General features: G+C 50.5%; 3 protein-coding genes across 5 annotated transcripts in view; all 3 read right to left on the bottom strand.

The window, feature by feature from the left end:
• Positions 1 to 8,756: 8,756 nt before the first annotated feature.
• PMP22 (peripheral myelin protein 22) lies at positions 8,757 to 27,589 on the bottom strand. The gene is made up of 5 exons (XM_074921781.1): positions 27,463 to 27,589; positions 26,371 to 26,471; positions 25,175 to 25,265; positions 14,353 to 14,493; positions 8,757 to 10,386 (listed from the first exon to the last, which is right to left on the bottom strand). The coding sequence occupies exons 2-5, from the start codon at positions 26,446 to 26,448 to the stop codon at positions 10,220 to 10,222; spliced, it is 477 nt and encodes a 158-aa protein (XP_074777882.1). The 5' UTR covers positions 26,449 to 26,471; positions 27,463 to 27,589; the 3' UTR covers positions 8,757 to 10,219.
• A 7,833-nt stretch (positions 27,590 to 35,422) lies between these two features.
• TEKT3 (tektin 3) lies at positions 35,423 to 99,865 on the bottom strand. 2 transcript variants are annotated; one of them, XM_074921774.1, is made up of 8 exons: positions 99,793 to 99,865; positions 42,032 to 42,639; positions 41,427 to 41,510; positions 39,797 to 39,867; positions 39,404 to 39,547; positions 38,080 to 38,302; positions 36,700 to 36,854; positions 35,423 to 35,639 (listed from the first exon to the last, which is right to left on the bottom strand). In XM_074921774.1, the coding sequence occupies exons 2-8, from the start codon at positions 42,608 to 42,610 to the stop codon at positions 35,423 to 35,425; spliced, it is 1,473 nt and encodes a 490-aa protein (XP_074777875.1). In that variant the 5' UTR covers positions 42,611 to 42,639; positions 99,793 to 99,865. The 2 variants fall into 2 exon arrangements, with proteins under 2 accessions (XP_074777875.1, XP_074777876.1); XM_074921775.1 differs by lacking the exon at positions 99,793 to 99,865 and adding an exon at positions 58,318 to 58,391.
• Positions 99,866 to 142,218: 42,353 nt separating this feature from the next.
• Positions 142,219 to 142,642, bottom strand: part of TVP23C (trans-golgi network vesicle protein 23 homolog C) — a 7,330-nt gene continuing 6,906 nt past the window's right edge. The window contains exon 7 of one of the 2 annotated variants that reach the window (XM_074921780.1): positions 142,219 to 142,642. This exon is cut by the window's right edge and continues 1,662 nt beyond it. The gene's annotated coding sequence lies outside the window, so the exon portion shown is untranslated. The other variant, XM_074921779.1, reaches the window with a different exon arrangement.

Below are 142,642 nucleotides of genomic sequence, written 5' to 3'. Positions count from 1 at the left end.
TCCTAGGTACCAACGCAGGTTTTCCATTCAGGGGAGGTCTCACGCCATGCCTGATGTTACAAGGCTGGTGGGAAAGGGCAGGGGATATTAACTTGCTCAGACTGCTCCCCAGCCCCGGAGGGCATCAGATAACCCAGTCTGACCTTACAGCGTGAAGCCGCCTGCCCTCCCCGTAATAGCTTCACCCACTACACAGCCTCGTTTAAAGATGACATCGTTTACATTCATAGAGATTTATTGGCTCTTCCTTTTGCCCTGAATTAAGACCCATTGTGGGACTATTTGATTTTTCCAGGCATTAGTCAGAGAAGTCCAAGGCTGGAGGAAATCATCTGTGCAAGTCCCCCACAGAGTCCCAGCAAGGGCTGACAGCACCAGGCTTCGGGAGGGCATGAATCCACTCTGAAAACGGGCAAATTCATCCCAAAAAACGATCCCACACACTGTGCTGACCACTGCTAAACACCAGTCTGAGCCGGTCTGTGTTGAAGTGTATCTGCAGCCTAAACCCAGAAAGTTGATGCTTTAAAGTAAAATTGGTCCTGCCTGTGAATCCTTACACACAATAAGCAAAACCAAATGCTTGGGTCTGGCTTTATTCAGCCAGCCCAGAGGAGGAGGATGCTGTGGGTGACTGTTTAGTGCAGTGATGGTTCAGCGCAATGGGTGGCTCACACCTTGGTGCCTCTGCATTGTGCTGGAGCCCGGGTCAGGCCCATGGCACCCTCTGCCTCCCCCACACAGGGGTCCCCGGCGACCAGCCCAGCCTCCCACGGTGCTGGCAGGTACACACTGCTCCTACCTCTGCTTTGCAAGTGAGGGAACAGAGGCAGACCTCACAGAGATTCAGCGCACAGCGCTGTTTTTAGGTTGACTTTGTCAAACCAATCCACAAGACCGTGTGGATGCTCGGTGCCACTCCAAGATGAGCTCTTTTGGCACAGGAGCTCCCTAAGACCCTGAACACAACAGCCTGCTGCAAGTGCTGTAGGATCCTACTGCCCTCTCCTGCACATTTCCAGGGATCAGGGATTTTTTTTTTTTGTTTGCCTGTCAGCTTCATGGGGTTTTATTTTTGCTTCGTGATTTAATTTGGCTGTGATTTATTTATAGCCACGCTTATAAAATATGCAGACCCTTCTGAAACCTCTGTCCACATGAATGCTCGCAGGGACCGAAATAATTACCACGTATGGTGCTGGGCAAGAGCAGCCCCAGAGGTGATGCTTCCAGGCTGCTGCAGGACTGCAGAGCATCCTCTCCTAGATCAGGACATTCAATCATGCAGCCCTTTGGTATTAACAGAAAATTTCATGCTTGTGTTCCCATCCCTTCACTGGCCATGTCCAGACACTTCTGGTCACTCCCTGCCAGAAGAAACAGCTGGTGCCACCATCTGAGCTCAAAGCTCTTTGGAGACTACTGCCACTGCATGAAGACATTTCAGCACAGTGACAGTTGTCCCAAGGAGGTCCCCAAGGTTTGCTCTGAGACCTCTCAGGAAAAGGGGTGAGTGATCCTGCTGCAGTTTTTTCTAGTGAACCCCAAAATATTGTCAGTGCCTCAGGGGCATCCAACCAGGCCTTAGGGGCAGGTGTGGGAAGCATCCAATGCAAACTCCTCTCTGGCACAGATCCTGCCCAAAGGACCATGAACTAAACCTGCCAGCAGCACCCAGGCAGAGCTCAGCCCTGGCTCTTGCTCCCTGCTCTCCCCTGGGAGGGACCAGTCCTGCACCATCCTTCACAGGGCACGGAATGTCCCCAGAAAAGCAGCTGACAGACCATGCCCAGCAGACGCCCAGGCCTCAGATCAGCCTTAGAGACCCATCCCAGTGCCCAAGGCATCGAGCCAGGGCTGGGGGATGGGACTGGGGACCTCCAGGAGGATGGTGCCTTTGGGGACCCGCACGTGGAGGCTGGGTAGGGCTCCCCATGGTGACTGGAGCCAGCCCACAGCACAACTCTCCCAGGTCAAGCACCAAAGCACCGGCCTCTTCAGCTGCTGAAGGATAAATCAAATATATGGTTACCTCCTGACACGGGTGTGTTATTTGCATATGTGATGTTTTCCTTGCATGTGCATGCATGTAATTTGCATATGCAATTGTCCCTTGACATAGGTATCTCTCAATTGCCTTGCTGTGAGCCTGCCCAGCTCTCAGCCTGCAAGGCCACATGCAGCTTTCCTAACACAACACAGGGACCAAAGGATGCTCAAATCCCCCCAACACTCATTTCCCCCTTACTCACACGAAAAACCCCACCACCTTTCTTGGCTGAGTTAAGCACCAGCACACCCAGCATACCTCATCCCAGTTCATGGCCAAATTCAGTTGGTCCCTCCAGTCCGGGGTCAGGCAGACCAAGGACCGTATGGGGCTTGGGGCAAGCACACTCTGCAGAGCTTTAACCGTGGGGCTGGGGAACCTCCTGCCCCTCAGCTGCAAAGGGGTCAGGTGCAGCTCCACCTCCACCGGCACAGCCGGGGGGCACCAGGGCAATGCTGGGGTGCCCCTGGGCTCAGGGGGGTCTCTCATTAAGGGAGAAGAAAAAAAAAATTAGATACAGAACACAAGGAAAGGGATGTGGAAAATAATTCATTATCCTAGCTTACTCCCAGGCCTATTAAATACTCCCCATCCCCTTGGTGTGGGCGGTAGGAAATCCTGCCCTGCACCAGGGCAGATGGGATCGCCTCCAAATCACCCCCGGGTGCTTCACGGTCAATTAGAGGCGAGTGTGGAGCAAGGGAGAGGGGTTAAAGATTACGCAAAGGGCCAGGCCAGTGACACAGCAGGGAGCTCCTCTGCTCATCTATATCATAGACACTAATTTGGTTTAATTTACTTCAAAGACTTTCCTGTAGGCTGTGGAGTACGCAGGGTTGGGATCTATTTTTCTCAAAAGAGGTTTGAAAGGGGGAAGGGGCCTTTCTCTTGAAAGCATCCCAGAGAGAGTGCTTTGGGTTTTGATTTTTTTGGGTTTTTTACAAGGTCTGTCTCCAAAGGCAGAGATAAGAGGGAGCCCTGGGAAATGAAAACCAAAAAAGTACATATGAAAGGAAACACAGCTGACAAAGACTGAACTGAAGCAGTTAAAGCACTTTAAAATAAAGCCTCTCCCCACCCAGTGCCTGCCGAGGGGCAATAAAACCACCCTGCAAAGTGCTAGACAAAGATTCCCCCAGGAAAGCACACCCTTTGGGGAAAGTTAAAAGATGTTGAATTATCCCCCAGGAAGGGAATAAACCAGGGACAACTCGATGCTTTTATCCTTTCATCAGTCTGGGGAGAAGTGATTTGTTAATGCTGGGAGGCTTAGGGAGAATGTAAACCCAAGTGAACAGCCAGGAGCTGGGGGGCACAGAGCAGGGTGGCCCCTCAGCAGGCAAGGAGGAAAGTGAGAGGACCAGGTCCTGGGCTGCAACCACTGACCCGCTCCCTCCTACCTTGTGGATGAGGCAGAGCCAGAGCTCTTCCAGCTTCCAGCCCAGCTCTGAGCATCTTCCTGCATCTTTGGGCAGCTGCAGCTGCCCTTTCATCATCCCGCTGCAGGGACAGGGCAGAACCTCCTTGGCACAGTAAGGGCTAAGGGGTGTGAAACCACACCAGGGACAGACCCTGCAGGAGCATCCCCAGAGCTGTACACCTTCAGCCCCAGCACAGATCATCCTTGGCTGAAATCAGGGTTAGACCCACTAAACACTCCTGGGTGTCTCTGCAGCATCTCAGGCACCTCCTGACTCCAAGGCACTTCAGTGCCTGCACACACTGACCCAGTGCTCAGCACCTGGGCTAAAGGGGCATCTCCTGACCGCAGCCCTGATCAGCCCGTCCCCACGAGGGCAGAGGGGAGCTGCGGCAGAGGAAGCACTCCATAAATCACCACACAAAGAGTCTGTGTTCAGGGAAGCATCAATAATCATGTTAAATAATTACAGGGGAAAAAGTTGACCAAGTGAGAATAGGAGGGCTGCAGGGTCAGAGCCAGGGGGCAGAGATGGGAGGGAGAGGTTTGAGGGCATGCTGGAGAATGAGGACACTGGAGGGACAGGAGGGCTCAGGGGATGGGTAATGGGATGCAAAAATATAGTGTTGCTAGACTCTGAAAGCAGGCTGAGACTGCTCCAGTCAAGTCCTGAAAGGGTATAAATATACATTCACTAACCATATTCCAGCTCTAAACCATCTGGGGAAAATCCAGCCCTCAGCACCTTGGGAGAGTTTGTCATGGGGGGTCTGGAGTAGATGGTTTTATTCAAAGCCCAGGTGGTGTTGTTACAAGATTTGTTTTAATTAACCTGATTAGAAAGTAGTGATAAAACCTGCTCAAATCATGTGTGATGATTTCTGCTAAACAGGGCTGAAGTGGGTGACTTTGGAGCCCTCCCAACAGGACAGATAATCTGACATTATTTGTGTCACCTAAAAACATAAAAACAATAGAAAAAAAATTGTCACCCTGCTAAGTTCTTGCTGAATGGCAGCAATAAAGGGAACATGGATGTGGTTCATCTTATTTAGTTAATAAAAGCAGACTAAGCAGGCAGGACAGAAAATAAAATGAAGATGATGATTGGTATAAGGGCTGTTTGATTTACAGTGCCAGGGTCACTTGCCCACACTGCTTCCTCCACACAGATTGTGTGGGATAATTAATTGCGTGTTGCTAACAAACTTTGCTGCTTTGCTAATTGACCTGAGTTTGTCATGAGGATGTCTGATGCTCTCAGCAAGGTATTGGCCCTTGACATGGACTTACAGTCACAAATGCTGGATTTCCTTTGGATGTCTTCCTTGTTCATTAACAGATTCCAGCCAAGAGGCTGAGAAGGGACTGGAGCATCTTTAGCTGACTTTGAGATGCTCCCTGAGAGCCTGAGTCTCTGCAAGAACCACACTCACTTCCACTCGGTTCATCTTCACGTGTCTGCAGCTGAGCTCTCCCTGGCTGAGTCGCTCTGGGATGACCTGACACGTTCATTTTGACAGACTAAAGCTCTTGCTCCTTGTCAGCCACTCCAGTCTGAAGGAAATCTTCCCCGCATGAATTAATACAACATTGACCAAAGAAGTCAAGCCAGCATTAACTAATTAGCTGGCATGTAGTGACGGTTGGATGTCCCAGGTGCAGTCAGCCTGTTGGCACCTGCCTTATCTATATGCGCAAAGACCGCATTGGTGCCAGAAGAAAGAGACCTTCCTGATGGTGACCAGTGCGCCCTGGAAGGGAGCCCTGCTCCTGCCTGCCACAGTTTTAGAGCTCTGTCCCGCACAGGGACCATATCCCCCTGAGCCCCTGAGGGCACATGTCCTGGGAGATGGGCCAGTGGCACTAGGTGGGCTCGGGGACCCCCATTGTCCCCCCTCCAGCGCTCGGGAGGGCTCCAGGACCCGGCTGCAGCTGGGAGCCACCACAGGCTGAGCGGGGACGGGGGGCTGCAAACCAAACAGCTGCTCCCAGGCACTGAGGAATTTTATTTCTGCCATAATTTTTCAATTTACAAGGCAGTAAATGAAAGAGGAAGATGAGATTTGCTCAGCACATTTTTCAGAAGTATTTACTGCTGAGAGCACTAGAAAAGCCATTTAAACAATTGCTTTTATGACACAACACACATTAAAGAAACTTCCCTAATATTTTTTTCACCCCTCTGCCACTTCATACCACAGTGATGCTGTTTTGTTCAGCTAGCTGTTTTATGGGCTGCCTTGATTTTAATTGGGCTCTAGCCCCAGGGTGCACTGAAATTTTTGAGTCTCATTTAGCTCCAAGTGTGCTTAGAGCTGATCAGGCAGAAATGTCCTGTCCTGCCTTAATGTCTTCTGTCGTCTTGTGAGCTGGAAGGGCCGTGTGTGGGGAAAGGAGCCCCCGATGTGGGTGATGATGTACCTCCAGCCCAAGCGCTAGTGGTCCCCACATCCCTCGTGGAGCTGGGCTCCTTGGCTGGGGCTTAGACACGGTCGCTGTGGCCATTTGATTAATGAGGGGCAGATTGAGGCCTGGGACGTTTGGGCTAGTGTTTAGGAAAGGCTTTTTCACTAGGAGAGGGTTGTTGGGGACTACCCTCACCTGGAGGTTTTCAAGGCTCGGCTAAACAAAGCCCAGCCCAGTCTAGCGTTGGTGAGGGGGCACACCCCAAGGAGGAGACAGAACTGGAGAGCTCCGGAGCTACCTGCAGTTTTATTAGTCATTTTTTGTGTTTTAACCCACGCAAAGGCTGGGAGCTGCATCCCATCGCCCACCAACCGCCCGCGGGGACAGGACATCACTTCAGCCCCGTCCCTACTGTCACCCAGTGGGACACCCCGCCCATGGGCCTTAAAAGCCTCAGTCCCCCCAGGGGAGAGCGGGTGGACGCCGGGCTGTCGGGGTGCTCCGGAGCGGGGGGGGGCCTGCAGGGCTTCGGTCCGTGTCCCGCCCTCCCGCCTGCAGCCACCGGGCGGCGGCCGCGGGCCGCGATCGGGGCCGGGGCCCCCCCGCTTCCCCCCGGCTCCCCTGCCGCACCGGAGAGGCCCGGGTTGGCTGAATTAAGGCCAAAAAAAGGGTCAGAAGAGCCCGTTCGAGGCCAGAGCGGTGCTGCGAAAGGGACCCTGGTGGAGGGACTAACCGCAGCTGCCAGGTCCTGCCCAGCAGCTCCCGTCCCCACGGGCCGAGGTGTGGGGCACGTTTGTAACCACGGCTGAGAGCCGGCGTGAGAGGGTCCAGCGTCTTCTTCATCAGGGTCACAGGATCACAGAATCATCCCGGTTGGACAAGCCCTTGAAGCTCCTCCAGTCCAACCACGAACCTCACCCTGACCGTTCCCAACTCCACCAGATCCCTCAGCGCTGGGTCAACCCGACTCTCCAACCCCTCCAGGGATGGGGACTCCCCCCCCTGCCCTGGGCAGCCCATTCCAACGCCCAACAGCCCCTTCTGCACAGAAATGCTGCCTAATATCTAATCTGAACCTTCCCTGAACCCAAACCAGACAGTTCGGTGGCAAGGAGACATCAGCTCAGGTGTGCATCTGTGGCAGTTCCCCTTTGGACCCTTTCCAGAAGGGATTCACACTTTGGCATTGTTTCTACTCCAAAAGCCATCTTGCTCTGACGCTTTCAAAAATGTGTCCCTGAGACGAAGTAACTGTGCAACACTGAGCTGTTGATACGAACTGATGCCCTCACTTGCTCACACCCTGAATGGATGAAGAGCACCACGATGAGAGACAAGAATGAAGCAGTAAGCTTTTTTGTGCCTTCTGAACACTGATCCAAAGTTTTTAAAAGCATCTTTAATCTTCCTGTAGGAGGAGAAGAAAACCACTTGTGTTCCTTACCTGCTCCTCAGAAGGGAAATCCATGTCCCCTTTGCCAGGTACAAGGTGCCAACCCCAGCAGGACCCAGGGTGACCATGTGTACCAGTGCTGAAGCTCATGGGAGGTCCTCTTTGTGCAGAGGAGGGCAATGAAGCTGGTGGAGGGCCTGGAGAACAAATCCTGTGAGGAGCAATTGAAGGAGCTGGGACTGTTTAGCTTGAGGAGGAGAAGGCTGAGGGGAGACCTCATCACTCTACAGCTCCCTGAAAGGACATTGTAGAGAGGATGGTGCTGGTCTCTTCTTGCAGGGAATTAGTGACAGAACAAGAGGGAACGGCTTTAAACTGCAACAGGGGAGGTTTTAGACTGGACATTAGGAGCAAATTTTTCACAGAAAGAGTGGTCAGACATTGGAACAGGCTGCCCAGGGAGGGGGGGAGTTCCCATCCCTGGGTGTGTTTAAGGGTTGTTTGTATGAGCTGTGGGGGGATGTGGGGTAGGGGAGAACTTTGCAGAGTCGGGCTGATGGTTGGACTTGATGATCCCGAGGGTCTTTTCCAACCTGAATGATTCTGTGATTCTGTAATGCTGCTCAGCTTAGTTGGGCTTAGTCGGGGCTCAGCACACAAGCTGGAAAACCACAATGTGGAGCCCCCACGACCAAGCAAAGCCCCCCAGGGTGGTCACACTGTGCTGCCCAGGCTCTGTGCTGAGCGGCTGAGGTGCAAGGCAGCTCCTGCTCCTTTCCTTTGGGATGTGGCTGGGCTTTGGGCTTCAGGATCTGGCCTGAGGTTAATAACTGGCCTCAACACGTGGCGTTACAAGAGCCATTGTGTTTCTGCCAGCACCAGTTGCTACATCAGCTCAGATATTTAATAGCCAAATGAATGAGCAAACGGAAGTGCAAACGCTTCCGTGCCAGCCATTAAGGCTGCACACACTGCACACAATGTGCTAATCCCCCTGGCCGTAATTGCACCCCAAGGCCCTGGGTGTTTTGGCGCACAGGACTGAAAGGCTTCTGCTGTTTGTGCCGGGTGGCAGAGCCAGCCGGATCCCCCCGGGGCAGCTGATGCTGACCTGAACCGTCCCTGCTCAGGAGACTGGGAGGGGGTAAGTGTGGTCCTGCCAGCTGCTGCCTGGCTGCTGTCCTTGGGGAGATGGTGGCCACATCACAGGAGCATCTTGGGACAGAGGCAGCGAGATGAGTATGCATCAGCACCATGGCACAAGGCTGTGAGCTCTGTTCCTGGCCCTGGCACTAATTCGGGTTCAGAGTCACCCCTTCAGCACAGGTACATCTGCCACGCAGACAGCCCAGCAAGCACAGAGCCTCTCTCAGTGGCATGAATGAGCCCACAAATCTGCTACACGGCACCACAGAGACCTTCCATGGGATGGACTGATGGAGCACAGCCTGGCTCTAACCCACAAAAACACCAAAAAGCAGAAGCAACTGAGTTATTCTGACTTTTATTTCATTGCTTCTTAGTCCACACAGTTGGTATAAAATCAGAAAAGCAAAGCAAAAAAAAAAAAAAAGAACCAAAAAAACCCCAAAATGAAACAAAAACAACAACAACACAGTGTCTGGAGTCCTCAGGAGGCAGCCTGGGGTCTGCGCAGGTGCCCGTTCAATTCATGGCCAGACACATCGCTGACGCACAGACAGAGGACAGACATCTCGCTCCGGCAGCAGAGACCGACAGGGCTCCACCCAGAGCTGCTTCTGTTCCTCTTGACCACAGGGGGGAAAAAAGGAACCTCAGTTATAAATGCTTTATTAAAAATAATGGTAAGAGCAAGTCTAAGTACAAAAGCAGTTATAGCTCATTTATATTACACAGAATTATTTCTCATTTCTAGCTTTTTGTTTACCTCAAGATCGTTAACTGAATTTCCAGTGAATAAGGTTAAATGGCTAGCAATATAAGGAATGGTAAATAGATAGCACCATTTCATATATCTGGTATTTGATTTCATAGATATACTGGGTTTGCTTCTTTCTCATCGGTACTTTAGCTCCACGGCAAAGGATAAAGCACAATTCACGGGTGGGAGCATCAGTGCCCCGGCAGCTCGACTCGGCACGGCACGGCACAGCTCGGCACACACCCCAGCCCCACTGGCACGGGCACCGGGGCACCCCCAGAGCCCAGGCGGGCGAAGGAGGACGGCCCACGCTGGACTGCAATTCAACCTAAGTGATTTAAAAGCCCAAATTCCCAGCGGGTGTGGTGGCAAGGCAATGGGACTTAGGCACATAAGTCATTTAGGCACTTGGGGCAATCGAAGCCTTTGCTCCAAAATCCTTCAAACCTTTCGGAAGCGTCTCCCGTCAGATCTGGACGTGCACTTCAGTAACCAGGATCACAGCATGTGGCAGGAATGGGGACCAACCCTCCAGCTGGCGTAAACAGGTGTAATTCCGATTTACGCCAGCCTAAAACCAGTCAGAGCTGGGGATTTCTGATGGTTCCATATGGGCTGGGATGGGGAAGGAGAGTTCAGGTCAAAGAGGATTTTGCATGAGAGAAAAACCACTGCGCTCTTGTTACACTGTTAGGAGTAATAGTTCCTTAGGCACTTGCTTTAGGCTTTAAAACATAGCGTATGGTCAACAAAAGCAAACAATACTATGTACATATATGTAAAAAGTGTTATAAATAGGTTTTTTAAACCATAGATACTATATACATCTTCAATTAACAAGTAACCCTTTGAATGTTTCCTTTTGGGGTTGGTTGGGTGTGGTTTTGGGTTTGGTGGGAGGGTTTATTCCATTTTTTTTTTCACTTTTTTCTCCTTTTCTTTTGGTTAATTTTCTTTTCCGTTTTCTCGTCTATTTTCCCCCGCCTCCGTCTCCTCCGTGGACGTCATGAGTGCCCTTGTCACGCCACGTCACCTCCCGCAGCATCACTCCCGCTTCCGTAGGATGACGTAGACGATGCCACTGGCGAGGGCCAGGGGGAAGGCCATCCAGGCCAGGATATAGGCGAAGCCGTAGGAGGTGTTTTCCGAGGCTTGGTGCCAGTCCGTGTGCCTCACTGTGAAGATGGCCGCGCCACTCATCACGCAGAGCCCTGCCAGGGAAGAGCACATAGGAAGGGGTTAGTGATGCCACGCACGGAGCACTTCCCTGATGGAAACCCAGAGCCAGAAAGGATAGTGTCCAGTGCCAGCATGGGAACCTGGTTTTATTATTGCCCCCTTGTATCCTGTCTCCCGGAAAACTATGGTAACGATTTGGGGGGTGTGATGCTGTGGGCTCTGTCCTGGCTGCAGGTGAGTGGAGATATCTCCGCCAGGCTCAGCAAGCAAAGCAGGATCCCCTGGAGCAGGAGAAGCCGGAGCATCTCCTGGGCTAACCCATGCCTCGGGCAGGAATCAAGCAATCCCCAGCTCCAGGCTGCTGCCAGGCTCCAGCCCCACTCCCTTGGGTAGTTTCATTAAAACCAAGACTGTAGCCTGAAACATCCTGCCAGAGCTGCTGCAAGGTGTCAAACACAAACCTAATTTCTTTTAAAGCATGAAAGTTTCTTTATCACCTGCCCAGGCAAGCACTGCTGAGGGCCACGGCTGCTCTGGCCAGGTAGGTCTGCGCCCTGCGATCCCTTGCCCTCCTCCAGGGCTGAGTGAGGAGCTCAACTGCAAACCCCGCTCTCTGCAAGCCCCACTGCGCCCGCGGCTCGTCCCTCTTCCCCGGCTCCTGGCATCCACCCTCACCGGCCACGGGTCAGTGCTGGTCCCCGAGGGCTGTCTGGCCAGGCCCAGCTCCGGTAGGCAGCGTTTAAGCTTTGTTGCAAAAACAACCCATCTGCATTGGGGACTGCCCAGAGCTAACACAAAGCCACCTCTATTTCTGCCCAAAAACAAGCTCTTTCAGTCAATCCCAGCAGTTCTATTATACAGTCGTGGGGCTGTTGTCAGAGCCGAGTTCCAAATCCCCTGCATGGACCTCGGGACCACCTACATTTAACCACCGTGATATTTGAGCTGTAATTCCACTTGACACTGCTCCTTTGTTCTGGGAAAGTGCAGAAGTGGGAATACGTTTCATTAACGCGCCACTGGTGCAATTTCCATTCTGTAAGCACGAGAGCCAACTCCCACTGCCCCAGCCCATGCACACAGAGCACAACAATTGTCTGCCGATGCTGGTGGGACAGGGAACAGGCGTGCAGCCACGCCGGTCACCTACAGACAGCAGAAAATACAGCAGCAATTGTCTGCATGAGGAATTTTGCAAAATGGAGGCAATGGTTTCTGCGGCATCTACACTGATTTTATCCAGAGAACATGCTCAGGAAGCGAAGGGCAGCTGCATTCAGCTGCTTGCACTGATGCAAGCAATAATGCATCACCACTTTAGATCCTGATTTTAAGAACACACTCTAGTCTTGCTTTGACAGGCCAGGAGGGCCTAATGCTACCTAAAATCTGTTCCTGCAGGTTTGTGCTTGCTGTCCCAGCTCTCTGGACAAACCAGGCTGGGTGCTGGTGCATGCTCGAGGTCAGCTCTCCAACGCAGGTTTTGGCAAAAAGCTGTGGGATATGTGGAAGACACAGCCCTCAAGGCTGAGCCTACCAGCCGGAGCCTACCTTGAGGCTGGAGAGAGTGATGGAAAAGTTGGGTCAAACCCTGAGAGGTCCAAACCAATGTCTCTCCCATGCTGGGCTTACACAGCTATGAGAAGTTACCCGTGGATGTGATGGGCCAACCAAGGACGGAGGGGAGCTGTCGAGGGCCTTTTGATGCCTTTGTGACAACTGAAATCCCATCAGGGCAAATCCAGCTAGACTTTGGGGCATGTTTCCAAGCAGTGTGGAGAAGGTGCTGGGGATTCATCCTGTTCTGCTGCTGCACCACAGACACAACTGACCTCATGCATCACTTCTTGCCCTTTCCTCCACCCCCCAGTTTCCCTGAGCCACAGCCAAAGTCATAGTGGAGACCAGCCCCTACCCTCCTCCCTGGCTCTCAGGGCACCTCTGCCCAGCTCTGCCACCCAACAGCAGCCAGCAGCCCTGCCCCTGGCATCCACTGGTTCAGGTCCAGCATTGCTGTTGGTCAGGCTCCAAAACTGGAGGCCCTCAGCTTTGCTAAGCTGCATCACGCCAGGAGGATGTGCAGGGTGATGGAGGGCTTCTGGAAGAGCTTTCCCATCCCCTCCCAGAAGGAAGGAGGTCCTCTCCAGCTCTGCTAGAGCTGAGAACAAAGCGCACTCAAGTGGGTAAGACCCAGTTCCTAGCAGACCTGCAGCAGGGCTTTGTAGTTCCAGGGCTTTGCAAAGCATGGATGAACACCTACAAAGTTTGAAGGCCACAGGAATTTCCTCTGTTGGTTTTAGACATGGTGACCTTCCACAGCAAGCTGAAAGAAGACCACATCAGGTTTAGCTCCTTTGACCAGAGCCATCCATACCTCCAGGTGTGATCTCCTGGCAGGGCTGTCACAGCCGTGTCCCATTTCCTACCAACAACCCTGAAATTTAGGGTCACAAAGACCACAGTTGCCCTGAGCTCCCTCCTCCAGCCCCACCCAGGTAGAACAACAAGAATGACCACCACTGCCCACCTCTGCATGGTCCAGCTGGACTAAGACCTCTGCTTACGGGTCCCCCAGGACATAGGGAAGCTTCGGGGGGATCAGGTCATGCTTTTCTTGTCCTTCATACTGGCTGGGGATGGGTTTGACCCATGCCTCAGGCTCAACAAGGAAAGAGACAGTAGGTCTATAGCCTGACCCTGCATCCGCTTAGGACACCCAGCACAGCATGGACAGGAGAATTGCAATCCCATTTTCTCTTTCTCTGAGAATGAGGATACACCAGCAAGAGAGAGAAGCCTTCTGCTCCCAGATCTATTAGACAAGCTCTCAGGCAGATAATTGCATTACTAATGTCCATCTCCCCTCCTTGTCTCCATATCTGTAATGGGTTTCTACACATCTATCTTTCCAGAGACAGTGAACTGATCTGAACTCATCACCTGCATTATGGCCAAGCAGATACACTTACAATAGATTTCAGGCCACACTTGCTAATAAACTTGCTGTAAACTTTTCCAGGGTTTGTGAAGGCCAGTTGCTTAGATGATGCTCAGAAACTGTCTAAATTCAGTGAATGAGTTTTTCCACTGATTTAGTGGCAGGACCTATGGTGGCTTTTAGTTTCACATCTAAAGCTCCAGCAAATGATTAGTCTCCTTCCCAGACAGTCTGTCATAATTTAGCCAGAATCTCATTGCACAATTTAATTTTTCTAGTCTGAATGCTTGTAAATCCTCACCCCTTGGTTTCATACATGGAAACGTAAACGGAGCCAGTAGCTTTGCAGCATCTATATTTGGAGAACTGCAACGTAGGACGTGAACTGTGGCTCATTTCCAGTGCTGAGTTCTTTAAGAGTTAAAAATAGTAGCTGACAGTTCAAAGTCAGCTGGCTCACCCTGCACGCTCCAGCGGCTCTTTGCTGATGTGGAAAGCACCAGGCCCCCTTATGGCACGTTTATAAATAATCATGGGATCCTCTTTTGCCAAAAGAGGAGCGTCACTATTTCCCCCACCCACCAGCGGTTGCGGAAGCCTCGCCCAGCCTGGTGAAGGAGGGTCCCAGGGCCAGCGTGGCCTCTGGGGACCCTCAGCTCTGCAGCCCCAGCCGAGCTGCAGGAGGAGGAGGCAGCGCCCTCAGTCCTGCCCCACTGCCCCACACCACCGACACAGCTCTGCCTCTGGCTCGGTGGGACTGGCACCCTGCCCCTCCGAAACCTCCAGCCGGGGCACCAACCCTCTTGCATCTTCCATGACACAAGGGCAGATGAGCTTGGATGCATAATGCCCTGACAGACAGATCCCACCCCAGGGTGTGCAAGACCTCAACAGACCCAAATTAGTCATCCCCTCTTCCCTTCACTGAGCCACACAGGAGCCAGCCCCGTGGCCCTCCTGCTTCTGTACCCAAGAGTGTGCTCGTTTCCACCATTACCCTTTTGTCTGCTTGAAAGCCCTTTCCCCGCCAGTGACAGCCCATCGATCAGCCCCCACTTACCTGCAAGGATTTGGAAGATTCCAGTAATGTAAAACCGCCCGCCCTTGGTGAGCGTGAACAGCTGGCAGAAGAACAGAAACAGGGACAAGACGCTGAAGATGATGGAGAGGATCATCATCGCTTGGACAGACTGCAGCCATTCTGGGGAAAGACAAACGGAAAGTTCAGTGTGGGCACCACAGATAGCGAGCCCCCACCACAGCCCGGGGCCTCGGCATCATCCGCTGTGCCACCATCCCTCCCCTGGTTAACGCTGAGTTTCTTAACATCTGGGGGATGTGGCCACACCCAGCGCTGCACCAGCAGCTGAGGTCCTCAGCACGGCCAGGATGCTGCCCTGGATTTAAGATGACATGTGCATGGACCAGCATGCCGGGGTGAAATGAATTGCAGGGCCACACACTTCCTCAGGGGAGCATTTATAATAAAATATGAGCAGATATATTAGCCCCAAGCTGAAGCCCACAGAAATCAAGACAAAGCCTCTCCCTCAGCTTCACATCAGGCCCTGGGACTTCAGCTGTGCTAGAAACACAAAAGCCATGTGCAACAAGCCCTGTGACACCAAGGTGGCCAAGCTCAGAGGTAAAATAAATACACACGGAGTAAAAACACCCTCTGCCCTTGTGGAGTCAAAGGCTCTTTTGGAAAGAGCCTTCCCCAGCAGCCAAATGTAGCTGCCTCCCAGAGCAGACCAGTTAAACCAGACCCTGCATGAGTCACTGCCCAGCTATTTCCAGGCTTCGTGGGTGTGTAACTCCCCGTGTAAAAAAAATATAAATAAACAAGCAAAATGCTGCTCCATCCCATGAGCTGCTGCAGCTTGACAGAAAGAGGCAGGGCCTCCCAGCACTGGGCCGGGGTGTGCTCACAAATACCTCTATCCTTCCCTTTCCTTATGGAGTTTGAGAACAAAATGAGCATTTGCAGTCTTCCTCGAGAGGTCTTTAAGGATGTAACATCGATTAATTCACCACCAAAGCTAGGCACGATTCAGTACAGGTAAACTGAGGCACAAACTAGCCAGTGAAAGGCAGAAAAATCACATATTGGGGTGGATCCTCAGACAGGGGAGAATTAGGCAGCACTGAAGTCTCAGTCCCAGTCCCATGCTCCTGCCACAGTTTTACTCCCACCAGCTCCGCTGCAAGCAACAGCTTTCTGCAGCAAATAGCTGAAACGTAGCAAAACTTCCAAATAAAGCTACATTCCAGTTTAGCAACCTTCAATACTTGGTGCAGCAAATGAGGCCGTTTGGGACTGCCCAGAGCAGTGTCAGGTCCCCGAGAAGCGATCACACTTCCCCACCCAGTCCTCACAAGCAGCACTCCTGGAGGTGAGAGGGGAATTTGAGCCGGTACAGCCTTCACCTGGGACAGCAAGGATGAGCCACAACAGTGCCCTTCCAGCAGATCCATGCCTGCGGGGAAAATACTGTGCAATTTAGAAACGTCTGGCACGTTCCACTTTGGACCATCAATCCTTGGCTTTGCATCTTGCTCCAGACGTTCATGCACTGGAGCAAATTCAGGCCCTGCTCAAAGCAGACTGAAACCACCCAGACCACCTCTGCTCTTTGCAGACAGCTTTTCCCTTCCTCACCTTCTCACAATTCCCATTAACAGGCCCTGCTAAAGAGCTGCTGTTCTTCACTCGTTTCAGTGCCACCAGGTTTTACATCCATGTGAACCAGCAGCTGCCGTGCCTTAGGAAGGAGCATCTAGCACTGCTGTCACTTCCAGCAAATCCCCGTGTGGTTTTCACACTGATGTGCACACAAAATGTCCCATATATTTCATCTATCTCAGCTAGCCAGACATGAAAATCGCCCTGCCTCAACCACACCTGACCCTCCAGCTCCAGTCACGCTCACCAGTGGGCAACAGGGGTGATGAGGCAGCTCAAGCACTGCTAAAAATCAAGTCATAAATCATTGCTCAGATGGGATTGGAGAAGTATGGTCAGAGGATGTCATCAGCTGCTGCATTGCAACCTCCTTCCATGCTTCAGCACAGAAAGGGCTCCCATCCCAGGTCTGGGAAGTTGAGCTTCCATCTCAGCCCTTCCCAAGCCCTAAAGCTGTGTCCAGCTCCGTGCACTGGCTGAGCCAAAGCTGCCCGGCCCCAAGCCCTGAAGTTTGGTCCAGAACCCAGGAAGCCAAGTCTTTTGTCATTTCAAAGGCCACAGGATCCGGGCCAGAGAGGAGCCCTTTCTGCTCGGAGGTGGATGCTCCACTGCCGGTTATTTTAGGAGAAGGCTGTCTAGACGGAAAGCTGAGCTGAGCTGCCCTTTTAATTGCATCCGCCTCCCCATGCCTCTTTTTTGGTTCTGAATGCAAATGATTTATATGGGCCTTGCAGAATCCCATTGTAATAAAGAGCCGTGTCAGAGGAATATAAAGGCAGGCACTGAGAAAGAGGGGAAAGCCCACCGTGACCGGAGGGGTTTCGGCAGCCAGGCACACTGCCCTGCCGCAGCCAGAGAGCAGCAGTGGCACGAGCTTGTGAGCAGGGAAATCAAGAGACAAACCCACAGAGCAGAGCTCTGGGCCTGCTCACATCCAGCCCTTTGATTTTATCGGCCTCCTTTGTAAAAACAAGGGGCAGCATCCCCAGCTCACAACTCACGAGACCTACAAGGACAAGCTGCTATGCTCCCTTAAGCCCAAACCCAGAGATTTCAGCTGTATTAGGATAGCTAATTGCCTTTTATTCCTTTGAAACACCACTATAAGTGCAGATAGGATAGCCACCTCATCAACCCCATATGCTTGTAACACCTTTGCTATTAGTGCTGTGTCCTACCTATAGGCTTTTAAAAATAAAGTAAGTTTCCCACAGGGAGGTCTGGATCCTGTGAGTTGTACCATGGGGCTGTCAGCACTGTTTACTCCCGGACTGTTATTTGTGGTTTCCCTTGGGCAGCGAGTTAGTTATTCCATTTTTCTCCTGCATCTCTTCAGCTCTGTGTTTATATCTTTGTTCTTCAGGAGGAGGAAGAAAAGGAAACAGAGTGGAAATGACAGATAACACCCTGCATGCCACTTAGGGAGAAGACCCACTGGGAGCATTTTTAGAGCCCTTTCAGGGCAGTCAGAAACAAAGTAGTAAGTTTTTACAAAACAAATGTGAAAATTTCCCCAAGCTCTGCAAGCCCTGATGTGCTCACGCCACCATGTATAACCACAGGGAAAAGACCTCACCCCTGGCATGCTGAAGACCACATTTCACTGTCCTAAAGCCTAACAGGAAAGAACAAAACCCAGAGCACAAACTGAAACTTAGATATTGAAACCTAGGGCAGAAATTGCAGCTGAACCTCCCCAGGAAGACATAGTTAACCCAACCCCTTCCAGCAAAGCCCCAGCCCTGCTTGCAGGGAGGTTTTATACCCGGACAAGGGGTGCAGCTGAGCAGGATTGACAGGGCAGGCAGAAACTTGCCCTTGACCAGGAGCAGAGGGCCTTAGGGGACAGGCATTGGCTCCCCAGGGTTTAATTCACTGCTCTGCTGTAGTCACCCTATCCTCTTTTTACCCAGCCAAGGAGAAAGAACAAAGTGCAAACAGAAAAGAAACTTTTCTGAGCAATGAGCTTATACACTTGCTGTGAGACATCACCAAATCAGTGTTACACATTAAAAACATCTGTGTGTAGTGACCTGCAGCTGATGGTAACGTTTTGCATGTATAGTCTTCCCTTTGCAAACTGCACATGCACTATACACTTGAAAAGCACCACTTCTGGGGAAGAAAACATTCACGAAGGAGGTGATTGTAGCATATAACATACACAAAACTAGAGGGAGGGGAAATTCATGACCACATCTGCATGGTAAAACCTGCTCCATCAGTGCTGAAAACTAAACATCAGCAGGATCAGGAACAGCATATGCATCTACTGGCACAAAGGCACCAGCCCAGGTCTGCCAGGTAAAGATGAGTTTTCTGAGCAGAGCTTTTCCAAAGCCTTGGGCTTCATGCTCTGATCAAGAAGCTGAACCTAACTTGCATCCTTGCCTATGAAGCAGACAGGTCACGTCACAAGCACTGGGGCTTGCAATGGTTTTAAACCTTGATATTCAAACACCCCTTAGGAGGGCTGAAAAAGGGTGAACTGGAGATGCAGAAATACTATCTCAATTGCATCATTCTTCTGGGGCTGAACTTCAGATGGCTGCCCCTTGGCAACTTGCTGTAGCAACCAGAAAGGCAAAAAAAAGCTCCGCTACCGGCAGGGCTATTCCTGAGCAGCACAGACCCCACCACCACCACCCACAGCCCCAATTGCTCAAAGTGAACGTCTCTCCCATTGAGGGGAGCAGCATCACGGTTCGTCAGGCACATCCAGCAGAGCCACTAAGCTCTCCTATGGAAAAAAGTGCTCTGTGACATTGCAACTGTCTTCTGCTTTGGTCCCAGACCTCCCACCAGCACGAGGTCAAACCTTCTCCAGCTGGGCTGCTCGATGCTGAAGCTGGAAAAAGCAGGTTTTTCACTCAGCAGTTGCTCCTTTTCTATTTTCCTATATCCACTCCCTGGGTGCTGGATTGAGGTATTCCTGGAAATCCCAACAGAAAAGCGGGATTTTAAAGTGCTCCTAAGGTATTTGTAAGGGCCAGGGAATGAACAAGTGGGAAACACAGGGGCTGTGGAGAGGCAATGAATGAACACGGTGCTGCAATTCTTGTCCAAGACTTCCTGGTCCTCTTCTGCAGCTCGCTTCAGAAGGAAATTAAACCCTCAAAGCCCTCTTTTCTCCTCTTGTCCTCTTTTCCTCTCAGCTATCCTCCTTTTTGCCTTGTCCTTGAAGCTCCATCCAAGGAATCCTTGAGGCCAGGAGGTCCGTAGCTCTCAGAGCTGCCACATTCAGATGTCACATCAGACCGTCAAAGCTCATGTCCCGCAGAGGCAACTGCTGGTGATGCCGAGGCAGCAGAAGGCTGCTGGCACCATGAAAAACATCTTCCAACAGCTCCACAGTGCCTAAGCCAGTTCCTCTCCAAGACCCTCGGCGTGGTGGCTCTGACCTCCTTTTGGCTTGTGTGTGAGGGCGAGCTGAGGCAGCAGATCCATCATTTCAGGCTCAGGTTCCCCGCAGGGTTAGGTACCGACTGCCACTGATTTCAAGTCCAGGCCCCAGGAGCAGGATTGGGGAGCAGTGGTGCCCTGACCCCCAGCTGCAGGGCTGCACTCAGCTTGTGGCCACCCGGACAAAGCCAAACAAATGTTGGATTAAGAGTCATCCAGCACTGCACTCGATGGTGAACTCCCTCACCCATTCTTCTGGTTCTGCAGTCAGTTTGCCCACGGGTTTGCCTTCTTTTGCTCCTCTCCTATGGGCCAACGCCCCCACCCAGCACAGAAGGTTGACTGACCCCCCCCTTATGCAAAATAGGGGAGCCAAAGAGCTCTGGAGCAGCCAAGAGCAGGGAAAACAAGCACTGCTTCCCATCTTTTCTTATCAGATGCTCTTTGTAAGAATAACAAGCAAAACCAAAAACCTGATTTTAAGCAGAGAAAATCCCTTTCATATCACAGACAACATCACTATGGCAGAAACTGATCTGAAATACAAACTATTCTCCTGGAATGCCACACAGTTTATTTTAGACAACTAAGGGGCAAGCTACAGTCACTCACAAGCTGGCAGAGAGGGGTTCAACCCTGCCCAAATGAAGCCAACGTTATCCATCATTAATGATGAAGCGGGTGTCCCAGATCCACAAACTGCTGAGGTTAAAAAATGGCTCTTTGCTGCTCTGCTGCAAACTGCAAAGACCCTAAAGGACCAGAAATGTCCCCGAATCAGGATATCTGTACGTGTGGTCTGTAAGCTGAATGGGGCCAGCTGATGGCTAGCTGTAGTACAAAACACTACAAGTACAAAGGCGATGCGCTGTCACACAAACAAGCTATACATTATTTACTGCATGGCTTCATTATATCAGATTCAGCATCCTGAAGTACAGGTAATTTCTTGCTAGTTTGAAGTGGCCCAGCAGAAATAAAGCAAAAGGCTGCAACAGCGCTGTGCCCGCAGACTCAGCAAGATGCACAGCGTAAGGGCAGAAGGTAACTTTAACATTCAATAAAAATCCTTGAACTTCTATTTTGCAGGGGTGACTGGACTACCACCTCCATCTCACTCTCCTGCACTAGAAAGTGTCCCCTCACCAGTGACAAATTCTCCCAGTCTTGATCCAGTTGGTGCAGTCTCAGTTCTTCCAGTGGGCTGCACGGGAATTTGCCCCCATCTCTTTGTGTTCAATTATTTTATACTAAATAATCAATAATGGAATTAGATATTGAGAAATAATCTTCCTCAGTGCAAGGGTTCAATGCAGCCTCACAACATCATTTTCAGCCACAAAAAGGATTACAGCAAGTGAAATGGCACCTCCATCTCTCCATAACTTTTCTATGTCACACGAGTCTAGCATTGCTGGAAGAAAGAGTTTGAAAAAATAAGGGCAGCAAAGCCCCTCTGGGGGTGCTGACAGAGCAAAAGCAACAGGTTCAGATGCTTCAGTTATGCATTTTAAAGTGGAGAAGGAGCAGTGCAATTCCTCCTGGGAACACCTGATGGGTCAGGGCACAGATGCCCCTGCCTCGTGCCAGGGACGAAGATTTTTCCTGCCTACTTCGGTGAAAAAAAAAAGTGCATTTCAAGCACCAGCAGTGCTGCTTCGGGCCCTGTCTGCCAGAGCAAACGGGGTCTGGAAGAGTGGAGGTCACTGCAGGGCAATCCCCCGGTGCGTGGCAGTGCAGGCCCCATCAATGGGAGATCCATGCCTGCCCACCCAGGCTGTCCAGGGCAGATCTCTGAGCTGGGCAACCCATCTGGGCTTTGCTTGTGGCCATCACATCAGCAAATCATCAGCATCATGCAGCTCACAGCACTTAGTAATCACGAGGATTGGCAACCTGCATGTTTCTCAAGGTTTGGGTTTTCTCTTCCCTTTAAAAAAGCCAAAAACCACCAGTCTGATTGTGAACAAGACAGTCATGCAAAAGCCACAAAGCAGCAACAAGAGAAATGGTAAGAAGACAACAGGAAAAATGTCTTCTGAAGCTACAGAAGGATGTCGGGATCTCCACAGAGGCCCCTGCTGCTTCCCTGCATTTGGCATTCCCACCAAAATAGAGGAAGAGCAGTAGAAAGTAGCAGAAAAGAATCTTGCTTGCATGAAAAATTCAGCTGTGAAAAGAAAAGGCCATTTTTTGAGGAAAAAAATATCACTGTCTGGAAATTTGGGGTAGAATCTACTGAAGAGAACTTGAGCGGCTCAGGTCCGGCCGCGTGCCCCGTGTCTGCAGTGGGATCGCACAGCTGGGGGCTGGCGCGCAGCCGTGCCGACGCACAATTCTGGGATTCAGAGCCGAATTCTTGAGATAAGTCTTTTCCAGGAATGTCTGACAACGCAAACGAAGCAAAGATTGCAACATTTTTTCCATAGTTCTCGGCCTCTTGAAAAAAAAAGTCATTATCTAACAAGCAAATGGAGAAACCGAAGCAACAAGCAGGCAGTTGTAAAAGGCGAAGAAGTGGGCATCTGCCCCGACCCAGCGTTTCCTCCCTCCCTGTGCTTGCTTCCATCAGGACGGCCCAGCCCGCACATGCCCAGGGGGTTCAAGCTGTGCCAAGGGGAATTTGGAAGGTGTGAGCTCAGCCTCTACTGAGGCCAGCGCCAGCCTGTGACCAAGGTCTGCTAACGTCCCGGGGAGCCATGGTCCAACAGTCCTCCTGCGGTCAACCCCTACGTTGTTTTGCTGCTTATTCCATCCCCATGGGATGATCTGTAAGGTTAGGAGCACAGTCCCAAACCTGCCCCAGTGTTAGACACAAGCAAATCTTGCTGGCACCTGGTTTTAGGAAGTTCAGCTTCTCGCTGGGCATCCACGTAACGGTCAACTAAACAAAAGGGTCCCTGTGCGGCAGCGCAGCAGGGAGAGGAGGCTCATCCATCCTCACCGTGCTGAGATCAAGGGCAACATCTCAGTGCAACAAACCCACCACTCCGGTGCTGCCGCAGAACCCCCCAAAGCCCCCATCCGTGCTGAAAACGCGAGACCCAGCCCTACCTAATGCCACAGATTCCGAGTACTGAGTACCACTTCTTTGCAAAAAGAGAGGAAGACATAACTGCACTACGGCGGCCACTGCGATGGCCAGAAGAAAAACTGCCTCTAAAGACCAAGTTCTGCCAAAATTCCCAAATGAGTATTTCTTGCTCTTAGCCCAGAGCAGACCTTGGCACTCTGCAATTAACCGTTAAGCACCATCCTTGGCACATGCACAGAGAAACAAATTCCTAAGGCTTTCCACAACCCAGCGAAGCATGCACAGCCCGTGTTTTGAAAGATATTTAAATAAGAACGGGTTGTGGGATTTGGTATAGGATATTTCGTATTTTTGAAAGTAAGCATATTCCGACTAAAGAGAATTCAAGAAACGTTAACAACGACCAGGCAGGGGATGAGCATGAGCCTCAGAGCTGGCCCTGCCACAGCATCCTTTGCCCATGTCCCCGCTATCGCTCCAAAGAGTGGCCGAGTGCAGCTGCCCTGGCAGCGCCGGGGCAGTGGGAGCGAGGGGCTCGGAGACAGGCAGTGGGGAGGGAGGGCGCAGGGAACCACGGGAAAGGACACTGCATGGTATTTTTAGTCTGGTTTTACAAACAGATTTTAAAAGCCTCACGTTAGCCTAGGAAATATCTTTTTGTTTTGCATTCCTATGGCACCGCTGAGCTCTGGATCCTCCATCCAGGGTCTCACCAGATGAGGAGCAGCACTGCTCCCACACCCCTGCTGCGGGGTGGATGGGGCAGAAGCTTTTGACTAAGCAAAATCCCCTTCTCCTGATGCCAGAGCAGAACCTTCATATGAGTAAGAGCTTGCAGAGAGCTCTTTAAGACTTGAGCACAATGCACCCCTACTCAAAGAGCAGCCCACTGAGGTACCTTATCAACCAAACTCAGCTGCCTGACCACATTTTTATCAGGCCCATCTTGACTAGAGTCCCTTTAACAATAAAAAAAATCATTGCTGGCAAGGATCCAGAGGGAAGGCCCTCTCTGAGCAGCTTCTGGGAACAGGGCAATATAGAGATGCAAGGCCCAGCAGGACACTCAGCCGTGGAGGAAACCATCCCAACTGCATTTTGGACAAGCCCCTCTCAACACTGACAACTCCCCGACACACAGCATCCTGCAAACACCCAGAAAAAGTGGCATAGGTTTTGAAAAGCAAAAGATTTGGGGAGGTTTTCCAGCTCTCAGCTCTGGGATTCGGGGAGGGGGTGGGGGCTGCTTTTTATTTCAATGCGCCAGGTCAGCAGTTTTGCAGCACGCGTGAATGGTGGTGAAGCAGCCTGCCTACGCTGCAGATAGCCAGCCCCCGCCAACTGCTGATGAAGGACATGGCTCCAGAAGGCTCCTGGGCTGGGACAGGGTCCAGCTGCTTCCCGGCCGGCCCGGACACCACCAGGCGTCAGCAGAGGCCCACGGCGGTGGCCACGCTCCCACCCAAACCAGAGCCTGGGCCCCCACCGCTGCTTCCAGCCAGAGCAAGCGGGGAGTTCTGCTGCCCGCAGGCTGGGGATTAGGGTGATGCGAGCCTCCGAAACCCTCTGACACTCTCCCATCACCTCAAGCCCCTCTGAAAGCATTTCATGCTGCAGCCCTTCCTGCCTTGCCAAGCCCACGTGGCATCGGTTTGCTCCTGTGCCAGGACCGTGTTTCCGGCGTAGCGTGACCGTGTTCCCAGTGACATCGGCATGATTCACGACTGGTTTCACTGGAGGTTACGCTGGGAGAATCCCTTTCCAGGGGAAAGCAAAAACCCAAGCTAACTGAAAACAAATGCTGGACACAGCACCACTGGCATTTTGCCCTGTCTTTGGGGAAACTGAGGCACGGACTTGCTTGCCTGCCCCCCCAAGCACATATTTAGTGTTCCTGGTAGCGCTAAGTGCCCTGGAAACTCTGCGTCATGGTGTCTTAGCAAGTACTCCTCCCCTGCTGACCTCACTGAGCAGGGATGTCACCCAGCATGACGTCAGCTTTCACCCAGCGTAGTCCAGAGGTGGCTGCTCAGCCACCCCAGATGTGCAGGTGCCACAGGGGCCATTTCAGCAGCTGGATGAAGAAGGGCCCAAGCACTCAGCACAGCCCACATGCGGTGCTGGGCGGCAAACCACAGGGTGAGAGGAGTGTGCCCAAAAAGCACAAAGCAGGGCGGCTCTCTGGATAGGGGACAGGGTGTCCTCGGGGCATCATGTGCATCTTTAAAACACTCTCACAACCAGAGCAAGAGGCAGCCACGCTGAAAACAGCCTCTCCACTCCCAGCACTCCAACAGCCACCCAGCAAACCCCCTCCAAGGGCTGCCCCATGTTTGTACATCCAAGTGTAATCAAAATGGGGTAATAACAGGAGACCACCAAAAAGCACCCAAGCCAGTCACCTCTGCTGAACACCCTGCCACGGGGCCACCGGGGGCTGCCCCACAGCTCAGGGGCAGAGCAGTGGGCATGGGGTCTGGTACTGAGGCTAAACCGCATCACAACTGCAGGGACTGCCAAGGTGGGGGGAAACAATCGCCCTGCTGCTGGGAACACCGCGGGGCCCTGTCCCTCCCTCTGGAGACAGAGCAGAGGAGTCAAGGGGAAGGAGTGGGGGGGAACAACTTCAGCGGGGTGCAGGGAAAAGCAAGAGGGAATCACAAATAACCCCCAAAGGCAAATCCCCCCTGATTTCCTAAGTCCAGGGAGGAGAATAAAAGCGAGGGGCAGCGGCAGCCCTGATTGCCGGGGAGCACTCACCGTTCGTGGACGACGTCAGGCAGTGGAAGACGCTACCGGAGGTGCAGTTCTGCCAGAGGTCCGCCGTGTGCCCGCCGTTCACCAGCCATTGCTGCAAAGAGACGCAGCCCCGTCAGCAGGGCGCTGGCAGGCAGCTGTGTGCCCCCCCCGCCAGCTTCGGCACCAAGTAGCCCCGGTGGGTACCGGCACGCGCGTGCTTTTCTTTAGAAAGGGCTTTGGAAAGTAAATACTGATATTTGCTTTTAGCTGCTTTCACCTCAACGGCAGAAAAACAGAAGCTCTTTATTCGCCTCAAACATGGGCCAAGTCCCAGGGGGGATGCACACTCCCCTCCCCTCCGCCATCCTCGCCTGGTGCTTGGCCGAGCTATTTGAATGCTTCCATGTGATTTTTAACGACTCGGAAGATTTTTGTAACGTCTTCTACTACTATCACCACCCAAAAAAAAAAAAAGAAAGAAAAAAAATACATGAAAGAAGAACCTGGTGAAGCAAGCCTGGAACTCACCAGTTCCACAAAACCAAGTCAAACCTCTTCCTAAGTAGATGACATGTTAACTGGGCTCTACACCAAAACTGTGCTGGGAACCCTCTGCGCAGCATCCAGCCCTCAATCTTCCCACTGCTTTCAAAGCTTAAGCCTTGAAAATCGCCTGTCTGGGTTAGGAGACAGAGGCTGTCCCTAATTCACAGCCCCAGAGGAGCAGAGCTGAAGAGCAGAGCTGCTGGTGCTGTGGAGCCGGTGCCTAAACCAGCCCCGTTCCACTGGGTTTTGCTCGGACTGGCTGTACTGGTCCCACAGGCTGAAGCCCATTAGCAGGTGGAGCTCCTTTATGAAAGAGGCGTGCAGTGTCCCCCCTGGGAGGGCATTTTGGGTGCTCTGAGGCTGCTCCCTGATGTCAACCAGCCTGAGGACGACGAGGAGATGGGCTTCAGCAGTGCTCTCCTCTGTCGGCTGCGGCACCTGACCAAGCGACCCACCAGCTACACCTGACCGCACAAACACGGGAAGAGCTTTCTGTGCAAAATGCTCCAAACCCCACCGTCAGTAAGACCAGCAAATGGTTAAGTAAAGGTTTCGTACTAACAGCTAGGCTGGAAAATAAAACACAAATAAAAACACCACTTTCTGGTCTTGCCATGCCATGCCATGCCACGCCACCCCCCCCCCGGTGCCGGAGGACGCCCCATACTTACGCTAACGATGGTGGAGACGAAGAGGAGCACCAGCACGGTGACGTGGAGCACGATGATCCCCAGCAGCAAAAGCAGCATCTTGGCGGTGGTGGGGGGCAGAACTGGAGGGGGAGAGGGGGAGAGGGATGCTGCTGAGCTCATGTGAGTGTGTGTGTGTGAGTGTGTGTGTGTGAGTGTGTGTGTGCGCAGGGCCCGGCCCCGAGGGCAGCGGGAGCCGTCCCACCGACGGCAGGAGCCCGCCCGGCCCCGGGGGATGCCTGGGCAGCGCCCTGCTCCCGGGCTCCGTCCTGCCGGCCCCACCGACGGAGGGGGGTTCCAAGCCCCGCGCCCGGACCCACTCCCGGCACCCCCGGGGAGCCTCCGAGCCCTTTCCCTGAGCCTGCACCCCCAAGCCCTCTCACCGAGGGGGCTTCCCTGGACCCCCTCCTGTGGAGACTCCCCGGGGGGGCTCCCCCTGCCTCTCTGCTCTGAGGGGTTGCTCCGATCTCTCTAGTCGAGGGCAGCGTGCTCCTCGGCACCGCCGGGGGAGGGGTCTATCTCGGTGCATCATATCCAAGGGTCGACCTGGGCCCCTTTCCACCGGGACTGGGGGGGACTGGGGGGCGGGGGGGGTGTCCCCTACCGGGGTCCCATGGGACCACCGGGGACGATTTGCCGCCCCTTTTTCCCGTGGGGAGGCTTTCCCCGGCCCATTTCCCCTGGCGACCCCCGGGGAGGGGGCGTCTAACTCGGCCCATCTCACCCGACGGGGCTACCTCGGCCCCTCTTCTCTGGGTGTCCCTCCGGCCCATCTCCCCTCAGCACCCTCAGCAGGGGCTCTCTTGGACCCTGTCCCCCCCCGGGGGGCGGCTTTCCCCAGCCCGTCTTCCGTCGGGATTCTCGGAGAGGAGTGAGGGGTTGCCGTGACCCCCTCTCCCTCGAGGACCCCCGCAGCGGGGGGGGTCCCCAGTCCCTCTCCCCTGCAACCCCCCCCCGAGGCTCTCTCCGGCCCCTCTCCCCCTCGGGGTGGCTGTTCCCCTCCCCGGGGAAGCGCGCAGGGACGGCGGCCCCCAGCCGCCGCCCCCCTCCCCAGCCGGGCCGGGCCGTACTCACGTCGCGGCGGGGCCGAGGGCGCTGGGCGGCGGGCGCGGAGCGGCGCGGAGCGGAGCGGGCGGCGGGAGCGGGCGGCGGCGCTGTCAAGTTTCCCCTTTAACCGGGGCCACCGCCCCGCTTGCGTCTGCGGGACGGGGAGGGCTCTGCGGCGGCGCCCGCCGCTCCTCCTATAAATGCGACAGCGCCCGGGGCCCGGCCCGCCTCCCCCCGAGCCCCCGGCCCGGGGGCGCCCCCGGCCCCATCCCCATCCCCCGCGCACACGCACGGCCGCTCCCGACGGGCAGCGGGGGAGATTTTGGGGACACACCCCCCCCCACCTCCACGGCCTGGGCTGCCCCCCCCCCTCCCTTAGTCCCCCACGAGGGACCCCAGCGAGGATTCCCCGGCGTGGGGAGCCCCCGCGGGCGATGCTGGGGGGCCGGGAGGAACACAGACAAATCCGGGAGGCGGCTCTGCCCCGTTCCGCTCTCCCGGGTGGGTGGGTGCGTGTCTGGCAGCGGGTGACACCCGCGGTGCGCGGCCGCGGAAGGCGGGCGGTGCCCTGGGCAGGGTCCGGCCCGTGTCCCGCGGGCGCGGCGCCGGCAGCCGCGCGGTTTCCGAGCGGAGCAGTAACTCCTGGGGGGAGAGGGGGGCTGGCGGGGAACGCTCCTCTTCCAGGGCGGCACGGGGAGGGACACACGGCCAGCAGGCCGGTTACACGGGGAGGACAGAGCCCCGGCGGGGCAGCTTGTGGAGCCGCGGACTGCCCCGCCCGTGGGGCAGGATGTGGGGAAGAAGCGGCTGTGCCGAAGCCGAAGGGGATGTCGCCTCGTCCAGGGAAGTGACACCTTCGCAGTTTGCTCCTGCGATGGCAATGTGATGCTGGCGCTTGGGCGGGAGTTTTTTAGCCCTTGAAAGCCAAATTCTGTGGAACTGAGCAACTTTTCGCTGAATAGAGAGTGAGATTTTCCAAAAGCACTTAGGTGCTCGGAGAAAGAGGTGGCGGTGCTCGGGTATAGCAGCCTTCACTCATTCCTCAACCACAGCTGATCTCTTGAAATAAACCTCACACCACACCCCCTCAATAGTCCCCAGTCCTCCTGAGCACGCCTGGGAGTCCTGAGCATTAGCACCAACCTTTCCATCACCTCTGCCCTCTTCACGCACCAGCTCCAAACTAGTCTTGCTTTGTTGCAGAGACAAGGGAATTGGGCATCCAGCCACTGAAACTGTAAATCTTGGGAGAAAAGAGGGAGAGAAGCGTGCTTGGCTCCTTCCTCCTGGCAAGCACAGGCGTGTTCCCTGCAGCACGGGCTCTGGCTCCTCCGCTCTCGCGTAAGTGGTCCCGTCACACGCATTAGCCAGCAAGTGGATGCTGAGGGCACTTTAGGGGGGTGGGGGGGAGACGGGCCAGCAGCTGAAAGGAGGCCCCCAGCCTCCCACCGTGCTCCAGCTCTGTCTCAGCAGATGCCCGCACGCCCCACCGTGATGCTGCTGAGCCAAACTGCTCCAGCAACCCGGGCTCTGCCTCATGCAGGTTTGGCCAGGCTGGTTTCAAAGGATGCAGTTTACCCTCCCCTCCAAAAAAAACCCCTCCATTCCTCTGCTGCTGCCACCCCCCCTGCGGCCCGTGACGCTGCTGCCTGCCCTCGCAGGAGCCGGTGCCATCCGTGACTGCAAGCCCCAGAGGACTAAAACATCTGGACCGCCATCAGTACATTCCTCGCTAATGAGGCTATTTCGGGCTGTCTTGCCTCTGTGGGTTGAGCGCCTGCGCTGCTTTTCAGAGCAGAAGGAGCCACCACGCTCGGGACTGTGCAAACACAGAGTGTTTGGGTCTCATCCCCAAGGACTGCAATCCAACCTGCCGTCAGAGACGGTCTTCTCGTTCGGGTTTGTAGGTGTGAGATCTCGGCTGCTGTGTCTCTGGATAAATTTTATCTGACCCATTCCCCAAAAGCAGAGCAGGGAGATGCAGAGCAGTGAAAGGCAGCCAGGAGGTGTGGGGGTCACACACTGTACCTGAGCTCCTCTGTGAATGTGGGAGAGCGAAAAACAGCTTGACTCCATTTCTGAAAGTGGTGCCAAAAGCAGCTTTTTAAGCCTGGGAGAAATATCTGAAACTCAAATCAGGGAAAAGAGTAGCCTGCGGGTAATGAAGCCTATTTTGGCTGAGAGTTGCAGACAGTGGAGGAAGCCCAGAGAGAAAAGCACATCGCTCCTGTGCTCCTCTGACACCTCTTCTTGGAAAGGTGCATCATCCAAACAGAGCAGGGCTTTGGAAAAGCACCTGCTGAGCACGTGCTATCACGGCAACACTGGTGATGGGGGACTGTGCTGCCCCAGGGAGCACGGTGAGCTCATGTGAAAGCGCTGGAGCCAAAGCTGGAGGTACCACATGGCGACTGTCCGGGCCAGAAGCAGAGGAGGTGAGAAAGTGCAGATGTTCACAGCAGAGCCCATGAGGTTTTGCTGGAGAGACGGCATCGCCACCCGAGCCGGCACAGGCTAGGGAACTGCTCAGTGCTCCCCACCACGGGGCTCAGAAGCTGCCCAGCTGCCCCAGCTCAGTCTCCATACCAGTGTAGCTAGTGGTGGTCGTCACCGCCTAAATAAAAGCAGGCGCCACAATAAATTTGAAAAATGTTTTGTGTACAAACAAGATTCACCACAGTCTGTGCTGGGAATACTGTAAGATTGACGGGTTGTATAAACACTGGGTAAAAAAATGTGGATTTCTCACTCTGAATCTATTTCATAGATCGCTTAAAACTCTTATGAGGCTTCAGCTTGAATTTCTACAATAAAGTAATGAGAATTCAGGAGGGAAAATGGTTTTTATATCACTTTAAGGGGCTCAGATGCTAGTCTGACAAGGCAGTGACGGACTTTGCTGAAAAGAGTCTAAGCCTCGTTTAACTGTGTCTGCGGCACCACCTGATCCAGCACATCATGGGCACTGCCGCCATCGGTCCAGCATACACGTACAGCACCCCCTTCCCCAGGCCAGGTGAGTGAAACCACTCTTAAAACAAGCATTTTCAAACTACACAAAACCACAAGATTTTCTCTGTATATCTTCTTGTGGATGAATTTGTTTAACCCCAAGATTTTGCTCTGCCATCACAATTTTAGGCACTCGCCTCCTGTTCCCTACCCTCCTGGCCATGGAAGAAGTGAAGTGCAAAGGGAAAGGGACAGAAATCTGCACAGCCAGCAGAGAGCCCACAGCTCGTGTGGGGCTGGAAACAGAGCAACGGGGGAAAAAATTCTGGTTTCAAACGATCGTACAACTTAGGGAAAGAAGAAGAGCGATAGATGGTTTGACTTGCATTTTATGAAGAACCTAAAGTGCTCCCCCTGACAATGTACATGCATATATATATATATATATATATAAAAATACCCATACACAGAGAGAACTATCTAAATAATTATTTGCAGCTGAAGGGCTGGGGGAAGGCTCTCCACCTTGAGAGCACCTCCCCAGCTGGCAGCAGGGCTCAGAGGGCTGCCAGGGCCTTGCCCTGTCCCAGCACACAGAGGGATGTGCACTGAGTGCGGCTGGGCCTCAGCCGGGCGCTGGGCAGGAGGTGGGTGCTGTGCCCCAGGAAGGGGTGTGCTGCGAGTTACTGAGCCACACGGCTACTCCACGGCAGGGCTGCAAGAGGAACGGGCCTTTTCTCCAGCGTAAAATGCTGTTTGGCTCAAAACGCACTGAGAAAGAATGGTTTTTACCTTTCCTGATAAAACTGGTGGAATGGCTATTGAAAAGCCATTTCAGGCAGAAAAAAAAAGCAGATACTTAAATTCAGCAACCTTCTAAAACAAGATGTCTAACACATCTTGGAGACATTTACTTACTTTTCCTGACATTTGTTTTCTACCAAACCATGAAGAATTTATAAAATATTTTAGTCCTGTCTGCATTCATGCCCAAAACCCAACTTCATCCAACTTTTTATTTTCAGCTCCAAGCCACTTGTCATCACTGATAGAGTCAGGCTGAAATCACTGGAAAAAATCCCACTGGCTTCAATAAAACCAAAATTTACCCACTGACTCCAAAAAACAAAAAAAAACAACTGAGCTTCCTAGCTGGGACACAACTCGGTGTCAGAATATATTCAGATACTTTGAGAAATTGTGATTCATTCTTGTCGCCTGCGTGCTGATAGTATATAAAAGGAGCCAACATGCTGTGAGCTCCTGTGTTCAACCTACAGAGGATACAGACCTAAAACAGCTTTGAGCCACTCTCATGCCCAAGGTATCGAGTTTTACACTTTTGGCTTCCAGCAGTTTCAGGTCTGTCCCCTTTTTCATTCTCCTCCAGAGTCCCAAGAGTGGCCACTGGTGCTCCGTGGGTGATGATGCTCCGTCCCCTGCAGCTCCCTGCTGAGGGACACAGTGGATGCTGCAAGCCTGCACGGGCTTGAAGAAGGACTGGAACAAGACCATGTGAAACAAATCCATTGGGGGATATTAAATTCAAGGACAGCCCTGTCAGCTCAGGAAGTCCTTGAGATACTAATTGCTGGAAGCTGGGAAAGTAGACTGGGAAAGTATCACAGGGTGCTTGCCTTGTTCTGGTGCTTTTATCTAAGCGTCTCCCGCTGGCTCTGTCAGAGGCTGAATCTGGGGCTTGCTGGACTTTGGTCTGAGCCAGCACAGCCATTTCTATGATCCTACACTGCCCAAATTTTCCTTAGCATTTTGCCAAAGTTTTCTCCCTTTCTTTTTGTTTTTCATAATAGCAATGAGTTTGGGTGTTTTTTCTAACTGCTGATGCTGTTTGGGGAATTCTCTCTCCCTCAAGCATCATAATCTGCATTAGTTATGCAATATACTGTTAGCATGTTTTCTGACAAGCTTTCATTTCACCCAAATTCATGTCAGTCTCCTCCAAGACATTCAATGATTTTTCTTTTCTTAGACAACAAAAACACCCAAACCTCCTTTATGGATAGCTTCTTGATAGACTGGCCTTGACTGTTCCACTGGATCCTGGATTGACATGAAGCTTAGTTTGCATGAAGCAATCCTGTCCTGTTTTTTTAAAATTTATGATCTTTCCTCCAGTCAGTAAACAATTAGTTTACAAACCCATCTCTGCAGGGTTTATTGGAATGATGCAGGAGGGTGGGAATATGGTTGTGGGATGCAAAGGAATTTCCACAGACTAACTTTCTCAGCAACTTGGCTGATAAAGCCAGCAATAAACCAGCAATAAACAGCAGTAAAAGTAGGCACGTCGTTCTTCAGACTGAAGGCATTTAAAGAAAGGAAACATCACATCAATGCAGGAAGGCAGCCGAGGCAGATGGGGTCTATGAAACCAAATCATTTAATGGTCTGAAAGCAAAGGCATCTCGCACATCAGAAGCAGGAAGGCAAGGACAGTTGTTTAATGCACCTGGTATACAACAAAGATAGAGGCTGCTCGGCTGCAACCCCACAAACAACCCTGCAGTGACTGACCTGAGCAGCTTTATTCACCAGCAGCTCAGTCACCGGAGGCAAATCCATCCCTGCGCAGGAGACCCTGCCACAAGCCACGTGTCTGTTGGGATTTCACCCCAACCCCTTTCCCTAGAGACTTCATTCTATAGGAGTTTTGTGGCCAGGCTGGCTCCCGTCATGGGATGTGCACAGACACACTGTGAGAGGGAAAAAAAAACCCCTATGTGAAGCACCCATAGGATCAGAGGATCGAAGTGCCTGGGGGGATTTCAGAGTGTCAGCTACCAAAAGAAGCAACATCAATATTGTCGACTTATGGAAAGCTGGCGTGGAGAGAATGAAACCCCACAGGGACCTGGGAATTCTCTAATGTCTGGGAAATCTGCTGCAGGAAAGCGGAAAGTGTTTGTGAAAGAAATCAGAGAAGCTGCAACTGAAATTCCTCTGGTCATGGCTCAAAAGGAGGAAAGCAATGCATTGCCAATACTGTGTAAAGCAGCATCAAGAGGGTGGGACAGCAGGATAAAATTTAGAGTTGGATAACTGTGACACCACATAAACACTATCAATTAGGAGAAAGCCTTGAAGGAGTTGAGCAAGTGGGAAAAATGGGTGTTTGGGGTGCTCCGGAAGCAAAATTGGAGAAAATAGGAGACTTTGGGTGCTGACTCTTATTGGTGTGCCCTCCTAGTAAAATGGAGCTGAGATTTTTTTTTTATGTGACTCAAAAATGAAGGTGGAAGTGAAATTAATATGAAACTGTTGCTGATGCCAGGACTTCACTCAAGTTACTTAAAAGCATGAGCCGTTCAGAAGGGAACTGTGGGTGCCTCCACTTCCCAGCGCTCAGCCAGGGACAAATTCACAGGGCCCATTTCTCAAAAAAGAAAACAGGCAGCTCTGCCTGAAAACCCGCCATCTGGAGCAGGGCTTCCAAACAGCACAGCAGCCAAAATCACCAGGGTTTGTGAAAGTCTTCAGTAAAGGAACACGGGGAGAGGAGCAGCACGAAGGCTAGCAAGGGTGCTGACAAAAACTGGGAGTCCCTGTAAGTTCAGCATGCCATCGGCTTGTTTGGGGGAGATGAGCAAAGAAAGGGAAGGTGCAATGAGTTGGACAGTTTTTCTTTTCCTGCTTATGGTTGTATCTTCTCTTTAGAAAGGGTGGCTGCTATCTTCAACAGACTCTGGCTCCAAGATACACATAAAGTAGAGGAAACCTATTTTTAGTCTCCATGAGACAAAAGTGCTAGTGAAAAAAAAAAAAAAAATGTTAAAAAGACAATTGCTTCCTGTTTAGGGCTGCTACTACAAAGAGAGATCCTGCCAAGATGCTGAGGCCAGGGCAGGACCTCGGGGCAGGTTACAGGTCTCGGGGGCTGCCCCTGGGAGAGCAGGGAGGGCAGGCAGGTCTGTCTGGACCTGTGCTGTGAGATGGAGTCATCTGGGGATGTGAGACAAGAAAAGATGCTCTCGGCTCCCCAGAGCCCCCACACTTGGCCAGGAGGTCCAGGCCCTGGATTCCTGAGGGAGGAGAAGAGACTTGAGTTTCTGCTCCTTTGGGATTCTTGGTGCCTACAGGCTTTAGGCTGAGCTCAACTCTGCTTAGGTTAGAGGATTCAAGAGTGTCTAAGTGACACGTGAGTCTAAGGAGACAATTTGCAAAGTGACTTTCACACTGAACCTCAGATTGATTAAAGACTTATCCCTCTGAAAATTCAAATACTTGGTAAAATAGGTCTGATTTACAGCAAGAGAGCAGGTACCACCCAGGCAGGGTGGCTCACTTAAGGACTGATTTGTTTGTTTATCTTCAAAGTGCTTTGGTGTTTCCACCAACAAACTACACGCAAGAGGTTAAATTAGGAACCAACCCATACTCACCAAAATTAAAACCACAGCATTTTCTTCAATTAGCTAGTCGGATGTACTTCCTCATTTTAAGACCCCAGCACTGACATTTTAGATGACATTTAAAATTTTTCAACAGCAAGAAAATTATCATTAGTAATCAGATTAAAATGCATGTTTTTTGATTTAGGAACAGAACGTGCTGCAACGCTTTACAGGATAGTTTGTGTTTCTTCTACTGCACCATTAAAAATACATTAGGGATGTCAACAGCTAATTACTCTGACAACTAGCTTTACTTCCCCTTGTGCTTTTTCCACATCAGACAGACTCCAAAGGAGGAAGACACGACAGTTTTTCTCCTAAAATTACAGACTGAAAGGGTAGGTATGAACCCCCGTGGGTGGATTTACTCTTAGGCGCACAGGGGATATTTTCACCTACTTTCTAGCACACTGAGAAAGAGCAGTGGAAAGAGAAAAAACAAAGGGAAAAAAAAAATCCTGGTAGACCATGTAACACACAAAGTGATCATTTAATTTCCACTCAGGGCTTTCATCAGGAAGTTAAGATCTAATCCTGTATTTTCAAAGCAAAACTGGGAATGCATCCTAGCAAAACTGGGAATACCACCCACAACAGATACCACGAGTTCAGCTGAGCCCAGCTTAAACGTAGCCCAGCAGCCGCACAGTGCTGGGAAAGGTCTTGCGCATCCCCATGCACTTCTCCTGGTCGATGAAGAGTGAGTTGGCTTTGATGGTCAGGTCATGCTCCAAGACCGACTTGGCACGAAACAGCACTTGCAGCGTGTCCTCAGCGTCTCTCAGCCGCTGCTGAAGGCTCTGGATCGTCTCATCAATTTCATAGACCTCATTGACAAGGCTGGAAAACAGCAAGAAAGCCCTCATGAACAGTCCCACCATGGGGGTGGTTTCTAGGACAGTGTTGCTGATGGGCCCCTTTCAGAGTGTTCAGACTGACTCGGACCCCCACATTTCTGGCAGATGCTGGGGAAAGCTGAGGGAAGAGCTCCTCCGGACCTCAGCAGGAGGCATGGTTAAGTTTGCTCTGAGACTTTGGCAAAGCACCGCCACGTCTGCCAGAGCAGCTTGTACCACCGAGAAGAAGGATGAGAAGCCGTGGCTTCCTGTTCCTGTTTGGTTTTGTGGGTTTGTTGGTTCACCCTCCTGGATTTCCCTGTGCAGGGGCCCTCTCCACACCCACAGATGCACACACAGCAAAACAGGACAGCTGGGAGAAGCTAAAAGTGAATGTGAAACAAGTGGAGGATGGAAAAAAAAAAAAAAAAAAAGGCATGTGAGATGCTGAACAGGCTCTGGGGCTGGGTTTAAACTGCTTTTAAAAGGTTTCACATGGAGTCATGTCCAGAGGGCTCCCAGGAGGAGCTGTGAGATTTGGGGTCCCTTGCAGGGGTTGCTGCCCCTCCACAACTCCCTGGGATGCAATCCCAAAGAGCTCACTGTGTCCTTGAAAGGATTCCCAGTGTCCCCAGAGGAGGGGAGGACAGGACAGCCCTTACTGCTGTGCCATATGGTGCACCCTTTCTTGCAGTTACCCAAAAGGAATGAACTAAGAGCTCTCAGCACGAGCCTGGCAGAGAGTAAAGGGTTTATCCTTCAAAACTGAGCCCATCCAACTGCCAGGAAGCAGACAAGAGAGAAGATGAGGTTTACCCAAGTGGGAAAAATCCAGCCCCTCACAGGGTGGCATCAGGCTGCACCCAGCCATGGTGTACAACCTCCTTCATGGGTGCAGAGCTCTCCCAGCACTCAGAGGCTGGGATACCTGCTCTTTGATTTTGATTATATCCGTGCACTTATGGAAGGAGCATTTAGAAAAAAAAAACAAGATCAATTTTGCCATCCAGTGATGCTCCTGAGTGCTACCACTGGTGAATCCTCATCCCTTGCTCCTGCCTTACCGGAGCTGGGCAGCGTCCCGGCACAGCTCCATGTTTGGTCTCCGTGTGCGCTCATCCAGCCGGGTCTGAGCCACTTTTAACAGAGGCCCTTTGTCCCTAATGGCTTTTCGGATGGCTTCTATGTTCATCTCCATCTGGAAGATTTCCTGCAGTGTCTGGTGTGAAAAAGAAACACATGCATAAATTAAAAAACATGTTCTCAAGTGACCACATCATTTCCCTTTTCTCCTATTCAAGTGCAGAAAAAACAAGTTCACTAAGCAGACCCTGGGCTCAGACCACTGTCACTCTGCCACATATCGAGGCACAGATCCAGCAGAGACTTCTCTTCAGGGAAAAGCCTCTCTTTGCTGTTGCTGTCACATCGGAGGAGGTTTTAGAGCAGTGATGGATCTATTGAATTACCAGCTTTCCAAAATTACTGCTTGCAGGAACTGATCATACATCAATAGCAACTAATAGAGGGAATGTTTTTAATGGATCTTCATTTAAGGATGTGGCATCAGCCCACCGTGCTGCAAGCTCAGTCTCTGCTCAGTTAATCAATACTCTGTTGAGCACTTTTCAGGAAGCTTTCCATGAGACCCACTGGTTGAAGCCAAGTGCCCATGACTGGTCTCCACTTCCTCTGCTTGGCAGAGCAATGCAGGAAATACATGGATAACCACACCGCAAGCAGAGTGCTCAGACTGAAAGCACATCCTTGGAGGAGAAGCGAGCCTGAAAATCCCCCAGCAGGACCCCAGCAGAGGCCCAGCAAAGATTTTCTGCAGGGCAGCCAGAGCTTCTGAAGTAACTACCAGGAGATGCAACCAGCGTTGGCATTTTCTGCTGGAAATCCCTGTGTTGCCAGGCTGTCAGCTAGGATGCACGAGCAAAATAGAGCATCCCATGAGATGGAAGTTACTGTGCCAATTCATCCTGCTCCAAGAAGAAAGCCCCCAATACCTAGAGTTCCAAACAGCAAATGATACTATACTATAACCAGGTTCTTGTGGTAATGAGTCTCTTTAACCAATTAAAAAGTGATAGAACAAGAGGGAATGTCCTCAAGTTGCACCAGGGAAGGTTTAGACTAGATATTAGGAAGCATTTCTTTCCAGAAGGGGTTTTTGGGTGTTGGAATGGGCTGCCCAGGGCAGGAGGGGAGTCCCCATCCCTGGGGGGGTTGAAGAGTTGGGTCAACTTAATGCTGAGGGATCTGGTGGAGTTGGGAACTGTTAATGTTGGGTTGATGGTTGGACTGGATGATCTTCAAGGTCTTTTCCAACCTAGACAATTCTGTGATTCTGTGACCATTCCTCTTCTTGGGCCAGGCCTATGTGGAGGGTGGTGTCACTAGGTGATGGTGTCACACCAAAAGGGAGGGGTTCAGGCTACCTTGGCCAGGTGGGTCCGAATCTCGCTCTTGGCGTCAGCTGTCTCAGTGATGCGGTTAGTGAAGGCGACATTCACCGTGTTGAACTGGTGCCACATCTCGTTGGCCGTCACCACCAGCAGGTTTTTGATGTTGTCCCGCAGTTTGGTGGAGGCTGCCCGTTCTCTCTGGGAGCGGAGGATGTTGTTGTCTGTGAACTTGGCCCATGACTCCGGCACTGAGATCCTGGGGTGGGGGGTAAGAAGAGTCCCCTGGTAAACCCATGCTGCTTAAGCTGGCCGTGGGCAGGCATAGACCCTGCCAGGGAGCAGCATGGATTAAATGTAGATTAAATCTATGCTCTTAATTTGACCACATGAAAGTGAAACATATGGATACCATTTGTTCAACAATACTTATCAAATGATGACATGTCCATGAAGACAACTATGATACTTACGAAAGCTCAGACAAACAAAAGATTCCCCCAGAAAAATAGAGATTTTAATCAGACCTCATATTTACACGTTCAAGGCATTTAAGTGCCAAGTGATTTCCAGCTTCACAACAACATCCAGATTGCAGTCAATTCATTTTGCTCATAACTTATCTCAGTTTCATACTAAAGTGAACAAACATTAGATAATATTCAATTCCCTGTCTGTGCATTCAGGATGAAGTTCACGCTTGTGCAGTAGTCCAGAACAAGGTCAACAAAAGACTTAAATACCACATAAGCCCCATTTAAAACATGCTGATCCTCGGCACATTTTACCCCACTCTGAATTTTAGCGTCAATCCTTTGCAATTCATTTGCCGGTCTAAATATGTCTGAGCTCTACTGTGAATAATTATTCAAACATTAGAAAAATTGAATCAATCTATGCCCCTCCATCAACTGCATGCATTTGTGTGAGCAGCAGACTTATTCCCTCAGCCCTTTGCCACCTAGGGCATATCTCTGCGGGTGCTGGTTTAGGTCACCATTCATTTACTTCATTTACATGGCCAAAGCCAAATTCCTGGCACCCAAAAGCAGCTGAACTCTATTCCAGGACCACGCTCTCTATTTCTTTATCTTATGTGTCATTTCGGCTCCCTGACAGGCCCTCTCCATGCAGGGGTGAACCCCCTAGACTTTACGTCAATGAAGAGCACTCAGGCAAGCACTGACACATCTTTGAAAATATGCATAAACTTAATGAGCTGTGCAGAGGTGCTGGACTGAATTCATTTTCAGGCTGATCTCAGAACGCTGATATAATGTTTAATTAGGTGGGATTCGCTTTCACTCCCTGGATGTTGGGCATCCAGCTGGGAGACAGCTCGGCACTCGTGTGCACTCACGTGGCATCAACCCGCTCCACCCCTCGGTAGTAGCTGATGTCATTGGAGGTGTTCCTCAGGTGGTGGCACTTGTCATCGATGCGGTGAGCTGCCTGCTTGTTGGCCAGGTCCTTCTCCATCTCGTGCTGGGCCGCCCTGTTGGACCTTCAACACCCAAATGACAGCCATCAGCGGGGGCGCATGGGTGGGACGGTTTCCTCCCCATCCCGCTTCCCCAGAGCTCCCGTCTGGGCAGCTCCATACTCCCACGAGCATCAGTGCCCACTTCCCATGGAGCCTGCCCAGGTTTTACACCTGCGGGGTGTGGGGAGAGGTGGAGGTCTGCCGAGGGGTCACATTTCAACTGGGAATGTGCATCGGCCCTGCAGCAGGAGATAAGGAGCTCCTCCTTACACGAGCTGGTCTTTCGCCTTATCCAGGTACTGCTGCATCCTCTTCTGGCAGGACCTGATGGTGTCGACTTCCTGGGCAAAGGCAAAGCACGACCCTATCAGCATCCATGCTCAATTGTCTTGGTCACGCTCATCCTGTCTGGCCTCTCCAACCCTGCACACAGCAAGAACTTTCCTACTTGTCTTTCTGCCCAGAGCAAACAGGCAGGGCACGGAGAGAGAGCCCCCCAGCCCCAGTGCACTCACTTGTGCAGCTGAGCCCCCGCTCAGTGACCACGCGGGGACAGGAGGGTGCTGTGGCCACAGCCACGGCCTCTGACTTTGCTTTCAGGGTGAGTTGCCAAGGGTTTTTTCCATCCTGACATCAACGCCAAGTGCTGGTTAGCTCCACTATGGGAAACAGGGACAGATCCTGACCTGATAGGAACAGGCATAGTGGTTCCCTGGGCCAGCAGCACGACACATCCCCATCCCCAATCGGCACCTGCCCTTTCTCCTCCCAAATGTTTCCCTCCCCAGGAGAAATCCCATCCATATGGGACAAGAGGAGATGGACTTTACTTTGGAGTAAATCTCCAGACATTTCTAAGAAACATTCAGCTCCACTGGAGGAAGGCATGTGTTGCTCTCAGCTCACTTGACTTCAGCACTAATCTGTTGCATTTGTGAAACCCCAGCTACTAGAGGCAGGTGATTAGTGCTCCAAAATCAGTCATTTTTAAGTGCTCTTGTTCTGCAGGAGCCAGCTGAAAAGCATGGCCTAAATGTGTCCCAAACACATAAAATCCAAAATGCCATTATGGAGATGCCAGCTCTGATTATTTTCCTAAAATCTCATGACCTTTAAACTAATATTTTAATTTTTTACAGCCTGACTCATAAGAAAAAATCTTCTAACAGAGCAGTGGCTTCACAGTCCCAAGGGCTGCAATCTCCTTCCCAGTTTTGCGATGCCTTTGCAGTGATTGGATTTTGCTGTACCCTGCCTTAGGATCCCATCTCCTGAGCCAACTCACATCGTGTTTGCTTTTTATTCATAATTTAAAGCAGACTATATAAAGGCAGGCAGGAGTGCACGTTTTTATGATTTCTACAAAATACATTGCCCAAGTACACATAGCAGCAGTCCTACTGTGGCCACGCTGCTCTGCGTAAAGCAAAGCTGCGGGTAGATGTAATATCTTTTATTAGATCAACTAATACAATTGGAAAAAAACAGACAAGCTGTTGGGCACACACTGCCTTCTCCATATCTGTGTGTGCATATGTGTGTACTATATAGATAGATATATGTATGTGATATAGAGATACATCTATCGTATGTATGTGGCATAGATGCATGTAGACCCTGTTCTGGCAGGGCTCTGAAAGGCAGGACAGTCTCACAAACACCTTGAAGAGAGACAGAGGACCCTGATATGCTACACACACACACAGCTGGTTTTCAGCTAGTCCTCTCTCTGTAAGGGCAAGTCTTACCCACACCACATGGGCATGCTGCTCTGTGAGGTTTGGAAAGTTTAGCACCTCACCAGCACTAAGGAGCCCATGAGGGAACAGGGCTGAAAAACATATTTAGGATAGTTTAGGTACAAATAACTTTTATATGTGACCGGCTTTGTCAGACGTACTGTGAAGAGCTGGTTCTCCACATCATCACGGACGAGGTCGATGCCCATCCTCTTCTCCCGGTGAAGCAAGCACTCCTGAGAGACCTGTTGGGGACATGCCATGCAACAGGGATGGTCCCCACATCAAGTAAGATGAGAAAAGAAATTGTAAGTGGGCGCAGAGGTGACAGCAGGGGAAAATAGTGCCCAGGGCAGCTGGTTTAGCTGACAACAAGCAACCAAGCTGCAACATCAGCATTAAATCAACATGAGGGAACACACATGTTCCCGGTACAACCGCAGCAGGGACCTGTGTCAGGCTTGATGCTGACCTCACCAGAGCCTCATCGTAAGACATGGGCTTTTGTCTCCCAACCCAGCGTTCTGGATATACTGCTTATAAAAATATTTGGTTAAGCAAATACTGTTCTGATGTGCTCAGTATACGCTGATAGGGGATGCAGCAGATAGCACGGGATTTGTTTACTACTAACCCAGCTAATGGTCTCTTAATAAAAACTTTCTAGACGTTACAAAGCTGTAATGAAACTTAATTAGACATCTGAAGGGCAGCAGATGTTTCAGCAGCAGGCTACAGCTTGCAGCCCTCTGGACAGGGTGCTTACCTGGAGAGGGGCCTCTGTCTCAGCCAAGGCTCTCTCCAGTCGTTTCTTCATGTCTGTGAGTGCGTTGGTCTCCCCAATCATCTCATCTAGCTCACGGCAGAGCTCTGACTTCCAAAATTCTATATCATTGACACGTTCTCCCAGGTTTTTGGTGCTTTCTAGTTGGGTCTTCTTTGTCTGCTGATATTTATCCTGCATCATGCAGGAGGTATCAATTCTCAGACGCTCTGCATTGCGCCGGGAAGTCTCCGACTCTTTGTAGTTGGTCATGTTGGACCTGTACCAGTCATCAGGGGTGTATCGGGTGAAGACTCTTGTTCTGTTGGAAACAAAATCAAGCATCTTGCTAGGGGTTAACCCCTGGGAGAGTCTGGAAAAGGGAGCCAAATTTGGGTTGATGGCAGCTGTTTTATAGTAGGTGCTGGGCAGCCAGGGGAGGCTGAAGCTCTGAGGCAAGGGGTTGTAAGGAAAATGGTTCTTATAGCTTGAAGCCATGGTGCTGATAGGAGGCAGAAACTTGGTAGGTGTTGATCTTGGATGGGCATATGTTGCAGTTAGGGGAGAGCCAAACAGCTCCATTCTTGAACTCTTCTATTCAGGTATGTGTCCTGCACAAAGGAGACAGAAGAAAACGACCTCACTCATTAAGCTCCTGCACTTGCGATACTTCTTACAGCAACACACACAACTTATAACACAAACAGCGATGCACACAGCACCCACACATTGCCTGTACGGGCCTAAAACTCTTGAGAGCAAATCCCTTCTGGCAACATACCCCAAGCATTTGTATATATAAGGATTTGACTTTGTTGTTAGTATCTAGTGTCAGGTCTTGAAATGAGGAGAGAAACAAATCATGGCTGCTAAGGAGAATGACAGATATTATGCCTTCGTTTTCCTTAAATCTGTCAATCCAGTGAAACTGTAATTGCTGATTCTCTGCTGTTCATTTGTTTCTTTTGGCCGGTGTATCTGCTGATCTTACAGCACTCCAGATGTAATTTTCTCTTTAAAAGTTCCATTACAGGACTGATAGCTCTGGACACACAGCTGCTACCAACCCAGTGTTATTTTCAGGCAAGGGACTCCATCCTCATCATCTCTATCTTCACTTACATTACATGCTCAAGTGAGGAGTCTGCAGGTGAGCTGAACTTTGCAGGACTATATCCAAATTTGATGCACCACACACACACACCTATTTCAACCTAAAATGAACAGCCATCTCTAGACTTGTGAAGGAAGAAAATGTCTATGGCTCACCCAATGTAATATAAACTGCTTGTAAAGGAAATATCCCACAAAGTTTTTTCAGAAGAGCCTGTAAACACCAGCCTTCCAGTAACCCTAGGAGGAATGGTCACACAGGAAGATTTGCTACCAATAACTGCTTGTGGCATTCTGGGTGCTATTGTTCTTTTCAGACAGAGGTTATCAGTCAATTATTATCAGAAATACAATGCAGGGGGCCACCAACTGTACCTAATACCCCTAATCCAAGGACAAACACTCGGGAGGGCATGCTGTGCTCGGTATGAAGTTCTTATGTGGTTACAGGTGTCACCCACTGGCAGAATAAGTCCCTAGAGCTGCTGTAGCCACCTGCCGTGTTGCAGGGATGTGCCCTTCCCCTAACACCATCCCGTCCCCACTGCTCCCAGCTGGGCTCAGAGCCCCAGTGAAAGATGGGGACACTACAACAAGATCCCTGGATGGACATGAAGCATGTGCTAAATCCGATTTGTTACAGCATGAAATCAACTCCATTCCTTTAAAAATGGGATGTTTACATGAAATAAACTTGCTTTTATTCTAGAACAAAGCATCCACAGAAGCAATCTCATGGGTATAGGTTTAATTGCTCCTCCTGGGCTACTCGGTTCGCTTTGCATGTGAGGGCAAGCTGAGAGGACTGGCTTATTTTTAAAATCATTAAAACCTTGGGAAAGAGGGTTTCTTTCATTTTAGACACCTCTGCAACAAAAAATGCCGCTTTCTGCACAAGAACAGGACCAAGGACTCATGCTTTCCTACTGGAAAGCTTAAAAGGTGGTAGATGGGAGAGGCAGAGAGACAGGCAGGCTCTGCCTGTGTGCTGCTGTTACTGTACACCCATGGTAACCCTCGGTAGTGCCCTTGACTCTCTTGGAGCCATGCCCGTTCACACCAGGTGACGAGCAGACAACACAACTCATTAAACAGCACGTCTGCCAACATCCACTATGGGGACAGGTGACCCGAGAGACTTTTCGCAACACTGATGCCTGTAACGGTTTGTTCCATTCAGATGTGTCTCAAAATACAGCTATTAAATAAACGAATGGCAAATGCAGGAGAGGAACAGGTCCTTTAGCTAGGGCAAATTGAAGAAAAATAGGGATGAGTCAGAGGGGAAAAGCGCACAGCCTGCAGCTGGGAAATCATTGAACTTTGAGGACTGTATTTTCAAGCCTTGCCCAATTTTGGCCATGCTGGCATGGGCTGCCCCGGTACCTGACTTGAGAGCAGCATTGCTGCGGGCACCGAGTCTCGCCCCAGGATCCAGCCTGGCTGAAGAGGCTGTGGGATCAGCAGCGGGGAACTCACACCCTCAAATTTAGCAAAAGCACTTTCACAAACACGACCCTCTGAGCCAGTTTGGCAGAACCGAGGACGAAATGTCTGTGCTCAGGTCCAACAAAAACCACTGTGTGTGTTGGTTCCCACAAACCAGTCACTTCAGGCCTTTTGTCCCTGCTAGGGAGAAACGACTGCACTTTCCCTAGCTCTGTGCCACTTATTTATACCTGAGAAACAGCATTCAGAGGGTGGGAGACAGCTTCCCTGGCTCCCACCCCTGCAAATAAATTATTCCCTTTCAGATACTGACAGACACACGTTTAAGAAAGGGAGGAAAAAACCTTGGGAATGGACCCAGGTTACTTTTCCCTGCATTTCCAGCTGAAACAAATGCCTCTGTATTTAAAAGGGACAAACCATCCCAGTGTGACACTTTGTACCACCCCCGAACATGGATACATGCTGGGAGCTGCCAACCACCTAGTTTGGGTACATTTGGACAATAGAAGAGATATTGGGAGGGATTAGGAGAAAGGCTTGCTTTTTTAGTCCTCCCCTCTCAGTTAAAGCACATGCTCACCCCGCGTGCGGGGTGTACTCCAGGGTTTGGGGGTGCCCGGGGGGGCTGCACTCACCGCTGGGCTGTTGGGCTCAGTGGCAGCACTGCCAGGTGCTGCAGCATCTGTGGTGCCATCAGTGACGCAGCACCAGGAGAACGTTGCCACAGGCGCAGGGTGCTCAGTGACAGGGTTCTGCCCCAGCAACTCCCAGCAGCTGCTATGGCAACCTGATGCAGCCACTGGGCAACCCAGGGCCACAGTGCTGACTCTGTGCAACATAGTGCCTTTGCTGGGCAGCTCGATCCCATCTCTGAACAACCTCCGGTGCCATCAATAGGCAACCCAGTAGTCCCTTGGGCATCCTAGTGCCACCCCTGGGCAAACCAGTACAACTGATGGACAAACCAGTGCCCTCACTGGGCAACCCGGTGCCAGCACTGGTGCTCTTGGGCCAGCCCGTGGCCAAGCAGAGGCTTTTCTGGGGTGGGCAGGTGCCCCAGGGTGGGGGTGCTGGCACCCCAGGTGAGGAGAAGCACAGTGTCCCCAGGAGCCCCACCATGGCACAGCCTCACACAGCACCATCGGGACATCAGGAAAGTTTTCTGGGGTCCTTCCCCATTTATTTCAGGCTTTACCCTGAGAAAAGGCACTGAAACAGGAGGAGCCCAGTAGTGCTGGTGACGATTAGCACAGCCACGCCGCCTAACCCAAGGAGGTTTCTTTCCAGCTTTTGAGAACACCCATCAGATCTGCTGTGAGGACCTCTCTGTCCCACTTTATCCATAGGAAACATTTTCATTTGCTTCTTTTTACTGCTTTAGACTAACTGTGAGCTACGTGGATGGCTCATCAAACACTCAAGCTGATCCTTCTGCCTTCTCAATAAGCCTTTTTCAGTTTCCTCTCATTCTCCCAGCTATTGGGTGTCACGTCCTGCCTGAGGGGACTGAGACTCTAACAGAACGTTTCACAGCTTCTCCTGAGCACAGTGACACCCTGCCCCAGCACTCCTGCTCTCGTGTGCACACACGCACAGAGCTGGCCTCCACGAGAAAGCCGTGCTTCTCTTGCCAAAGACCTGACATAAAAAATAACTCAAACTGTTTTGTGAATACAAAGTTTAGCACACTTTGATTTCACTTTAAACACACGTCTTGCTTTAGCCGGGTGAAGAATCAACTTAATCAAACCTAAATAAAAAGTTCAGCATACAAGTTGCTTTTCTATAGCTAAACCAGATCAAATAATTTCAACTAAAGCAATCCAAGTTCCGCCCCTCAACAGGACATGCACACACCCTCGGACCAGCCCTGCTCTCTGGTCCTTGCATGCTCCCACCCTCCATCTACCCTCTCTCACTCATTAGCCCAGAGCTAATTTTGTTCAGATGAATCACTGCACTGTGAGGGCCACCACTAATTGTTGTAGGCAACCACATGATTTTTGAAGTATTTACTAAATTAAGCAATAATAATTAGGTAATATTGTAAATGGCTCACGGGTGCTCTGCAAAGCACACAGAGCAGCACCTTCTGGGGAAGGACCCGCAACACCGCGATGCAGAGGGACAGCTGGGGACATCAAAATGAATGAAGCTTTGGTCCCACTGTAGCGTCTGGAGTGGCTTTTCAAATGAAGGGCTAATAATAAGAGGAGGACTGACATGGGTAAAACCATCAAATTCACAAGCTAAGTGACTCTCAAGAAAGAAGTTATCAGCTGCACACAGTAAGTGGTCCCCAAATCCCTCGTGCTCTGGGTACCACACCAAATTAAGTAGAGTGTTCACATCACCTCCATTTATTCAAGTAATTAAACTGTGTTCCTTAATTGTGACTACAACTGCAACAGCAGCAAATTCACTAAAATTACAAAACTACCAGTCCTGGTTCTGGTGGGGCATATCCAGTTTTGACAGACACGTGAGAACACAGTTTGTCCTGAAGCCTTGATCATTTTAGCCTCATAATCAAAAAACAAGGGTGAAAATGTGAGGCTGATGAAGCAGGGGTGCCAATTTTCAGCACGTCAGCCCAGGTGTGCCTAGTTGACTAAACTGGAATTTCAAGGGATACATTTAGATACCTGAGTACAAAATCTACTGCCAAAACCTGTCAATCTTTCTGTCGCAGCTCTACATTTTTTCTGTCTATTAATACAGCATTACACTGGATCATAAGCACCCTTCTGAAAATACCAGATCCAGGTCTTTTATAATACCCATCATGAGTTTACATGTACCCATAACATTGCCCAGTCACAGTTTTACACCACTTTTGAATGTTCCTCACTCTCCTAGAAACACTGTACCTGTCTAAAAGAGATCAATTGTCTATTCAATAGTAGAGTAATTTTCAAAATTCCCACTAATTCATTCACAATTAAAAAAAAAAAAATTAAACTGTGTGTGGTGCATCCTGTGCTGTCATACTAAATACAAGGATGCTCACAGGCAGTGCATGCTCCCCTCTGCCTCAGGGCTAACTTTAGGGATTCAGACAGGCTTCAAGATTATTATTTTTTTTTATTTCATGCCCAAGCCATGGGCATGGTCCTGCAGGACATTCCATCTGGTTGGGACACACATGAGACTTTCCAGGGTTTTACTGGGTTTCCCATGTTCTGGTGAAAATGATGAGTTGAATGTAGAGCACAGAGGGGCAAAAACTCTCGAGGTGAGGCCTCTGCTGCTTTTATCTCTGCACATGGGCAGAGAAAAAGATGGTTGTAGCCATCTCTGAGCTCCCCACTGCCACACCAGAGTCTGGGACTGGCAGGAGGAGGGCTGAGGGGTCAGACAGCAAACCTGGAGGAGAAGCAGAGGAGAGGTGGAGGAGGCTGAGAAGGTTGGCCAGATTTGGATATGGGCAGCCACTGGAGATCATCTGGGCCTCTCCTTTCATCTGCCGACAGCCCCTTGAAGAACTTGTGTCCTTCTCCCATTTTGGAGAAGCTCGAGTGTTTGTGCCGGCTCCTCCACAGCCCTGTGCAGCACCTGGAAGTGCCACCATCCTGCTGGTTGGACTTCTTAGAAAACCCAGCTCCCCAGTCTGCTGGCAGGCACTCTCCTGCACTCTGCAGATAGACAGCTGAGCCTCAACAGGGCAAATATCCACATATAAACAAGGGGCAATCAAATTCAAATTTGTGGTTAATTGGAGTCACGTCCTCGGTGTCCTTAAGTGGCTACAAAAACACAGTCCCACCAACAGGTTGCCCCAGCAGGACCTGATTCCTCCCCCTTGCTCTGGTTTAAGGTGGGATGACCTCTGTGACGTCCATGAGCCTGTACTTGAATAAATATAGCATAAGGTAGAGAAGAATCAGTCCAGAGTCAACGAATGCTGCAATGCAGCCGGGACAGCCTTCACGTGTTGGCGAAGGCTTGAGAAACCACCTCGTGTTGTCAGCACATCAGTATGTGCAGTCCCATCCCGCGCTCAGTTCTGACACAGAAGCTATCTATAGAAAAAACTGTTTAAAATGTGTGTTGTGAAACCTTTCCTTTCTCTGAGGTGGAAGTGTTGTGTATGTATCCTGTTGCCCTGAAAGAGGCACGAGCAACAGCCCAAATATTTTGCATCCATCAGTGAGTTACCTAAGTGAATTATTCCTTATGTATGTGTTTCATGTGCAGGTTGTTTTTTTTTTTTTTAACATTCTTGAGGGGGTTAGTGATTGTTTTCCCAGAAGCTGCATTTTCTGCCGAAGTTCACATCTCCTTTTCCACCCTGACTTTACTACCAATAAACTCAGGGGATATGTTTGAGCCAACTGCAAGTGGACATGGGCAGGCTGCAGCGAGGGAAGGCAAAGCAAAACCTCTGCCCTGTCCTGCCCACCACCCCCTCATTTCCCTGGTGCAAGGGCAGGGGTGGCCATTCCTGCCCCTCTCGTACCCTCATCCTGACAGAGCGAGCACATCCCACCTCCAGCCCTGCCTCAGAGCTGAGGGATCAGCTATAGGAAGACATTTTACCAAATTTCTCAAAGGCACTGGGAAAATGATGGAGTTAAACCAGCGAGACCCTCTGTGTGGAGATGCAAATGCCATTTTACACTGACATACGTCTGTCCTCACACAAAACTGCCCTGGAGCTCACATGTGACATGTAATAGGAGCCCACTTGCCCCAGTTTGGCCCATGGGGGACACACTGAACGGGAGTCACCTAAGTCTAGTCATTGCAACCTAAATAATTCTCCTTTTTAGGATTTTAGGATTAGGCAAACGGTGCAAAGGAAGTTGCATTTCTCCAGTGTTCCAGGAGAGATGCACAGAGCAATATGCAGACTTGGACGTCTAACTGACTAGGGGCAGATGAACCCGGTCTCTCTCAAAAACACACTTAGTCCTTCAGCAAGGCCAGACCTACTGAAAATCTACCCTTGAAGTTTTGGTTTCCAAAGATACCAAGCATGCAAAATTGCCTCTAAACTAAGGTGATCTTCACCTCCGAAAACGAGGCTCTTAACGAAGAGAGAAACCAATGAAAAGATGAAAAAGTAGACTGGCAGATGAATTATTCAGTCTAACCATAGTAGCGTTTGATTGAGCTTTCCAAACAATAAATGTGTCATGAATAAATCATTACAAATCCCTCCTTGAGCTCTCGTGATGAGTCACAACCACCAAACCACAGATGCTCAGGGCAGGCTGCTCTGCACATCCACAAGGTTAAGACACAGATAACTCATGTAATCACAGCAGTCGTGATCTCAGAAAATTTAATAATTTAGTGGTGATGTTCTCAGCGGTGCCCAAGGAACTATTGGAAATAAAACCCAGTGATTTCAGGGAAAGCCTCCCTGTAGCCACTTCAATACACCACCAGCTTGTGGAGGGGTCTGGATTTTGCTCTCTAGATTGGCCTTACCACAAAGTCCACGGCTGTGAGGAAGGCGTCCTTTAAATTGCATCCAGCAAGCAAAGGAGTGTTCACACCATAAAATTCAATCAGCTACACAAACAAATAGGAAGTAAGCAATTGTACAGGCAAGTAGGAGACAGCCCTATGCACACCCATGGATTCACAGTCACCTAAAAGGTCTAGACATTGCCATGAAACAAGGTGAACGTGACCAGAGCAGAGGATGCAGAGCATCCCACCGCATCTCTGGCTCCCTGGGACCTGCCAGGAGCTGACGGGAGTTTTGTTCGTCCAAACATGTTCACGCAAGGTCACATTTTGGGGTCACCTCCTTGGCATACAGAAAAAGTCTTATGACACCGTCCCCAGATAGTTTTCCTTTTTATGCCCCATCTTGCCATAGCCCTTGATTTCTCGAAGGTGCAACCTTCCAGCTACCCTGGGGGCTGACTTCTTTCCAAGGAGGAGGCCAGGCAAAAACTTCACAGCTGATGGCACTGTGGTCCGATAACTGATGGAGGGGGAAAAAGGGAAATGAAACCAGTTTCTCTATATTCGCCTTGAAATATCCCACCCGTGAAAGCGTTTACCCATGTGCTGTTTATTAACATCACGACTGGCCCCGTTACTTCAGTGCAATTTAAACACAAGCTTAAAACTGAGCCCCAGCATCTGAGAACTGCTGAGTACAAATAGATGGCTCACATGATTGATGCTACGCACATGCTTTTGCGCTTAGCTGAAGTGAGTTATTGGTGGCCTCTCCATACTCGTATACACTTCTCATTTCTGAGCCAGATGTGAAAGCAATTAGCACAACGGGAAGACTATCTTGAAGTCTGTGGAGCTTTTTATAGGTTAGTGTTTATTTTTGGACCTACTTTCTTGAGGTGAATTTTGGCAGGCTGCTCAAGGACTGGTTTATGTCATGACTGGCTATTGTTTAAAGTTTTTTATTGCTTTGGCAAGGGCTTGGGTTGGAAAGGGGAGGGGACAGTTATTGTATTTTTTTTTTTCTCTGTCATCATATCCAGGCTACTACACAAGCAGCAAAAGGATCACAAAGTCTGCAGAGCCGATAGGAACGACCTCAGCTTCTGCCTCCTCAGGAAATAACGAGGGCTGAATGCAGTCCCGTTGTGGAAATGCCCAGAAAGCTTGTCTGGAAAAAAATCCAGCCTTCATGGAAATTAATTTTAAAAAGAAAGAAAAAAAACCCATCTCTCTCCTCACTTTTCAGCTCCCCTTGCAGCACTGCCAGGGTGCTCTTTCCATGGTCATAAAAACCCTCTTCCCTGTGGCAGTAAACTTTCACGAAGGAGGGATGTGTCTCTGCACCGTCCCGTGGCACAAACCCCTGCTTGTCTTTTGCTGCTGCTCAGGACATGACTGGAGAGGAGTCTTTGCTGCAGAAAAGCCCCTGATTCCTGGGCTGTTGGGCTTGCCTACATGGGGAAACAATATCAAATAATCCCAACAGATCAGATACTCCTGCAGTTGCTGGAGCTCCAGAAGAGAAAGGTCCATGCAGCACCTCCATCAGCACGGCGTGGTGCTAGCAGGGCACTGGAGGGGTCTGCAATACCCTTCCCCACTGAGATCGCACTTGTCCACCTCAGGGGGAAGAAAAACACCTCCCAGTGCACAGTTTCCTCAATAAACATGCAGCAAATGCAGCAAATGCTCCCTGCAGGAAGGGCTGCAGTGTGGCATTGAAGCTCCCGAGCATGTCTGTTCTGCTTCTGCAGCAGCAGTACCCTGCAGCTGAGCTGTGGGCAAGGCTCCACTGTGATACACGTGGTACAGCCAGACTGGGAAAAATACAGACAGCTCAGGGAAAAAATACTGTTCATAAACAAAATGAGACATGGGTGTGCGGTGACCTGACTTCCCCCAGACCAGGGGGACAAGTTGGCCAGTGCTTGCCCCATCCTTTCTCCTGTGCCCTCTCCCTCACTGAATTTAGGATACAACCAGGCTTGAGTATGCAGATGAGACAAAGCAGAGGGAACACCTCCTCTGCTCTATCCCCATACATCTGCACAGGGCGTCTCAGAGGGCCGCAGCCAGAACACACCAATTTAGGTACCAGCTGCTCTTGTTTGACTTCTCCAAGATACAGGCAGCCTGGGCTGGTCTGTCCCTAACATACACACAAAACACACTAAGTGCTTGTGACTACAAGTTACTTTAAAACGCCACCCAAACTGTGCTTGACTGATTTTAACATTTCCGCAAAGAGATCACCTACTGAGCTACTTCTGCTAAAAATGAAGTAATAATTCCATATTTCAGTATCACTTATTATTCAGGGTCACTCAAGAGATTAACTCCAGATGAAATTTCCTTTTATCAGATTTGGCCACTGAAAGCTCTGATGAGCATAAAGTGCATGTATTAAAGAGATGTTTTGATATGTAATATGAAAAACTCCAGCTACATTTAGTTGCTGGATAAGGACAACCAAGCAGCCTGCCTTGCCTGGCCAAATATTGGGCTGGAATTGGAGCCTGAATCTGAATTGTCTTTTCCTCTCAGAAAATTTGGCTTTCTTGCCACATTTGTGACTGGCCCTTAGAGCTGTCCCAGCCCCAGCCAGGATGCCAGAGATGGATCCGCCAGTGAAGTATGGGATGAATTTGGATCCACTCCCAGCTGCAGCCTGTGACGCTCGGAGCCCTCGGTGGTTTAGGTCAGCATCGCTCTCTGGTTTCCATACATTAGCAGCCGCTGAGGTTTGAGGATTACGGAGGATGTTTACTACTTCAAAACAAAGGGAAACCATTTCCATGCAGAGCTGACAAATAATTAAGACAGCTGTGATCAGATTAGATCCTGTAAATCACATGGTACCATTTGGTAGATTTTTTTTGCTAGAAAGGGCAGATCAATTCTCCTAATAAAGCCCCATTTTTCCTACTCCTGTGAATGTGTCTGTGCATCTGTCCCCCCTGTGACAAGCCAGCAAAAGGAGTGTTTCTTTTCTGCCATGCCCTCCCGCAGACCTTTAGAACTATCATTAAGATTTCATTATATAAATATTTTGCCTGATTCTTTATCTCATATTACATGTAATTTTTATCCTTGGAACACTGTGGTCCACTTACACAGATGGAGTACACAGTGCCTGCTAAAGAAAACAGAAAAGCAGGGTTGAATCAATGGGTTTCTTCCACTGCAAGTGGCAAATATTTTCAAGCAGTTCAAGCTAAAAGGTGTTTTCTGATTGTATCCTGAGCAGCCTTCAGAAAAAAAGTTAATTCTGGAATGTTTTGGAGAGGTGAATGGTGCTCAGATTAATAGGCAAGAGGATGAAAGTCATTGGGGTCTCTGCACGCTGAACCCTTAATAAAGGATCACTCCAAAAGGCACCTACAGGCCTTTTTGGTTTGGGGTTTTGAGTCGCCAGCTGGGACTTTGACTGCATTCCCAAAAGTGATGTGCCAGCCTCTCAGTTCTCCTCTAAACCCCATGGCTTCTCCCTGAATCTTGCCTTACACAACTGTAATACAAAGCACAAATGCTCACATCAGTCCTGGGACACGGAGAGTGGTGAAAAGCAGTCAGGGAATAAGCAGCCTCCCCAGAGATGGAGCCCAAACAGGCATCACCAACTCGAGGACAGGACTCCTTATCTCCACAAATCCCCCGGAGCCACGTCTCTGCTGGGCTGTAGGATTTGTTCTGCTGCAGGGAGTTCTGCAAAACCCAGTACCAGGGGTCTGACCCAGGGTGAATTCCTTCAAACAGCTGGCTGGTGCATGAAAAGATCCACAATGGCCTCAAAGGCCCTTCCTCCAGGTACCTCCCCAAGGCAGACGGACCTGTACCAGGTATCTGCACACCACGGGGCAGTCATGAGGGGATCCTCATGGAGACAGGCTCCAATTCTGGTGCTGGAGCCTCAGCACAGGTCCTTCAGTCCTTGCTGCTCAGCTAAACAGAGATTTGCAAGCTGGGACTTGTGGCAGACATCACCCATTCTGTACTTAAACAGTTGTTTTTCCTAACCTGTATTAAAAAACTGCACATGAATACTTTCTGCCTGACACCACGCAGCAGTAACAGAGACACAAGTCTCTCCAAGTAGCAAGACACCAATAACTGATGTTAACAAGAGCATCCTGTGACCTCTGGCTTGTTGTTTTGCACCCACTCCACGGCAGCTTTTCCTGTGAGCTGAGAGACAAGCTGGGCTTTCCCAGCGTTACCAACAGTGCTCAGAAAGAAAGTTAGACAGAGATATCCTGCGCTCAGAAACTTATCACACAAATAAACCTGAGGGTGGGCAGGAGGGACCCTGGTGCTGGTGAGCCCGAGGCAGACACAATCTACCCTCACCCATCAGTCATACGAAGCAAAACAAAACACCCTGATTTCACCTTAGAACAAAGAAAATAGATAAAACCAGATAAACGTAACAATGCAAATAATAACCAGAAGAGGTTTGCAATAAATCATGGCAGCCAGAAAACTATGCCAGGAAATCTCCATTCTCACACCCTTTGCTGAGAAATGATTTTGCGATGTGCTTGCCCTGTCTATCTGCAATCACCACCTAGAGGAGCCGGAGCACCTACAGGGATCAGCAACACCTGAGAAAGCCGTAACCAAACTCAGGGCTTTCAGTGGGGCCACTGCTCATCTGAGGCCAGCAAGAGCTGCGGGAGGTTTCCAGGGATATTAGCTTAGCAGCAGGATCTGCTGGGGATGGAGCTATGGGCAGCGACTCCTTAAAAAAAGACTTCCAGGCTAGAGCAAAAAAAATGTTTATTCTAAACCAAATAGCTATAAAAACCCACTGCAGGAGTGCGGGGTCATGTGCTTTGTTTAGAGAAGCCCTTCACACCCACTTTCAGGGACAAAATATAAGGAAAAGAGGCACAAATATAGGGAAATAAACAATTTATCTATTGCTTTGTAGGCTACAGCTCTACGTGCAGATGGGCTTGTGTGAGGCTGGAGACCACGAGCATCACATCACCCCACCTTGAGGGGGTGAGGAGGGATGTTTTCAGGAGCTCAGGAGGGCAGAGTGATTCCTGAGTACAACAGAGGCATGAGTGAACAAAACCTGGGCTCAGAGCAGGGGAAAAATAAATTGTGGGTGACTTGATGACAGCAAGAGCTGGGTGTTGTGCCATGGCCACTCTGCCCTATGGCTCTGCTCCCTCTGACTGCATGTGCTGGCCCTGGTTTTTTTTTTTATCTCCTGGGGGATCTGCAAGGGAGAAATGTAGAGATAAAACTGTCTGATCTGAAGATGATTCTACAAAAAAACAGAAAAGAAGGGGGAAAAAAATCAAAGGATCAAACCTGGCACTTTCATGTCCTTGTTTTCCCAAACAAGCAGCTGGGTCTGAAAACAAGACCAGGAGCATCACGTGGATCAAAAACCTTTAGCTGCCACAATCATAGACTCATAGAATGGTTTGGGTTGGAAGGGACCTTAAAGATCATCTAGTTCCAACCCCCTGCCATGGGCAGGGACACCTTCCACTAGCCCAGGTTGCCCAAAGCCCCGTCCAACCTGGCCTTGAACCCTGCCAGGGAGGGGGCAGATACAGCTTCTCTGGGCAAGGGCCTCACCACCCCCATTGTAAAATATTTCTTCCTTATGTCCAGTCTAAACCTATCCTCTTTCATCTTAAAACAGTTGCCTCTTGTCCTGTTGCTACAGATCCTGGTAAAACCTCTCTCTCCACCTTTCTTAGAAGCTCCCTTTCTCTAGTGAAAGGCCACTCTAAGATCTCTCCAGAGCCTTCCCTTCTCCAGCTGAACCCCCCCAACTCTCTCAGCCACCACAGGGGAGGTGCTCCAGCCCCTGAGCATTTTTGTGGTCTCCTCTGGACCCACTCGAGCAGGTCCGTGTCCTTCTGATGTTGATGCCCCAGAGCTGGACCCAGCACTGCAGAGGGGTCTCGTGAGAGCAGAGTAGAGGGGGAGAATCCCCTCCCCCGCCCTGCTGCCCACACTGCTCTTGATGCAGCCCAGGACACGGTTGGCTTTCTGGGCTGTGAGCACACATTGCTGGCTCACAGTCAGTTTTCCATCCACTAATCCCCCCCAAGTCCTTCTCCTTGGGGCTGCTCTCAATCCACTCATCACCCAGCCTGTGTCTGTGCTTGGGATTGCCCCGACCCATGGGCAGGACCTTGCACTTGGCCTTGTTGCACTCCATGAGGTTTGCACAGGTCCATGTCTCCAGCCTGTCCAGGTCCCTCTGGATGGCACATCCCTTCCCTCCAGCGTGTCGACCGCACCACCCAGCTCGGTGTCATCAGTGAACTTGCTGAGGGTGCCTCGATCCCACTGTCCATGTCACCAACAAAGACGTTAAACAGCACCAGTCCCAACCCCTGAGGATGCCACTCATCACTGCTCTCCCCTTGGACATGGAGCCATTGACCGCAACTCTGAGTGCAACCATCCAGCCAATTCCTTATCCACCGAGTGGTCCCTCCATCACAAGGATGTCGTGTGGGACGGTGTCAAATGCTTTGCACAAGTCCAGGTAGATGACATTGGTTGCTCTTCCCTTGTCCACCAGCACTGTGACCCCATCGTAGAAGGCCACCAAATTTGTCAGGCACAATTTGCACTTAATCAAGCCATGCTGGATGTCACCAATCGCCTCCGCATCTTCCATGTGTCCCAGCAGAGTTTCCAGGATAGCACTTATTCCTTTGGCACAGGAAACCCCGGCTGGCATCACACTCAGCACCGGCACCCTGAGCAAAGATGCCCCAAAGGACCATTTGTATCACTGAAGTGAGACCTTTGCATCCACACGGAGCAGAGCTGCAGCCCCAGGATCCACTGTTGGAGGTTGGACCTCCTCCGCTGACGGGCACACGGCGTGGACTCGCAGAGGTGTTTGAAGCCATATGTCGGCAGAAAGGTTTCTTCCTCTCTTATCTCTGCAGAGGGTTTATTCCTTGGAGTGTGTGAGCAGCAGGAAGGAGGCAGCTCAGGCTGGACCAGCCCTTCCCGCAGTAGAAATTCTGGCAGGAGCTCAGCTCCTTGGCTTGATTTTTCACAAACAAGCACCAAAGAGTTTCAGGTTTGCAGCCTGGTGGAGCTCACATTTTTCCACCTTATTATTTTTCTCTCTTTCCGGACCGTGAGATTCAGCTCCTCAGGGCTTTTCAGGGTTTCGTGCAAAGCTATCTTTCAGATTTGGGTTTTTGTGGTTTCGTTACACCCACCTTGAGTTTTATTTGAGAAGGGCCCAAAATACAAAGTGAGTAATTGGCCAAACCCAGCGGGTTTTGCCTGGTTTTAGGCCAACATTTTTTAAACCCACCTGAATACATAAATCATCTCAGTTGTAAAGCTGGGCTATAAAAGGAGAGGCAGTTCATTCACTTTCTTATACCTTTAATACCATTGTGGCAGGGAATGATTCTGCCCCTAAATCATCTTCTTCTGCCCACTGAGTGCCAGGGGAGTCTGCACAACCAGCTCGCATGGAGACACTTGCCCTAGACATGAACTGGGACAAATGACACCCTCCACCAGGCACATGGCAGCCCCAAAAATGTTATTTTTAAACTAAAGATGCAATTCTGTAAAGCCACCATCGTGATATTTAAGGTCTAACATATGGTCCTGAAAAACTTATGCTATTTAGAGTATCACCTGAGTCCAGTCATTGACTTCTGGGGGAAAGCTCAATTCGAACTTGACACCAATGTTGCACAGAGAAAAGCTTCAAACACAGCTACTGGTGGGGTGTGCCAGGAACAGGTATGATGTATGGGAACTGGGAAGGCACAGCTTGCACCTCCAGGAGATATTAAGCTCTCAGCATCTGAGACTGTTTATAACTTGGGAGATTTAAATTCCGCTGCCAGCATTGAAAGAAAGGAAATGAGGGCGGAAGGACCTGCCTGTGCTGTCAGTTTTTATTGTTTCATTAGGACTTCCATGAAAATTAGTATTTTTCTTAAAGCCACAATTCCTGGTGTCATAAGTCTATAGGAGAAACTTATTTCTCACTCCAAGAGTCCTCTCTAAACCTTATATTTGCACAGAAAATGTGACCCCAAAAGGGGAATATTAAAGTCAAAACTGTTCAAATGATGCAAAGCTATATTTTCTAGGGAAGAGGGGGTAGGAATACAAACTCCATCCATCCAATCTCTTGTTGAACTTCATGGGACTGGGGGTTCTCCAGCATTGCACTTTTTAAACCAAAAGAGACTGGAACAAGAGTCCTCCCTAGCCCAGACATGCACAGCCACTCACAAAAGCCTTCCAGCTTGGTAGCACCTGATCACAGGGTAACTCACGGTGGAAGAGACGCGCCGGTCACGCCGCCCAACCTCATTTCTTCCATGGGATGCCTTCGCTCCTCTCTGCCAGGACAGACTCTCCTTGCGCCGGGACGCAGCACTGCGGGCACGCGCCCTCCCCGGCGGCGCAATGGGCTCCCATGGCAGCGGGGTGGAGGACGCCAACACACATCCACTGCAGGGCGGCCGGCAGGTCTCTGAGGAACAGCTCCACCGACCCAAGGAGCCATGAGCCGCTCTGATCCCTGGTCCCAGGGGCCATCGGCAGCTCTGAGCCACCCCAGTGGGGCTGAATGCTCCAGGGGCGATCACCCGTGGTCAGAGTTGAAACCCATCACTTCGCAATCACAGCCTGGCTATTTAGGGAAAGCACTTCTCGTTTCCCCCGACCCTTTTTTTCCTCCTGACAGCATCCTGCCCCGCCATGGGGAAGGGCTATTCTTAGAGACATCTATTTTGGGTTGGAATGCTGGAATTAAGATCCTTCCTTCCTTTAAAGAAAACATGCCAAACGATATTTAGAAAGCTTCACCCCAGTTTGAAGGCTATATTCTGACTGAGTGAAGAAGATTTATTTATTAGCCCCAGCACCAGGACCACCCAACCACCCTTCTGAGGCTCTGGGAAGTCGGGTGATATTTTCTTTAATGTGCCCAGTAGTTGCCACAGCAGAAGTACTCATTCCCTCTTTCTTGGCAACACTTTGTATCAGCTTCAAATAGATTTAGTAAAATATTTTCCATCAAAACCTTTTTTGTCAGAAAACAGCTTTTAGACACCATGGAAACTTTTGTGGAGAAGAAAAATGAAAATAAAACCTGCTCAGCTGATGTTGGAGACCTTCATTAGAAACCTGAAGTTGTTTTCCTCCTTGAAACGTTTTTGGGAAGATACTGCTGATGCAGAAGATGCTATTTTTTCAAGGTGAATACAAGTTTGATGTGGAGTTATCAGAAAAGTTCTCATGCAATTATCACTCCTGGACGAGGAATCACTTACAAGTGGGTGAATCTGATAGCAGCAGCTCCCAGGCAAAGGTGGGACGAGACCCTGGGGACATCATGGCTTTACAGCAGTGTTTGCTGCCCCAGCACAGGTTCCCTGCCCCTGCAGAGATCAGGCAGGAGGCTGGAGAAAAGAGTCCCACCCATGCTTTTGCCTCCAGGCTGCACCAAGCTGTCCCTCGGTGCTCTCCTGCCCCATCCTGGGGCAATAAGGCAACTCTGTTCCTTCTAGATAAAAACACTCAGAGCTTAAACTGAGGATGAAACACATTTCCTCCCTAATGTAGGTCTCCCCCAGGGCTACAGGTTGCCACAGGGCTGCATGGTAGATGTTCAAAGGTGTCTCGAATCCCAAAATAACTGTGGTTTTTCTGAGGTAACAATGCAGTAAGATTTCTGGAAAACTGTATAAAATAACATGTATTCACTTTGTTATCCCAAGGACCTGGGAAGGTCACTGGTTTTATACAGCAGCTGAGATGCTGATGTAGCAACAGGACTCCAAGATCTGGGCGCTTGAAAGGAACAAACCCAAATGTCTCAGTGCTCACCATAAAATAAAATTAGCTTCCTTCAAAATGGCTAGATGGTCAGGAATGTAGAGGCAGCAAGTTTTGGACCAAGGAAACAGCTCTCTTTCCACAGGGCCTGTATCAAACCACCATGTCTCCTCAGCAGAAGCCACCCCCAGTCCCCACGCAGCTGACTCAGCAACAACCCCTTGACGTGGTACCAGGGGGGCCCTGGGCTTTACTCCTATCCTCCTCCATGTTTTCCCTCTCCAGCAGCAATTTTTCCAGAAATGCTGAAAATAAATTCGTGCCACTGCCTCTTCTGACTGGAGCAGGACGAGCACGCTGAGATGGTGGGTGCCTCCCGCGTGCTCCCCATCACCAGGCAGCGTTCAGCTGAGGTGAGCAACCACCACACACACCCTCCCTGGGGGTCCCCTGAGCAAATGGCACCGACTGTTGCTACCTCACTCGTATGCACGCACACTCTATAAGGATTTCAGTATTTTGCTAAACGAAGCAAAGGAAAGCCAATTCTGGCTTCTGGCAGCAGCAGCCCCATTATTGCTTTAGCAGCCGCAGGCTGAACCTTTGCAAGGATGAGCCAAGAGCCACGACGAGCTGTTGGGCTCTTCAGCCCACGTCAGAGTTTTGCAGTATTCAGACTGGGTCTCTGTGGACGCACGCAGAGCTACAGCATCCTCCAGCCCCACAGGGTCCGTCCCCCACCGCCCCCTCTGCCAGCCCGTCCGTCCCCGGGCCCCACGAGCCGGGATCCCCCTTTGCCCCGGGCAGCCTGGGGATGGGACAACTTCAAAGCAGTGGTGTTATCCCAGATTTCCTCTAAGTTATCTCCTATTATATCTGACTCTGATGAATAATTAACACAGACTACATCCTGAGCAGAGTTGGCTGGGAGCTGCAATTTCCATTACTTGGGAAATCCTGACTTTAAGGGAGAGATTGATTCCGATTCTGCATAAAAAGCTAGAATTCCTGTGTTTGCCAAGAAGCAACATTTCCTCCCAGCAATCAATTTAGGGCCATTACAGTGTTTCAGTTCAGTGACTCTTTTCATTATTCCTTTCGCTCCTATGCATTTCTTAAATAATGCACTACATGCGCATAGAATTATACAATCTATAAAGACAATATAATATTAAAATTTATGGCCTATATTACATGAAATTAATTTAAGTGACAGAACAGAAACATTCTGCTTCTGCTGGAGTTTTGATACTGTCCAAACAAAATATTTTAACTTCTTTTTTGGTGCTGGAGAATGTTGGAATCAGCACATTTCTACTGCATGGCTCAAGTTCAATTAACCTGCTTTTTCATATAGAAAGTTATACTGAGAATAATTTTTCAGTAGCTTTAATAACTGATATGTTCCCATCCTACTCATTCCAAAACACTCTCACCCATCTTTTATTTCCTGATGGTAAAATGCTGTGCCAACAGATAAGCAATGAAGACAGAAACTGAGACCATGTTTTTCCAACCTTATACTCCAATCCTAAAAGTTGGCACAAAAGGGCTAATGAGAGGCTCAGAGCAATTTTATCCCCATTCACTTCTCCATGGGCTACTCTGGAGTAAATAACTAACTTCTGCCAGGTTTGATGGGCAAAAGCTCTACTTCTCCATACCAATAAATCATGCAAATGGGCCTTTTATGTGACTTGACTGTGCTGGATGCAACATGATGAGAAATATGTAAATATAGATACATAGATAGATATACACACCCATGAGGTCTTTTGAATACTTTGATTTCACAAGGAGACATGGAAAAAAAAGTAGTGCCGAAAGAGCACAGTCAGTGAGAGGGATTTGCTGCACGTTGGGATCCTGAGGATACAAAAGATGATGAAAGCCACTTCTGAAGGGAGCCAGACTGCCAACTAATTAGTTGCAGCAACTGAAAATGCCACTTTTGTTTGTTCTACAGCACCTGGAGCTCAGGGCTCTCTCTGCTTTCAAAGAATTTCAGTAGCAAATGCGCTTTGTTGGAAACACCCCATGGACAAGAGGGAAGGCCAGATCTTTTGAGGGTGCCGGGAGGTATCTCGGTGTCTCCTTCAGGGCTCAGGTGGGCCTTGGGACTCATTTCTGCAGAGCTACACAGGTCTTCCTGCCCCTGCCCTCTCCCATGAGGGCCCGAACATCCTGCACTGACCTATGCATTACAGCCCATTCCACAACAACAAAAACGCTCTTTTTTTCCAGCAAGTATTGTATCTTTCTCTGAGAGAGCTGCCGTTTTCCACCACCTCCAAAACAAGCTGCCTTTCAGATGTATTTTACCCCCGGCAGCCCATAGCCCGTGACCACAACATGGGTCTCATCTGCAATGAGAAGACCAACTTCCCATAAAAACCAAGGATGACCATTTCCAAAAGCACCTGCACAACAGCCAGTGTGCAGGATGGGGAAAGCTGCAAGGCAGCTCTGCACCCTTCCCCGGGCTACAACAGGGGCAGACGGGGTTTTGCTGGTGGATGCCAGACCCTGGAGTCCTGAGCACCACTGAGCAAGCCAGGCACAAACAGTGCAAAGCTCAGCAGAGACATTGCACAGGGACCCTCTCACCAGGTAACATGCTACTTGCTTGCCTCTGGGCCTGACAGCTCAGCAGTGACCTGCATGTCTGCCTGGCAGCCTCAGCCATTTGTAAAGCTCCCTAATAGCAAGAGCCAGACATTGCACTTAAAAAAAAAAAATAAAAAAAAAATTACATCATTCTGCATTTGTCAGGGTCAGGTTGAGTGAAGCCAGGCCAGGCTGGTGCCTTCCAGGAACAGCTCTGACATACAACCCATCCATCCACCCATCCATCCATCCCACCCACATGGCCACTCTGCCCCTTCCCCAGCCACAGGTGATATTCCTTCTCATCCCATGGCTAAATCTTTATCTTTGCAGGAACTAAGCATGGGTTTGGTTTTCTGCAGTGTATTCCAGCTGCTGACAGACATTACTGCATGAATCCTAGGAAAAGGAGAACCAGGAGCCACGCTCCACGAGTGGGTTGGTTTGGGTGCAGCCCACACAATGGGCCGCGTTGCCCGCACAGGTCTGCTTGGTCACCAGCTGTCCTGAGAATGGACACAAGGATGGAGCACAAGGCAGGGTCCAATCCTGCACTGCCTCTAGGAAAATCCCATTTTGCAGCAAAGGCAGGCTACAAGCAGCCTCTGCCCTTCTGCAGGCGGAAAGATACCTGCATCTCCCAAAGCAACCAACAGCACAGCCCAAGCGGGGCTGCAACGTCGAGGGGGGCTGCACTGCAAACTGGGGCACGGCTCTAAACCAGGTGAGGAGCATCATGTCTAAGGGTTCTTACAAGCAACCTATGAAAACAGAAATGTTGGCACAGAACTTCACTTGGACACAGTCAGGGCTGCACCCTGTGGTGCCAGGCAGCTTGCTGAAAGGCAACGTGGTCCGATGTACGAGGGGCAGTGCCCCAGCCCTGCTCTTCCCAACCCCTAAACCCTTCCCTGCAAAGCTTCCAAAAAGAGAAAAGGGAGCTGACACACCGCATGAAAAATGTAAAAGCTCATGGCCACACTTCAGCAAGATTCTAATCAAATAAAACCATGATGGACATTGTTAGGCAAACACAGACAGAGACGTTGCTATGAGCCCCACCTGCAATAAAGCCTAATCTCGGGACTGGAGACAGCTTATTTTGAGGGCTCATAAAGTGCCAACGTACGTACAAAACACACCGTAAGAGCTTGGGAGCAATGCCAGCGCCAGTGTCACTTCTGCCTCTTGTGCAGAGAGTAGTTTTGCCCTGGCTGAGCTCCTCTCTGCCTGCTCAGCGTGCTCTTCAGGAACTTCAGATAAACATTTCCAGCAGAGCACTCCCCACACCGCGGCTGCCCGGCCTCTGCCTTGGCTCGATGGATTTTTAAACAGAGAAACAAAAGAGTGCATCACCCCGTCCCCCCGCTCCACGAGGACACACATCCTGGCGAAGGGGACCATGGTGAGAGATTTATGCAGGACTCTCGCATTCAAACCTCATCAGCCTATTTCTGCACAGAGGTGGTTTTTAATAACTTGAAGCAGCACTTGCGGGGACTCTGAGAGCCCCAGGATGGTGGGTCTGGCACAGAGCAGGCTCATCCGTATCAAGAAGTGTTCTCCTGTTGTCTAAGCCCAGCCACCTCCCCAGAGAGCCCTCTGCCTGCACAACACTGCAGGAGTTTCACTAAGGCCAAATGCCAGGTTCTGCACTTGGGCCACAACAACCCCCAGCAGCGCTACAGGCTTGGGGAGGAGTGGCTGGAGAGCTGCCAGTCAGAGAGGGACCTGGGGGGTGATTGACAGCCGGCTGAACAGGAGCCAGCAGTGTGCCCAGGGGGCCAAGAAGGCCAATGGCATCCTGGCTTGTATCAGCACTAACGTGGCCAGCAGGGACAGGGAAGGGATCTGACCCCTGTGCTCGGCACGGGTGAGGCCGCCCCTCGCTGAGTGGGTTCAGTTTTGGGCCCCTCACCCCAAAAAGGCCATTGAATGACTCGAGCGTGGCCAGAGAAGGGCAACGGAGCTGGGGCAGGGTCTGGAGCACAGGTCTGCTGGGGAGCGGCTGGGGGAACTGGGGGGGTTTAGTCTGGAGAAGAGGAGGCTGAGGGGAGACCTCCTGGCCCTCTGCAACTCCCTGACAGGAGGGTGCAGAGAGGGGGGATGAGTCTCTTGAGCCAAGGACCCAGCGCCAGGCCCCGAGGGAATGGCCTCAAGCTGCCCAGGGCAGGGTCAGGCTGGCTCTGAGGAAGGATTTCTGTGCAGAAGGGGCTGTTGGGCGTTGGAATGGGCTGCCCAGGGCAGGGGGGGAGTCCCCTGCAAGGATTGAAGAGTCAGGTTGACCCAGCACTGAGGGATCTGGTGTAGCTGGGAACTGTTAGTGTTGGGTTAATAGTTGGACTGGATGATCTTCAAGGTCCTTTCCAACCTAGTTGATTCTGTGATTCTGTGAACACAGCCACCCCTTTCCCGTCCCCTCTCAGAAGACCTGAAATTGTGGGTGCACCCATCCGAGCCACCAGCCCACGTACCCATGGGCCAGCTCCCTGGTTCCTGCATTCACTCACTTTATTTCCATATATGTGGCTTTCTGCAACCAATGCCTTCTACATTTCGAACCACAATGCAAGAGTCTGAGTGCTTGGGAAGGGAGCCACATCCAACGTGCTTTGGCACAAACTTCACAGGGTGACTTAAACCGTCTTTCTTGCCACAACCCGCACGTGATTTTGCTCCTTTTCCCTGGGAAAAGCTGCTGCATCGCCCTAACTTCTCTTTGCATCCCTTAATTTCCAGAAATCTGCCACTAAATTGCTTCTTACCCCCCCAAGCAGTGGTGTTGGGGGATTATAACAGGTTGCTGAAGTGCTCCATGGTCCTGTGGAAATCACAGTACATGGCTTGAGATGCTTGTGTCATTACTCAGGGCACCCACAGCCCTACCCACTGCGTCTGATCTCCATCGGGCCACGGAGCAGAGGAGAGGCACAGACCAACCTGAACGCACTGGTGCATAGATAAGGGAAATAATGCTGCCTCCGCAAAAAATGCAGGTTAAAAAACAAAATATCAAAGAGCAAGGAGTGCTGCTGAATCATCAGACACCAGGGAGCCTGCAGTACATGGCAGCAGTAAATAGCTGGGGAGCGTGGGGTACTTTTTTGTAAGAAAACCTCTTGAAATTTCAGGTAGCATTATTCAAGGTAGACTGGAGTGAACAGCTCTCTGTATTTGAAAAGAGGAGGAAATGCTTTTTCCAGGCGAGCTCTTGGCACGCCCCAAATATGCCTTTTAAGTAGAACAGCATGAGAAAAGATAAATCTAAGTCCTTTGCAAATATGCTGGGAGTGTGTGCAGAGCACACGGCAGAAACCGCTGGGAGCCTTCGCGCGGGGCCTGGGGAGGATCAGCAGAGCCGTGCACAGCACCGCACAGAAGCAGCTTTTGTTCCAGCAGCAATTAGCACATTCCTGCGGGGCCCCGCGGCCCAAGAGAAGAGGCATCCCTTGTCCCAGGCTCCAGCCCTGTGCTCCCGCTGAGACACCCAGGCCAGCGGCAGGGATGATGGATGGCATCCCGAAAACAGGCTCGGGACACAGCCTCTGCCAGCAAAACGACTCTTGGAATGCAAGGAGGACATGGCAAAGCGTGGGGGAGCATCCCTAGCTGTGACGGGGAGGGAGGGGTGGCATGGGGCTGCACTGGGACAGCCTCTGGGATGGGGACAGGGCCCTGCCTAGCCAGCTCTTGGTGGGAGGGTGGGGCTCCTCTCTCCTACCTTGGGCCACCTGCAGTGAAGCCTCTTGTGTCAGCTGGTGGCCCAGTCCCCAACATCTCTCATCATGGTAGTGTCCACTAGGAGATATCTGGCAGGTGTCTTAAGACATGGACAGAGGTATTGGTCTCCTTCCAGGGACTATCGAGTGAGTCCAGAAGGGTTACATGGGTGAGTCATCCAGCTCTGCTGAAGTTAAATCAGAAATACTTCTGTCCTCTGTGCATTTAATGTCATCACATAAGGCAGCGTCTTCTCATGAGCACAGTGAGCTGCTTTACCTGGGGGGTGTAGGAGGTCCCAATCCTGCCATGCCCTCAACACATTTATTTGACGACAAACACAGCGGAACTCCCACTGTGCTCAGCAGAACCAGTCTCTGGTGTAACTGGGGCTGCTTGCAGAGATGAGATCAGGGGAAAAGCTGGGAGCTTCTGAGCTGCTAACACATTTACCTGCCTCAAGAGGCTGGAGAGAGATCATCTGCGGAGCATTTAGGAATCCCAAATGGAAAGCATGTAGAAATGCACTTCAGAGTGGAAAATATTATAAAACCCCAACTCCTAATATAACTGAAGAGACTCTGGTTAAAAAGACGCATATTTGGCTTCTACTTATCTATAGTATTACTGCAAAAAGGGGTTTTTCTCCCTGTGTGAGGTGCAAACCCTGTGACACTCTCCCCTGTGATGTACACACAGGCTAGTGCCAAGCATGCATCCACCCCCTTGATCCACCCAGAAACACAGACACTGCATCCCTCTTTGCCCATGCTTCACAGCAGCAGATCCGTAGCATGACTCTCACTTTATATGGGGAGAGATCTTTGTCTCAGAGCATAAGCAGACATGTTTTGCATTCAAACAGCTTCTTCAAAGCACTCAGGTGTACGCTGTCAGTGGGGTCAGGGCACAGGGAGCCAGGACTCTCAGCTCCACCCCAGCACTCCCACACAGCACCCAACACCACCTTGGCTTCCAGTCACGATCTTCTCCAGGGATGGCTGTGGTGTGTCACAGCTGGAGGGTGTCAGCAAGGGCAGGGCCCTCAGTAATGCTCACAGAGACACACCCTGGCTGTCCCTACATGACTCACATATCCCTCCGTGGCACAGAGATAGGTTGGAAGGTCTCTGCTAACCCAAGGTGGCACTGAGGCTAACTTGGATATATGAGGGCATCACCTGGGCTGTGCCAAGTGATCCCCAACACTGGTCTTCCACAGGAAGAGTGAAAGCAGCCCCTGCACGTTGCCCTGCACACATCTGCCACAGGGGGAGCCTCCTCTGCCAGCACAGCTGCAGCCCTGGAACATCACCCACGCTTCAACCAAAGTGATGTGAGCATTGCTAACACCACTGCCTCTGACCTGCCTTTACAGCCTTTGCTGCACCAAAGCTTATCCACCACCATCACCCCCAGGAAGCTGAAGGGGTCTGGACCTTCCCAGGGTCTGGGATCTTTACAGGTCCTGTGCAGGGTCATGGCCATCGTTCACAACTGAATCCCATGTGTGGCACAAGAATTTTGACATTAAAATGGTTGTCATGGAGGGAAGTTGTCTGATACTGATGTATGGGAAGCAGAATGACACTGTCCCCATAGGCATGTCTCAGGTGTTGGCACAGTGGGTGCCATCTAAAGGTAAGGATGGAGGATCCACACATGGAGCTATTCAGTCATGTAACAACAGGATTTCCCTGCTAAGGCAAAAAAATTAAATAACCCTTCTAGGGAAGTGGCCTGTGATAGCCACAGCATGCATATGCACACCCCTTTTGTCAGGTGGGTTCTTGTGTGCTCCCAAAAACAGGCTCAGCACCCAAAGCACAGCCTTGGGATGCAGGCTGCCATCCAGAACTCCATTCACGCAGATCAGGTCGAATTAGTCCATCGATTTAATTTAATTATGTTCTTGCTTTCTCCAGTTCACTTACACTACTTTGCCATCTATCACAGGGCTGCAGTTGCAGCAGGCAGAGCCCTGGCAGGCAGCAGGCAGCCTGCAATTAGTATCTGAATCGATGCTATTCGAAGCTGCCTGTGGGCGTTGTACTGCCAGCAAGCAGATTTTTGTGCAAGCCCTTTCCAGCTGACCGAAATGCAAACGGGGGCAGAGACAAGTCCAGAAGTAAGAGGAACCCAGTCCCAAAAGCTGGGGCAGATTCGGAAACATCTTGCTGAACTCTGCGTATTTTGCACCACTGGTTTCTGTCAAAATTGCGTTTAGCTCCAAGGTGGTCTGTGAGCATCAGTCCGGGTCTCACGGAGGGGAAAAAGCTCTGATAAGAACTGGCAGCGTTGCCTTAGGCCCAGCCTTGCACCAATCAGCCAGTATCAGCCAACTGCATCAGGGCTTTCTGGAGGGGCTTTTACGCAACACAGTGAAAACACCTTTAAAAAACCTTAACAGATAAATAAGCAGGAAAAAAAAACACAAAGAAAGAAGAAATAAATTGTGAGCTTACTTCTGACTTAAACCTTACATCTCTTTCAGTGACTTCTCCCCAAAATATTTTTTGATGAAAACATTTTCTAACGCAATAATATTCACATTTAACCAGCTCTGATTTGTCTGTAGCTAATAACAATATTTTGAATAGCTGAATCAAATTATTTTTCATCTCTGTACAAAAGCAGCAAAATAACAGCACACATGTTGTGGGATCAGCACCCCAAAACTAACAGAAACCTCCCAGACAGAACGGTTTGTGGAGCGGAACAACTGCAATCTTATCTATTGGTAACAGCCTCACAAAGTGATTTACTGGGATAATCGAAGGCAGAGCTCAAGCATAAATGTGTGTCACCAGGAGAGCGCAGCCGGCACGGTGACGCTGCCAGCACAGGCTGAGGGAAGGGTGCGGGTCGCCCCCAAGGCGCAGGTCACCCCCGAGGCACAGGCACTCCCCAGGGAGCTCTGCCTCTGCCCTACCAGCGGTGACACAAACCTGCCGCTCCCAGCCAGGATCAGCCCATGCACAGCCTTGACTGGTCCCTCCGGGCACCCTGCCTGGGTGGAAGCGTCTAAATGTCTTATCTTTAGCTCATTAGCCCAAAACCACTGTCTTGAGGTGTGGGCAGCATTAGAGAAGTCTTAGTCATGCAGCACCTCGGGGAGACTCCCAGCTCGTACTGACAAACCTCTGCTTCTTGAAACAAGTGTGAGTTGTTGTCCCTGTTACCCCCATTCCTGGTGCTGCAGGGTAGGAGCATGGGAGATGCCACATCCACCCCACAACGGGCTGCAAGAGTAGGGATGGAATCTCTGAATGTCTTTATTAAAGTTTAGGTGTCCTATTTTTGCAGTGTGCAGGGCAGAGGAAGCGAGGACGGGGGGGATGTCTCTGGAGGAGATTTCTGTTCTCGCAGGCTTGGATAGAGGAAATACTTTCCTCTTACAGCTCATCGTGCTTGGGCATCCCAAAGTCACAGAGCCACCTCGCACCACAACAGGGTTTGGGGAAAGCACCCTGTCATAGGCTTCTGCTGCCGATGCTGTGGTAACAGGGCTTAGAGTAATGATGACAACAACTGTTCACAAAAGGATTTGATCCTGTCCACAGGGACAGGACCAGCTTTGTTATGAGCTGGGGGTAATGAGAAATTATGGTGGTTTTTGCGTTTTCTACCAAGAAACACTCAGCACGGCTTTGTAGCTATGGTGAAGTGATGCAGGTAGCCCACGGGCAAAGGCTCCCTCCTGAGCAGAGACCGAACTCCGTGTCCTGGCTGGGGGGTTAGGCAGTGGCACATCTCGAGGTGTGAGGAACCCCAATTTTGGAGACAAGGTCTCCCTTGGAGGAGGCAGCTGGGTGCTGGCCTCTGCATTTCAGAGTGAAAACCAGTGAGCTGGTTCCTTTGGCCTGCTGTTACTGCGACTGGCTCTTTATTAAGGTTAAAGATCAAGGCCCTGCCGACCGTTTGGGCTGAGCAGTTCACATCTGAGTACATATTCAGGAAGGCTGGAGGGCCAGCACCCGCAGGCAACTGCCAAAACAAATGGTTGTATTATCCAACAGTTTCCTCCCCTGAGACCCGATTCATGAAAGAGAAAAATCAAAGCCAAGAAGCCTTAGGTGTGGAGCAGCAGCCCTACAAAAAAAAAAAAAAAAAAAAGCCCATGAATTAGGCTGTAACACATAACACCTTTGGTTTTCTTCATCACGTGTATATGATTAAAAACACATGCATAGTGGAATGCAGCTTTCTGGAGGAAAATTAGTTTTACCAGGGGAAAGAGGAAACAACAAAAAAAATATACCAGGGTGGGGAGTCCCAGGGTGATTGCAGATTAAGTCCTGGTCTTCAGGGCTGCCAGCCACGCGTGCTGTGGCCACCTCTGCCATCACGCCCGCTTACAGCAGCTCCCCCCAGCACCAATGCTCCAGCCCAGTGCATCCCACAGCCACGCAGCCCCCAAGGGAGCTCGTGGTCCGTTTCCCACCACCTGCACACTTGAGTGCCTTCCTCACATCTCCGTGCTTGCAACGAAACCCCCACACATCAAAACTGTCTGCAAGAGTGAGGTGGTGAGACTGGCTGGGGTTCAAACGTTACAACAGCACACCACCAACTGGGAGATGCTTTCATTTCAACATAGGGATGACGGGATTAATGTATGAAGTGTTGGTTCTTCTGTAGTTCATGGCAACATCTTCTAAATGCTTTGTGCTAAAGGTTTTAACCACTCGCTGTCCTGCAGAGATGAAAATGAAACTGCACTGAGGCAAAAGCAAATGATTTTGCATTTCTAGAGGGAATCCTGGACTCACAACTCACAGCATGTTTTCAATCAAGAAAATCATCTCACTTCTGCATCTGCTTACCCTTATCTGCTCGGAGAGCCACAACAGGATCGGGAGGAGTTGCCTGCAAGCAGCACTGGCCACCACAACATGCCTTCCCTGCCTGCCAGCCAGGCCAGGCACAGAGCACAGTGCCAGGTACGGTGTCTCCAACCTGCAGTTCCCCCCAGCATGGATTTTTTCCAAACCTCCTTGCCGTTATACCAACCCTTTCATTGACACAAAGAAGAGAGAGCAGGAACTAGAACAGCACGTGTGGGCAATTCAGAAGGGAAATCCTCAGTGAATCACTTGCTCCAGTTGGTGAAGATCCCCCACCACTGTCATTTACATAATTAATGCCTCTCATCCCAAAGGTTCCTGAATTGCTTGAAAGATACTGAATATAGTATCTCTCCTGCAGCAAGCACACAATGCTAAAGAAAGCACAGATATCTCTGGAGAAGTAGCAGATGTTATAATGCTACAGGAGACCAATAGCTGCGACAAAAATTACTAGGAAGGTGTACAAGCATTTGGCCATTAAAATGGTCTTAACACCTCTACTCTTGCAAAAAGCATCTTAGAACTCTTAAGGGTCACAAGGACTTTGATTTTATCTCATCTGAAAGATCGTACCTCCCCCTAGCTCCATGCTGAGGAACTGGTTCAGTAATGGCTCTCCAAACATCTGCCAATTGGAGCTCCCCTTGAAGCATCCAGGGACTTCTCCAGAACCTCCATACCATGCTGGGATATTTCCAGCCAACGCCTTCAAAACTTTTTATAGGAAAAAAGAAAGCGAAACCAGATGAACAGGTTTAGTGGAGCATAGTGGGACAACAAGCTCTTGGATGCCACAAGTGAAAAGACACAAGTAGGAGGGCAGATCTCAACTTTTGAGGCTCTGTCCCTGCCCTTCAGCTCCTCTCTGCCCATCTACACATCCCTTCCCCAGGTCATCCAGGTTCTAAGCAAAACCAGAGCCTGAAAGTGATGGGATGGAAAGAAAAAGCACCGTTCAGAGAAGGTTGGATTTCCCCAGCACCAAGAATGGCCCCAGAAGCACAATCAGTCCACTGGAAATCCCACAACACTGGAGACGATGTCCTTACCTTACGACTACTGAAAAGAGAGACCCTTTCCAAAATTTAAATTGCAATTGAAAAGCACTGATATTTAATTTAAAAAAAAAAAAAAAATCATTCACTTCCACCCAGGCTTTACCAAGGGCTGTGTTCACACAGATTTGCCCTTACGATCAAGAACCACACATTTGCATTCACTTTACAGCTTCCAGTGTCTTCAGCCTCACAAAGCAACAAGAGCTTTCACAGTGTTTGTTATTCATTTCTCCTCCACTTCATTAGAAGTAGGAAAATCAAATACGTGAACATGAGTCTGGGTATACTGTATTTTACAACAGCTGTAGCACTGCCATTATCGCAAACCAGGGGCTCAGCTCGTGTGGAACCAGCCTCTGAAGCTGTTGGCTTCAAGAGCAGACACAGCAACAAGGGGCTACCTGCAAGATGATGAGGGCAGAGCCTGTACTGATTCAGGCTCTCAGAGAGAAAAGGAGTAAAAGGGTGGAGAGCATCCACCCTGTTCCCTGTGTACATCTTGAAGAGCCAGCATTTATTGTCTAAATAAACTCGTGTATCCCATGCATTACCCAGGTGTTCCAGCTGGAAGCCCAGTCAGTCCTGTGCAGCACGCTGCTGTATGATCAAATTATACCAAATCATACCCATATTTCTTGAACATATAGTTGTTATCTTTTACATTTGATTGTCACCTGAATTTTCCACGTTCCCTCTGGTTTAGGGACCTATTTTAGACCCATGGCCTCCAGCCCGTGGTGGCATTTGCTAACAGAGGAGATGGGTGAGAAGGCAGGTTAACACGGGAGCAAGCGATGGCACTACACTGCTAGGCACCGCTGGTGGTGCTCGGAGGATGTAACCACGGCCACAGCTGGAGGCAAATTACTGTCACAAGATCTCCGATGCAGACTTCTAGCTTTCTGTGGGAAGGAGCCACATGGCTGAACAAAGCTGGGAGTTATTTTCAAGTGAAAAGCCTGTGCAGAAATGCATAAGATGTAGAGTGTTCTGTGTTTCCCAGCAGACAACTTGCACCATAATCTCTCCCCCCAGCTGGCCCTGTCTCTGTGCAAGATGCACAGATAAATCCTGCGCTGCCAGGCATGAGGTTTCCGACTGCCACGCTTGCAGCAACGGGAAGGGAGAGACCAAGAGCAGCAAAAGCTCCCAGAGGTGTCGGGGAGTTTGAAGCCAGAAGGCACAGAGCGCGCCAGAGCATTGGCAGGGTTTGCCATTCCCCGCAGGGCATCACTGCCCACCCACAGAGCCGCCTCAAAGGTCACGTCCCGCTGCGACGGACGGCAACAGTTAAATTCATTCCACGCAAGGGGCTGGGTGGTGATTCATGAAGCTGCGCCTTGGGTCACGCTGGCAGGACACAGCTGGAACAACAGCTGCAAGCAAAGTACAGCGTGCTCCGGGGAGCGGGTGAGCAGAGGGGGACACACCACCACAGAGAGGTCACAGCTGGGCAAAGGAGGTAGCAAAGAGTGTCTGCAAAGGAGAAGTGAGAAAAATCTGCTGCCATAGCACCTCCATGTCCTGCCAGCCCAGGGAGAAACAGGAGCTGAGACAACGAGAAGATGAGAGGCTGCTGCGGCTCCCTTTGGAGCAGGGCATTACCAGGCCGCTCCAGGAGACTCTCCTGCTCGGAAAATCCATCTTTCCCCATCGTTGTGGAACAGTCCTTCCCTCCTGAGCCTGGTCATCCCATGGTCATCTCTGAGAGCTTGAGAAACAGTAATGTATGGGAACAAAATGAGGTTCCCAGGCTTGGTTTTGTTACAGGGCTTTTTTTTGAGAAATTTGGGACATCTTTCACCCTTTTCAGGCCTTCTCACCATCACTCCCAGGGACACTGAAGGGCGATGTGGACACCTCACAAAGGTGGGCATGGCGACCTCAGATCAAAGAACTCGGAACTGGGTATGCCTGGGCACAGCTCCTGTCCCAAGGCCAGTCTGACCAGTCTGTCCATCTCTCCCTCTTTGACAGTCTACTCCAAAACCTTCTGCATAAAAACATTTCCAGGTCAGAGAGATTTCAAGAAATTGACATTTTCCAAAAGGGTAAAAAAAATCCTAGTAAATTTTTTCAGCAACTCAACTTTAGGGTTTTTTGGCTTATTTCTAAGAGACACCATTAATTTAAATATATGGGAATTCATGGGACCTAGCAAGGCATCTCACCACTCTTTGGATGACATGACCCATGCTCCTGTATTCTCCATTGCCATATCCACCATTGGGCCTCACTCCGCATCCTCCCTCTTCCTTACATGCTCTGCCTTAATAGCGTGCCTGCTCCTCACCAAGGCCATCTCCAGATGGCAGGGGGCTCACAGCCAGCGGGCTGGGGAGTCCCGAGGCCTCTCCATCCTTCCCAGAGCTGGTCCACAACACAAGCATGTGCACCTGAACATACCTCTGCAACAGACAAACATCAGCAGAGGGGAAGGGGAAGAGGGAGGCATCAGAAGCTGCACAGAAGTTGTGACAAACCATCCCACACAGGCAGGTGCCCCTTCTGCCCATAAATATCCTGCAGATGTGGTCAAATCTGGACCAGCAATGCCTCGTGCCCAGGGGAGCATGGCTAGAGAATATCCACCCAGGAGTACCTCTGAGGGTCCCTGCTTATGTCACGCTTGAAGTTTGGTCTTAAATGACTCAGTAGACAAGATTTGTCTTGCCTAACTTTAGGCACTTTGCTAAATAAGGAGACACGGTTCCCTGGGGAGTTGGTGGTGAGAGCGTGGGAGTCAAACACAGACAGACACAGCCCCGGCCGCCTTCGTTCCCTCCGATGCACACACACACCCCCCTCGCACCGCCACACACATCCCTTCTCATCCCTCTGCTCCGTTTGTAAGGGAAAAGAAACATCCCTCCAGCAAAGTCAGGAGCTACACTGTGGTTTTAATTTCACTACAAGCTTTTTATAACTTCCAGTGAAAAAAAGCCCTGTAACGTGAGAAGGTCGGGGTAATGTGACCAGTGTGCTCAGCGCTGCCAGGGCCAGAGGCAAACGCTGCCGAGAGCAGCCAAGCACAGAAATGCAAACCCTGCCACCAGCAAACCAGGCTGACACAGCCCGGAGCAGGCCGCTGCGCCACGCAGAGCCCACCACCTCCAGGGAAACGGGCTTCACTTGTCATGCGCTCTTCCAGTCCATGTGTCAGCCTCACTCAGCTGATGAGTGCAATTACACAAAGAGCCCTGATGACTTTTTCCGACACTGGGCTGGTGCTCGGTAGCTTCAGGATCAGGCACTTGAGTAGCTGCTCACACGTACCAAGGCAGGGTCTAGTCCTTCATTTTAACACTGTAAAGCACTTTGAAGGAGCTGTTGGCTCTGCAGGTCCTCACACTGCATTGCAGAGAGCATATTTGTGCTTAAGTCAATATGAAACTAATTGTTTTGGAAAGTAAAGAATTCAGACCCAAGATTCTGTTCCCCTTAACATGAGAAAACTTTAGGGAAAAGAAGCCTGGAAAAAAATGTCATCAAGTTTGTTGGAATTTGGAAGCAAAAGTGTGGAGGCACGAGGTCAAAGCCTAAAGCGAGAAACAAACCCCCATGAGCATGAGAAGAGCAGCTCGGGAGCAGCCTGGGAGGGGAGCGGCGGTGGTGCCCACAGGGCTGGCAGCATCTCACCTGCCCGCGCTACGTGTGCACAGCCCACCCGGGCTCCCCCACCTGCCCCTTCCTTGCCGAAGTGCTCATTCACAAACTCCGCAGCCCAAACTGCCCTTCCTGCCACAGCAGCGAGCACTTCAGGAAGTCTAAAAGAGTAACAGGAAAAACAGCAAAGGCTGCGCCGATCCACACTCAGCAGCTCCGCGCTGACAGCACCACCCACCCGCTTGCTCGCTTGCCCTCTTGGATGTTTATGTAGCGTCATGAAATCCTATATAACCCAACGGGGCTTTGCTGGTTTCTGAAACATTTGTGTCGTAACAGAGCCTCATTCATCAAACATGTTGCTAATGAATTTTCCACTGAGCAAAACTGGGGATGCTCTCGGGGACAGCTCCTGAAACAGAGCCTGTGTTTGAATTCAGGCACCGGCCAAAACTGCGTTCCTTGTTTCAGGTCAAATTAAAAAAAAACAACCAACATCCAAGTGGGGCATTCATCCCCAGCTTCAACCCCTTCCAAAGACAAGTCATTTTTACCTGTCTCAGAGTGGAGGTGCCCGCTCTCCCTCTCTGCAGAGCCATCCAAGACTTGCAGGCAGCCAGAGGAAGAGAAGTCATCCCACCAATGACAGAAGAACCCCAGACACACTTTCAGAAGGGATTTAAGCACTAAGGAGACTGGTTTTGCGATTTAGACACATGTTTTTCTTTCAAATTAATACAGAGTGAGAGTCCAGAGTGTTTGGTACAGAAATCTCTTCACCAAAGCAGGACCTCAGTCAGGGCAAGGGCAGAGGAGACACTTGCTAAGTCTGTGCCATTTGCCCCTTTTCCTCCTCTGCTCATTTGGCAGGTCACAGCAAGAAAACCAATCCCGCTGCACACACCATTTCATAAGGAGATTGCATTTCAGAGAGAAACCCTCCGGTATTTGTCTCCGTGACCCTATGGGGAATGAACCATGTGGGCTGGGTGCTCACAGGGCCCCGTCCAGCCCAGCAGAGAGGGACGTATCCACACACGCAGCCCAGTCTGCTGCTCCCCACGGGAAGGCAGCTCAGCAGGACTTGCAAATATTTTGTGTTCAAGAAAAGTGAGCGCTTGCCAGGACTTCTCATGAAGGCTACAGCATGCTGGGATCGGTTCCCAGTTCTCAGTCCAAAATATCCCTTAACATTAATGCTCAAGGCATGCCACAAAAAAACAATTATCTGCTGGTACTTGCAGGCAGGGACTGACTCCCTGGGAGTGTTTTCCTGTCCATTTTTAGTCTCTGTATGATTAGAACTATATTTCTGTATAGAAATACTGCTTTACCCCGCCTCTTAATGTAATGCCCATTACATCTTTTAGGGGAAGCTGCATGTAGATGTTTAATGAGGGCTTCTTCTAAAGGCCTGGACTATGTCCTTGAAAGCTTTCCTCAGCTGGGAGCTACCCTTTTAGACCTCAGATGCAAAAAACATAGAAAAGAAGAGGCAAGAGTGAAACAGAAGGAAGGAAAAGTAGAGAGCTGGAGCCTGAAAATCCCAGGAAACACCAAGAACCTTACAAACCAACCAACTCCAGCAAGGTTTCTGCAAGTAGATCATTGCAAAGTCTGGACAACAGCAGAGTGGGATGCTGCAAACAAGAGGCAGAAAGCTTCCTCTGAAATGCCTCCTTAATGGCCAGACATTGCGCATGAAGAAGATGGTAAGTCATCCTGGAGGGTCAGAGAAAAGCCCTGGGCAAGAGATACTGGTCTTGATGCTGATGGGATAACCACACCTACACCATCATCAGCGGGAGACCCCTGGTTTGCCACAATGGAAAGGAGCTGGCAACACAAGCCCATCTAAGATGACCTCAGTCAAATTATAAGAGAAGCTGCACTCAGCATGACCCCGCTTGTCACCAGCCACAAGACCAGAGGTGCAACCCCACCAGGAGAAAAGTTAGAAAACACACAGTGGCTTTTGGCTGGGAGTTTGCAGAAGGTTCTTCTGCCCAGGGTGAGGCACCCATAGCCCCAGGAGACCTCTGTCTCCAAGAAGAGCTGTGTCAGCCCTGGACAATGGTGCACCAAAGGGATGGGAAGGTGAGGTGGCTCGCCTGGAATTCAGACAATGTGGCCATTAGTCTTGGAGAACTGTTCTGTTACAGGGAGGGGGAGGAAGAGTTTTCCAGGGCAAAAGTGCTTATTCATCACCAGAACGCATTTGGAAATTGTCCAAAACCCAGCTGTTTGAAGAAGTGAAATTTCTCCTCAGCACGTCCGTCTTCTGACACAACTTTGAAGAAAGGTTTCTCCTCCCCACAGGAGGTGGGATCAGGGGCAGAAGTTCACTGTGGGACGGTCCCTCCCAGGCAGGGCTCCCTCTCTACTTCTTGGCTCTGCTTCTTCATCAGAAAACCTGTACAAGTCTCAGCCTGTCCTGTTGCAGGAAAAGAAACTGAGCTATTGGTAAACACAGTAGTTGGGAAAAATATCTTCATATGTAACCCTAGTCCCCATCCTGGGGTGCAGTGCCCCGGGAGCACAGCACACAGCACATCTCAGCACTCAAAACTGTCACCAAGCTGCTCCCAGGAGTGCCACCAGCACCTGGAGAGCTATGGGAGCATGAGCACAACTTGGGCAAGCTGCAGGATGGTGGGATGGAGGGATCTGTATGAAAACAAAAGAGAAAGAGTGAAAGACCAACTGGAAAAGCAGCAGGAAACTGCAGGAGAGAAAACTCAGGGACGTGTCCAGGAAAGAGAGGGACAGTAGCACAGTGTTGGGGGCTGTCCTGGAGATCCCATTGCTGCACTCCTGCCTGCAGCAACAGGGGCACGTGTGGGAGAAACTGAGGCTTATGGCAGTAGCTGAGCTATTGAAATTAATTTAATACCAGCTTTATATATCACAAACCTTTACAGGTGTTTCTCTGAAGTGACATAAGGTCTGATCTTCAGATGCTCCTCACATCCCAGCCCTCACACAGGCATTGCACTGTTGAGCAGCACTGGCCAAAGGAAAGAGCAGGCAGAGGCACAACAGCCCCTGCTTTGCTGCACCCATCCCAGCAAGGCCGGGTCCAGCAGTCTGGGAGCCTCATCCTGCTGCTGGGGCAGCTGCACCTGGCGGGACATGGGCTTCTTTCCACACTGCGGAAAAAAATCCCCATAGCTAAACACAGTGTAAATGCTGGCAGATACACAGACAGGAGAGACACAGAGAGCTGCTGTGACTGTCAGAAATGAGCATTTCCCATATGCATTAACTTGGCACACCTTGGGGCACCAAAAGGAAACTTTGCATAGCTCCTGCCAGGTGCCTGTTCGATAGCATAGCCTGCACACCTTGACCTTTAAGACAGATCAAATAAAATTAGTTTCTTGTACCAATACCACTCCGAATGCCCTAGAAATGAGAAGCTGGAAATGACACCCAGGATATGTCTCGGGCTTCGGGGCACCTCGTGGTCTCACACTGAGCCCCAGGCTGATGGCCCTTCCCTCAGTTTGGGCCTGACCATTTTCCCAGAAGGCCCCAAACCGCCGCGTCAGCTCACATCCCAGCGAAGACTCTTGCACCAAGGACAGGCCAAATGCCACCGACCTCCGTGAAGCCCCGGCTCATCCCAGCCTGGCTACGCTCACACCAGACGAAGGAACTGAGTGTTGCAGGGGCAGGAACAGACTTGGGTTCCTTGACTGACTGCCTTCACCACAAAACATCTTTCACAGGTCCAAATAAGTTTTAGAAGACAGAAGAAAGCGTGAGTCTTCACCTGCCCTACTGCATCATTATGGGGAAAGCAGAGTTTGCACCGCTGCAAGCGCCAAACTCACTACACCACCTCCCTACCCCACTGGCTCTGCAGGGGTTCACTCGGACTGGCCTGTGAAAACAGGATGCATTTTTCCATACTAAGCTACAGCCAAAGCCTTATGCAAAATGGAGCAATTTACACTGGATTCTGCAAGCCTTTCCCATAACCATCAAAGCAAGGAATAACCTCCACTCCCTGGGGAGCCACACGACCCCTGCTCTCTCCCACTTGCCAAGCGAACGGCACTTCCCAATCACACCACTGTGCAGACAGGCAAAACGCCACAACTGCTGTTACCTGGGTTCAAGGTCACCATTACAAGAAGTCTCCTCTAACTCCTGCACCACTCAGGTTTTATAGAGGCTCCCACCACCACTTCTGCAGCACTATGCTACCAGATCCTCCAGGGAGGAGAGTTTCCCGTGGAAGTGCTCACACACATCCACGTAGCCCCACCACAAACTGTCCTGCTTTCCGCAGCAGCACCTTTCCCTACGCATCCCACTTTGTCTAGACACTGGACAGTGGGCAGAGCATCCCTGTTTATCCATTAGAGAGTGAATCAGCAAGTCTAGAGCCCTGCTTGCTGTGGATTAGCTCTCCACTGGAAAAGATAGCCCTTGTTATCATCATTGTCCTTTGCCATTAATCTGTTCAAAGGAGTCTGGCCAGCAGCCCAGAACGGCTGGGGCAGCCACAGAGAGTTTCTGTTCCCCGAGCATATTTTCATCTCTACCACGCTGAGCTCCCCGCGGCCCTGCTAACGGCCTCAGCTAATAGCGGAGCCCGCTTCCAGCTCAGGGAGATCAATGGTAATTTAATTGCTACAGCATCTTCCAGGAAATGTGCTGCTGGATCCACGTATGGTTAGAAGGAAAACAGGGAGGTGAGCATCAGAGCAGGGCTTACCTTGGCTGTCACCCTGCTATAAAGCACCCCAAATTCAGGTACAACCCCTTTGAGAGAAGAAATTCTCAGTCTAGGTGATTGCTAGCTCTGGCGGCTGCTGCAGACCCACATGGTTTACCACCTTGGCACGAAGATGCAAAGAGATCCTGGTGAACACAGGGTCTGCTAAATAAACAGGGCTGGCAGCTCCCCAGCAGTTTATAACATGTTTTGATGCATTTATTGAGCTTGTAGGGCAGGGTCATACACTAAGAGCAGCAGGATCTGTTCCCTTTAACCCCCCTGCCATGTCCTCAGACAGAATCTTCTAAGAAGGGCCTGGGTGTCTTGCTACCTCCACTGAATTTTGCAAGCAAGATCAGCAACATTTTCTCTTTTTAAAGCATTTCATAAACTCTTGGAGATCCAACACAGTCAAACAAGCAAGAAAGAGCAGCCTTGGGGGAGGACCATGAAGGGACAAAGCATCTTGCACAGATGTAACGTACGAGAAGCTCTTTTCTGCTTTGCAGCAGCAAGTGTAGGATGTAACGGCAGACAGGCACATGACTTATAAACTCCACAGTATTCTGGATGCCTTCAGCCGACATAATTTCTGTGGGTGGCTGGAATGCCATCTATCTCCTGAGGCTGCTAAAAGGGAGCCCAGGATGCCAGCACCACGGGGGGAAATCTTTTGACCACAGAGGAGCTGCAGCAGAGTGGACTTCCACGCACCCCACCAGGAGGCTGACAGGTCCTTGTGTGAGGTCTGCGCACAACCAGCCCTCCCCATAGTAGGGGTCCTGCAAGAATTGTCAACCCTGGTTGCAAATCAAAAGACTTTTCCCAGCTGCTGTCTTTTGTGCCATCCTCCATCGCAGCTTTGGAATCTCACTGGCATTTAGGGAGTTATGTTTGGAGAGCAGCATGTCTGGTTCTGGCTCCTAATGACTCTAAAGAGTAATCTGTCATACACGGAGAGGACCATGGGCTAAAATGTAACTGCCACTACTCTTCTTCCTGCATGAGCAGCTCTTGCTAGTCCCTGGCATACAGTCAGGGCACCAAGCAGAGAGCTCCAAACCCCATCAGCAGTTTTAAGCTCCAGCTCCCTTGCAGCAGCTCCCCACTTCTGTGTGGGGAGCAAGCGACTGGTACCTCCTCAGCCCATGACAGTCCCACCAGCACACCCCAGCTCGGAGGATGCTACTGCACAGTACCAAATCAGTCTGTTCATCTCCAGCTTTGCCACTACGGCAGAACCAACCTTCCCTGCTTCCAGCAGAACAAATGTCACACCTACTGTGGAAGGAAAGGACCATGGCATAGGGAGACCCTTCTGCAGCTCTGCCCTCGACAGTCAAACAAGGCTTGCCACAGATCTTTGGCAGAACCTGCTCACGTTGCCTTGATCATCACTATTTGAAAAAAAGCAGTAGTATTGGAATGGGAGCTTGCCCCCAAGCAAGGACTGCAGTCCTGGAACAGGTTCACAGCCTGTGCTCCTTGGGCTCCACAGATGATCTACATTTTCTAGAGAAGGCATTACTTATTTTCCATGCTAGTCTTCCTAAACAGATAATGCAGAGTCTCATACCAGCACAGCTTAAGGCCTAGGAGAAAGTCTCGGTCTTCTTCCCTAGGCTCATTGGGAAGAGACCTTTTATTTATCTATTTAAAAACTGAAAATCTGTGGTCAAAACCAAACCAAAATCAGTTTGCGGTTTTCAGATTTCCAACAAGAAGCTGTAACACCTTTAAGAAAGCATCTACTGTGCATTAAAACCTTTAAAAAAAGCATCTAACAGTTTCATTTAGCTAGTAAGAAATTTCCATTAAGAGAAAAGTGGAAAAATCCCTTGTTCAACCCAAATTGCACATTCAAAACCACAGGACTAAGGTTGGACTTGAAGAAGCAGATGCCACCCACTAAAGACAGGGACTAAAGGTGGCTATATCCTTGGAGTTTTGTGAGAATGAGGTGTAGGGATTTGCCCTTGCGTTTGAGCCAGGGAAATCTCATCCAGTCTTTAAGTTTGCCCTTGTCCTCGCTGTGCAAACAAGCAGCTCAGCTGAAAGTTGAGATAGGGAAAACAGGGAGAGAGAAGGAACGGAAAAATGATCAGCCTAGAAAGACTGAAATTACAGCATTTGGGCTCTCCTTCCCATGATCCCCATCCATGCTACAACATCCAGATGTGCCTTGAACCCAAATAAAAGCAGGAACACAACAAAATCCCTGTAAAAGTGTTGGTTTCACTGGAGCAGATGGGTTGCAGGGTGGAACCACATTTCCAAGCTACCCACGGACTGCAAAGAACATCTGTGACCCACCCAGACGGTTTTCCGGCACCCAGAGCTCTCAGCTCGGTGCAGAGGTCAGGGCTGAACAGTTCAGGAAATCCAAACAGGGCTGGCGTACTAAAGCTTTCTGGACTTTGCTTTTGCATCTGCAGGGGAGGAATCAAAATGCCCTTGCTGATGCAGCGAAGGCACTTGCTGGCTGAGCAGGGCAGGGATGCACGGGCAAGGAAGGCAGCGCCAACCTCAGAGCTCACAGCAAGCCTGCGGGTGCCTCGTGGGGAGCCTGATGAGCTGGCACATACATAGGAATGGAGTTTATTGTTCCACTCAAGCAGCTTGGAGAGCAGGCCAGAGATCAGACTGAAGTTTGATGAAATAAATTGTTTGAGGCAAGATGGAGATCCTTGGCAATGTTCTGGAGACACACCCTCGGAGCCGCGTGTCATGACGAGCACGACAGAGCATGCCAGGCTTTAAGCCCATTGCTCATCGTGATTATTTTTCCTGCCTTTAAGGCTCTACCATGCAAAAGTTAAATCCCCCTGGGTCCTAGGAGACTGATCCTGTGAGGCATTGAATACTACCCACCTGCAGAGACTCTCATGACATCTGGACATTATCAGCCCCACCTTTCTGCCCACGCATCGTTTTCGTACCACAAAGACCTGGGAGTTTACTCCCACAGAAGTCAGTGTTGACCCTCCACCAAGCTGCTGTTCAAAGCATCACAACAGATCCATAAATACAAACATATAAACCCCAGCATCACATGATGAAGCCCTTCAAGGCACCATCTCTCCGCAGTTCAGATTGCAGAGTACAGTGCAGAGCGTTGCCAAAAATAACCAGTGCTTCTTGCTGAGTGGTAGCAGGACAGTCTTCTTGAAAAATACAGTTCATACAGTGTTTGAAAAGCCAGCGCTGGCCTTTGAAAACCTCTTCACCTGCCACCCACATCTGACCTCCCATTCCTGCTGAAATTGTAAAGAAAACAGTAGCTAGAAAGCTTTAACAACACACAATGTTAACAGACCCAAAACTCCTTGCAAGCAGGGTCTGACCTTGAGAGGTGCTTCAGGTAGCATTGCTTTAAGCTGTGTGGTAAAGGCCATTATCCAAATGCCATGGATGGGGAGGGGAGGTAAAGTGAAACGTAGTGATTTGGATCTTCCCCACCCAGCAGTGAGTGACCTGATAAAACCACCCTGATCACAGTCCTCATTATGCTTCAGAGTTAATTACAAAATTGAGGCTCAGACTCCATTGCGCTGCATCCCCGCCCTGGAGGTGAGCCAGGACAGCTTGCTGCAAGAGACACAGCCCTTGAGCACTCCAAGATCTTTGCAGGTGCTTCACATCTGGACATTTCCAGCACTGTGGTGTGGTATGGGGAGACAGGGAGAAAGTCGAAGCCACCAAGACCAGCCCTAAGGATGAGAGCACAAGGGTCCGAGGAGGTAATGTGCTGTATTGCAATTGGTAGCAGATTCACAATGAGAGCTTGTGTTTATGCACCAAGCTATAAATATTCCTTTTTGAAAAGGCATAACTGGAAAAATGTCTAAATGTCTATTTTTGCCTCCTCTGCTTCACCCACTCGAAACATTGACATCATACCAAGCTCCTACTGACACAGAGTCATTCCCGAGACCTGGAGCGGCACAACTGCCCCCAGCGTAAAAGCTGGGGAAAGGAAAAAAAGCATCTTTGTAGCCCGGGAGGACAGACAGAGGAGTGCTCAGGGAGGGGGAATTCTTGCATGAAGATGGCAGGTTTTCCTCTGCTCTTTGTTCCCAATAAAAATGATTCAGCAAAGCCCAAGTCCAGGCTGTCGCAGCTTTGCCCTAGGCTCACCTGAGGTCCGATACTACCCCAAGAGGCTTCCAGCTTCCAGGGTTCTGCCTTAACAGCCAAACAGCAAGTGGCTCTCTCCAGTCTCCCCTTCAGTATCATGTAACCCCACAGTATCATGTAACTCGCCACAGGCTTTGTGAAGAGCTGCAAATGATCAGAGAGCAGCAGGCACCGGCAGCTCCATCGCCTTGGCATCTGCACAGGACAGCAAGGACAGGTTGGGCACTGCTGGCAGCATCTGGCACCAGCCAGGAACTGTGATTTCTGGCAGCAGCTCAGTCCCTCCAGGGCTCACACACAAGCACTTGCAGAGGGTGCAACGCTCCCTCCCTCGGCAGCAAATGCTTTCCCGCCGGGAGCTGCTGCTGGCACAGGCGGCTGCGTGATGACAGATGAGTCAAGTGGTGAATGCAGACACAAAATTGTGGAGAAACACTGTTTTGGAATCACCTTGGTGTTAGCTGGGCAACCTTTGTTCACGACCAGCTTGAATTTCTACCTGCTGCACTCGTGATCGTGGTAAAGCACTCTGAGATGAAAGGTTCTCAGTGACAAATCCTCCAACAAAAAGCCCCACTTGTGAGGTTAAAATACTGAGCTAGAGGCACAGAGATACCCCGCAGACCTGATCTAGGGACTAGACCGCAGCATCCTCCCAGAGTCAGCACCATGTGCTGCTGAGGGTCTGTCCTGTGCCATGCTGTCAGATCCATGCACCTTACAGCCAGGCAGGTGTCCCACCCAGTGACACTTTTGTTAATGTACATCAACACATCGGTGACGTGTTCAGGAGCTCAGTAACGATCCTGAAACCCTCAGCAGCTTTGCATCCACTCAATCCATCAGCCAAGTCCCAAAGTAATATTAAAAACCTCACCAGGGGTCCCCAAGCCACAATGGCCACCATTCTCCCCAGCCTTCTCGTCCCACTCCTGGCTGCTGGCATATATATGACCAGACTCACTCCTGCAGGAAATCAAGTCCTATTTTGCTTAAATAAGGCAGTCAGCACCTGGCTTGTATCTATTTAATAACTTGAGCATCTGGTTTCCATACAGCAGGCAAGGAGCAACCACAGCATAATAAAAGTCATTTAGAGCTGCAATTAGCTCTGGGCCCCTAGTTGTATATTATAATAACTAAGTAGGTGCTGCTACATCTGTTGACAGATGCAAGGGATTCAATTCCACCCCATCCCCCATGAGACAACCTGCATCTCCTGTCCTCAGATCTCTGATGTCCCCTTGCACACATTCAACATTGCGCTGATGCTGTTGAGCCCTCCTGGCATCCCCAGTGCCACCTTCACCCTTCTCCGTCGCAGGCCAGGGCTCACCGATGCCATGCCCTGCTGTGCCTCGGCTCTCCCAACAGCGAGTGACTCCGACTGGAGCTGAACAGAACCCCTGAAGTACTTTACTAATGGTACTGAGCAGTACAAGCTGAAACATGGAATTACCGCTCTGCCAATTCACAGCTCAGTCCCTTTTATCCTCAGTGACAACAGAAAAGTCAAAATTTCCCATAAAATTAAGTTACTAAAAAACTCATTTTAAGAATTACCAAAGCCGGCATTTTGGATTTTTTTTTTTTCCTTTTGGTTTTTGTTTTGTTTTGGGTTGTTTCCCTTTTTTCCTACAAGTGCATTTTACAACACTTTGGTTTGCCTGTTTCTGTTTAATTCATGATAGAGAAGCAACACTTCAACCTTCACTAAAGACATAAAGCATTGTCAACTAGTCCTTATGATAAAATCATTCAATTCCTTTAAACTTTAATACCTCTGGCCGTTTTGCTGCAGAAAACTGTACTGCCAGAACATTTTCAAGGCGGCTTCAACATGCCTTAGCTTCAATGCACATACACAATCCAATCCAACTCGGTATTACTGTCCCTGCTGCAGAGAAACTGAAACCAGAAAAACCAGCTAATGTCTCCAGTGAGGAAGACAGGAGAGCAAAGAGCAGCCCACCACCAGTCCTGGACCTGACCATGGGACGGGGCCCCCCTCCTGGAACGAGGCCATTGCAGAGATGCCCCGGGACACCTTTCCGCAGTGAACTCTAACGCCTTCAGGCACATGTGCAAACACTTGCACATGCAAAAGAAAACCAAAAATGTTTTCTTAGTCACCTCAGCTACCATTTCCAGCTCTCTAGGGATGATTTCAACCTTTTTCTATACCATTTCTCGCCACAGAACTGCCTATAAATAACTGGTCTTTCAGTTGTAGAATGAGAAGGCCGTTCCCTGAAGGAGGAGGTGTAATAGTGAAAATGGTTTAACACAGAGGTATGAACAAGATCCCAGCCCTGATAAAGCCTCTATGCAGCCAGGAGAAGGAAGGCGGGTGTTTTTCTTTCCACTGTCCCAGAGCTGTACAACCACATACAATTCACACCTGTTTCAGCAACCTCTGCACAGGCAGGGCTGGCCTACAGCGAACCTGGAGAGAAATCAGCACCTTACCTCCCCCTTCAGCAGGAATATGCAATTGAAGAGCAAATCAGTAACCCTGAGAAGCTTGGACGGTGGTTCTCAGCACACCTGACACCTTTTCCATTTGCTGCAGTACTCCCACAACACCATCCTAGTGTCAACGACATACATCCACACTATTAAATAGAAGCCATCACCACCACCCCCCTTACAGATAGTGCCCCTGCAGCCCCCAGCACAGGAGGCTGGAGCCAAGGGGGTGCAAGGGGACAGTGCCCACAGCCCCCACAGCCACAATCAGGAAAGACACAGCCCCAGCTGGGTGTCCCAACTATTTCTGTAGTCACCATGTCAGAAAGGAGGCGAGCACATGACATCACCGCATCCCTTTTCCAGGATCCCTCACAACAAACAGAAAAGTCAGAGAGAAGAGCTGGAAACTAAGGTTTATTTATTTCTTCCCAGTTCTGTGGCTTGGGACCAAAGCCGCGGGTTGGCAGGCGAGACACGCTGCTGAACACAGGGCTCGTGATGTGCTGGGTCTGTGCGTGCGCAGGCACGAGAGGGCCAAGTCACCCGGGGCCCAAAATAGGGCAGGGAACAGATTTATATATACACCCATAGAAAACTCTAATTTCTTGGGTTTGTTTCATTTTCTAATTCTTTATGGTTTTTTTTCCTGCAGAGGCCCAACACTGCTTCCCAAAGCATTCAGCTGACAAGTGGCACTGGTCCCATCTCAGCCAAAATCACATGAGCTGACAGCAGCAGTTGGGAACAGTGCACTAGATGCAGCAGCAAATACTCCTGATTATTAGATAAGTTGTTTATAACTTCAGCAAAGTTTCCCAGGGCATATGGCTTCCTCAAGCAAATTTAATTTTGCAATTATTTTTTTTCACCATTACAAGAAAAATGCATTAAATGTTGAAATGATCTGACCTGCAGAAGTGGAATGTGAAATTAGAAGTGATCACCCCTGCAGGAGGAGGTGTCTTTTGCTGTCTTCATGACAAAAATTCCCAGCAATATTTGCCAGAGAAATGTGAGGTCACATCCCCAGCAGAGCCCTGGCAGCAGGAGAGCACTCCAGGGATACAGACACACACGGCTAAACTGGACACCCTCCAGCCCAGCTGGCCAGAGCCTCCTGCTCCCGTTTAGGTGCTCTCCTCACCATTGCTCTTGCTGGAGAAGCCACCTGACAGGTATGCAGGCTAGTACAGTCTTTGAGATATTTTGCCCAATTTGAACCCTGTCTTGCTCAACACACAGGATGGACCTTTTGTAGCAGAGATGGACACACTGTCAGAGGTGCCTACAGGCTCCACTGCACAAGTGAGATGGAAGGTGGCCATAGAGATGGTAATAGAAACCTGGATTCTACCTCTGTCAGCCAAAGAATAATGAGGTGAAGCCTTTGCAAATGGTTTTAAGAACTCTGGCAATGTTCCTCAGCACCTAGATGCTGAGCTGGCATACACCAGCAGCCAGAGACCTTAAGTATATGCTTTCCAGTATCACATAGGGGTAAGGACTACACAAAAATTCTCACATCACTCTGCAATTTTGACCTTAGCATCTCTGCTCATCTATAAAAGTGAGAAAGGAGTAGCAGCTTTGCTGCTGCATTGCTTGTCTTTTGATTTGTGTGCATGAAAGCATCACATGCATAGTCATAGACATAGACATACATAAAGTCTGGTAAAAGCAACTTGAACAGACCTCACACCCTAAGAACAGGCCGGACAGAGGAAAAGGGATAAAAGTACAGGCACATGCTCACTGTAAACTCCTCTCCCTTACAGTTCATGCTCTTTCAGCAACACACAGCTTCAAGGAGAAGAGACACTGATTCCCAGTGCACTTCACCAACATCTGTGTGGATGTAGATGCAGAGAGTCTCCAGCAGCCCCGCAGCCAAATTCCCACCAGGGCCGCTGGCACTCAGCGCCGATGCCAGCGGGGTCACAAGATGCAGGAGAGCAGAGAACTGGGCCCTGTGTGTGTGCCAGGCTGTGGGGGCATGCAGGCATCCGCATCTCCAGACCGTGCTCCGCACTGCAGCCTTTGAGGGGCATTTCCAAGCAGGAAAGCAGTAAACGGCTGGTGATGTGTGTGAAGCAAGTTCACGAGGAAGAGGTTACGGTTCTCTACAGACCTGAGAGCAGACAAGCACAAAATGCAACACCACCACCTTTTGTGCATGCCTGCTTTCATTCAAATGGGGATTTTAGGAGTCAAAACATTAAACGTTATTTTCCAGAGTGCATTAAACTACACATGAAACACTTGAGACCATCTTCTTTTATTTGTTTCTAGCTGCAGACAGATCATTTCTTCTTGCTGGAACATGTCAGGAAGCTGTGTGGCAGCACACAGAAGGGAGGTTTTCTTGCAAAAATAACCCTATTGCAAACGCTTGGTGATGGCGAAGTGCTCTCAGCCATGGCCATTCCTACAGAGTCCTTCCCAGTCCCGGGGGTGCTGTTACCTCTGCTCAGCTCAGTCAGCACTTGGGTTTCCTCCTCAAAACCAGCTTCTTGAGGCTCTCTGTTTGGCTCTGTCTCTGCTAGGCAGTTAGATGTAGCCTTTCTCTGCTCATCCTGCTCAGCAAGCATCTTGACCACGGGGGCTGTGTGAGTGGTGTAGGCAGGTCGGGGGCGGTGGCACTGGATGAGGTGGCTGGGCAGACCCATGTTGGCTGAGGGCAGCACATACTCTGGAACCCAAGAAACAGACACCATGAGAACACAGCCAGATACCTCCTGGCTTCTTGCCTCTCTGGGAAGGTTTAGAAAGAAGGATGCCTTTGGTGACACCAAGGGTGCTCTTTGGAGCCAAAGACAATGGCTTTGCTATGTCCATGGAGGGCCAGGCAGCGCAAAGGAACAGCAGTGCCATACCAGGTAGCTACTCTGAATCAAGATTCAAATAACCCATGCAAGAAATACAGATGATGTCCATCATTTCTAGTCTTTATGCCTTTATTTCTATACTTGAGCAAAAGTTGCACTGACCAAGGAGGAGCTGCAACAGGTCACTATCATGCCAAGAAGCACAGTGGGAAAGAAAAAAAAGGGTGAAAAAATATCAGCATTTCTCATTTCTGCAGTACTGACCAATGTACAAGATCTCACACAGCAAGAGAAGACCACACTGAAGATCTTCCCAGTCTCGGCTTTCTACACTAAACTCCTTAATCACTCAAGTCTAGCACCTCAAACACAAAGCCACAATGTTGGTAGAAATGGCTGGAGAGATTACAGTGAGCCTACTTGGGAAGAAGTCTGTCCAAGGGAAACTTCAAAACAGAAATTCCCAGAAAAAAAAAAATGCAGAAAAGGAAGATACATTGAAACAGATCTTGGAAAATTACATCACTGGTATTAGTATTTTTAGATACAAGGCTTTTCATAAAAACGTCTTATTTTCACTTAGATGCAATTAGTCCTTCAAGAGTTCTATAGCACAAAAGCAGAGTTTTCAGTCTCAAATATTTTATTTTTCACTACCTTTGCCTAATGCAACAGTTAATTATGACTTCAGGGTGCCAGGCTGCCTTGTCTAGACCATGCTTTTGCCAAGAAAGTTTGGACCAGATGATCCCCGAGGTCCCTTCCAACCTGGTACTCTATGATTCTATGACTACACAGACAAAGTAGTAAAATGCAATCTTGCTTAGCACAAACAGCTAGGACGAGATGGTAGGAGAGTATTGCTGATAAAGGGTTCCTGAAGGTCCATTGCTGTCAAAGGGATGAACTTCCATGCTGCAGCATATTTAAAACCGGTCTGTAACAAGCTATGAACAGCAGCCTGCAGGCAAGAAAGGAATGAAAACCAAAGATGGAGCGGAGCACCCATCCTGCAGTCAGGCTTTTCCTTAAGATATCCACACTTACGAGTCTGAGAATCCCCCCAGTCAAGGAGAGGAGGTGGGGTAACTCAGTTGCCCTCAAAAGAAGCAAGGACAAGAAGTGGCTGCTGTGGAGGGCAGCAGAGGCAGAACACAGTCCTATCAAAGAGCAAGGCTATTTGGTTTACAGATGTGGAAAGTCCAATCCACAAAATAATGCTGAATGTTGTTCCTTAGATGCTTTATGTACCATCTCCCACATGAAATAGAGGCCAGTAAATACTTATCTCCTCAGCCCTGTTTACCAGGTGTCCCCAGAGGGCACAGCAGCCCTTGGTTGCCCTTCCCTAAGTTTGGCCAAGCCAGGAGCACAAGCCAAGGAGGCAAGCTGCTTCAGGTGGGATTTACAAACCTGCCCACATCACACACATCTCCCTGTTCCTAAATCAGTCAGGAGTCAGTGGAAAGCCCAGTCTCTACCTCTCACTGTGCACTATTTTATATTCTTTTTAAAATTGGGACTAATTCTGCCTCTTTTCTCCCCTTCTCTCCTGCAGAGGGTCAGTCCTTTGTAACCAAGCTAGGTATATCAGGGAAACACCCAGAACAGAAACACCCCGGGGTTTGTTAGGGCTCCGCTATCCAGCTGTGACACCCAGGGTCCTCATCAGAAAAGCACACCAACCTTGGGTGGTCAGAGATGGGGACAGAGCTGCGAGCATTTCTCCCGAGGTCCCACCATGAGCTCCTGGTGGACATTAGAAACGAAAGGCTCAGAGCTCCGAGTTACAGTTTTAGAGATCTGGGAGCATTTAAAGAAATATGCTGCTTCAGATTATCTGTTGCTAAAATTGTAGGGATAGAAGGAGGAAAGAAAAGTGTCTTTTCAGTGGCTTCTGCACCGAGCTGCACCCTGTAGGCTCCCAATCCTGAGACCCTGCACCATGGCCACCGCTCCTGCAGCCTCTGTCGGTGCTGCAGCTGGTGCCAGATGGGCTCCGGGTGTGCAAAGCATCAGGACTGTGTGTTTTGCACAAGCTGTGCTCCCACTCGCGTTGCGGGAAGGCGCCGAGCTCTGCCCTCCCGCGCTCCCCCTGCTCGGCCCCAACCCGGCACTCGTGCTAACAAGAACTGGGGTTTTTTGCATCCCAAGGGCGTGCGTTGGGGCTTTGCTCGCTTCTGCTGCGTGAACCGTGCTCTCTAGAAACCACCAGCCACCCTCCCCACAAGGGAGACATCAGCAGATCCAGCCGGGACGCCCCCATGAAGCTGACAGCCCGGTAGCGGTGTACGGGGACGATCGGCCAACGGGCAGCCCAGGCTCTTCCCGAAGTTTATAAATAGAAACAGCCCGACGTGTTTGCAGAAAAAAAGTTTCCATACCAAAAAAGTTTCACCGCGGTCACACTGCTGTAAAGTTATGCCATTCTGTACCTACGCTATATACACACATGCTCAGCTTTATAATCAGGAAAAGCCAAACCAAAAAAAAAGTCTTGTTTTAAATTATGAGCTTTCAGACAGTGGCACGCTCTGTGCTTCAATGAAATGTTTATTTTGACAAGCTGAGATAGTCCATGTCTCTTCAAATGCCTGTTCTGACTCACTATTTGGAGTTTTTAACTCTTGTTACAGAACAGTTTTACAATTTAGATCATCAGGTTAATGTGCAGCAAAAACCACTACAAGAGGGTTAAAAAACTCCCACTTGTTAAAGGAGAATTCAACAATTTTTCAAGTGTTTCTGATGACTGGGGAGTGCGGGCTCAGGCCGTGCTCCTGGGAGCCGGGATGGAGAGCGGGACACCCCAGCCTCGGCGGAAGGAAGCCGCGGGCACAGAGCGGCTCTGAGCCACGGCGGCGAGGATGCATACGTGCGAGCTAAAGCACTGCAACCCGCCGGATAAAACAGCAGGATCAGGCACCAAACCACCCTAGCGAAGCACAAAAAGAGCTGATCTGAAGCCCTTTTCCCCACTTTTATAGGCTGCAGCTCAGGTCTTTGTAAAATGAATAAACACACTGAGTGAAACCCGGGCGCCCAGCCACTGCACGGGGCTGAGCTGTAAATTTAATTCAGCGGTAACAAAGCCCGTGGAAAACGCCGTGTGCCCCAGAGGCGCAGTGAAACCTCCCCAAACAACTGTGAGATGGGTGCCAGGGGGTCGGGCAGGGCGACAGCAAGCGTCACAGCCAAACCAGCAGCACCACTGCCTCACAAAGCCAACACAAGCTGAACGTGGGTGAGGACCACGCCGTAAGGAGATGGTGAGCTGTTTCTGCATATAGCCACAAAACAAAATGTGCTGAATGTTTTTCAGAACAAACAAAAAGATCCAGCTGAGTCCCTTGCCCAAACAATCAAATGGGCAGTGAAAAGGCAAGGAATGAGCACAATGAGGCAGTGGAGTAGGGAAGGACAAGGGTTACAGCGCAGAGATGTGGATCCAGCCTGCACCTCTCACTTGCATGCCTTGTGTTTTTGTTGGAACATTTACCTTTGCTGTACCAAGCCAGATGGTCCCAGCTCAAAGAGTTCCTGATAGAGGCTAGCTAAGCTCATGAGTTCGGGGCAGGACATGTGCATGCACTAGGCGTGTCTCCTAATATTTCAGTGTTTTCACAGTTTTATTTTGATCCTGGATAAATACTGATATTTCTGTGGTATTCATGTAGGCTGGGGTTTCAAAAGAGCCTTGGGCTCAGCTGTGTCACCTAATTGCTACAGCAACATCTCACAGGGCAATAAAATAAAAAGGTTTTAGAATTTCTTAAATGGTGAGGGGAAAAAAAAGCAGTGCAATGGACAACAACCCCAGTTTGGATACTTGATAAGGTGTGAACATTTGGTTACAGGATAAAGTTTAGATACTCACCAGGTGAATTTTCCTGGGTAGTTGTGGGTGCTCAGGTGCAAAGAACTTCAGATAAGGCCACAATATCTGCCTTCAAATTACCCATGTTGGAGCACTGAGACAGAAGCTGATGCAAATCCCAGACGTTTCTCCTCTGACCTTATCTCTAGCCCTTCCCAAACCAGCAATAACTAGAGAAGCCCCAAGGAGAGAAGACACAAACATCACCCTGACCACAGAGCCTGGATCCATCAGCTTTTCCTGCGTTACATCCCTGTGGAGGCCACCACAGAAGTTCACACCAACAGCACGACAGGAGACAGCCAGATACCATGACAGCACTGGGAGCTGAAGAAGGGAATGCAAAGCACTGGAGAAAAGATACCAAGGGAAAGCCCAGAGTTTACAACATCTCCGAGTGAAATGAGATGGGATCATCAGCCACCATTTGTTATTTACAGCTTGTGCTTGGCTACTGGCCTGGAGTTGATTTCAGAGCCCAGGGAGAAAAGGCTCCGCAACATCTCTGGGAATCCTCTAAGCACATCAATTCCTTTGCTTCATAAGCACCTGCCAGTGAGACCCATCTCCAGGACTGGCCCGGTAAGGGCCTTCCAGAGCAGAATTGGGTTGACCTCCCTCCCACTTCAGTGACAGGATTATTGACTGCCAGTGCCTCTGCAAACCCTGCTTGGGGTTGCTCTGAAGCTGCCCACACCGAGACGTCTGCTCCTGAACTGCTCTAATGGAGAGCTCTCCAACACATTCCTGTCCTGTCCCGACGCCAGCTCAGGATCTCACCAGCATGTACCGGGGAGCACCACGGGGGGATCTTCACATTCCCTCCAGACTGTGGTTTCCAGTGACAAACCCGATCCTAGCACGTGTACCCTGATAACAGGGACCAGCTCAGCACCAGGGCTGGCCTGTCACACACCACCCGATGCAGCTGAGACAAGGCACACGTCTTCCATGGTCACAGCCATCAGCCCAGCTGCACACTGGGAAAAGGGGCTCCTCAGGTAAAGTACAACCCCAGCCTGGCTGCTCCCTGCCGTCACGAGTGCCAGGACTTCCCCCCCAAAACCACACGTTCCCCTCCCATCTCTGCTTCCACCTCATGTTCTTCACCATCCGCTCTTGCTGTCCATCCTCGGTAGTAGGTGCACTGAGAAGAGAGGCAGCCAGGTTGTACGAGGCTTTCCATCCACATCCCATCCTGTGCTTTTGTTGAGTCTCAAACTTGGTACACACCTGAATTCACTGATTCCTTTCCCCGGGATAAGTATCCAATGCTAAATATAAAGAAAGAACCTGACTGAAGTAGCAAAATCAGACAAAAGCTAAAAACAACAATTATGAGACCAAAGGCATTGGGGCACCTCACCTGCTCAGGTACAACTATAAAGCCATCTTAGTATTGCCTTTCATTTGGGACAGCTGAGAGCCAGGCCTCTATAGCACACAGACATTCCTGAAAAATTCAGGTTCACAGTGTTGAACTTCATGTGCCCTTGAAAGTGCCAGCCCTGGAATGTAAGACCAAAAAAAATCTCCCACCTGGAAGCTTTCCAAAGAGGGCCTTGAAGGATGTAACATCTAGAATGGGACTGTAAAAACACCCTGTGTTAGCTTAACTTTTTCCTCCTGAAATAAAACTCATCCAACCCAAAAATTCCCTATTGACTTGAGTGTTTTTGAAAACCCCATCCACAAGAGCAGCATTGATCAAATCCAATTTTTTTTTTTTTTTTTTTTTTACTGTCATCAGTGGAACGGTATCTATATAGAATAATTCAGCAGACTGACCTGACTGTCCCGAGCAATGGGCAACCCTCCAGCTTTGCCCACCCAACCTGGCAGGCAGCGGCAGCCTGCGTCCAGCTGTGCAGGGCTGGGCTCTCCGTCTTGCTCGTGGGGGAGACTGTGCCTCCTTTTAGGATGGGGGCCAAGTAGCACATCAGCTATTCAAGGCGAGAGAAGACCTGCCATCCTCTACAACAGATGAGGTTAACCTGTTTGGGCTTGCAAGGCAAGTGCAGCTTCAGATCAGACTGTACCTTCCCGACTTCATACCTGACCAGACTTTCATCTTAATGTCAAGTGGAATGTCTCTGAGGACAGCCTTAGATTCAAGACACACGTATAGACAGTGTGTGTTTTACCAGAATGCTGATTTTACACCTGTGACCATTCTTCTTGGAAATTTATTTTCTGGCAGACCTTTGCAAAACCCTCAATGTTAAAACCTCTCCAACCTGCTCTGGAGAGTCAGCCAGGCCACTTTACAGGGGCATTACAGTCCTAATTTTCAGAAATCCTCTTAAACTCCAAGATTCTGGTAAAGTTTAAGATCCAGAAATCCACTTTCATTCTTCTCTCCAACACAAAGACCCAGCTCCTGATTGTCCACATTGCTACATACATAGGGCCATGGCTACAGCTAGTTTGTACATTCTTCAAGTTACTGCAGAGGGCATTCAGTGCACAGTGTCCTCCAGATCCTCTGGGTCAACTTGTGACCACGTATGAAAGCCAAGAGCTCTCTCTGGGCTCTGGTCTGGGTGGGACCTGCCATAGCTCCCGACACCAGAACACAGGACAGCAGAGGAGGAAGGTGCCTCATGCCTTTCCCACAGCCATACAAAGGCTCACCACCTTCACCCACAAGTACCACAGAGAAGCAGTATTTCTGAAATGTATCCTAGCATTTGCAAATACACTCAGTCCAAAAATCAAATCAAAAAGGCTCTTTTGTACACAAGAAGGCACCACCTCTACTCAGCTTTGCTGGATCGGCAGCAGCCTGACCAGAGCCATCGACCCACTCAAGCTGCTTCCCGCTGGTTTGGCAGCATGAGCCTCCAGCCTGCTCATAACCAGGCTATTAAATCAGGTTCAGGTTGTTTGGATACCAGAGCAGCACAGTTCAGAGAGTGGAGTTTAAAAGACCCCTCTCTTAAACAATGATCCTTTTGAGATGCTGAATGAAAACAGGCAATAGCAGCACTTCAGCACAGAAGTCACCAACAAGAACTACGATTCGTATGAGAATGGCGACACGTGGCCAACTTTAAATCCAAATCAAATGTTTCTGAGCTTCAGGACACTGACAGTCAAAAGTCCAAATGCCTCTCTAACTGCATCCAAAGAAGCAGCACCAAAGCCAGGCACTTCCACAGGCAAAAGGGGAAGATTGTGTTCACAAACAGATACACAGGAGCAACATCACGCAGTGAACACAGCTTCTCTTTATTAACCAGAATATTAAAGCACATGCTAAGTTTTGTTCAGGCTCTCAGTTAAGGCCTTCTCTAATTTTCAGACATTATTAATTCACTTAAAATTAGCAGGCTGTGCTGTATACCTGCCATTGTGTTATGCTTCGTTTTGCTCATTTTCTTTACCTCTTCAGGATGGGAAGAAAACTTAAGACAAAGCTCTGTTGCTAAAACCCTTGGTCAATAAACATCTCCCCCATGATCTACAACTCTCTACTAAGAGTACACAAGGGAGCTGGTAGCAGGGAAACAGTAAGGTAACAGCCACTGCTTGTTTTATTTTCTCCAACTACAGGTTGAGTTATTCTGTGTAATAAAAGGAAAAATTATCCCAAGAGAACAGGGGGGAGGAGGGGTTGCTTTTTATGAAAGACATTTAAGTCATAAAGCATCCAGCACTTTGCTTCATGCTACGACTCATGCGAGTTTTAATTCTAAGAGAGTTGCTGGCAGCAGTACAGTTTTCACACTCTTATATTTAGAGAGGCTTGCCTGAAAAATGGCCAGAGCTGTCTCTTATAAATCAGGTTGTTCTGACAGTGCCCGGAGCAAGCAGTAAAGGCAAACGGGGGGAAATGAAATTACATGCTGCAAAGGGAACTCTGAAATAATAAGCTTTTATTTTTGTCTTTTCAAAAGTTCACAATAATTAGAACTATTTTTTCCTCTGTTCTTTCATTTGTTTTTAAGCCAGCCCCTGCTGACAGGCTCTGGGCCCCCAACCTCTGGTTCTCATTCATTTGTCTTTAGCCATGTGGTTCCCATATTCTTGGCTGGGTGTGTGAGTTGACATTGCCAAAGGCTGGGGTGGAGAAGACACAGCACTCGGTTCGCTCTGGACATGGGACCCCGTGCAGCACACCCCTGCCGAGCAGCTTGCAGGCAGATGCATTCCTGCAGCACAAGGCCAGGCCACAGGACACCCAAGTCGGTGGAAAGGGTCTGCCTGCAGTGGGCTTGGTATGGAGATCACATCTTCCACTGACATGGGATTTTTTTCCTTTGAACTGGAACATCTCCCTTTCTACAACCAGATAGAAGTAGCACTGAAAACTGCTGATCTAAGTTGGGAAGCTATCAGCAGCTGGATGTCCCTTCCTTGTCCCCAGGTCCCAGGGGGGAACTACATCCACTCTTCCAAGAAAACTGACACACACCATCGGGTGTATCTTAATGCTGTATTTTACAATCTTGGCTTAGCCTGCATTGCTGGGGGATCCTCAGGACAGGAATTTCCTGCCCCCAAGGTTCCTATCCAAAGATTTTTCAACCTCTCAGTTTAAGCAACGAGTGCTACTCTGCCAGAAGTCAACTTCAGACCTTACTAGTCCTACACAACTCAACAGCAGTTTGCTCTCATCTTCAGCAGAATTTTAATTTGACCCTCAGCAAGAAGCCAGATGGAACAGCAATTGCTAAATGAACTGCTGGGAACCCAATAAAGCTGATAAAAGGATAAGAGCAACAAAACTACCCTTTATTCATTCATTCATCGGGTTTTACTGTTTGAAGTTCTCCATGAACTGCTTCCAACCCAAACTCCTCCCCATACATGTGAACTGGAAAGCTGTGTGATAACGATGGAAAGAAATAATCACAGGCTCTGAAAGAGCTAGAGGAGAAAAAGATGAGCAGAAGAGGCAACAAGACAGATTTGGGAACTCAGGATCCCCAGGGAAGGGGAGAAACCCTACCTGGGTGCTAGGGCCACAGTGAAAAGCCAACAGAAGAAACAAATAGCTCAACAAGTGTTTTATTTCTGTTTTTTCCAGGATGGGCTTGATCTAACATCAGGTGGAGTTGACTGGTGCCCATCCATTGCCTTCAAGGGGCTTTGAAACCACTGGAAATTGAAGCATGGGATAAACTATGATGGCCCAAGAGCAAATAGCCAAGAACCTGCCCCAGGTCAGGAGGTACCATCACATCACCCCAAATGGGTGCTGAGGTGGAGGTAAGGCCTAAACCCATGTGGATCACATCCCCTCCACCACCTCGCCTCTCTCCAGAGCTGTGTTCACAAGCTCCGCCCTAACCCCAGGGTCCACACCCAGTTACCAGCACCAGCTTCCACCCCCAACAGCCCTGAGTTTGAAAACTGAGTGTGGAACATAAGAGAAACAAAAATTAGGGTTTCCACAGCAGCAGCAGTTTGCAGGCACTACATCCCCTGAGTTTCACAGACATGTTTTACAATGCACCCAGTGATATATCAGGTTACACGGCCGAGAACAGGAACATGGAGCAGCACACGTGTGCGGCACAGCTGAATGAACAATAACCGCAGGAACGCTGCTGGCACTCACATTTAGTCTAATTCATTTTTACTTTGCAGACACAACATTATAGTCCTTTTTTCACTTCTAATTTTTCTTCTTATAAGGGGGAAAGGAACATAATAGAAAAAAAAAAAAAAAGAGAAGGAGGACTCCATGCTAGAAGTCTTCAGCGTTACACCGAGACGCTCCAGTGTGTATATGCAAACAGCAACTAAAATAGAAGGGGCGGTTTCCCAGCTGCTGCAATCTGTGTGGTGCTATTAGTTTGACAGTCACTTAAACCAGGGGAACATCTGATCCCAAAGGAGGATGGGTGATGCCCTGGCAAGAGCAGAACAAGGTACTGGGCCAGGCTGGTGTAGACAGGAATGGTTCACCAGCCTCCCTGCGGTTCTGCTCAGACCTGGAAGGAAGAACTTGCCCCCTGCTATCAGTTTGCTGAATTAAAAACAGCTCAAACTACTAATTTCTTTTCAAAGACAGCTTTAGTTGCCTTTCTTGCTACTCTCTGCCCCACATCTCCCCTAGCTAGTCCTGCATCTCCTCACCTGCACAAGCCTGGCCGGGAGGTGGACGAGGGGGCTGGGCTGTCCATCCTGCGGGCACCACCGAGCAGGGGCAATCCCAAACTGGGGGAGCAGCCAGAGCACAGATATTCAGGAGAAAGTGCTTGTTTATGTGAAAACACAAGGAGGCAAATAGTTGACATTAAGATTTTGGGGAGGCTGTGGGACTGGGCTATTTCTTTCAGCCCTCACACAAAGGGACCTTTTTTATCTTGCTGTAAAACAGAAACGATATTGAAGGGTCTGTGGAATTTCTGGGCATTTTTTTCCCCTTGGAGACTCAATGGCCCCGCACTCCAAAGCGACAGATGAAGTAGGATGCAAAGGACAAGACGTTCAATATGTGGCTCTGTCCCCCTGCTGCCACAGCCACCCCCCCCCCCACCCCCCCCAACACTTTACCCCCAAGAGGTCCTTAGTGCCTGCAGCAGCCAGGGGGGCAGAGCCCAGAGGTGCTCCACCAGGGACCAGTGCTCACACAGCTGCACCCCTGCCTGGAGGTGCTGCAAATACTGGAGGAAGCCATTTGCTGAACACATCCCCCTTCACAGAGGGGACTGCAGCTCCCGCACCCACTCTGCTGAGGATCTCCAGTCTGTCACCTTGCATCCAGCTGAGATACGGTGTTTCAGGCAACAGCCTGGAGTCAGGACAGGTTTGCTGGACTCATCATCCCACATGAGTCTCCAGCTTCAGCCATCCCCAAGAGTGGCATCAAGCCCACCCCAGCTGCCCCTCCATTCACATGCTCCTGTCCCAGCAAGGACCAGGATACATGTGCTGCTGCTTCATCAGTGCTGTTCCCAACTCTCAGTGCTTTCTTTGTGGATGTGTTACACAACACAGTTTTTCCCCAAAAATGTTTCCTGCACCAGTGCCCACAGGGCTTGGACCAGCCCAGAAACTGCCAAACACACCATCAACTGCAGACAGGGCACCTATACAACATAGCAGAGCTCTTCATCTCATCTTGGCAAAAGCACAGAGATTTCTCCAAGTGCAGAAAGGTACATGGATGTACCTGCTACCTGACTCTCCATCAACCCCTGCCACCTCAAAGACTGTAAGAGTTTGGCACAGACCCCACCACACTGCTCATCCTGAGGCTCCTCACAGCCCCAGGGCACTTTCGGCCCACAGATGATAGGAAGAGCCAGTCCTCTGCAGGCAGCCAAACTCTGGAAGCAGTCGGGACAGTGAATCCCAAAATCATCTGGGTTGGAAAAGCCCTTGAAGCTCCTCCAGCTCACCCTGACCGTTCCCAACTCCACCAGATCCCTCAGTGCTGGATCAACCCAATTCTTCAACCCCTCCAGGGATGGGAACTCCCCCCCTGCTCTGGGCAGCCCATTCCAATGCCCAACAGCTCCTTCTGCACAGAAATAATAATATCCAGGAATATCTGAATATTCCTAATATTCTGAAAAGATCCATCACTGGCAAGAAAGCAACGTCTCCGTGCAAGTGAAATGCCAGATAAGCCCAACACCGACACAGCCATCATTTCTAGGATGAAAGTCCCATTAACGCCAGGGCATGGGCAACTCCTGCTGTTTACAGGTATTTCCCCACATCACCCACTCAGCAGCAAGGGAAGAAACAGAGACCTTCCAAGTTCATTTGGAGATCCACCATGGTTTCCCATCCCTGAACACATATAGCACACAGCCAGGGCAGTAAGATTGTTTTAGAACAACTCTGGTACTAAAGGCTGAGGAAACATGAAAATAAAACCCCTGTTCTCCTGCAGTAAGCACCAAGCGTGACCCCCAGGGCCAGCAGAAAGCACACAATCCTACCGAGCACGGGTGGGCAGATTGCAGGAGCAGCATGGCTCGTGCTGGCTGGAGGGTGCATGAGGACCTCCCGTCGGGGGGAGCAGAGGAGTGGATAAAATAGTATTTTCCCAGTTAACTGTGAGACTCCGAGGGAGGAAAGCAAAAATACAGAGCTCAGCTGCAGCCACGTCTGAGAGGGGCATTTTAGAGAGACAACCTGTCCCAGCCACGCTGGGACTGAGCATCAGCTCCTGCTTCCAAGGCAGTGGGCACAGCCTCCTCCAGCACCACCCAGCCCTCCCCAGCTGCCTGCTCCACACTTTCATGGGCTTTATTTCTCCAGGCTCACAGGCTTTTTTTCATGGACACTCATTCACTTTTAACCCTTGACCACCTCTGAAAGAATCCCAGATGTAGAAAAAAAGCCACCTCCTCTGGGAAGCAAGAGGAGCCTTTCCTGGTCCCCAACATCTGTCCATAAGGCCGTTTCACACCTCTGATCCCTTTGGGGCACTGTGCATCCTCGGGGAGGACTTAAACTCCACCAGGAACAAGATCAGGATCCGTCAGCGGCTGCAGCCTCCACGGGGTGCGGAGGAGGAAGCAGTGCCAGGGCAAACAATGGGTGCTTTGTCAGCCTGGGCAAGGGAGACACAACAGAGCAATAAAAGTTACACGAGAAGCTGGTGGGATGGTTCAAACGGATCAGCCTGTTTGTCCTTTGCTTCCCAGAGGCCCCTGCAAGAAATTCTGGCATTGCCACTTCAAATTAGTGCTTAGCTTGAGGAAAACTCGCTTCAAACCTCCAAGAAAGCTTTCCTACTGGTTAGAGCTCTCTTAATTCCCAGTTTGAGTTTCCCTAATAAAACCCAGATTGCTCAACTTCCATAACACTGGTCTATGAGCTCAGGCAGCAGTTAACCCTTTGCAGCCCCAAACAAGGAATAAATAACCTCCTCCCGTTTTATTTGCCTTCAGTGCCTTTTTCAGGCTAAGCTGCACACTAGGGAAGCGGAGCAAATACTCAAAGCCTGCAGGACTGCAGTATCTATCCCCATCCAAAATCCAATACCCCTGCAATACAGCACACACTCATTCCTTGCTTGTGCAAACTGCACAAGCACAGGGCTGTGAGGAATAAGAGCAAGGAATTCCAATTCATCTTTCATATGCTGTAACAACAGGCTACCATACAGCAGCATCCACAGCTGATTAGAACAACACACAACCTCCCTAATTACTGCAATGAGAAGGGATGGAATAGGAAGCTCTACAAAGTCCCATGAATATGCACAGCACCTGTTTGGGTCTGAACCTCAGTGACCGAACAGGAAAGCCAGGCAATATTTTTCATCCACAAAATCCTTCACCAGAAATGGACTTTCAGAACAATTAGCAGTGCTATCAACACTTTCTCTGTGTGTGTGTATAAATATTCATGAGCACATTTACAAGTATGGTTGTCACGCAAGCATGTCTGTGCAATCAACTCTTAACTTTTTGCTTCCCAAAACCATCTTTTACAGAAAACCTATTAAATTTGTTTTCAAAGACAAAACATAATACAGATTTCCACTAAGAGGCAGAACAAGCCAGAAGTGTACCAACAACCCACGCAGCGCCTAACATGAAAGCACACCTGTTTGTGGCAGGGAAGGGATGCAGCCAGCATCACGTCCCCACATCTCTGACCTCCTACCGCACCTTCCAGAGGAGCTGCCTGGAATAGCTCTTGGCTCAAGAAACTTAACTCTGGCCACTGCAGAGGTGGCTAGTGCTGAGAGAGCAGTAGCAAGTGCTGCCCCAGAGCTCTCAAAGCACTAATGGCCATAAGTGTCTTCAAAACCTCTATAGGAACAGAGGCTTCTCAGCGCTTTCCAGGTTTCCCTCCAGTCTCCTTCCACTGCTGGCTGGACCAATGCAGTAGGCTTAACCTGAGAGGAGGCTCCAGCTGGCAACTCAGCATGAGGGAGGGAGACTCCTCACCCTCCCACACCACCCAGCTCTACCAGGGAAGAGCCACGACCATCACCACTCCACAGGAAGCTCGGGCAGGCCATTTCCTGAGGCCAGAGTGACAAATCCCAGTCCCACAGGGCTCAGTTTTGGGCCACTCCTGTTTTAACATCTTTATTGATGATCTAGACAAGGGGACAGAGTGCACGACAGAGTGTACCCTCAGTGAGTTTGCAGGTGATACCAAGTTGGGTAGGAGTGTTGATCTGCTCGAGGGTAGGGAGGCTCTGCAGAGAGACCTGGACAGGCTGGAGCCATGGGCTGAGGCCAACTGGAGGAGTGTCAATAAGGGCAAATGCCGGGGGCTGCCCTTGGGCCACAACAACCCCCAGCAGCACTAAGGGCTTGGGGAGGAGTGGCTGGAGAGCTGCCAGTCAGAGAGGGACCTGGGGGGGTTGATTGACAGCCAGCTGAACAGGAGCCAGCAGTGTGCCCAGGGGGCCAAGAAGGCCAATGGCATCCTGGCTTGTGTCAGCACTAGTGTGGCCAGCAGGGACAGGGAAGGGATCTGAGCCCTGTGCTCGGCACTGTGAGGCCGCCCCTCGCTGAGTGGGTTCAGTTTTGGGCCCCTCACCCCAAAAAGGCCATTGAATGACTCGAGCGTGTCCAGAGAAGGGCAACGGAGCTGGGGCAGGGTCTGGAGCACAGGTCTGCTGGGGAGCGGCTGGGGGAACTGGGGGGGTTTAGTCTGGAGAAGAGGAGGCTGAGGGGAGACCTCCTGGCCCTCTGCAACTCCCTGACAGGAGGGTGCAGAGAGGGGGGATGAGTCTCTGGAGCCAAGGACCCAGCGCCAGGACAAGAGGGAATGGCCTCAAGCTTTGTCAGGGCAGGGTCAGGCTGGCTCTGAGGAAGGATTTCTGTGCAGAAGGGGCTGTTGGGCGTTGGAATGGGCTGCCCAGGGCAGGGGGGAGTCCCCATCCCTGGGGGTGGTAGAGAGTCGGGTTGACCCAGTGCTGAGGGTTTTGGTGGAGTTGGGAATGGTCAGGGTGAGGTTCATGGTTGGACTGGAGGAGCTTCAAGGGCTTTTCCAACCTTGATGATTCTGTGAAATCTGTTCCAGCACAAGCATCCTCCCAAGCAGCATTTGTCCATCTGCTACCCCTCATATCTCACCTGACTGACCCATATCCCAGCAGTCTGGGCGCTTGCTATCAATGCTTCCGCTTAACCCAAATTGTGTTAAAAGCACCCCAATAACACCCTATACATTGCAGTCTCTCATACCCCCCAGTTTCAACTCTGGTGTTTGTAAACACCCTGGTAATAAAAATAAGCCCACTGCAGTAGAGCCATACACCTCAAGTCACATTCAGAGCAGCCCCCTTGGAAGCCCTACACAACGCTCTAATCTAGAGACTGCGTAAAACACAAGGTATCCTGGCTCTATGAATACATACATTTGTAAAGACCATATAGTTTGAGCTACACTTTGTGACTCAGCGTGATTTTGCCTGGAAATGAGCTGGCCTGGGGAGTTATTTTAGTGCAGCTTCTGTTTTAATGACTCTTGCAAGACTCCCACAGCTCACACTGATTAAGCAATGCCACAAACCTTGCTGTGAGTGGGATCTTCCAGAAAGCTTAATCATGCATGTAATTTCACCCATATAATCCTTCCCAGAGAAGTCAGAGATGCTATTCCCTATGTACAAAACAACATACATTGGAGCTGGTGCTTTCATAGTTTTCCTGCACTTCTTTTCTCTACCAAGACGTTATGTCATAGGCATGGGACACTCCTGTGGTAGGTTTGCTGGAAATCCCACCATAAATCCTGGCGTTTATGGCTTTCAAGTCATATAGAGTTATACTTTCTCATGTCATCTCCAAATTAATCCCCCAGGAGTGCCACGGCACCTTCCCAAGTGCTCTGGCTGGTAACCCAGAGGTGCCAGAGCAGGGAGAGCACCAGGACACGTGGTGGCAAGGTGCACACCGAAGAGAAAGGGCACCCTGTGACCACTCTCAAGGGATGCCTTATTTCTGACATCCAAAGGCTGTGCTTTGCAAAGCTTTCCAGACAAAGTTGTTCACCTCCCAGCTCCCTAGATCCAAATTTCACTCTTTTGCTTAATCATCAACAAGCTGATAGGAGTTACAAGCTTTCTTGGTCCAGCACCACCCTGTTATTTCCTCAGGTGTCCAACTGTGTAATATCAGAGTTAAGTAGATTCTGTACTACCAAATAATGACCACATTCTTCCTAGTAATCATTTCCCTAAGACATTAGCTACTATGTCCCTGAAAGGATGGTCATTTTTCACTGCAAGATGACCAGTTCAGTGCAACATTTTCCGTCCATATTTCGCCAGCAGACATACCCAGTCTGTTCTGCGGGGCTTATGTGCACCTTAGTGGAGATGCTCCAAGTTTTGTAACCAAAGTTGAGCAGACATGGGTCCTGAGCACAGGTGGTGCACAAGACCCCAGCAGCTCTGAGTCAGCAGTGCAGACTCCTTCAAACCTTCCCCAAGCAATCAGGTCAATATTCAGGCAGCAAACTCTAAGCTTCCTGCTGTCACAGCCACACCACAGGGCTCCTCTTGTACAGGGAGCACAAGTATATGGAGTTAGTTTGCCTCAGGGAGGCGTCAGCATGCAGTCACCTGCAATGCCCTCCCAGGCATCCTGCACAGCTCCAACACCTCCAGTACTCATACAAGCAGTAAAAAACTCAGTGCTGGCGGTTAAAGCACACCATGGTTACTCTGCACACAGCAAGGACTGAATTTGTGATCAGATGAAATCACAACAATGAAGGGAGAGAAACCAGGCTGGCAGCACAGTCAGGGAGGGATAGCAGCTTTAAGTATTAGTCAAAAAGTCAAAAGTTCACTTTATTCCCACAGCAGAGAAGTGCTGCAAAGGCACTAAACTCAGGTTAAGGACTTAAACACAAGGGAAAAAGGATTTTCTCAGCAAGGACTTCCCCCTCACAACATACCACTTGCCCTCTCACCATGGGTATGAAGCCCCAGGCAAAACTTGACACAAGGCAGGCCAAAAAATAAAATCCAGGTAGAGAGATCAGCACACCCCAGGAGGCTCTTCAGGCTGGGATCGCAATCACCATGGTCAAAATACTCTCCAGCAGAGCACTTGGTTTCATCACCCAACAGCATGTGAATGGGGTCATGCACCAAACCCATGCTGCACCAGAGCCATTCCATGCCTCCAGAAAGGCTGCACCACGTGTACTACCTGTAGCTCAAGTCCACGATGTGCCATGGGGATGAGACAATCTCAGGGCTAATGCTCTGAATCTGGAGGCTGAGCATAAAGCCGAGATGGGGTTGAAGACTAGGCTGCTCCCCTGAAGTTCACTCTCATCCAGAGAAATCGCTCAGATGGGTGTTTGCAAACCTCAGGCTTGCTCATGATCTCATGAAGCCTGGCTCTGCACACAGGCAGGTAAGCTGTATATAAAGCGTCTTAGGCACAACTAGAGTTGACATTAGTCTGTGTTTGTCAGGTAGCAAATAGGAGTGATGAAACTGCTTCTGTGGAAGAGAGCAGCAAGCCCCAGGGCATGTACTGCTGCTCCCAGAGGTCCCTTCTACCTCCTTCCCTCGGAGCTGCTCACCCAGAGCATCTCTGCATCTGTGGCCTGTGTGATAACCCAGTATATTTCAGCTACGGTTGAGACAGATGTTTTCTGGGGATGAGTCTCTTTAATCAAATAGTAAGCGATAGGACAAGAGGGGATGGCCTCAAATTGCACCAGTGAAGGTTTAGACTAGATATTAGGAAGCATTTCTTTACAGAACTGGTTGTTAGACGTTGGAATGGGCTGCCCAGGGCAGGGGGGGAGTCCCCATCCCTGGAGGAGTGTAAGAGTAGGGTCGACATAGTGCTGAGGGATCTGGTGTAGTTGGGAACTGTCAGTGTTAAATCAATGGTTGGACTGGATGATCTTCAAGGTCTTTTCCAACCTAGACGATTCTGTGATTCTCTGCACCAGGTATTTGCTCCAACATTTAACACAGATACAGCAACAGGGAGATGCTGAAGCACACCAAAAGCTGAAATCCAGGTACAGATCTGGCCTCATTTACACACAGGCTTGTCTAAGAAAAAAATAAAAATACTGACCCACAGGAAGAAAAAAAAAAAAGTATTTTCTCTGTCCTCACAGCCTCCTTACTGTTTGGTTGTCCTCAAACAACACCCCAGCAAATGCCTGAACAATACAGGTTATAGCATCGCAGCAAGGAGACTTGGCCCAGATCCTCACCCTGCGTAAATCAGCGCTGCAGTAGCAGAGCCAGAGCTTTATGACAGCAGCAGATCTGGCTCACACCCAGCCCACAAAACCAGCTGCCATCAGACTAATGCAACACAAATTAAGCATAAGGTTTTCCAATCAAGCCTCACATCAAAAGTAGAGCTATGTGATTCAAGTTACAGGCACAGCTTCAGGCTAATATTTGTTTTACCTTAATTACTGTGCTATTAGCCTCTGCAGTAAACTTCACTTGATAGGCAAGATCCTGCAGGCAGCCAACATTAACTGCTGAAGAGTCATTTCTACTGATGCTCAGTCAGTTATCTAAGGCCACAACCACAGTTAACTCAACGTGGCCAATTAAATTCAGACCATCTTTCCTGTGAAAAAACTCCTGAATGGAATCATGTATATCCCACCTCTTCAAAGCCCACCACAGAAGTACCCAGCAGTGCTGAGGGGTCCACCCACCTGTTCAGTGGTGCCTTTTTGTCATGTAAAACAGCCATAATGTTAACTTGAGCACTGCTGGGCTTGTGGCTGTTCCTGCACCCCACAGGAACACGAAGGGTGCTCTGGGCTCTCACTTTCTCCCTCTCCCTGCACCTTCCTCCCTATTTTGCTATGTATAATCCCAACGGTTTCAGAAAGGAAACAGATTACTTAGGGAAGCCACATCTTTCCCCTTTACTAAGGCATACTATAACACAACTCAGCAAAACACAGAGTAAAAAAGTGTGTAGCAATCTAGAAAGGATGGTGCAAGACTCCCAGGGTGGTTTGGACCCAGACTCCAAGTTCAGCTTCATAACACCAGTGGAGCTTCCCTGTGCTGGCTGGAGCCTTCAGAGAGTTTGATGAGAGATCAAATCATTCACACTCAGTGATTCATCAGCAATTCAAATATTGCCCTGGCAAGTCCTCCCTAACAGCTTGTGAGTGGCTGCTGGAGAAACCCTCTCCAATATTCATCTGAATGGACATCCCCAGTTCTGACTGGAAATGATTTCTCACTTGCATGCTGAACAAAGAAGATGAGATCAAGAGTTAACACAGAAAACATCTCCTTTCTCACCCAACAGCCTGGTCAGAGGGCCAGGGCAATGCCTGGTCACTCTCAGCAGGGCTGTGGAAGAGGCCACCTTTCCCTTATGGGAACACATCCACCCATGTCAGTCAGAAACAGCCCTTCAGCAGTGCTGGCTGCTGTTATTACAGGATCAGGATGTGGCACTAAATGTAGCACCATGAAGTGCCCTGCGGTCCTACACCAACAGAGACAGCCTGGTACCCAGACAGTGGGCTGAGCCACAGCACGCAGACAGCTGCAGGAAACCTGCCTGCTGGCCAAGGCACTGGGATATAAATTCATCTCAAAGAAAAACTGTAGCTGTGCAGTTTCCAGCATTTGAGGAACAAGAGATGGAGCTACTCTTCCATGAATTATCCTGGAAGACTGAGACAGCCACAAAAATCAGCTTCTCCACACCTCCACAACATTGACCAAGAAGGCCAATGGCATCCTGGCTTGTGTCAGCACTGGCTGACCAGCAGGGACAGGGAAGGGATCTGAGCCCTGTGCTCGGCACGGGTGAGGCCACCCCTCGATGAGTGGGTTCAGTTTTGGGCCCCTCACCCCAAAAAGGCCATTGAATGACTCGAGCGTGGCCAGAGAAGGGCAACGGAGTGTTGGGCACTGAAATGGGCTGCCCAGGGCAGGGGGGGAATCCCCATCCCTGGAGGGGTTGAAGAGTCGGGCTGAGCCAGCGCTGAGGGATCTGGTGGAGTTGGGAACGGTCAGTGTGAGGTTCATGGTTGGGCTGGAGGAGCTTCAAGGGCTTTTCCAACCCAGATGATTCTGTGAACTAGAAGCAGGAGGCAAAGCTTTCAAGCAGACTTTCTCATCTCTTCCCTGCCTACCCAGCCTGGAAGCAATTTGGAGCAAGGACTGCAACCTCTGCAGCACATGTGACCTTGCCACGTATCAGTCCACTTTTTTCAGACTGCTTTAGAAGTATCACAAAGGAGGTGTGCTTGAAAGCCACCATCTCTAGCAGTGGCCAGAAGGAATTTCACTGAGCAAGAGGTCAAACCTCTGTGGCTTTCCATAGTTTTTTATAGGACAGCCCCTAAATCTTAAAGCATATTGCTTTATTTGCAGTGATTCACAGAACTGCTGAGGCTGGAGGCACCTCAGGAGATCACCTACTCCCACCACCTTATCACAGCAGGGCCAGGAGCAGCAGGTTGCTCAGGACTGTCTGGTCAGGTTTTGAATAATTCTGAGGATGGAGACTCTTCTGCTTTATGTTTTTTCTGCTGTAACTATCATCACACTCTTCAACCATGGAAAAAAGATTTTTGTACAAAGGCATTCAGATCAGGCACCATCCAATCTCAACAGCAATAATGAGTTGAGCTGTCTGGAAATGAGTTGGGAGGAAAAAAGCTTCAGCTAGAAACTATTTTGCTGGAATAAATCTGCTTTTCAGACTTGTTGACTTTCTGACAAGTTGAAAAACTGGAAAATATCCACTTTGCATCAAAAACCTGATCAGGCAAGAAAAGTCTTTGCCTTTTAGTTAAAATAATCTCTCAAAATGGAAAATTTGCACTGTTTGTTTTCATTTCATCATTAAATTCTCCTTAGTGCAGGAAAACACTTCCCAGTCAGCTCCACCAATTAGCAGCTGGGCTGCTCCGCCAGCCTGAGAAGTGACACTGCGCCTCAAGCACGGCGTTCCTGCCGCAGGGTGCTGCGGGGCCCTGCTCACCCCGACCTGCCTCTGCTCCTGGCTGGGGTTTCACAGGGCCCCAGGCTGCCTCCCACAGAGCAGCACTTGGCTCCAGCTGGAGACCCACAGGACACTCATTGCCCAAAGAGCTCCACAACTCCACACCAGCAGTATTGATTCGTACGCAAAAATCCTTGCTCCAGTGATGTTCATTCCTGCTTTTGGCTTTGTTGGACCCCGGTTTGCAAACCCCAGCCATTCATGAACAACTGGCCCTTTGAAACAGAGTGGATGGAGCAGCTCATCTCACCACCCAACTACCTTAAACGTGCATGTTATGAATCACAGAATTGTCTCGGTTAGAAAAGCCCTTGAAGCTCCTCCAGTCCAACCATGAACCTCACCCTGATCCTCAGCACTGGGTCAGCCCGACTCTTCAACCCCTCCAGGGATCCCGGGGACTCCCCCCTGCCCTGGGCAGCCCATTCCAACGCCCAACAGCCCCTTCTGCACAGAAATCCTTCCTCAGAGCCAGCCTGACCCTGCCCTGGGCAGCTTGAGGCCATTCCCTCGGGGCCTGGCACTGGGGCCTTGGCCCAAGAGACTCATCCCCCCTCTCTGCCCCCTCCTGGCAGGGAGTTGCAGAGGGCCAGGAGGTCTCCCCTCAGCCTCCTCTTCTCCAGACTGAACCCCCCCAGTTCCCCCAGCCGCTCCCCAGCAGACCTGTGCTCCAGACCCTGCCCCAGCTCCGTTGCCCTTCTCTGGCCACGCTCGAGTCATTCAATGGCCTTTTTGGGGTGAGGGGCCCAAAACTGAACCAAGTAATCGAGGTGTGGCCTCACCAGTGCTGAGCACAGGGGTGAGATCCCTTCCCTGTCCCTGCTGGCCACGTTAGTGCTGACACAAGCCAGGATGCCATTGGCCTTCTTGGCCCCCTGGGCACACTGCTGGCTCCTGTTTAGCCAGCTGTCAATCACCCCCCCAGGTCCCTCTCTGACTGGCAGCTCTCCAGCCACTCCTCCCCAAGCCTGTAGCGCTGCTGGGGGTTGTTGTGGCCCAAGTGCAGAACCTGGCATTTGGCCTTAGTGGAACTTATGAAAGCCCAGCGCACGTCGACGACACGCCCGCATTCCCTGGAGATGCCGTTCAGGAGGAGCAGGGTGTGTGCACGCGCCTTTCAGTCCGTTCTAGATGCAGCGTGCAACGCGAGCCAAGGGCTGAAATAGCATCTGCTCTTAGCAGGAAGATGCTGCAAGGCTGTGACGCCCGCCTGCCCCGCTAAAAATGTGAGGCGGGAACGTTCAGTATCCAACCAAATTAGCCTTCAGAGCAGAAATACCAGGTTCGTACAATTAATCTCCCAGGGGAAGAGAACATCCCCCCGGCCTGCCCTTAGGAAACCCAGGATGACCCGAGACAGAGCTCCCCAGTCCCTCGCTCTTGAACAGCAGACGAGCAGAACAAAGGCAAGGGCATAAAAGGAAACTCTGCACGGACCCGCCACCAAATATAACTCGGGAAGGGACCAGTGCGTACGAGCAGCAAGACCTCTCTTGCACATGGGTTGCTTAGTTTATCCACACGGATCATCACATTTATTTACTCAAATTACTTTCTGAAGTGGTTTAGCTGCGGCAGATTCTTATTTCTGTTTTCATTTCCCCCCATACATCCCGCCACTGCTTTCCCCCTGCCCCACAGTCTGCAATGCCTCTGTTGGAGCAGCAGTATGCACATGAGGATAAAAGTTTTACAAGTCCAGGAAAGAAAATCCCTCAAGTAGTTGTGGCTGCTGAGTTACAGTGAGTTTTGTGTCTTTCGGGGAGCCTCCTGGAATGACCCAAGTGACTGAGGTTATTTGAAGCAGCCTCCTGATTACTTCATTTTCCTACTTTTTAGTAAGCCCCTGGTCTGCGCAGAGCTGATGGATGCTGCACGCCACTGAACAACTTATCTATCTTAAAAGGCAAAATACAAGCCCATGTATCCATCAAGAACGTCACAGGAGCATAGCAGAAGGACCCCTCCGAGAGAACTGGCTTTTGTGTTTGAGCAGCCCTTCTATAACCAAACCATTCCTTTGCAACCCAGAGCTGTGAAATCAGTTTTAACAACTGAAGCTGTGAACAGTTTTAAAAAGGAAAGAGTCAGAGCACTAATGTCATCACTAGGGTGACCCTTTCCATATCTGCCATCTGGGATAACTTTCTGTTAACCAACAGGTTCACTCAGCACAGGAGATTCTCCCCATTTTTAGACCACATCTCATCAAAAAGAGAGCGCAGCCCTCAGAGTCCTTGAAAAGCCAAACCAAATGCTTTCTCACAACACGTCTGCTTGCTCTTCTTACCCTTCTCTTGCCTTTGGCTTGTAACCATGCACACAATGGCACAGAAATCTGATGACTTTCCACAAATACAGACTTTTCTGTTATCAGTGGATCCCCCGTCCTCCTAACAGAGACCAGCTCTGGCTTTGCCTAAAACACACTTGGAGCTCAGCTCTGAGAACCATCCTTGACAGCACTGATCCCCACAAACAAACCCAAAGTGCAGTTGATCTTGATGTTCTGCAAAGCCAATGACTGAACACCCAACCACTTTAGTGACATCTGGTCAAGCTTTTAGACAGATGGTTACTAATTCAGTGCCACTAAGAATTACTTTTAACCACAAACTGGAGATTAGGCACAGGTTTTGCTCAGAAGGGCATGAAGAACATCCCTAATCCCTAAGAGACCTTCACAGGCATCTATGAACCAGGCAGGACACACGAACTCAGTGCACACCACCACCACAGTTTTGTAGCTGTAGAGCAGCCTTTCTGTACCCTTTAGATGGCAGCAACTTTCTGAAAGCTGTGGAAACACATGGATGAGGGGAAAATAAAAAAGATTTGAGTCTGAAGGTCATGAGACGAATCTAGGTGAGAAGGTCAGGGATAGAGTTAAGCATGCTCACACACTCCCCAGACGTACACACAGACTTGGAGGATGGGCTGCTAGAGCTCGCCAGCAGTGCAAAACAAATATAAGGAGCACATCCAAAATGATCTGAAAAGCTTTGTGGTGATTTCTAGAGCAACTGCCAAGGAAACTGTTAATCCTTTTCTGCAGATCAGTTGTTGCACACAGGCTGCTCCAGCAGGAGGACTCAGCCCTGGTGTGACATCTGGTGTGACAGAGGCCACCAAGCAGCTGCTCAGCTGGGAAACAGGTCCCAGCAGGACACACATGCTCTCACACTGAAGCCTTCAGATCAGTCATCCGCAGTTAAAATACTGTGCACTGCTTTTCTACAAGTATCCCCAAGGTATCTGCTTGCAGGTTTCCTGCATTCCTCACACATTCCTGCAGTGAAGCTTTTGATACGATTTCCAAGGGAAACCAACACCAAAGAAGCCTGGACACCAGTAACACAAGTTTCTTCAGAAATATGAGTGCTCATTGCTAAATTAATCACTTAGAGCATTTTTTCCTAAGCTGTGATCAAGAAAATATTACTTTCAATTTCTGCATAACTGTCCCTGGAGAACAGCTCAGCCCTCTGCAGTGCTCTGTTTGCTTCTGCCATTATCTCCACTTCATAGAAATTGAAAGTGAGAATCAGAACACAATCTTCCCAGAGGTTCAAAGAGAGTAAAAGCCAAAAACAGAAGCAAGGAGTTGCTATAGCAAGTGCCCCACAAGGCTGCCCTTTCCCTGAGCTGGTAGGAAAAGGATGTTTTGGATAAACACTTCGTAAAACTGCTTGATTCCAAAAAGAGAGGCACCCTCAAATTAAAGTACAGACCATTACTTCCAAAAGCATCCAGAGATTTGTGTTGCCAATGATGACACACCCTGGGTTGGAGTTTCCTTAGCAAAAGGTTAAGCCCCCTCTGAGACGCTGGGCTTCCAGAGTCAAGTCCCTTCCAAACCATCAGCCACATCCAGTCCATCACCTGTGGGACTCAGCCCTATACAAGAGGTATTTAACCCCCCAAATCACCCACTGAACTTCAGATACTCCATATTCAGAGGGGCCAAATCAGGGCATTTGTATCCAATTAGTTTTCCTAATCTGCTCTGAAAGTCAGCCAGGGCTGAAGCTGCTCCAGCTGCACATATGGCTTAGAGCAGGAAAGGCACAAGTCCCTCAAAATATCCTCTCCAGCATGTATTTCACAATAGTGCTGCTCCTCACTCCAAAAGGAAAAATCACTCCAGTACTATGAAGTTTTCCTTCTCAGCAAAGGAGCAATTTTTTTTATTTCTCTCATCAGCCGTGTATTATCAAACCACTATGTAAATCTAACAGTAAGCAAAGCCTCTGGGCAAGAAAGAATAAAATTAACTCCTTAATTATTTTTTTTAGGAGCAAAGAAACTTCAGGCTGCAGAAAGCCAACAGGCTCACACAAGCACTTCCCCATCCTGCAGGAAACCATCCCTGTGCCACATCCGAGCTGCAGCCAGGAACCAGAGCAGGAGAAACATCACCCCTGCCAAGAGACACTGGGACCCTTGTCACCCCACACCAGCACCGACCCCGCTGGGCTGCGAACACACCCAAGGTCTCCGCACACTTGGGAATGGCTAGATCTCATGTTTTGGGGAAGGAAAGGTTTCTTTGCCCAGTTATACCAGCTCCTCCTCCTGTTATATTTATGCCCCAAGATCAGCAGATGAAGGCAATCCGGACCCAAAAGCCCAATGCTGTTCCCCTGCGGGCAGCAGACACAGGCTGCACTCCCGTTCTGGCACACCTGGGACACTCAGGGCAGCAGCAAAAGCAGGCACTGCTGTCCCCTGGGCAAGCAGCCGTTACACCACACACAGCCCCAGGAACACTGCCAGCACACCCTGGCGACTCGGCAGCCCTGCCTGCTGCTGCCTGGCCCTGCATGGAGGTTAATGAGGAGCCTCTTCCACAGCCCAGAGCAAGATACTACCCCTCAGTGATCGTGGTCTAGTGAGCAAGCGTTAGGTGACACAGCAGAGGACAATACAAAGGAAAAAAGTCTGATATCTCCTGCTCCTTTGCTAGGGGAAGTCTGGAAAGTTTGTGGAGCCCAGCTAATGGTCTCACCCATTTGGATCTTTCCTTGGGTCTTAAGTTCAAATGGATCTGAAGCTTTGGCCCAAATCCTCAGCTTTTGTCCACCTTGGTGGGTAGATGGAGAAGGACCAGACGTGAGCTCCTAAATCCAGATAACCAATGATGGCCCTAAGTGATGCCTAATGAGTGAGCAAGGATGGTCTGGATGGGCAGGACAGCCTATGAGGGGAGCACCCAACATCCAACACCCCCAGCTGGCCCTTGGTCACCCCAGGATAATTTAGAGCAGCCTCCAGACTACTTTAAGAATAGAGAAGTCAGAACATCTCAATTTCTTGATCATGCTTCAATTCCTATTTAACACAACTTTTGGATCTGTTTTTCTCTATACAGGCTTTAAAACGAACAGACGCTCCTTTCAGCCAAACCAGCCAGGGCTGTGCTGAACTCACCCAAGCCTCCGCAGAGTTACTAACTCCAGCTCTGTCCAAGCCAGACCACAGAGGCACAGGAGGAAGCGAGGGCCCATGGCTTATCCAGCAGGTCACCGATCCAACATCTGCTTTCCATGTTCCCCTGGGCAGGGCTCCAAGTGCATAACGTATACATCTGCCCGTCTGTCTCCATACAGTACATGCCATTTGTCTCCTCCAACACTGCTGACCAGTGACCCCAGCAAAACTTGGTGAAGCATAGTAAAAAGCAGCTCCCCAAGAAACACACCTCATCCCTTGGGACAAAGCAGTCTACAAAATAAAAGCTACAAGTGGAGCAGCCGTGCTCCCCACCCATAAAGCAAGGCTGTAAAGCAGTTCAGTCTCACCAAGTAAAAATGAGCAGAGCCATAAAGAGCATCCTTTCCCCACGGCAGCATTTCTGCCATCCACAGCCTGAGCACAGCAGACTGTTGTTACAACCCTTCCACCTGGGTGGCAACAGAAACACCTGCAGGCTGGTACATGGACTGGGCTGGAGGAACCAGGGGAAAGAAGTGGTCAACAGGGAGCCAGTCCCACCCACCTCAAGATGTCTGGAGCAGGACTGCACCTCCACAATTCTTTTGGCTTTGTGACAGCCTGAACCTTCCCTGAGCCCCAGCCTGGGGAAGCCCACGTGGTTAGAGTCACACACTTAGTGCTGATGAAAAAAAACAATCACACAGGAAAAGCCCTTGAAGCTCCTCCAGTCCAACCATGACCCTCACACTGACCATTCCCAAATCCACCAAAACCCTCAGTGCTGGGTCAGCCCGACTCTTCAACCCCTCCAGGGATCCCGGGGACTCCCCCCTGCCCTGGGCAGCCCATTCCAACGCCCAACAGCCCCTTCTGCACAGAAATCCTTCCTCAGAGCCAGCCTGACCCTGCCCTGGGCAGCTTGAGGCCATTCCGTCTGGGCCTGGCACTGGGGCCTTGGCTCCAGAGACTCATCCCTCCTCTCTGCCCCCTCCTGTCAGGGAGTTGCAGAGGGCCAGGAGGTCTCCCCTCAGCCTCCTCTTCTCCAGACTAAACCCCCCCACCCCTCCCCAAACCAATGGATCCCCTCCGGGATGGCAAGTATCTCGCAGCCAGCAGAGCAAGGCAGGGACACGCACAGCGCTGGGCAGGGATCACACACCAGCCAGGGGTGGCTGCAGGCAGGCTCAGCCCCGGGGCTCGCTGCACCACAGCTGGTGGCTGCGCTGCGGCGGGGGTGCGCAGAGGGACCCCAGACCACAGAGCTGTCCCAGAGGGGACACACTTTGCCAGCTGGCAAGGGGGGATCTCAGCACAGCACACACCACCCAGGAACCGTCACCTGCAGCCCACAGGCCACCAGGTACCCAAGAGCTGACTGCCGCTCCTTCAGCAATTTGCCTGCCTCGGTCCATCCATCCGCACAGTGCACAGGGGCAGAAACACCACTGCTCCCCTTGTAGAGGTGGCACGGAGAACCTTGCCGTCCTGAGACACACAGGCATCAAGACAGCTCCCAGTCCTATGCCAAGAGACAATCACGGGCCATCTGCACACCATTATCCAACTTTTTTTTTTTTTTTTGGTACAATCTTAAGACTTTGTTTGAAAGACCCATGCAAAAAAATACCCTGGCTATTTGTGAATTAATAAGTGGCTATATAGAGCAACTACATACCCATTAGCCTGCAGGCAAGAAAATAGCACCTAGGTTTTTAATCCTAAAGTGTCAGCCTTTCCAGCTGGAAATGACCTTGTGCTGCAAACCCCTGCTTGGAAAACAAGCAGGACAGTGATCCTGCTTTTGCACTTGGCATATGGGGGCTGCACACACACAGAGCGACATCGCACAGAGACAAGGGATTCGCTACCCTTGGATGGCAGGAACCGGTACAGGAGGGTGCTGAGAGCTGGAGCGAGCCCCCGACCTGCCGGAGATGCTCAGTGTGCTGCAGCCCTGTAGTGTGCTCACCTGCAGCACCAGGCACCCTCTCAGCTCTAAGAGCATCTCTCCTCTCCCGGCACACTGAAGCCTACAGCCCCATGTGCACTCACGGAGGCTGTGCCAAGGCACGTTCTCACCCCCAAAACACAAGAGCAGGATGTACCAGATACATGTAAATAACCGCAAGAAAGCAGAAGAGATCCAGGGAAATGCAAACCACCAAGAATTATCCCATAGACTCCAACATCACTTGTTTGCTCCCTGCACGAAGTTGTGCACGTTACACACCCACAACTCGGCTCCTATGCCCCTGCAGAGGCTGGTTAAAACACACAAAGTCAAGTTTACTGATCACCCTGTTGATGCTCCATGTACCACACCAAGCTACACAGAAAATCATTTTTATGTTACCTGCTGCAAAGATCCTGCCCCCCCCCCCCCCCCCCCCCCCAGCTTGACATTTCACAGGCAGTGAGGGGCCAACCTGAAATGAGCCACTAATGGCTGTAATTAGCCACTAATCACACACACTAGCTGGGGATCAATGAGGAGGGAGTTTACACTAGGAGAAGCAACCTACTCCAGGCAGGTTAAAGGAGTGGCACAGTTTTTTGCTGAGCTGCCCGTGACAAAAGCCCAGCGTTTTCAGGGTAGCAGCACACATTTCCTAAGGAGGCAACTCCTGACTTCACTGTGAGATCCAAAGTGACCTGAAATCCTGCAGACCACGCACAGGGAGCACTGGCCCCAGCACACCCAGCAGAACTAGCCAACTTCAAACACAACATTAAACATTCAAATTCAGCAGGACATAAGCCACAAGCTCCCAGCAAATGGTGAGCTCGGCTTGGCCAGCTACAGGCATCAAAGCGTAGCTCTACTAGTATTTCTGCAGTCAAGTTTAAATCTCAACCCAGTGGATATTTAAGTTTCTAAATAAAAAACTCCGAAGTTGATGCCGGAAACCAGTGTGAGGGAAATGCCCATACTGGAGGTACATACAGTGGGCATCCTCCAGCTTTCTCCCCTCTAACCCTGCCCTGACACAGGGCACCCCCAGCCCTTACCTCTGCGCAGGCTCCTGACGGTGTGGGTAGGTGTTTCCATCCGCGTCAAGTGGTCAAACATGTCCTGCTCTGAAGGCTTGAGGATTTCCTTTAGAAAAGCATCCATTTTTCTCACCAAATATATGGTGGGGGTACAAAAAAACAAACAAACAAAAATAGTATCACATGATGCTAAGTGGACAAAACTTTGGGTTTTTTCTTCCCTTTTTTTCTTCTTCCTCAGGGACACCCAGGCCAGGAGCAGATTGCGGGAAGCTGCTCTGCTGCCAACAAACACTGTTACTATAGAGACGCCCGGGTACAGCCGCTCTCTGCTGCCTCGCACCAACCGGCCTCGGGATGCTCTGACAGCCCCTGAAGTCAGTGCGAGCCTGACTGAAAGGGTCTGAATGTGGCTTTGGGTATCAGACACTTCACACACAGCTTTTGAATAGCACGGGGCAGGTTGCAGAGTCATACACTTGAAAAACACCAGAATTAGAGTCGATGAGATAAACGTAAGCCCCTATCCTCCCGGTGCTGTGTGTACACAGGCTAGCTGAGCTCCCCTTACCCTGTTGCACACCCTTCACCACAACCCTCTCCCTTACCCAGCACGCTTTGTTTTGTTTCATCAAAAAAACAAGTGGATAAAGCCTGAGACGCCCTTGCAAAAGCCCAGCCTCCCCAACTACCAAAGGTGGAAACTGCAGAGCAGCTACAGGCAGGGTTTGCAGACAGTCCTTGCTTTTCCCCTTCAACACCTGCTCTCTCCCAGGGCTGCCAGTTGCCAGCCTCAGCTCATCCTTGTCTGGAGCTCCTTCCTGCTCCGTGCTTTCCCCTCCTAGTCCCAGCCTCACCCATACCCATGTTTACCCCTCCCAGTGTCCTGCTTTGCCACCAACTTTCCCAGTACCTAGATACAGCAGCCAAGCAGGGAGCAGGGCACCCATCCAGCCAGGACGTACTCATAAGGGATGAGACCATTGCTGGGTGCTTATTACAGCAAAAAGCACCACAAGTACCCGTTAAAATAAGAGGTAAAAATTCAACTCAGCTTCTGGAGGAGCTTTTAAACCCCCAAAAGCCACTTCCTCAGCCAATGCCACCTGCTGAGCCCAGCCTCAGCCACCACACTGTGCACCCTGGGAAGGGGCTTTTTAATGTCATGGGGAATTTCTCCTTTGATGAGTTTCAGCTGAATCAGCCAGCTGATTTAAAAGCCACCAGGGGAGAGGCAGGCACTCAGTGTACTTAGAGCTCATTTTCATAGGAAACAAGCTTAAAATCAGCATACATGTCTCTAGTCATTCCTGTTGCCCTGTGCATAGCCCCTGTATAGGCTCCTCTGTCTCTCCAAATGTTTCTTTGTCCCCTGGCTACCTGCCCACAAGCACATACATTTTTCTGGGCAGCTGACATGAGTTCTGTATGTGCTCCTGAGTCAGTGGTGGTACCGCAGCACCATCCTCCTCCCACACCACCATCATCCTCTCACACTGACTCTCTGGAAACTACATATCTTGGTTAGAAAAAGCCCTTCTAGTTGCTTTGGTGCTGCTCCCTCCATGTCTCTGTCCTTGCAGCCCACATTGTACACACAGTTCAACTGATATCATCCTTCCCACAGCAGGAACAAAATACCCACATCCAGCCCTCCACCAATTAAATGCCTAAAACAGCAGCTGGCCCCGTGCACGCCCTGGAGCAGATCACCAACCTACGGTACCTATTGCCCCACGGATAACACGGATGAGTCTATCCAGTGGTTATCGCATCCCCCTGGGTGTCCAAAGAGCTGGAATTAATCCCTCGCTCCATCCAACAAACATGTTATTTTGCTGACAGATTGGGAAGTTTAATTAATAGCAGGAACATATGTTAAGCCACTCCAACCAAACAGGCTTGGTTCATCTGATACAGTACATCCACAAATACCTCTGAGATTTGAGGCAAAAAAAAGAAACTGTAAAAAACCCAAAACATCCTCACGTTATGAGCCTGTGACCAGGGACTGATGCTGCTCCATGTGCGCTGACCCAGCTCATTCCTTTGGCTCACAGAAACATGGGATTTCCATTAAACCCAGCATTAACCAGAACCTGCTTATTAGCCACCAGAATAAAAAGCAAATTTTGGCTCAGGTATTTAATGAATCCTGCGTGCTTTGGCTGGCAGTCGATTGTGTGACCTTTAATGAGAAAAAAAGAAAAAAAAAAAAAAAAAGAAAAAAAAGAGAAAGTGAAGAAATTTCTTTTACAGGAAGAAAACCACTTTGAATACCTTCTTGTCCTCCCAGTGGCTCTTGGTTACCAGCAGTGTCAAAGCCTGCCTTTAGCTGGGGAAGTATTGCTGCTGGGAAATGCTACTACAGTGGCTAAGATCTCCCAGTTTGTCTTGGGTCGTGTCTGTGCCAGAAAGAGAGGCTGTGACTCCCAGCATAAAATCCCTTCACGGACAGGCGATGAAAGCTGCTGGTGTCTGCCCGATTTGGGTGGCGCCTGTCGCCTGTGGGATGCTGCTGGGCATCACCACTGTCCCGGGGATGGGTTTGCTGCTGAGCATCCCTTGCTGCTGGTGAAAGCCAGGGACCGCACTGAGCCCAACCCCAAGGAAAGGAGGGAGTCTTGCTATTTTTTTTATCATAAAATCATTTAGGTTAGAAAAGACCTTTAAGATCACTGAGTCGAACCACAGATCTAACACTGCCAAGTCCACCACTAAACCGTGTCCCTAAGTGCCACATCTGCATGTCTTTTAAATACCTCCAGGGATGGCGACTCAACCCCTTCCCTGGGCAACCTGTTCCGGTGCTTGGCACCCACTTGTGACACCTGCACTCGGTCCCGACAGCGGCCGAGGGGTCGGGGACAGGCGCTATGGAGACCTGGGCAGGTGCTGCCTGTAGCTGTTGTATTCACATGTGATTTTTATCAAATCAACGACCCAGAGCTAGGCAGTTCCCATGCAGGGAATTTATAATATAAGCAGCAAGTGAGAGGAGAGGATATTATTCTTATTTTATTGAGAGGCAAATGTAGTAGAAGAAAGTGAAAAGGTTGGGTACATGAGGGCATTTGCTGACACTGGTGCAGGAAAACCTCTATAACCAGCAGAACATCCACAGAGAAGCAAAGCTGATACACTTCCCTGCCATGTTTTGACGCTGGGACAAGACTAATTCTGTAGGCACAAGGAGCTGATCCTGGGTCCTATAAAAGCTGACTACTGGTCTTAACCATTAAATAACAGCTCGGCTGGTGCTTTTAATGTCTTTGCAAACCCAGCAAACTGGGCATTGGTGTGCACGTCCCTGCAGAGGGTGCAGAGCAGCACCGTGCACAACCACAGAGCATCGCCTATGTACATGGCTTGGTGCTGTCTGTGTATCGACGGACCCTTAGGACTTCTAAATATTCTGCTTTTACCTCCATATATATTTAAAATGTCCATCCAGGTACCAGGAGCTCCAGCCTGCTGAAGCAGGAGGTGGATTTCATGATAGATTCTGTGTCTGTGCATTTTATTGTAGAACTACAGAGGAAAAAGTTTTGCAATAGCAGGAGGAAGAACAGGCTGACATCATAGATATTTTCTACACAAAGCTTTGGGGAGCTTGGATTCCTCCTAGAGCTTCCCATTTGCTTCTTAGAACAAACTGCAGGAGAAGAGAGATTCTGTGGGAGGAGGCTGGGCGAGAACCAGATCACCCGGGAGTTACGAGGGTTTCAGCCCATCCCTAATCCTCCTTCCACGCTGCAGTGACACAGATTTGTGCACTCTGAGACCAGAGCTGCTGTGCTCCCCCTCCCCTGGTCCCTGCATGGGCGATGGGGACAGGGAGGGGCCCACTTCTCCTTGCAGCCCCGCACAGTCTGTGATGTCCTGCCAGGTCAGTCCCCACCCCAAGTGTCTTTAGGCACAAAATAGAGGTTTTCTAACTGAAGCACTGAGCTCTCATGGAAAGCAGTGGATTTCCACCTGCAGCAGGTGGGTGAGGACTCCCTGAGGGAAGCCGGGTGTAATTCCTTACCCGACTGCACATGGGAAAGGGATTCAGATGCTGGTGGTATGTCTGGGTTGAGTAATACCTCTGGCAAGAAGAAGACAAGTTTGGGAAGTGTGTAATGGTGCCTCTCGTGTCACGAGAGCCTCAGAGGGCTGCCTGTCCACGAAAGGGAGGGGTGGACTGACCACCCATGCAAGCAGAGCTGTGCAGGCATTGCCCGCTCCCCCCTGGGGCTCTCCCATGGGGCAGGAGCTGGCAGTGCTGGGGAGCATCCTGCACGGAGACCCACAGGTCCCTGCCAGCCTCCCCTCCCTTGGGGGTCACCCCTGGGCTGCTGGAGGAAGCAGTGTGGCCCCTCTGTGTCCTCAAATGAAGGGAGGAGGGAGGGCACATCTTCATCTTATTTAGCAGCAGATTTTAATAATCACAATACTGAGGACTGCAGTCAGATAGCAGGAAGGGAACACCCTTGGTGGAGGCAGAGGGTGGGAGCTGGAAGGCACCGAGATCGGAGGTGGGGCAAGATGGGGAGGATGCTCCCAAAAACACAGCAAGCTGAAATTCAACCCAGCCCAGCAGTTCCACCCGAAACAACCCTGGGAGCCAGGATCGGGGCCGATCACCACCCCAGAGCAGCCCCTCTCATGGGACAGCCAGTGTTTGGGGGCTACACACGCTGTCCCCCTCCCCGGGGCTGTGCCTGTGCCTGTTCTGGCACTTCCATCCCTCTGCCCAGCCAGCAGCAGGAACCTGGGCGCTCCTGCAGCTGGGTGGTTCTGTCACTTCGGTAGTGACAGTAACTGTTTTCACAGAGCATCGTAAATAAAGAGATGTTTGGCCAACACACAACAGGCAGAGCCCTGCCTGCAGAGCCAGGAGTTTCAGCGCTGAGGTCACTTCTTCTGCCGTCCCAGCCCCAACGTGTCCCGGCCCTGTGCTGGGAGGAGCAGGGACAGAGGGAAGGAGAGCTGGTGGGTGCACCCACCTTCCCCCGAACCAGGGGAGAAAGGGAGAAGGGAGGAAAAGGGATCAGTGCTGAGGACAAGGTTATTACACTTGAAGAAGCCACAAGGAACCAGCTCTCATTAGGAGCAACCAAGGGACCCATGCAGGAGTGATGTGATGGCAGACAAAACCAGGTCTCAGTCCTGCAAGGATGTATTAAGGAAAGTAGGAGGATGCAGGTTCAGAATAAGCAAGAAAAGGGTTTTTTTCACTGTGTGGTTATACTGTGACATGCCCTGTCACAGGTAGTATGGATGCTGAAAGTTTGTGCCGGTGTAAGGGGGAGTGGAGGAGTTCAGGGAAGAAGTAAGTCATTTGTCTACACTCCTGGAAACCACCTCCAGCGCGAGCAGTCCCTGCCCTGGGGGAGACCATCCTCGTGGAGATGGTGTCACGCAGCTCTGCAGCCGCCTGTCTCTGGGCACTTTTGGAGAGTGACGTTATCCCGGGCTCTTCCAGGGATCAGCCCAGCCTGGAGCTGCCCAGGCAGCCGCGGTGGCACCAGGCAGCGATGCTGAAGGGCTTGCCGGCCCCTCTGAGTGCAGGAATTGCAGTACCAAGGAAACACATTGACATCAAGTGTGAAGGAGGATTCCAGGAGCTTTCTCTCAAATGTTCCTGGAAATGAATAATCGCTTCCTCTGGGAGCCCCCCTGCCCTGGGAAGAGACGCTACAGCCTTGATCTGAAAAAAGCAGCAAGAAGACGATCATCTGACCCGTTACGGCTCTGGCTGGGCAGGAAGCCAAAGCCATTGCTGGTGTGACACAGATCCGGCCCGTCCTGGCCAAACTCTGCTGCATCATTTACACTAAATCCCTGTCCCCGCAAAGCCAGACCCATCACCCAGCCTGACATGCGGCGCTGACCCGGCACCACCTTTCTCACCTGGGCTGTGGCCCTTTCCAGATGCCTTTGCAATGCGCAAGGGAGACGTAACAATTCCCAGGATTTATTGTTTATAGTCAGAGGGGCTAATTCTGTGCACAGAGAGAGGGATCCAGCAAGGAAATGACTGTAGAGGTGCCTCCGAGTCATTCATTGCCCAGGCTGGGTCCCTGCTCACATCTTGGGCTTGGCACCGTGTCTGAGTGGTCTCACCAGGCCAGGGAAACAGGCATGCTTGGATGCTGGTGTGGTCCAGACCTACCAAACACAGGGAAAGCACAATGGCAATGTGTACAGCACAGCACTGTCCTTGTGAAAATACTTGTGTGAGGTAGATACAGTGGTAGCCCTGTCTGGGGAAACTGAGGCAGGGAGCTGGGGCAGCCTAGTTCCTTACTGAAGCTGTGGTTAAAACCTGGAGATCTTGTCTCATGATCAGAGAAAGCTGCAAGTCAAAGGAGTCCAGCTGATGCTATCCACAGCCCTAAAAATTCCCTTTCCATGCAGCCATCACCCACCTTCCTCCTTCTCTGTCTGGCTGAAAGGCCCCTCTGGGCTGGGCTACAAAAAGAGGAAGGTCTCTGGTCATGGGGAAAGGCTGGAGTCCCACGTTTGAAGGTGTCCCCAGTACAGGAATGTGCACACTTGGTGTCAGAGACACCAGAGCTGCCCCTGGGTGGTGACACAGCCAGGTCAAGAAACTATTTTGTATGCATTTGGGGATTTTTTCCTAAATTTGTGCGTTTTACTCATTTCTCTCACGCCTTGCCCTGTCTGGATGGTGCTTGTCTCCAACATACTGGGAGTATTTGGAGCAACACAGCGGATGATTTTCTGATGTCCTCATGACTGGTAAGAAACTGTCACCCCTCCTCGGGCAGGAGCGCAGTGGCCAGAGAACAGGGAGACTGTGGCAGGGCTCCAGGTGGCAGGGAAAGCTGACAAGTGACACCCAAATGTCACACTCATCACATTACAGGGAAGAAAGAAAAGAACCGGCCATAGATTAAAAAAAAGCTGTGAAGCAGAATGCAGAATTCTGACAATTGCCACAGATCCTGACATACAGCAAGGCTAGCTACAACCTGAGCTCTCCTGTCAGCCCAGGCTCCTGCCATCCTCCCTCTATTCATTTGTTAACAAAGAGATCAAACCCAACATCCAGGAAAATGAGAAAATGATGAGGGTAATAATATGATGGGCTTGGTTGGTTTGGATTAACTGGGAGCAAGGAGGCTGCAGGAAGGAGTGTGGTGGTCACTGTGTGGTTGCACCTCCATCTCAGACCTCCAGCATCACCTCCTGTGCCCAAAAGGACACGCTGCAGATGTGCACATGGGAAGGAGCAGTGTGGTTTCAGAGAAAGCAGACGTGCAGGCAGGAGAAGGGCTTCTCCACTCAGCGTGGCCAAAGCATAAGCTGCAGGGACGTGCAGGTCCCCCTCCAGCCTCTGCCCATCCAGGAGCACTGGTGACACGAGGGCAGCTGGGGAGCACGGAGGCAGGTGGTTGTCTCACACAGGGAAGGAAGCAAAGGTGAGGATATTGTATTTCTGGTCCTGGCTTTTCCAGACCTCCAGCAAACCCCTCAGCTTTGATTTCCACAGTGTGATGGCAAGTTTTTTCCTGGGCAGAGGGAGGTATCAGAAGTAATTTCTGGAAATGGAAGACTTAAAGGAAGATCCACCTTTTACAGGCAACTACCTATCAGTAGAGGCCTGGAAACCCTCCACAGCTCCACCAGCACCTCACTGGTAGCCTGGGTCGTGCAAGGGAGCTGCAGGACAGCAATATTATTTTGAGCAAAAGCAGGAAAAAACTAACCTCAAAGTAGACCCAAAAAAGGTCTAAACACAAAGTGGACCCAGAAAGGTCTAACCTCAAAGTAGACCCAAAAATTTAGCACCAAGATACCTTCCCACCTGCAGGGTGATGAGGTGGGATGGAGCCACTCCCCCCAGCAGCAGTGGATACTCTCTGCTCTTACAGCCACACAGTTTACACTGATACCCCAGCCACATTCTTCAAGTGCTGCTTAAAAACCGTAACTTGTTCTTTCAGCTTTTGGAGAGGAGACAAGCAGAATTAGCAGCATCCTGTTGCACGTTGTGCCGAGCTGAGGAGGAGCCAGTATCCCATGGCAGCTCCGAGCGCCCTCACAGAATCACAGGATCACAGAAACATCAAGGTTGGAAAAGCCCTTGAAGCTCCTCCAGTCCAACCATGAACCTCACCCTGACTGTTCCCAACTCCCCCAGATCCCTCAGCGCTGGCTCAGCCCGACTCTTCAACCCCTCCAGGGATCCCAGGGACTCCCCCCTGCCCTGGGCAGCCCATTCCAACGCCCAACAGCCCCTTCTGCACAGAAATCCTTCCTCAGAGCCAGCCTGACCCTGCCCTGGGCAGCTTGAGGCCATTCCCTCCCAGCTGCCCGTCCATCCCAGCCCCATTCCCAACGTAGATGGACTGAGCCTTTCACCAGCCTGAGCCCTGCTGATTCTTGCCAGTGCCCGAGCAAACAAGAGCTGCCACATGAGCCAACGTTATTACTCAAGTGCATGGGAATCCTGGGGGTCCATCTCCGACCCAGGCTGGGGCATGAGGCAGGAAAGGGCCTTTGCTTTGCTTGAACTCAAGAGGCAACAGCACCAAGCTGTGTCTGTTTACCTGCTCTATTTTATAATTTTTTCCCAGTAGAGCCTGTTAGAAATTGCTGTCTGGTTTATCAGGATTTATGGGGGTGGAGGGTTTGGATGATAACATAACACTTGATAAACAGAGTAGGGAAATGGCATTGCCGAGTGAGCAAGCACTCCCAAACACCCTGCACCATGACCACCAGGCACCTCCCTGCTCCACATGTGGGCAGCATCTCTCCTACCTCCCTTGCCCCAAATCCTCCTGCCACCCCATTTGGCAAGAGAAGGAGGCACAACCCCAGTTCCTGTGGGATGACTGGGTGAGGAAGGGAAGGGCCAAACAAGCTTTCATCCTGAGCCTCAGTTATCTTAACTGGAAAAATAATTATGTGAGATCACATTAGAAAGAGATGGGATAGTTTCCTTGATTGCAGGCTAGGCTGACTTCATCATTTCTATGTGCGGAGTGAAGGAGGAGCGGGGTGGTCTGGATCTGGTGGACAAGCCCGACACGGTGCTTGTGCTGGTCTGCTGGCCAAGAGCATCTGGAGACCTCCGGAGAACCCAGCTCCTGGTGCTCTGCCCATCCAGAGAGCATCTGGAGACCTGTCCAGCTCGATGAACCAAAGCTGGCCCAAACCTACCTCTTATGAACCTGAGCTATATCTTGCCCTACTGGAATTTCTTTTGGGATTTGGGTCTTCATGAATATTACATTTGGAAATGCTCTCAGTGTGTGTGTGTGCATATCATGCAGTTAAGTCACACCTTCAGCAACTCATGCATTATTAAAAGATTTTTTTTGCATACATTAAAAAAATAATATTATGGAAACAAAGCTTTTATAAGGGTGCATGTCTGTTCTTCTACCTGCTGCCTCTCTTCTGTGTGGCAAAATCACAGCTCTCTCTGCAGACAGGGCACTTGGAAAGGATGAAATCCCAGGAGTTATGTATCACACGCAGCAGCTGGACAAGTCCGTCTGAAAATGCACTAAGCCCACTCTTTCTGATAAAAGCATGTAAATGCCACTTGGCTCAGCTTGCCACTTGGCTTTCCACATTGTACTGTAGATGAGCTTCACAGAGCAGCACATAGACATGGGTGGGAGGGTGATACTGAAGTGAGCATGCAGAAAAAGGAGAAAACATGTTGTTTAGAGGCTGGGAGAGGAAGATGGGAGGATTTGGATATGTCACAAAGGCCAAGAAGCCCATCAGCTGTGTGATACAGAGGGCTGAGACTGCATTGAGATCACCAATGCGCTTCAGATAAGAAACCAGATAAAAAAAAATTTTCAAATGCTGCCAGGTAGCCTGGAGACCTGAATTTGTTCTTGCACATCCAGTTGCCTCTCATCAACCACCTAAACTATCCAGTTCCCCTTCTGTGTCTCTTTAAAACCCACCAAGATCCAAACTATCCAGTTCCCCTCCCCATGTCTCTTAAAAACCCACTGAAATCCAGAAGAAAAACAAAACTTACTGTAAAAATAAATACACCACATTTCAGATGTTTGGGATGAAAAGTTAAATGTTTCTCTCTCTTCCTTCAGCTATCTTTTCCCCCAGAGGAGAAGACAGCCTTTGAAGGCAGCAAATGCTGCGTGCAGGTGACAACGGCCACTGTGTGCCATGGCGAGAAGTGACGCTGGATGAGGCTGGTGGCTGCAGGCTCCAAGGCAGATATTTTGCTAATTGGGCAATTAAAAAGCAAAGGATGGAAACCTGGAATCAGAAATGGGTTAATGTCATGAATCTAAATGTGAACAGCAAAATGGTATGGCCCTGCCAGAGCCATGCAGCTGCCCAGTGCCTGCCCCGCCCACCCAGCTCTGCCTTCATTTAATTTTAATTAAAAGTGATGCCAGAGCAGTCCATGTCACGACACACTCACGTAAGTGCCCCGTAGCTTTCAGAGGGGTTTGCCGAGGACTGTGTAGAATTATTTAGCCACACCTAACTCAACGTGACCTCTCCAGGCTCGGTGAAGGTGAGCTGGGGACGCAGACCTGCGCCCAGGCTCCAAGGCAGCGCAGCCCTGGGTGCGCCGCAGCACCCCCCAGCCCTCCCCGGGAGCCGGGGCTCCGATGGCAGCTGCCGGGGTTTTCCAGCTCTCGGCCCGTGTGGGAGCTGCAGAGCCAGGAAACCTCCAGCACCCTGTGAAAGGGCAGAGGGCAGCCTTTCCAGGGGCTGCTATTTCACCCTCGCTGTCAAGCGAGTGCTGGGCAGGACGAGATAAGAGCATCTCCAGGAAATCTGAGTCACCCCCGGCTGCTCGGTGGGATGGGAGCGATGGAAACGCGCGTCTCTCAATGAGCGTTTCAGACAGCCCCCAGCACCTCTCCCGACACATCAAAACAACCTCTTGGTTTGCCAGGGGACAGGGGAAGTCAAGGGCTATTTTTCCTGTCTGGGACCAGTGTGAGCTGCCGTAAACAAGCTGCCTCTCCAGGGTGATTTCCTTCCCTCCTCCTTGCGCTGCCTCATTTTATTGCCCATAGGAAACATCCCACTGCAAGCCAGCCCACCTCCCCTCTCCCAATTCATGGCTTGGATTTTTTTTCTTTGGGGGAGGAAAGTGCCAATCTGGGATTTGCCACCTCATCTTGGCAGTGCCATCTCAAAGGATGGGTGGGGAGAAGGTTTGGGAGGCTGAAGAAAGACCTCGGCACCCATCATCATGGTCAAGGAGTTTGTCACCCATGATGGCTGGCATGGCTTTACTGCTTCTACTCATGGCCACATCAGCCTCTTGTCTCCCATCTTGTGTGTCAAGGCAAGGTCTATCCTTTCGCCCTGCATTTGGGCAACACTCAGGATAAAAGGCTCCAGCTTGATGTCTTCAGTGCTGGTCCAACACACAAGCCCACAATGACCTTCCTCATCATGGAACTATCCAGCCAGCCAGGTCTTCCCCCAAAGAGCCCACCACAGGGAGCAGAGGCAGGACCTTTCTTGGAAAGTTGGGACGTGCCATGGATTATCAGCATGTCCCCAGGGTGTGCTTGTGTTGGTGGGAAGGAGAGGTGCAGCAGGGAGACAGTTTTGTATCCATGTCCTGCATTTTAAATTCTCTCCACACACCGAGATCATTACTGTTTCCCCTTGCAGCTGCTGTGTCCTACAGACTTGCAAGGTTTCAGCCCTTTGCTTGTGCTCATTTTCTTTTGCCCATTACTTGCAGAACCGTGACATATCCCCCAGCCACGTGTTTGCAGGACTCGGTGGCTCCTTGCTAGACACACTTTCGTGTTGCTAAATTGTGTTTAAAGAAAATAGCTTGCAGCGTCCTGACACACGTACATAGCGTCTCGCAGGGCTGCGAGCACCAGCCAGTACTTTGCTTTTTATTCCAAATGACACAGGAAAAACGGAATGTCTCACCTCCGACCCCGGGAAGGGTCACACAGATGGCTTCCAGGCCCGGCAGAGTTTTAGGACATGGGATAATTCCCATGCATATTAGCTATGCTGCTTCCTCTTGTATAACTACAAGATATTTGCAGCTGTAAGTCAGAGGTCCTGCATGCTCAAACCACAAGAGCAGAGCTGGAGAGCTTTGCCAGGAGGGGTCTGAGCTGGAATTTCCTTCAAATACATATTTAGACTAGGAGAGACCTGAGCTGCGGAGTTCACATCTGGGTCTGAGGGTGCTCCCAGGCTGGGAGGAGGATGCTCAGGAGGCAGAGGTGGGCTGTGCCTGTGCACTGCAGTTATCCACCAGCTGGGGCTTATAAGATCCCAGTGCCTCGGCACCTTTGGGCATCACTGAGACAGTTAAGCAGTCACTGAAGTTCAACAATCCATGAAATCTGTACCAAATCTGTGAGAGCTGCACGGGGCATAGCCATGAAACCCCTCTCACTTGGCAGGACCCAGGGGCTGAGCAGGTGAGGAAAGGAGGGAAGGTCGTTTAAAGTTGAAAAACTGCCTGTTGAGAACAGCAGCAACGGCCATCCTGGCTTCCAGGGCTCACAAAAGGTGGAGGCCCACTCGGCCTGGCTGGTGCTGAGCTCATCCTCTGCAGCTGGAGCCTGTTAGACCTCCCTGAGGATCCGCTGACAGCCCAGACCTTGCCTTTGGTTCAAAAATTCACAGCAGCCACAGCTGAGCGAAAAAATAGCTGTGCTGCTGTGGAGAACACAGGTGGGGGTGTGGGGCACATGTGTGTGTGTGTGTGAGCACACATGTGAGCTCACCCCAACATAGGGAGGGTGTGTGGGATGTGGGGTGCACGCCCTGTACCCCAGCAGGATCCATGCTGTGATGCTTTTTAGTGTGAATCCGTGTGTGTCCAACACCGGGTGTCTGGGTGGCTGTGCCGTGCTGTGCCTGTGCCATCTGCTTGGGCTTCCCTGTCCTGGGGGGTCCAGGGCTGTTGCTGTGTCCTTGTGTGCCTGAAGGTGTCTATCCATGGGCATCAGGTATTAAAGTTGCCACAGAAGCCCAGAGGAGTTGAATAAAGTGGCTTTTATCAAGTGCTGTAAGGGTCTGCACACCGCAGGAAGCTCCTGCAGTGGGGGGACGGTAGGACCAGAGCCCTGTTCTGTGGGGTGCCCTCTGCCTGGCTCTCCACGCCCCAAATGGGTACATTTCCCCTTAATGATGCGTATTCCACTTCCAAACTTTGGTGTCCAAGACAGAGACATGGCCTATTCCCAAACCATCCTTCCCTGGGCACAGTCATGTACGGAGCAAGCTCCAGCGGGGCAGGTGCGTGCGCAGGGAGGGGAGCGAGCGCGGGGCTGAGCCACTGGCGGAGCGGGGCAGCCGGACACAGAATCCCAGAATCATCAAGGTTGGAAAAGCCCTTGAAGCTCCTCCAGTCCAACCATGAACCTCACCCTGACCGTTCCCAACTCCACCAGATCCCTCAGCGCTGGGTCAACCCGACTCTTCAACCCCTCCAGGGATGGGGACTCCCCCCTGCCCTGGGCAGCCCATTCCAACGCCCAACAGCCCCTTCTGCACAGAAATCCTTCCTCAGAGCCAGCCTGACCCTGCCCTGGGCAGCTTGAGGCCATTCCCTCTGGGCCTGGCGCTGGGGCCTTGGCTCATCCCCCCTCTCTGCAAAGGGCACCACAGCTGGGGTTTGGCACATCCCGCTTTGGCACAGTGCAGGCACAAGACACAAGCAGATCACCACGCAGCCCTGCCCTCTGCCACCAGCAGGTTTACCCAAGCTCTGCCTGCGAAGGGGAGCTTCTGAGCTACCACATCTCCATCTGGGGCGGGTGCATGTCCCTCCTGAGCAGTGACACATCAAGGGCTCTGCAACCCGCCAGGTTAGCTGCAGGCACTGCTCTGAGATGTGCTCTCTCTGTCCTGCTGTCACAGAGGAGTGCAGTCAGGTGCACTCTGCTCATGCCTGCCCTACGGGACTGCCCTGGGTGCCACCTTCCTCGGCCCCATACCCCACAGAGATCCCGGCCCCTGAACACCTTTCTGTAGAGAAAGGGCAGAAAGTTGAATTTCTCCTGCTTACTGCTGCCACAGTGTCCTGAGCACCGCCAAAATTTTATAATGACTTTCTCAGCAGGAAAAAAAAAGGCAAACTTGGTGTTTTAGAAGCAAAGGACACCCTCCATTTGCAATCCCACCCAGCTGTGGTGGTCCCCAGCATAGCACAAACCCTTTGAGCCAAAGCACTGCACAGCAGTTGCTGCAGGCTTCCCTCTCCGAGGTCTTTGTTTGACTAAAGGGTCATCAGAAAGCAGAGAAATTTTTATTTCCAGAGAAATCTGCCTTCACCCAACCAGGTTTGCATGGGTCAAGGTGGAGCCAGGCAGCTACAGCCAAATTCTTTTCAAGCTCTCTGTCCAGGCACTTGCGTGGATCAGCCCATTCCTGCTCACTCCCATTAGTCACTCCCCGCCTGGGCTTTTTTTTTTTTTTTTTTTCAGAAATATTTGGAGGATGACTGCTCTTCCTAAAAAAATGCCCATGTTTGCTTGCAAGCTTGGATGAAGATGTAATCATCCCTTAGTCATTTGGACTCTAATTTTTAATGGACTGACAAGTATATTCATTTTAAGATATTCTTAATACAAAATGATTAAGCAAGGAGAGGGTGATTCATAAGTATGCAAATTTGGTTTGCCTGAAAGCAATGTCTTGATTTATAGTTCAGCCAGGTGAGTTTTATGCTTGAGACACTTTTAATTTCAAGGGCTCAATAACATGGTGTGTTTGGCTTTGGTATGGGGCTCTGATTTCCCTGTACAAAAGGATCTCACTCATTTGAGAGTAAAAAGCAGGATAGCTGGCCACTGCACTGTCCCCTCCCCAGGGGGAATCAGGCTGCAAGCAGAGAATACCTGCTGCTGCTGTGTGTTTTGGGGAAGGCAATCAGGTGGAACATGCCTGAGCACTCCAGTCGTCATCTCTTTTAGAGAAAAAAGCCCCCCTGATCCTTGTCAAGCCATGAAGTCACCTATTTCTGAGAACAATCCTGAGGAAAGAGAATCTGAATTTTTAATATGGACACAAACCAATATTGCAAAAAGAAAGTCCTGTGAAGTGCAGTCCCTGCAGGGCTCCTTCCTCCTGTCCACGTAATGAAGAATCACTTTCTGCTCTGGCCATGAGCCATCTCTACTTCTAGTGTTTGTGGGGTGCCCACATGCGTTGTAAGGGGCTGTGGCTGCTAAGAATTACCACAGTGCCAATAAACACTGAAAATCTGGGCACAGGACAGCCTTCCTTTAGCTTTGAGAAGGGAATTAGCTTTCTTTTGCCAGTGTTGTCCTACAACCCTGCAGGTTGTCCTGGAGGACGTGTCCATTGAGCTCCAGGTCTCAGCCTCCTCTGCAGTTTCCACCTCAGTGCCCGCAGCAGCCAAAGCAGCTCTAAGTTGGGGGCTGCCCTCATGATCATCACCTGGTGGTCAAGGTGTTGGTGAAGACATGACAGCGAGGATCCCAGCACACGGGGATTTTGGATGGAGAGGGTCCCAGGCTCCTCTCCAGCCACCTTAGATCTATGCCAGCAAGTGCATCAGCCCAGCCCAGGGATTGCAACTCCTTCCCTGCTCAGCCACCATGTGTCCTGGGTGTCCTGAGTCCCTCACTCAAGGCTCCATGTAACATCAGAGCAAACACCCAACGTCGCTGATGTTCAGCAAGGCCAGAGCACTGGGGCATGGGCAGCAAGCTGCTCGCAGAGCTGACATAAACTGGATGGAAAGCTTGCCAAGTCCTCTGTGGCTAATGTAGTGTCACACCTGCTAAAAGCAAAGAGAGACCTCAAACTTGGGGCTGAAGACCAAGAACTCAGGGTTGACCCCAGTTGCTGCAGTAGTGGGAGGGGGGCAGGGTACCACTGGTTTCATCAATGCTGGTATCCACAGCCAGCCATGTGGGGGGATGGCAACAGGTCACAGGGGAGAGGAAATAATTTCTTGCTACTTTTAAGAAAAATATAAAACCCCAAAACCTACTGAGCCCAACCTTTGTGGCCCCATGCCTGGAGAGAGACCTGAGTGAGCAGCAGCCATGAGACACCTGTGGGTCATGGTGTTTGCCACACTGGTGGAGGATGAAGATGAGGATGAGGGTGCTGTGGAGATCTGCATGGATGGGGACGTCAGCTGGGCGAGGCTGCGGTGTGCAAACTGTGATCCTGCCTCATAAAAATGAAATCTGAGGCCTGGATAACAGGTTGGTTGTTTTGTGGATACCCTAAAATCATATAAGAGCACTTCAAGGTCTTGTGGGAGCGAGGGTAGGGGAAAGCAGCTAAATGTAATGACAAGTCCTGTTGATATATCTGAAGCCAGAAACTTTGACGTTGCCAAAAATTACACTGGGGATGTTTGTACTTGATGTCTCTCCGTGAGACCACCCGAGTAGAGGGGCTGAACCGTTTGCCTGGAGCACGAGGGATAAGGAGCAACTGCAAAATCAGGTCATGATGGATTTGGGAGTTCATGGGTGGGAACTGGCTGTGGCAGGGGGATATGCAGACCTGGTAAGAGGTTGGGGGTTTGAAAGCATGGCCCTGCACTGAAATGTCACTGAGCAGGTGACAGCTATTCCTCACCATGACCAAAACCAGTCAGACCCAGCGCTGTGAGTGGGAGGCTTGGAAGGACTTGAGGGAGCTGGGTCCTTCCCAAGGGCTCCGGGGACCTGGGCTCAGGGCTGTGCTGAGAAAGGTGTCGCAGCCCCATGGTTGTCAGCTGAGGAAAGCCATTGAGCTGGGACAGACATGCTGGGGAGCAGCATTGCACCCCGCATCATCACTGCAGCGGGGGGCTGGCACGTGGCACGGGCTGTGTCAGGTGAGAGGTGCTGCCCTGGCTCTTCACTGCCCCTCATCACCACCCGTTTGAGGATCATGGGGTCACCTTCCCCATCCCCACACATGCAAAGGAAAGCTGAATAGGAACTGATCTGTTTTGCTTTGTACTGGACCAAGCGAAGCGAACCCAGAACTTGATGCTGCTGCACCTTTCTGGTGTGGGTGCTGGGACAGCCACTGGGGGCAGGTTGTCCTGTCCCCTGTGTCCTATCATCCCAAAATGTCACCATTTGAATGGCAGGGGAAGCATTTAGCTGCTGATGCTTCAAAGCATCAATGATAGTTAGTTAAGCCTGGAAGCAGCAGACATGATTTTTATTGTGGTGTCCATCAGTTAAACCTGGCAGCTCCCACTAAAACCAAGAGTAAAATTCCCTTCTGGTTTCTGGGAGCAAAAATAAGCCAAGACAGTTTACTTTTGCTAACCTGGGCAGGTGCCAGAGCACTGAATTCTGGGGGATGTGGAGCAGTTCTGCTCAGCTTTTGGGGCCTCAGTTCAAATCCTCGCCAAGGTGCTTACGAATAGGAGGATCCCCAGGATCTGGAGAAGGAGGCTGAGCTCTGAGCTAACGAACCAGGATTGAGGGCTGGTGGGGATGTCATTCCCCCCGCCCCAAACCCCTGCACGCCACCAACGCTCCAGGGAACACCCAGCCCGAGCCCTGGAGAGGGCTGCTGGACCCCCAGGGGTGCAGCGGGGTGCGATGTGCTCCCCAAAACACGGGCACCTGCTGCTGCGCACGGGGCTCAATTGCTTCCTAGGAAACATTTATTTAAATCAGAGTTTATTCCCCAAAATCAGGATAGTCCCGAGGTCTGCTTGAGGAGACAATCCAGCCAGTTGGTCCCACACACACACCCAGCTGGGAATAAATTTGCTTTTTACTTACTTTTTCCAACTCAAGTGGTTGCTCACACCACCCTGTAACATCAGGGCGGTGAAATCACGTTCCCGTTATATCCCCGCTCAGCCCCAGAAAGCTCAGAGAGAGCATTAACGGAAGGAGAGGGGGGTTTGGTTATTGTTCTCCTCTTTGTCACCCCCCTGCGAGGTGCGGGAGGACGGGTGGCCACGGCCAGGGGTGACGCCCAGGGAGGTGACACCCTTCCCACCGTGGTCCCACGCTCGCATGGGATGTGCCAGCCTGGCAGGTTGCTCCTGGTGCTTCTGAAGTGCAGGACAGAGGCGTTTCCAACAAGCCCTTCCAGAAAACTTCCGTTGCCCCATTTAATTTTTTTTTTTTTTTTTTTTTTTTTTTTTTAAAAAAAGCATAAGAGCTCCCTCTGCCGCCGTATGGGTTTAGGCAGGAGAGGGATGGACTGAAGTGTGTGAGGGACCCGACGGCCGGATCAACCCAGCGATGCTGCTCCAGATGTTTGCTGATTCTGCCCTTAAACACAAGGGATTAAGAGATGTTTTCCAGAGAATCACTGGCCAGGTGCTGACAAAAAGGCTGGTTTAACGTCCCCTGAAGGCTGCCCAGTCCCCTGGCACCCCCGGGGATGCCGCACTCCCCACCCAGCCACAAACAGAGAGAAGAAGCCCACAGGGATGTTACAGATCCTGCATTTTCCTCCCGTTCTGCTGAGGTTTCTCTCGCAGCAGCTGGGAGCAGCAGGATTCGGGGTGTCCTTCTCACAGAGGCCGCAGGAGAGCTCTGGGGGATCAACCCGAGGGTGGGTGTGTTGCCTGAGGAAGGCACCAGGTGGTCGGTGCCAGGTCCCCCACTCTGCAGCCGGCTCATGCCAGACCCCACCTACGGCGATCTGGTCTCTGAGCTGGGGATGGAGCAGGATCCAAGCAAAGTCCCAGTCCCCTGCTCTCTCCGTCCCGCATCCAAGCTCCAGCTCCTAATTAAACCAAACGTCAGGGCATGACCCTGCAATTTAAAACATGAGAAATCAAGGGCTAACATACCAAAGAGATGTGCAAAAGGGTGGTTAGTTTTTGCTTTATCCAAAGAGTTTTTAGGGTTTGGGTTGGGACCTCTGCCTGCAGGTGGGTTTGGGCACAAAGTGATTCAAATTCCTTCTGAAACAGGGTCCAGATATGACCGAGGGCTCCAACAAACACAAAATGTACTCTGGCTACTGATTAAAAGAAACTTAAATAAAGTTTTAAATGTTACAGCAGAGGGGACAGATGACAAGCATGGAAGGTCCTGCAGGGGAAGAGGATCTATCTAATGGTGGCAAAGTCATACAAACCATCAAAAAAGGGCCAGTCTCAACATCATACACTCAGTAGGAAACCATGAGTAACCGTCTCAACAACTAAACCCTCCTTTAATCTGAAAACATAAAGTAGGCAAGAGCAAGTGAGTATGTCCTGTGGCAGCAAAACTGGATGACTCATGTACTCCAGTGGTTACTATGGAGTTGTTTACACATTGCTTTGTGATTGGAGATAAAAAAAAAAAAAAAAACAACAAAAAGGAAAAAAAACCCCAACACTAAAGAACTCGCCCAAAATGAACTAAATAGGAGATTTGAGCAAACTGGCAACACGAAGAGGAATAATTCAGCATGCCAAGGAGGTTTTCAGGAGGAGTCCAAAGGGCTCAGGGATGGACCAACTGAGCCACTAATCCCCAGACAAACCAACTGCTTGTCCTGGTGCCAGATGGGTGGAAGGTGGCAAGTGTGATACTGCATTTTTGGTTTTTTTTTTTAAGGATTCTCAAGAAATATGAGGAACAACAGACCAGAAAATCCAACTCCTATACTGAGCAAGCTGCGCAGACTTCTAAAGACCAGGACCCACAGAGAGACAAAATAGCTGAAAGGCATCAGTGTGGGTTTTGCCAAGGGGAGTGTCACCTGGCAAATACTGTAGGAGATCAGGTTCGAAACCATCTAAGGAGCCTGAAGGTGCACAAGCCCATGGGACCTTATGAGATGATCTGCGAGTCCTGAGGAAACTCAGATGAAATGGCAGAGCCACTATCCATCATATTTGGGAAGCTGTGGCAGCCTGGTGAAGTTCCTGCTGACTGGAAAAGGGGAAACATAACCCCCATTTTTAAAAAGGGGAAAAAAGGAAGAGCCCAGGAACTACAGGCCAGTCAGTCTCACCTCTGTGCCTGGCAGGATCATGGAGCAGATCTCTTGTGAGACCCCCCTTGCAGTGCTGTGTCCAGCTCTGGGGGCACCATCATCAGAAGGACACGGACCTGCTCGAGGGGGGCTAGAGGAGGCCACGAAGATGCTCAAGGGCTGGAGCAGCTCCCCTGTGAGGTTCAGCCTGGAGAAGGGTCTGGGGAGACTTGTCCCAGTACTTAAAGGGGTACAGGAAAGATGGGGAAGGACTCTTGATCATGGGGTGTAATAGGACGAGGGGTGATGGTTTTAAACTGAAAAAGGGTAGATTTAGGTTAGATATAAGGAAGAAATTCTTTACTGTGAGCATGGTGAGGCCCTTGCACAGGTTGCCCAGAGAAGCTGTGGCTGCCCCCTCCCTGGCAGGGTTCAAGGCCAGGTTGGACGGGGCTTTGGGCAACCTGGGGTAGTGGAAGGTGGCCCTGCCCATGGCGGGGGGGTGGGGCGGGCACTAGATGGGCTTTAAACTCCCTTCCAACCCAAACCGTTCTATGAGTCTATAAAGTTCTTTGAAACATGTAGCAAGCAGCTGGGGGATGAGATGCTTATTGGCATTAAAAGCCACTAACTGGATAATGTATAAATTACTACTTCATGAAAGAATCCAAAGCAAAGGCCATGTTAATTACTGGAGCTCTCTGCTGCAGGCCATTGCGGATACTAAAAGTCTGCATGATCTCAGAATGGAAACAAATTAATGGCAGCAAAATCTACCAGGTGACAGAAGGAGCCACAAACCTGTGGAGGTACAAAAGGTGTTACTGGAAGCGTGGCTGTGTGTTTATGATTTCAATATAGTCTTTGCTAGACACGTGGAATTACAGAACCCCAGAATCATCAAGGTTGGAAAAGCCCTTGAAGCTCTTCCAATCCAACCATGCACCTCACACTGACCATTTCCAACTCCACCAGATCCCTCAGCGCTGGGTCAACCCGACTCTTCAACCCCTCCAGGGATCCCGGGGACTCCCCCCCTGCCCTGGGCAGCCCATTCCAACGCCCAACAGCCCCTTCTGCACAGAAATCCTTCCTCAGAGCCAGCCTGACCCTGCCCTGGGCAGCTTGAGGCCATTCCCTCGGGGCCTGGCGCTGGGGCCTTGGCTCCAGAGACTCATCCCCCCTCTCTGCACCCTCCTGGCAGGGAGTTGCAGAGGGCCAGGAGGTCTCCCCTCAGCCTCCTCTTCTCCAGACTAAACCCCCCCAGTTCCCCCAGCCGCTCCCCAGCAGACCTGTGCTCCAGACCCTGCCCCAGCTCCGTTGCCCTTCTCTGGCCACGCTCGAGTCATTCAATGGCCTTTTTGGGGTGAGGGGCCCAAAACTGAACCCACTCAGCGAGGGGCGGCCTCACCAGTGCCGAGCACAGGGCTCAGATCCCTTCCCTGTCCCTGCTGGCCACGCCAGTGCTGACACAAGCCAGGATGCCACTGGCCTTCTTGACCTTAGCTATTAGCTACTGCTTGAGACGTATGTTGGATTTGATGGGTTCAGGCTGACCCAGAGAGCTGCTCTTGCAGCTGCAAGAACACATACCTGCTGCGAGCTGAGGATGAGACCATCCCCGCAGCAGCACCCAAAGGTGATGCCTCCCTCTGAGAAACAGGAGTGAAATTCAAGCAGCTGAGTGCTGGCAGCCTGTGGCTGGGCAGTGGAAACCAGCACAGCATGTCCACGATGTCAGCTGCCCTGAGCCCCGCACTGGGGGGCAGGAAGGAACTGGAATCACATTCAACACACCCGCTCCGCTTTCGGCACACACAGGCAGATAATAAGAGTCACACGTGTCCTCTGTGGTATAAAAGTGCTGCTATCAGTAAAACAGATATAGCATTTCCTTTCTCTCTCCCCTTCATCTCTCTTATCAGGGCAGTGGGGAGGCTCTTAGTTCGCTGTGACTTTGCAGGGTAGAAAGGGACACCCACTCCCAAACTGGGGCTGTTTGCACAGAAAGGCAGGAGGGAAGCGAGAAATTCCTTCCTGCCAGGAGCCTGGAAGCTGCGCTGGGTCCTGGCCAACATCCACCCTCCTCACCCACATCCCCACTCCCTTTGGTCTCCCCAAAGGTCACTCTCCATTAGTCACTGCAGCTTTTTGTTTAGGAAATACCAGCTGGGATGTCCTGTCCCGTCTGAGCAGGGCTGACCGTGGCCTCTGCCAAGCAACTACAATTGAGCTTTCCCTGCAGCCCTCCAGGCCCGGCAAATCTCCAAGAAATTCGTGGAAGAAAAGACAGACAGGCTCCAAGCGCCTGGGGCCAGACTGCCAGTGCACACTCAGCATCCCTCCTTCACCCTTCCCTGCAGTTCACGCCCGGACAGGGGCAAAACTGCCTTTAAAGCTTTTGTGTTTTGAGAATATCCAGATGAACCACAGGAATGTGTTAAAGGACATGGCCAGAAAAAGCATTGCTTCTGCCCCTGAAACCAGGCACCTTCCCTGGGGACTCAGCACCCAGCACAGCACAATGCCACGGTGGGCGAGGACAAACCAGGGCTGGTCTGCAGGAGCAGGAGGGGACAGGTCCCTGCTGTGGCCAAAGAGCAAGGCAGCAGCTCATCCCTAGGACACACAGGAAGGATGAGGCCTTGCACGCTCCCAAAGCAGACAGCAAATGTCCCCCAGGCCTCATTCTGTCCCCAGCATTGTGAGCGAGCTCCCTGCTGGCCCAAGACACTATGCTTCAAGGACTCAAAATGGCTCTGCATGTAAAATGAGGATTATTCTGAGCCCAGCTTTCAGCTGTGCTTGCAACATTTGAGGCATATTTTGCTATTTCAGAGCAAATAGTATTTTATTATTGCTCTTGGAGTATTTCTGCTTCTGTAAATCCTGGAAGTTCAGCCACCACCCAGGTCTGGAGGTCTTAGGTGGGGCCATTACACAGCTAATGCTCAAGAAACTGGCTTAGTGTGGATTCCAGAGGCTCGTTGAAAAAAAAGCACATTCAGAGAATTTCCCCATTCTGCAGCAACTCCCACTTCCTGCTTCACAGGAAATCCCAGCACACAGCGAGTAAAAAAATGAAATGAGAGACTCACACCCAACTGGAGCAGCGATAAGAAATTTGGTTCTGATCCATGCTGTGGAGAAATGCAGTAAAATGCCAGCTTCTCGTGAGCCAAAAGACTAAACACTTGCCAAGAGAGTAAAAATAAGCCGAAGAGGTCTATACTTAAAGGCACATACTAATACCTCTGTCCTTTATTAAATAAACTGCAACTTCCAGAAAAGCACTCTCTGCTTTCCAGTAGTTTTGGGGGAAGTTTGGCAGCAGGGGAATAAACATTAAGTCCAAAACTTTCAACACATTTTAAAACAACTACCTTGTGGCTGGAGCTGTGCTGCAGTCAGCACCGTGCCTCGGCCAGCAGTGGTGAACCGGGGGCTCGTTGGGCTGGAACAGGATTTCCCTTCCCTCACGCCGCACAGGCCAGACACTGGACTCGTGCATCCCCACGTGGCTGCAGAAGCACCTTTACTTCAGTGATTGACTTCATTTGGCCTGTTTACATTCATTCCTCTGAAACAAATCATCCTTTCCACTTCAAAGGGGATTAGACGTTCCCGTCAGTGGTGGCAGGAGCATTTATGGGAGCACGCTGCCACCTGCCAGGAGCGAGCCCGGGACCTGGGCAGCGGGGCCCTCCGAGTGCCCT

Source organism: Athene noctua, chromosome 18 (assembly GCF_965140245.1).
Source record: "Athene noctua chromosome 18, bAthNoc1.hap1.1, whole genome shotgun sequence".
Classification (NCBI taxonomy): domain Eukaryota; kingdom Metazoa; phylum Chordata; class Aves; order Strigiformes; family Strigidae; genus Athene; species Athene noctua.
The sequence above is the reverse complement of the archived record's forward strand: the minus strand, read 5'-3'. Positions and strand labels throughout refer to the sequence as shown.

Bases quoted from the DNA above. Each gene is read 5' to 3' on its own strand.
- PMP22 (XM_074921781.1), bottom strand. From the start codon at position 26,448: ATGCTGCTTTTGCTGCTGGGGATCATCGTGCTCCACGTCACCGTGCTG. The intron at 14,494-25,174 runs GTGAGTGCTCCC...GTCTTTCCCCAG, and splicing joins CCTGACGTCGTCCACGAACG to AATGGCTGCAGTCTGTCCAA. The intron at 10,387-14,352 runs GTAAGTGGGGGC...CTTCCCTGGCAG, and splicing joins AATCTTCCAAATCCTTGCAG to GGCTCTGCGTGATGAGTGGC.
- TEKT3 (XM_074921774.1), bottom strand. From the start codon at position 42,610: ATGGAGCTGTTTGGCTCTCCCCTAACTGCAACATATGCCCATCCAAGA. The intron at 41,511-42,031 runs GTAAGCACCCTG...TGTCCCCAACAG, and splicing joins AGACAGAGGCCCCTCTCCAG to GTCTCTCAGGAGTGCTTGCT. The intron at 35,640-36,699 runs GTAAGGCAGGAG...GCTGTTTTCCAG, and splicing joins CGGGACGCTGCCCAGCTCCG to CCTTGTCAATGAGGTCTATG.